This window comes from Monodon monoceros, unplaced genomic scaffold (genome assembly GCF_005190385.1).
Source record: "Monodon monoceros isolate NGI ecotype Baffin Bay Population unplaced genomic scaffold, NGI_Narwhal_1 Super_Scaffold_12, whole genome shotgun sequence".
NCBI lineage: Eukaryota > Metazoa > Chordata > Mammalia > Artiodactyla > Monodontidae > Monodon > Monodon monoceros.
The window spans coordinates 126720183-126854499 of NW_021703768.1; the positions used below are offsets into that span (position 1 = coordinate 126720183).

At 46.5% G+C, this 134317-nt stretch overlaps 4 protein-coding genes across 8 annotated transcripts; 2 read left to right on the forward strand and 2 right to left on the reverse strand.

Moving 5' to 3' along the window:
- The first annotated feature begins 11651 nt into the window (after window positions 1–11651).
- On the forward strand, window positions 11652–48120 carry SYNPO (synaptopodin). Of its 3 annotated transcripts, none has more exons than XM_029218292.1 (3): window positions 11652–12048; window positions 37988–40326; window positions 45373–48120. In XM_029218292.1, exons 1-3 carry the CDS (start codon window positions 11652–11654, stop codon window positions 46066–46068), a joined length of 3432 nt encoding a protein of 1143 aa, XP_029074125.1. In that variant the 3' UTR covers window positions 46069–48120. The 3 variants fall into 3 exon arrangements, with proteins under 3 accessions (XP_029074125.1, XP_029074127.1, XP_029074126.1); XM_029218294.1 differs by lacking the exon at window positions 11652–12048 and adding an exon at window positions 17735–17770; XM_029218293.1 differs by lacking the exon at window positions 11652–12048 and adding an exon at window positions 32201–32415.
- A 1832-nt stretch (window positions 48121–49952) lies between these two features.
- Window positions 49953–63264, forward strand: MYOZ3 (myozenin 3). The gene is made up of 7 exons (XM_029218561.1): window positions 49953–50012; window positions 51771–51832; window positions 57819–57973; window positions 58948–59001; window positions 59106–59244; window positions 59674–59836; window positions 63062–63264. The coding sequence occupies exons 2-7, from the start codon at window positions 51772–51774 to the stop codon at window positions 63228–63230; spliced, it is 741 nt and encodes a 246-aa protein (XP_029074394.1). The 5' UTR covers window positions 49953–50012; window position 51771; the 3' UTR covers window positions 63231–63264.
- A 5508-nt stretch (window positions 63265–68772) lies between these two features.
- RBM22 (RNA binding motif protein 22) lies at window positions 68773–78607 on the reverse strand. 3 transcript variants are annotated; one of them, XM_029219033.1, is made up of 11 exons: window positions 78284–78606; window positions 77801–77854; window positions 76810–76839; window positions 76079–76211; window positions 74686–74786; window positions 74409–74581; window positions 73395–73595; window positions 71840–72004; window positions 71003–71091; window positions 70667–70798; window positions 68773–69892 (listed from the first exon to the last, which is right to left on the reverse strand). In XM_029219033.1, the coding sequence occupies exons 1-11, from the start codon at window positions 78335–78337 to the stop codon at window positions 69762–69764; spliced, it is 1263 nt and encodes a 420-aa protein (XP_029074866.1). In that variant the 5' UTR covers window positions 78338–78606; the 3' UTR covers window positions 68773–69761. The 3 variants fall into 3 exon arrangements, with proteins under 3 accessions (XP_029074866.1, XP_029074867.1, XP_029074868.1); XM_029219034.1 differs by having other exon boundaries at window positions 69538–69892; window positions 70691–70798; window positions 78284–78607; XM_029219035.1 differs by having other exon boundaries at window positions 69538–69892; window positions 77082–77854; window positions 78284–78376.
- Window positions 78608–85908: 7301 nt separating this feature from the next.
- DCTN4 (dynactin subunit 4) lies at window positions 85909–117326 on the reverse strand. Its single transcript, XM_029216480.1, has 13 exons — window positions 117173–117326; window positions 114650–114720; window positions 112308–112486; window positions 106218–106261; window positions 103994–104101; window positions 102328–102401; window positions 101982–102094; window positions 101552–101661; window positions 96436–96509; window positions 93709–93763; window positions 92352–92459; window positions 89961–90058; window positions 85909–87434 (listed from the first exon to the last, which is right to left on the reverse strand). Exons 1-13 carry the CDS (start codon window positions 117305–117307, stop codon window positions 87221–87223), a joined length of 1383 nt encoding a protein of 460 aa, XP_029072313.1. The 5' UTR covers window positions 117308–117326; the 3' UTR covers window positions 85909–87220.
- Between the last annotated feature and the right edge of the window lie 16991 nt (window positions 117327–134317).

The window sequence follows — 134317 nt, forward strand, 5'->3', positions numbered from 1 at the left end:
AGACAATATAATTCAGCAGAGATATCTCAGTTGAAAGGGGGGAAATGCTACTCTGATGTTAGGCTGCATTAATAAAGACAGAGTGCCCAGAATGAGGGAGGTCATGGTCTTGCCCTGGTCTACGCTGGTTTGATTTTCCTGGATTACTGTGGTCAGTTTAGTTCTGAGAATCTGACAGACTGGGTTGAGAGTAGAGGAGTGTGAACAGGAGAGAAGGGGTCGGAAAATTCTTCCCTATATGGAATAGTTGAAGCGACTGAGGTTTAGCTTGAGGAAGGGAATAGAAAATACTCAGAGGATGGGATTAAAATCAGTGGGGTAGAGTGGGGGGAGATTTCACCTCTCTAGAAAAGGGATGCGAAAGATGGAATGAATGAGCTGCCTCTGGGGAAAGTGAGGCCACTGACACCACAGATGCACAAGGCTGGAGGCCTTAGTGAAAGGGGATTTGAGATTGAGATGGGGGCTTTTGTTCCCTTCCAGTCCCAACACCGAGCCACTCTGAGTCGGTGTCTCCTCACTCCAGCTCTTCCCACAGGTTGTGCTGAAGGTGAGGGGTCCCCAGGGAGGCCTGAGCACATCCCACCCCCGGTCTCTCCATGCTGCATGGCCTCAACTCCCACGCCCGCCCCACGGCCCACCAGGACCAGGACACAAAGTCTTGGACAGGCTAATCCACATGGTTGGAGGAACCCTTGGAAAGCACCTTGTCCACCCCCTCCCTGTATGGTGGGGTGAATGGAGGCAAGTGAGGAGAAAGGGTTTGCCCGAAGTCAGTGGCTTGTACGAGGTGATCGTAACTCCACCTTGAACCCAGACCTCCCCACCTGGGCTCCTGCCCCCGAGCCTGCCAGGTCATTAGTGGACCGACAATGTGGCTCCCCCAGTCAGGGAAGGTTCCCAGGCAGAGTCAGTCCCACTCTTTTCCACACCCCATAGTGTCTCTCATTTGAGATCTGCTTGACATGCATTTATTGAGAACCTACTAGGTGCCAGGCATTAGCTAGCATTCAGTGATGTGATAGTGGCTGCACTAGAGTAGGGGGTGAGCTTCTTCCCTCTGTCACCTTCAGAGCACTTCTCAGTTTTGAAATTACTTGGTTTATTTATTCATCTAATGGCTTACTCCCTGCCTTCCCTGTGCCACCCTGCCCTGCTCTCAACCCATCCAAGCCCCCACTGTACTCCCAGCTCCCAGAGCAGTCCGGGCTCATAGGATATGTTTATAAACTGCTTGCTGAATGAGTGAATGGGGAACAAAACTGACGCGATGCCAGCCCTTGTGGAGCCAGGGTAACAACCAACACTTCCTGAGCCCGTCCGTAGGCCTGGCACTGTGCCAAGTGTTTCTCCCACATCATCTCATTTAATTTTCACAACAGTGCCTAGAAGGTAGTGCTATCATTGGCCCCATTTTACAGATGAGGAAACTGAGGCTCAGAGAGGTTGAATAGCCTCTCACGGCTCTTGCCACCTCCCACCTTATATTATAACTATCCAAGCCCCTGTCTCATGCCCCTCTGACCACACTAGACTCCTGGAAGGCAGGAACCACTTCTGCTTTCCCTCTGTTCTCCCCTGTGTCCTGCACAGCGCTGACCTTCCTTGGCACCTATAAACGTTTATTACATTCAGCTGGGTTGAATAAAGATTTGGGAAAGGAAAAGAGGACATGGTGAGGAAGAGAGGATGAGTAGAGTACACCAAGCAAGGGGCAGACGGCAGCATAATGCAGCGTCAGTGCTGGGAGCCAGCTTCAAAGACCGTTTCACCCAGTGCCTCCCCCACCCACATTCAACTTTGGGACTCCCTCCAGAGCAGCCCGCCAAGGAGTTTCCCAGGCTCTGCTTGTTCACCACCAGTGATGGGGAGCTCAGCACCTATTGAGGCATGAGATGATCCAAGGATATCACTTAGCCCAGGGCCAGGTGGCTCCCTGACAGCTCGTCTTTCCTGAGTACTTTCTCTGTGCCAGGCACATTAGAGCCACAAGAGGTAGGTACTATTATTATCCTAGTTGGACAGATGAGAAAACCGGAGCATGGAGAGTTGTATAACTTGCCCAAGGTCTCACAGCTGGTAAGTGGGAGAATACAGAATACAGTTCGAAGCCCAGGAGTGGGGCCCTAGAGAGCCTGCCCTCCTAACCTCTGTGCCAGCGCTGTCCATTGAAATAAATGCAAACACACATGTAATGTTACATTTTCTAAAAGCCACACTAAAAAAGTAAAAAGAAACAGGTGAGAAAAAAGGAACCTGAGAAATTTATCTTAATAATATGTTCACTTAAATCCAAACTAGTATCATTTTAACATGGAATAAATCTTTAAAAAGTCATTAATGTGACACTTTACGTTCTTTGGGTTCTAAGCCTTGGAAATCTGGTATGCATTGTAGCACATCTCAGTTTGAACTCAGCACCTTTCAAAAGCTTAGTAGCACATGTGGCTAGTGGCCACCATACTGGACCACACAGTTGTATACTAGACTGCCTTTCAAGGTGCTTGCTATGCTATATCCTAGTGCATAGGAAGAATCCAATAAATGTCAGGCACCGTTATGATTATTTTTATCACTGGCTGTTGTTGGTGGTGGTCCAGGGAGAAGCTGGGCTGAGGCCCCAAGCCCTTGGCATAAGCACTGATGTTTCTGTTCTTAATCTGAGTCCTCCAAGCCAGCAGCTTGATGTCTCCCAGGCTAAGCCAAGCTTTGTGCACCCTTGGCCTCTGGGTTGGGAAGAGCCAGCCTAATTCTCTCTAGGAGGTGAGGGAGAGACCAGGCTGAGGTCTCTCCATCTCCCCAGCTGGCCAGCTGAGTACCACATGAAGTGAGGCCTCCTTGGGGTTTATAAGCCTGTGGCCCATCTGCTGTGGAGTGTGGGGTGGCCAGGTACACATCTGGAAGGAAAAGGGCAAAGGCCCCTCCTTCTGTGGTCTCTGGAAGCAGCACCTCCTGCATGCCTTAGGCAGATTAGGTCTTTACACAGAACAAACAAGCACACAAATCCCCACACATTTTTTCAATACTTCTTTTTTTCATGAAACCCCACGAGTTAAATGGAACAGAGATAAGGGGTTGGCATTGCCCCCTATCCCTCTGTGGTTCCTGGACAGTTGCTGAGCGCTTGCAAAGTGGTTCCCAAACCTGTCTGCACATTGGAATCACCTGGGAAATTTTGAAATATACCAATGCCTCAGAGGTTGCGATTGAATTGGCTTAGGGTGCGGCCGGGGCTTTGGAATGTGTAAAAGATCTTGGGAGATCTATCAGGCAGACAATTTTGGGAACTGCTGTGCTAACCCTTTGGGGCACAAGCTCATCTAGTCCTCACAGCAGCTAGGATGCTGGTGTGGTTATAGTTCCCACTTTACAGATGGAAAGATGGAGGCTCACAGAGGTAAAATAACCGGCCCAAGTTCAGACAGCCAGGAAACAGGCAGGGTAGGGATTTACTAGCCATGGTCTTAGCCAGTGGTGTGCTGTTAAATGTTTAACAACTGGCTCTCTGGAGCCAAAACAAAAGCCCTGATTTGTAGCACCTGCCCATATCCATGGTGAAATGACTCCCACCATGGCTGATTTCAAGCTACCAAAGTGATATCACTGAGCACAGAGTTGGGAAGTGGTTCACACAATTGGCTGTTGGGTCAGTACATTGGGCTCCAGCATGTGGCTGGGCCATGCGGCACGGTGAAGAGGGGGGATCCTATTGAGTAGGAGGTAGATATTGTAGTAATTTGATGAATTTTTAGTCATAGGACACTTTCTCAAATGAAAAATTTGAAAGCCCCCAATATTTCCAACAGATAAAAAGCAGTATGTTATCAGTAGAGGTTTATTTTATAAACTTAAATTATAAGATCTTGCTCTTGCTAAACTGGGTGAGCCCCAGGGCGGGGTGGAGACTTATGATAATGGGCAGTAGGTGGCGTGAACAGCAGCCTCCACTCAGAACCAGAAGCCTCGCGGTCCAGGCCTACCTCTGACCTCACTTCCCCGGGTGGCCTTGGGCCAGTCCCTGCCCCTCTGGGCCTCCATTTTTTTGTGTGTCCAGGAGGAGTCTGGACGGCACGTGGGACCCGCAGGGTGTGGTTTTCTAAGCTGGCGTTGGCCCTGCAGCACCCCTGCCTGACCCCAGCCAGCCTTGGCCCTGTATTTATAGCCATGACTTCAGTCTCTCCAGTGCCACTGAAGCTAGTTCCCTGGACCACATATTTATAAACCCAGCAGGGCAGAAATAGACGTGACGTGCAGGGAACTTGGCTGATTTGGTGAGCAGACTGGATTTGGTGTGTCCATTTGGAATGGGCTCAAGCTCCCAGCATCCTGGGTACCAGGACTCAGGCAATCCAGAGCCGGAAGGGCACTTGGAGACTCCAAGCCCAGCCCTGTATTTGTGTGGTTGGGGGTCACTCAGGCCCAGGAGTGAAGGGATACGTCCAGGTGTGCAGAGGGCATGGCAGAGACAGGCCCAGAATAAAGAGTTTTTTTGCACTGTGCAAAATGGCGTCTCCCCGGACCCTGGGGAGACCACCCCTTCCACAAGTGATCATATCAGGTGCCAGATACCTGTCAGGTCCTGGTTTGGTTGTTTTTCTGCTCTGGGACCGTGGGCAGAGATTATCCTCCCTCGGCCTCTGTTTCTCCATCTGTTAAATGTGAATAGTAGTAGGTACCTGCCTTCTAAGGTTACTGTGGGGAATAAACAAGGTCATGCTTGATATCATATACCTGGACAGTGCCAGCACACAGTCACAGTCAGTGTTCGATAGGTGGTGCCTTATATCCTCAGTCACCCCTTAACAAAAGTAACCTATAGGATATCATTATTCTTATCCTCAAACTCATTGTATAGCATGGGTTTTACATCGAGGAGACACTCTATCCATTTAATGAACTTGGAAAAGAACGCCCTCAAAGAAATAAAGCTAATACGTGAAATCACATTTTTATATACTGGACCATAAAAATGCTCAATCCTAGATGGTAGACAGGTTCGTAGTGGAACATGAAGGTTCTAAAGTGGTGATGAATAGTCAGGGTGCTGGTGTTAAGACATCTCCCAGGGGCTTGCAGGGTTTGTGTTCCTGAGTTTGCCGCCTAATGTTGATTTTACATATTTTTAATGGTATATGAGAATTTAATGTAATACTGAACCTGAAATACATATGCCATACAAAACAGAAGATAGCATCATAGTAATACCACTGTTTTTCCTGTCCTAATGATACATGCACTCCCCAGTCCCCTTTCCTGCTTAATTATTTTTCCATTGCACTTATCACCCTCTGACATACTTTCTTATTTATTTATTGTCCGTCCACCCCAACTAACGTGTGAGCTTCACGTGGGCAGGGTTTCTTTCTCTTTTGTTCACTGTGTACTGCCAGGACTTAAAATAGTGGACGGCACAGAGCAGGTGTTCAGTGAATATGTGTCAAAAGAATGAATGAATGAATGAGTGAATGTGTGAGTCTCCATCCTACCAAGAAGGCAACTGGAATTCAGTGAGATGAGTGACTGGTCCAAAGTTACCAAGCTATCATGAGGCTGAACTGAGGCCTGGCTGACACTCGTCTCTCCTGAGACCACCCAGCATGTCCAGCTCAGGAGTTCTTCCCAGGCCCTCACAGCTACCTCTTGTCAAGGGATGGTTTCCTGACGCTTCCAGAGCTCTCCCAGCTTCACGTGACGCTCATCCAACACTGGTCCCTTAGGTCCCAGGAGTAGGACAGGAACAGTGGGGAGAAGGGAAGTGGGGAAGAAGGAAGAGCAGTCAGAGCAGGCTGGGCAGCCAGGGTGGTGACGGCCGGAGGCCAAGGCAAGAAGAAAGGAGGCCACGATCGGTCAGTCTGTCCTGCAGGTCTGGAGGGAGGGGTCAGTAATGTGGGGTCACATTTGCACATCCCTCTGGGACTGACTCTGCCCACGGAAAAATGCCAGGGAAGGGCAAGTCCAGGGAGGATTCAGGGACACCTTCAATCGTGGATACTGCCATCCCCACCAACCACTCTGCCCAAGGCCTTTTTTAGCTGGGGAAACTGAGGCCCATTGAAAGGAAGTGACTCTTCCAGAACACATAGCAAGATAATTCCAAATGCCAGGCTTCCTCATTCTCACCAGTTCTGGAGGTTGGAGGGGGTTGAGACGCCCCCTTTGCAACCATGGGGAAGAGACCCCCACCCACCTTGGCTCCCATCCCCTCCTTGAGAGAAAAGCACTAAGGCAGGAGCATAGTCTCAGCTCAGAATCTTGAGGACAACAAAAGCTCTCTTCCTAGTGGCCAAGAGAACTCAGCTCTGGACAGTCCAGACACTACCCTCCACCCCACTCCTAATGCCAGGGTGCTGCCAGACAGGGGTGGGGTGGGTAGGCGCACCCTGAGCCATCTGGACCAGTTCTGGGTTACCCCTTTCCCCAGAGTGACTCCAATTTTGTCCCTAGGCTATACATACAGTTAGTACCTCAGTTACTCCCAGTCCATTATTCCACTTGATAACTATTTATTTAGTGACTCCTATGTTCCAGGCAGTGTACCAAGCACTGCAGATAATCTTCCCCTCTCTCCCTTCCACCCTCCCATCCTCCCATCTTTCCATTCTTCCTCCTCATTCATTCATTCATTCATTTAGTAACTACTTAAACTATTAAGGCAGTACAGCCTATGGATAAGAGGGATATTTGGAGCTGGACTATCAGGATATGACCCCCGACTCAGCCACTCACTAGCTGTGTGAGCTTGGCAAGTCACATAAGTTCAATTTCCTTATCTGTAAAATGGGGATAATAATAGCATCTTCCTTATAGGGTTGTGATGAGGATAACATGAGTCAGTGTACACTAAGTGTCTGGAATAACACCTGATGTAGTAAACACTTCATAAACTTCAGCCATCATCCTTGTCCTTGCGATTATGTGCCTGGCACTGTGCCAAGTGCTGAGGAAATTGCTTCAAAATGCTCCTCTCATAGAGGCGTCTGCACGCCAGCCCTTGTTTCAGCCTCCACTTCCATCCCCAAAGCTGGGCCTTGCCATGGCTCCCGCAGCCCTATAGGGCTACCCTCTACATTACCTCTCAAGCCAGCAGGAGAGAGTCCAGGCAGCTGAAGCCTGTCACAATTTGGCCACCTTCTCTCCCAGCCTCACCTCCCTCTGCCCTGCCACACGTGCCCTAGCCTCAGCCTATCCAGGCCCTTGTGGTTCTCCAGATTCATCCTCAAATGGTCCTTCCTTCTTGCCTCCACGGGGCCTTGATGGATGGAGTACCCTCCATTCATCAGACTGCCAAACGCTTCCTGCCAAAATCCTTCAAATTCAACTGAAACATCATCCATCATCCCCAGGAAGCCCTCCTTCCTTCCCCTCAGCCAAGAATCATGAGATCTGCCTTTGAATCTGCATTTCCCTTTGTTTGCAACTTTTCTTTATTCCATGAGCAATGGGGAGCCACGGAGGGTCCCTGAGCAGCTGAGCAACACACTCAGAGGTACGCTTTAGAACAATGGACCAGATCCTGTAGAGGATGGAGACAGGGAGAGATTGCAGGAAGGGAGGCCAGGTATGGAGTCCTTCAGAGGAATAAGGGTTTCAGCTTCCTGGGCTGCTTATCCCCTCTCTGCCTACTCTAGTCTCCCCCTTACAAAATCAGATCCTGTGATTTCCCCAGCACTGACTCAGGAAGTCAGGGGGAAATTCAAAACTAGGACCCCATGCCTGATGCTGCAATGTGTCTACTTAAGCCCTGATCCTCAGCATTCCTCACTCCCTTTATTTCCTCTGCAGCTACAAAGCAGGCTGAGGGCACTGAAGACGATGAAGAATCAGGGCAGGCCAGACTGTGCTTTATGTTCACCTGGCCTGTGAGCCAAGCATCCCCAGAGCCCCATAGGTGAGCAGCACCCGGCCCTGCTCCCTCATCCCCTGCCAAGTAAAGGAGCGAGCCTGTATTTTTCAGTTAATCCCTCAACAACCCTGTGAAGTAGGCTCTGTGTTAATCTGTTTTACAGAAGGGGAAACTGAAGCTCACAAAGAGAGAGACTTGCCCAGAGTCGGGCAGCCACTGAACAGAGGAGTCAGAATTCAAACCCAGATCTGATTCCAAAGCCAGTGCCCTTCCTCCACCACATAGGGATGTGAGAGGCTCCCAAGGCCACGTCCCCTGGGCCCACTCATGGCAGAAGCCAACCACTGAAGGAGCCTCTGGAGATCTCGGCAGACCCTCAGAGCTGCATGGACAGGGGCTGTAGAGATCTGATGCTCAGCTAGGCCTCTGGTCCTGGGGGCCCTGCTTGGATTCATGGGAGGCGAGGGGAGAGAGGACAGGAGGCTGACCGCTCAGGAGGGAGCAGGGCTTGTGCGAGAGGCTGGAGGCAGGTGTCTTGACACCTGGGCTCTAATGCCAGGCCTGTGTCTGAACCTTCTGTACAACCTGAGTGATCCCTTCCCTGTTCTGGGCTCAGGGCTCCCCTCTCTGAGATGAGCGCGGTGGGTTTGCTGGACTCTGTCAGTCCTATCAGCTGAGGCTGGATGGACTGGAACCTTGAGCCTGTGGCCAGAGGAGGGCTGTGGATTTGGGGAAGCTGGTATTAGAGGACTCCCCCTTCCGTTTCTGTGGAGGCCGGAGCAGGCTCTCTCCTGCCCACGGTGGAGCCGTGCCCACACAGACAGGTGTGCTGTGTCTGAGCGCGCAAGCTCGGGGGCTGGGCGGGGTCCCTGGAGTCAAGTCTGCAGCCCCTGAGAGTGCGGGTCAGAGCACGGGGCCCAGCAGTTCTACCACTCAGCCCCCTGTGACCCTGGATGCAGAATTTCTCTCTCCGTGCCTCAGTTTCCTCATCTGTAGACAGCACTCACGTGGCTGTCCCACAGGAGCGTTAGGTCAAAGCCTTGTCCAAGCACCAGTAGATGCTCAGTAAGGGGCAGCCGCCATTACTGTTCCGGGTCCTGACACCCCCTCCCCTTCCCCAGGCTCCGGAGCAGGGTGGGTGTTCCAGGGCTTGGGCCCACAATGGGGCCTGCCCAGACCCCCCAGCTGGGCTGGGAGCCTTCCCTCCTTGGGAGGGAGACTTGAATTGGAGTGCCCCTGCCAACTCCTCCCTCCCGGCTTGGCAGTGCGAAGACAACGCCGGCCAAAAATATTTGTGTGGGTGGCGGAAAGTTAACTTTTCCGCCTCTGTCTTCTTTCCTGGAAACCGTGGCCATCGTCAAATACAGCAAAACAGAAGCAGGCATAGAGTGAGGCGAGGCCCTGTGGGGCGTCCCAGGGAGCCCTGCCCCCCACACCCACTCCTGCCTCCTGCCATCTGGCTCCATGGTGGGGCGGGTGGCGGTGGTGATGGAGGGCTCCAAAGGCTTAGGATCATGGCATCCTGCAATGCCAGGGCTGGCTGGACCCTCCAGCATCACCTGGCTCAAGCCCACCATGGTGCCTTTGGGCAAACCGGCTCGAGTGCAGAAGGCCCCTGCCCAAGGTCAAACAGCCAGTTAGGACTCTTCAGAATTCTACCAGCCCTTCGTGAGATTCTAAGATTCTTTGAAACTCTAATGGCAGAAATCTGGCAGCAGCTGGCGAGTGAGAAGGAATCTGGAGACGAATGAGGCCCTGGAACCTCTCTCCCCTGTGTCCACCATCACGGTCAAGGTGCCAGAGATGGGTTCAGAGATCAGCCTTATCACTTACTAGCTGTGTGACTCAGGCCAGAAGTCACTTCGCCTCTCTGATCCTCAATTTCCCCACCTCTGAAATGGGATAATAACAGTACCTCCCTCATAGGAGCCTACTGGGGTGGGGGATGCCTGACCCTGCCTGGGGGTGGAGGCATGGCCTCCAGGTACCACAGCAGCAGAGGTCAGCCCAGGCCCTGAGGTCGCCAACATCCACAGTCTTTCACAATTCTCAGAATTCTCACTGCCCATGGGGCAGCCAGTAGGAGGTGGGGGGGATTCTTCTCTTTCTGTTTTATAACAGGATAAGTGACATTCAGAGAGTTCAGATCCTCCAGAGTTCACACAGCTAAGCAGTGGTGGAATCCAAGATCTGTTAACCAATATCTATAAATTTCAAGGTTTCCTCCCGAGTGCAATTGGTCACTGACCCTGACTTAAGCTCTACCTGCCCATCCTGGGGCATCTTGCCCACCTCTGCCTGGGGCCTCCACAAATGATTTTTAAATCTTTGTCTCCAACCTGGAACTCTCCCCTGCTCTTCAGGCCTCCCTGTGGAGCTGACCGTGCTCAGCTCCCCCGGAAATCCCAAATCAAACTCATCTCCCTGCTCCCCTGAACACCTGCTCCTAACCATTTATTCCTGATCTCTATTAACGAAATCACACTGTCACCAGAGTGACGAACTGGGCTGCATCCTAGCCTCCTCCCTCTTCCTTCACACCCACTCTCCATCTGCCTCCCCGCCCAGCCAATTCTTCCGCCCAAGTTTCTCTCCCATCTATCCCCTCTGCGCATCCCTATAGAAAGACTCCATCCTCTCTCTCCTGGATTGCCATCATTTTTAACATTTCTAAATAATCATACTGTTATTATTATTGTCCCTGTTGTCATTCACAGCTCTCCCCACCAGATCTGAAGGCTTCACAAGCCAGAGTACCATGTCTTCTTTAGTCCCACTGTAGCCCCAGTACATTTTACAGTGTCTAAAATGTAAACAGGAGCTCAAAAGTTTTTGGTGGAATGAAAGAATATTCAACATGTATTAAGTTATGTCTCAGAAACTGTCCTAAGTCCTCTGCATGCATTTTCTCACTTAGTCCTCATTGCAACACTATGATGGAAATATTACAATTCCCATTTTACAGATGGGGAAGCTGAAGTTCACAAAGGTCATGGGACTTGTTGCCCACCACACAGGTGGCAGAGGTGGGATTCTAGCTCAAAGCCTGGGCATGTAAGCACATCACTGCGCCCCATCCCTTGGTGCACAGCCTCCTCAGGGGGTCCTGGCCCCAGTCTTGCACCCTCTGCGCCACCATTGCTGTGATTCCTTGTGGCATATGTACCTTTGGTGACACATGAGAGAATTTTTTCTAGGAGGTGCCCAGATAAATATTTTTAAATAACTAGGTATTTATTTAATGTGTATTAAGGGGGAAAATGACTTAGCACAACATATTCGTGGTTTCTCTGCAATTATTGCTTAAGATAAGTCTAAAGTAATAGAAGTAAGTTATTTAAAGTTGATTTACGGAAAGATATTAAGCAAATAAAGTGTAAGTGGCATAAGGATATGGCAAAAATTGGGGCAAAAATTTGGGATGTCGAATGACTGAAGCTTGGGACTTTCCTATGGACACGTGAGACCTGTACCCCCAAACACCAGTCAGTTCAGTTCTCAGGGTTCCCCTAAAGTGGAGTCAGAGACTCAGCCTGGAACACGCAGAGAACCATCTCATGCACTGTTTCTTTTCTCCCTCTGCAGATAGATCATCTTGAAGGGGAGGCGTCACAGGCGAGAGACGGGTTAAGGAGGAGGGCTTGGGGGGCCATCACCCACCCAGTCCAGGAAGTCTAACAGTTGAACCCCATTCCAGCTCTGTGAGAAGGCCCCGAGAAGAGCAGAGACCAGGGCTTACTCGGGAGCCTCCAGTCCTGGCCTCAGCCCAGGCGCCAGCTTCTCTGTGTCCCTGAGGAGAGGCAGCACCATGCTGGGCCCTCACCTCCCAACCCCGCCCCTGGGGCCCAGCGAAGGCAAGTCCTCACCCTGCACATTTGGGCTTCCTGACGGGAGCTACAGGTGTCTGGCCTTGGAGGCCGAGGAGAGCGGCGGCGAGGAGGGCCTACAGGGAGAGGCGGGGCTCACGGACTTGGAGGAAAACGAAGTGGCCAGAAGGAGTGAGGACAATGCCTGCAGAGCCACCCAAGGGGCACCACAGCTTCCCAGACCCCGGGGCATCCAGTCACCCAGCTGCTCCAGGGAGGCACGAGGGGGTTCCCAGCATGACAAGAGAGCCAGCCAGGACTGGGACACGGTGAAGGCCCAGCAGGTGATGACAGCCAGCCTCAGCCCCAGCCCTGGGCCCAGGGTTGCCCAGAAACCAGGTAAGCTCATGGCCCTTTTCCCGTGGACTGCCAGAGTCATGGGGGACCCCACAGGTGCTTAACACAGGCACTCCCGACCATATTTTCCCATGGTACACAAGAGACCATCAGAGTCCCACGGGCCTGCCCAGATTAACAGCTGTGGAGAGACAGGGGAGGCTGTGCCATACGTGTCATTCCAGCTGTACCACATCTAAGTCCACTCTTTTCTCTGCCAAAGAGGGCACGTGAGAAGGCAGTGAGAGAAAGCCACGTTATCATGCTTGGTTAAAAAAAGCCCCTCACACACTCTTGTCTGCCCTTTTTTTTTTTGCGGTTCGCGGGCCTCTCACTGCTGTGGCCTCTCCCGTTGCGGAGCACAGGCTCCGGACGCGCAGGCTCAGCGGCCACGGCTCACGGGCCCAGCCGCTCCGCGGCACGTGGGATCCTCCCGGACCGGGGCACGAACCCGTGTCCCCTGGATCGGCAGGCGGACTCTCAACCACTGCGCCACCAGGGAAGCCCCTTGTCTGCCCTTTGATCATTCGTGGTAACAAATGACCTTAGAGTCTGAGCAACAGATGGGGCAGGACCACCTTGCTGAACATAGTAAGTGCCAACTACTTGCGGGTGCTGGGGATTCAGCACGGGGCGAAACAGATGTGGTCCCTGCCCTCATGGTGCTTTTGAGGTAGAGACTGAGCCTTTGATCTAAACCGACCTCCTAATTTTACAGGTGGGAAAACTGAGGCCCAGAGTGAGGAAGAGACTGCTCCAGGTCACTCGGCCTGTCGGTGGCTGAGCCGAGCCCACATTCCTCATCCAGGCCTTGGTTTCCCATCTGTTAGAGGCGACAGAGGCACTGTCACCTGGGCTGCAGTGATGACTCAGTGACATTGTGTAGGGGAGAGCTCGGTGTGCATGGCACAGGAGGAAGGAAGGAAGGGAGGAAGATCAATTTCCCACAGGCGGCAAGAGTCGGCAGAGCAGGGCGGGACAGGGAAACCCACACTGAATCACCTCCACCGCTGGGTCCATGGCAACGCTGAAGTGGGTCCAGATGGGGAGGACATGAGCCGGGCCATGCTCGCTCAGGTGGGAGCCGCTGCCAGCAGATCCCGGGGGCGCAGGGCGTGCGGGGGACACAGGCCTGGGAGGGCTTGTGCGTCAGGAAACTGAAGGAGCACTTCATTTCTGTGCAGGCGTCGCCGACACCCAGCCTGGCGTCTCACCAGCCTCCCACCCACTCCCTTTTCCGAAATAATTCTCTCCAGGCTCTGACCACCCCCCACGGGCACCATTCCCCATCCCCGTGGCCCCCAGGCTTGGGTCACACAGGGAGCCAGGCAGGAACAAGGAAGGGCCTTCAATGCATTTGGGGTAGGTAGGAGGAGGATCCCAGGGGGATCCAGCAGCCTTGAACTTGGAGACAGGTCTCCACACCAGAGTCGACACAAATCCAGGTCCCCTAGAGCTGGAAGCCTCAGGACATGTTCCCTTCCCTCTCACAGACCATGGCTGGGGGTCAGGAGACAGGGGTGCTTATTCTGGACCTGATGCAACTAGCCAAGGCCCCCAAAATCCCTTCCCAGTTTCTTCATCTGTGAAAATAAAATAAAAATATGAGCCCTACCTACCTCATAGAGCTATCGGGAGGTTGCAGGGTAATCTAGATAAGCATGTAAGGGATGTTGATGACAACTACAATGATCATCGTCAGGGCAACAATACAAGAGCTATTATTTGTTGAGCCCTCATGTGCCAAGTCCATTGTGCTAAGAGCTTTGCACATATCACTTCATTTAATCACATAACAATCCCCATGAGGGACACACTGTTACTATCTCCATTATACAGAAGAGAAGACTGAGGCTCAGAGAATATAAGTGACTTGTCCAAGACTCATGGCTAGCAAGCTGCAAAGCCATGATTCAATCACAATGTTTTGAATGTGGGGCTTTGCTCTTGGCTACCACTGTGCTCTGGATCTACACGGGCGAGTGTTGTCTGCTGACACCCTTGAGGGGAAGAGACCATATATGGAGAAACTACCAGTACCGACTCCTGTTGGCTTCTCACACAGAGCTGGCCCATTTCATGGTATCTCATTCTTGTTGATCTTTCAAGGCAGCTATTATTCTCCCCATTGTACAGGTGAGGCAACTGAGGCTCAGAGACTCACATTCCTTGCCCAAGGTCACAGTCAGCGCTGGAGCTGAGATCATGGTCTTGTTCTTCTTGCTCACAGTCTGGCTCATTCCTCTCTTTAACATCTAGCCAGATGGTTATCTAGTTCTGTCCTGAACATTTCTAGGGACAGAAGAGGTAGGAGTAACCTCAGGAGGATGGAGTGGGCAGGGGAGACTTCTCAGAAGTGGAGGCAGAAAGGAAGTTGGGTCTTGGGAGAGAGTAGAAACCCGGGTGGTCTTGGGTCAGAGCCTACACTGGCCTTTCTGCTCCCTTGAGAAAGGGAGAGGCCAGAGTCCCTTCTCTCTATGCGGAGATCTGGAGGGAAGGGGCCTGTGGCTGCCAGGTTATTAGCGGATTAGGGCGTCCTTTTAAAACTTCCTCCCATTGCTGCCAAAGGATTATAAGTATCTTCAGACAGTTACACCCATCCTTCCGCAATTACACCTGCCTCTCTTGAGTGCTCCCTGACGGTTTTAACTATGGGTCACGGCATCTTCTGCCTTGAGTATCCACCACTTGGGGTGGGTGGGTTTCAGTGACATTTTGCTCAGGCCTGAGTACAAGCTGAGCAGAAGAGAATGGGGTCCTTGGCAGGCTGGAGGGTCAGGGGATGCAAGGAGATGAGGTGGGCAGCAGCCTGCAGCTCAAGTTCCCTGCCGTCAGCTGCTGCCAACTTGAGAGAAGATACGTGGGAAGGAAAGTGTCCCATAGGGCTCCTCCTCAGCGCTGGTTAGTCCGTAGCTCACCAGGAGAGACCCACGCTGTGCTTCCCACAAAGTCGCAGCTGGTCATAACTGGCAGGGCTTACTGAGATCATTCTATAGATAATCTTGTGGAGATTCCTAAGTCCAGAGATGGCAAGTGAATTGTCCAAGGTCACACAGTAAGCTGGTGGCAAAGCTATAGCTGGAACCCAGGGTTTCTGCCCCTCAATTCAGCTGCCAGGCCCTGTGTTAAATGCTTTGCATGGGTTCTTTCTTTTCATCCTCTAAACAGCCCTCTGAAGTTCATAATTTTCTTATCTGTTTGACAGATGAGGAAACTAAGGCATAACAAGTTTAGGTGACTTGTCAAAGTATCAGGCCAGCGGGTGAAGGAGCTGAGATTTGAACCCTGGGAGGTCTGGCCCATGCTTTCAACCACCCTCTGTGCTGCCTTGTCTCCATGGAGACAAGGCAGCAGGCTGTGTTCTCCCACCCACCTGGGGCTGGGGAAAGGTTGTTCAGACTCTGAGGGATGGTGGACAAGCCATACCCCTTCCTCCTTGGAGACACTCAGGGAGACCTGGGATCCACTGCCCATCCAGCCCCTCCTCTGCCCCTGGCTTTGGGATTCCCACCTTCCCTCCTCTCCAGGCCATTGTTCTGGAGGTCCAGGTTATCTGGAGAATTTGGAGACCTTTCCAACTCTACTGGACACTGCTCCAAGCCTTTGGGGTGGAGATGGGGGTGTGGATCTGGGCTGTCAGAGGAGCCCTGCCCCGGCCATGTCTATCTTGCTGAGGCAGGGGAGTCAGCACCCATGATGAGAGCTGATCCCTGGGCCAAGGACAAGGCCCCTGCTCCTCAGGCCCGTGGAAAAGAGGGCAGACAGAAAGGCAAGGTGCTGCCCACTCTCCCTCCCCCCACCCCCCGACCACGGTGACTCTAATAGGGGTGATGGTGTAGGAGCAGGGCTCACAGGTTCTCATAGACCTCACACGTGTACCCACACATACTCGCTCACACTCCCTACAAACACATGTGTATGCACAATGATATCTACACACCATGTTCTTATGCAAATGCTCATGTGTATATATTCACAACTGCACACACATGCACACACATGCATGCTCTCAGACACCAACACACCCATGCATGGGGTAGACATTGGCACACACCCTCCCACAGATGCCCCCCTCATCCATGCATGCTTAACTTTCACATGTGGACACATGTGTCAGATTTGCATACATAGCAGTCCCACCTGAAAACATACAAGCATACATATTCCCTCCCTTAGATACAGGTTAAAAGCATGTTCCTTTCTCCATTTTCTTTTGCTCACACACCTACACTGTGCAATCTCTCTTGCATGCACACACTCTCTCCTACAGGCATATCCACTCTGCGCACCCACTGTCACATACCCACATACAGACCGAACCACTTTCTGTCCTTCCTTTCCCCCATCTCTTTCACTTTCATACCCACCCACACAGTAATCCTAGCCTCCCTCCCTCTCTCTCTCTCTCTCTCTTTCTCTCCCACACAGTTTGTTTCCTTGTTTCTCACAGGCTGGGCTATAGCACGTGTACTCACAGAGCAGGCCTGCCTGATGTCAATCCCCAGGACCCCTTCAGTGCCCACCTCCACCCCCCCACTGTCACCTGGGGCAGCCCCAGCACAGGAGCAGCCACCGGGTCAGAGGGATTCTCTGAAGCCATGAAGCCAAGCAGAGGGTCAGCAGCCAGGGAGGGTTCGTGCCTTCTGTCACCTGACCCCATGCACTCTGAGCCCACCCACTGGGGACAGGGGACGTCTCAAAACGAGGCCACTTGCACCTCTGCATTTCACAGAACCTTGGGTGAGTGGGCTTACATCAGCACATTTCTAACTTCCTCTAGCAGAAATCTAAACACAGAACCTTGATATAAAGGACACAAAAGTGGAACCATCCTGGTTAAAGGGGTGGGGTACTTGGAACCCAGGGAAACTTCGGTGAAAACCCAGGACAGCGTTTTTCCACGTGCTTTGTTGGGGGCGTGAAAGGTGCTTCTTATCAGCCCAGTTTCCAAGCCCATTGCTAGCCCCTCCACCACTGGGAGGGGGCACGTGATTGTGGAAATCTTGACTTTTCACAGCCTCCCCACTAGATTCTGATGCACATGACCCTTGCCATGGGGGCTCTGAACGTCACTGCCCTTGTTGTTGCTGGCCCACTAGTTAAGACAGTGGATGGCCCCAGACTGCCTGGGAGGTGACAACCTTCCTCAGCCTCTATGTGCCAAGGCCTACTTAGGCAGTCCTACCTGCCTAAGTCCTAGACAGTTATTCTAGTTACTGGGGCTGAGAAGGGAGAGGACGGGCCTAAGAGGGTACTGCATCTGGGTCTGAAAGGAAACGGGCTGGGGAGATGGGAGGTGGTGTCAGTTATGGGGACTCACAAAGACAGACTTAAAATGGGGTTAGTGGGAAGGATAGAGAAAAGAGGGGGGCATGAAATAGATGGGAGAGACATGAAGAAACTGAGTGAAATAGAAAGCAGAAGGATTCAGGGACCCATCGAGAGACACAAAAACTGAGGAGGAAACAGAGAGACAGACAATCAAGCAGCAGAGACTGAGGCCAGGGAGAGGAAAGAGGCAGAGAGAGGGGACCCGAGGGGAGATGGGAGGCCTAGCCCGCGGAGGAGGGAGTCGCACCTCCGAGGGCTGGGCGGGGCGGGCGGGAAGGGCGGCGCTAGGGCCCCGGGGAGCGAGCGGCAGGAACGTGGGTCGCCAGCCCGCCCAGCCCTCCCGGCTCCCGGTCCCGGAGCAGCCTGCTAGGCGGTGGAGTGGGCTGTGGCGGAGGTTAGGAGGGGGCGCCAGGCGCGGGCGGGGGGGGGGGTCGGCGGGGGTCTCGATCGGGGCGGGGCGCGCTGACGGACGTGGCCAGGTGCGCGGAGGTGGTGGCGCCGGTGAGCTCGGGGACCGCGCGGTGAGGCTGGAGGTGAGTGAGGGGCGCCGGCCGGGCAGGGGTGCCGGTGCCGAGCGAGCCTCGCCCCTTCCCACCTGTGCCGGTCTAGGCGCCGCCCATGTGGAGGTGGCACGTCTGGGCTCCAGTCCCCACACACAGGGTGACCTTGGCTGAGTCGCTGCTACACTCTGGGCCTCAGTTTCCCCACCTGTACGGTGGGGTGGAGGCGGGGACCTGGGGAAATCTCGAAGCTCCGCGGCAGCTCAGCAGCACGCCCCGAAGCCGGGCTGCGTGGGAGCTCCAGCCCTCGAGCCCCAGCCCGCAAGCAGATCGCGGCCGGGGCAGCCGCGGGCTGGCGGGTGGGCGACAGCCGGAGGTCTGCGCCCCCCGGCCCGCTCTGGGGAAGGGGGAAACGGCTTGACTCCGGGAAGTGGCGGGTTGGGTTCTGCCGGGGGTTGACCAACATGGGCGCCTGTGGGGCAGCGGGAACGGCGTGTGCTGGGCCCGGGCCCTCACCCCTTACCGCGGGCGGGGCGCCCGGGTCCGGCTGTGCGGGCGAGGCACGCAGGACGCGGAACCCGCAGACCGCGGGGAACACCGGCGCGAGCCCCACCTGGGGAAATCGAGGCCTTTCCTGAGTGCCTATGGGGGAGAGGGGGACCTGTCCTAAGGACTCTACACCGCATTCTCACAGTTTGCCCAGTCTGCCAAGGTGAGCGCGGAGGCCCTAGAGGTGAAGGGCGGGGCTCCTATCTAACCACTACACCGTGGAATCAGGGGGCTCCATCCAGAGCCCGGACAGGACCTTTCTGAGAACTCGGGAGAAAAGGTCTCCCTCCTCCCCACCTCCACCCCAAGTTATAGGCTAACTCTGGATGGGGACAGGACCTCCCGTGTTCCATGCCTGGGTTGTTCACAGGGACAAGAGCCAGTGGGGAAGCAGCACGCGCCCCAGTCCCCGTCCTACCCTGAGTGGCAGGTGACACTGGAGTAAACCACCTTGCTCTGTGATCTTGGGGCAAGCCTCCTGCCCTCTCTGGCTCCCAGTGAGAGGGTGGGCGGGTGGCCCCTGAGGGGCTAACTGCATTGGAGACAGCAGCACTGGTAGTGGCTGTAGTGGCAGTCGGAGGTTGTCCCAGCCCTGTCATGTTGCACGATTAGGATGAGATAGGATGCTGCTCAGAGGGACCAGGGTATGCTGGGGTAGGGGGCTGGGAGCCTTGCTGATGCCAGCCTGACTGTCACCACCCCCGGGCCTGGCCCCCACCCTGTGTTGGGGGACAGCACCACAAACAAACTGATGTCCTCCTCCCAGTGCTTTGCTGTGTTATCTCAGGCGGTGGAATGGGACCTCAAGGGAGGTGAAAATACTTTGTTTGCTTGGGAGGTGGGGGAACACCTGCCTCCGTCTCCCTGTGGGATCTTGGGTTGGTTCCTCTTCCTCTCTCTCCTATCTGTACAACGAGGGGAACGGACTAGGATCATTCTGGTTTGATATTCAGAGAACTTCCCAAAAGCAAACTGTTCGCTGCTATGCTACCTTGGCTCCCCATCGCCACTTTGCAGGCCTTGAAACGGCTCGCCCCCCTCCCCACCCCCAGACTAGTACCTAAATTAAACTGTGGTTGGAATCAGCATTTACATTATTAAAATAAGGCCTTTTAACTCCTTCCCTCCCTTGTTATCTGTTGCCTTTCCTCTAAGGTAAAAAAAATAATAATAAAGCAAAAAGAAAAAAATCCTGTGGCATTCGGGGCCTGGTTCCCAACTGATCCCTAGCCTCTGCAGTCAGCACTTTATCTAATCTCCCCATTTTAGAGTTGGGGAGACTGAGGCCGGGGAGGGGAAGAGATTTGCTCAGGGTGGTTCTGTGAGGAGAAGGCAGCAGAGCCCCCTTTCCTTGGGACAGAGCAGCTCCTTGACGAGCAGGAGGGGCCAGTGTGGCAGAGGAGCACCTGGAGAGATGGGAGAAGCACAGGAGGAACCTTTTCTCCATCTCCTCTCTACCCCTAGTCGTGCTCTATCTCCCTGGATGACACGTGTCTCCCTGAGCCCACTGCACAGCCCTGGGCGCTGGGATGGGCAGGGGTCATCACACTTTCTCCACCGGCCAGGGCTGCTATCCCACAAGGCTGAACACACCTCCAGGCCTAGGGGCCCAGCCTGGGAGGCACCTTTTCCTTCAGGGCAGCTCCCAGGCTTCCAGACATGAGCTCATCGGAGATGCTGATGCCAGGAAGGGAGGGACAGAGGGGGAAGCAGGCTGGGCTGCCCAGAATGGGGCACCAAAGGCCCCTGGGGCAGTGGAGGGACGCTGTTGTCAAGGACTGGCAGGCTCTGGCCCCACAGTAGTGTGAAGGCAGGGACAAGATAGGCCAACAGAGGGTCAACTGGGGTGGGGATGGGGACAGGCCAAGTGCTCTGGGCCATAGTGCAGAGTTGCAGGTGCTAGACCGACCTCTGCCACTTGCTTGCTGTATGACCTTGGGTGAATCCCTTGCCCTCTATGGACCTCAGTGTCCCTGTCTAGCAATGGGGTGCGTGGATCCTTAGGCACTGGGGTTACAATAGTGAACAAGATAGACTGGTCCCTGCCCTCAAGATTGCTCTTTAATTGGGGAAATAGCCAAGAAAAAGGGAAGCAAAGAAATCAGCAAGATAGTTTCAGATAGATAAAAGTAGCATGAAAAACAAAAAGCCACATTGCTAAGATGAAGAGCACTTAGAGGGGTTCTTTGTCTTGGTGGTTAGGGAAGGCCTCTCTCTGGAGGTGACATTGGATCAACACCCTGAATGTTATTTGAAGGTGTGGTCATGGCTGCCTTTGTGGAGTTGGCATGTCCAGAACTTGGGTCTAGAAGAATGGGAGGGATTTGGTGGGGAGAAAGGGTGTTTCAGAGGCTGGTGAAAGGTCTAAACTAAGAGCTGGGGGAAGGAAGTGGGGTGGGCATTGGCTGTAGGTTATGAAAATACCTTCATTCCTCAGGGCTTCAGGCTGTCCACCCAAAGGAACCCAGGCCTGTGATCTGGCCACAGGGGCAGCTGGGCTCTACCAGGCCTGTGTGTGTGTGTGTGTGTGTGTGTGTGTGTGTGTGTGAACTCAGAGTCCTTTGTGAACTGTCCCTGGACACTGTGGCTCAATTGCTACCCAGTGTGGCCAGAGGAGAAGTCAATGTGGGGACAGCCTCCAGGCCCTGTAATTCCAGAGGCTCACAAAAGCCCTCTCTCTCCGAAATGAAATCTTTACCAACTGGCCACTGCCTGAAATTCCATCATCCTAGCTTCAACTTTTCCACTCAGTGAGGCGGTATAGTATAGTGCTGTGTTGACCCTACCCTACCCTACCCTTCTCTGTCCAGCCTCCCAGGGCTGCTGCAGGTGACGCAAAATTCGGTCTACTCCTGTGCTAGCTGTTTCCTGCGTGTCTAATACACAGATCCTGTGGTTGGACCCCTGGATTCTCTCCCCAGCTTGCTAGGAGATCTTGAGTGTGTTATATAACCTCTCTAGGCTTTTGTTTCCTCATCTATAAAATAGAAACAATAACAGACCCTACCTTGTACTGTTGTTCTGAAAATTAAATGAGATGATAAAAATAACTATTACCTATTAAATAGAATTATAATGTTTTGATCTCTGTTAAAATAGCAAGCCCTGGAGAAGAGGGACACTCGCTGAAGACTCATATCTCAGTATATGTTACTTTTTGACGTTTAGCCAGGAACAGGTTTGATAGTGGGAGGATGGGCACAGTATGGTGGAAAAGGGCCTGGATCGAGCTTCAGGAATGGATACTTGAACCTCCAGCCTTAGCCAACAAGCTGGTGGTCTTGGACAAATCATTTGCTTCCTCTGGGGCTCAGACTTTGGTTCTGAGCTACTATGAAATGGACTAAGAAGGATATAAGGGGATCGTGAGTGTGAAAGAGCTCGACAGACGCGAAAGCCACTGGGCTGGCAGGAAGGGTGGTCAGCAGGGTGGGTCAGGAAGGGGCAGGCTGGATGAGCCTCAGAGACAGGAGAGTGGGCTGACGTGAGACTCTTGCATGTAATCCTCTGGAATAAAATCTTTTGGAGACGAAGAGTGTTCGATAGGTAAAAGCCAAAGTTCTTGAAAAATGGTTAACATTTATGGTAACTTACTATGTGCCAGGGTGTTTTAAGTTCTTTACATGTCACCAACTCTATGAAGTCAGTCCTGTTATTATCAACATTTTACAGATGGGAAACTGAGGCACAGAGAGGTTAAGTGAGCTTCCCAAGGTCACACAGTGGTAACTGGCCAGGTTCAAACCTAGGCAGTCTGGCCTCAAAGCCCATGAGCTTAACTCCTGCACAACATGCTCTCTCCTGCCTTAGGTGGAGCGCCAGAGGCTCAGAGGGGCCAAGCCACGTGCTTAATAACACGCCTCTTTGCCCTTTGATCCTCATCATCTCTGCCCCTCAGGTGCTGGAAGGGGGAGCCTCACTGGGTCTGGGGCCTGGGGTTCTGAGGTTGACCCTTGAGCCAGCTCAGCCTCTTATCTTCTCCCCTCATCCCCTGGGAGTAGGTCAGGGAGGATCATGTGTGCCCTGGGAATGCTGTGGGCAAAGGAGGCTCTGCCAGGGCCTGACAAGTGAGCGTCATTAGTGTCGTGAAGCTTGAGTGGATCCCAAGAGCCTGAGCTGTAATAAACTGTCATGGAGTCTGGCATGACTCTCTTCACTGTACGGACGGGGTAAACTGAGGTCAGAGAGTCCAGGGACAGGCCCAAGCCCACACAGGCTCCCTGAGTCTCCGGTACTGCCTTCTGGGCTGCTTAGGACTTGTGGGTTTCGTGACGATATGGGACTTGGGGACCCTCCCACCAATCTCCAAGGTGGCCCCTGGTCTCAGCCAGGACATGATTCCTAATATGTACCCTTTAGGAGAGCACATGAAGTTGGGGGATGGGGAGGGTGCTGATTAAAAAATAGACCGTCACGCGCATGCGGAACAGGCCTGCCACCACCCAGCTTGAGCCAGTTGGCTCCCCTATGCCCAGCTGCCAGGCCCCACTCAGGGCTCCTGCTGGGGGCCCCGCCCACCCCAACCCTGGCTCTGGGCCTGAGGCTGGATGCTCCCAGCCACCTCTTCTCCTCTCCTCCTCCACCCCTGCCCCGCCTCCAGCCAGATGGTGCCCTCACTCAGTCTGGGTGGGCCTGTTGGCTTTAAGCTGTGCCACGGGGGTTCTGGTGTCACCACACACTGGCTGTGTGGCCTTGAATAAGGCCCTTTGCCTCTCTGGGCCTCAAACATGGATGAGTAAAGCTACCAGTTAAAGCTCTTTCTAGCTTTCAGAGCCTTTCCCAGATTCTACCTCTCATTTAGACCCGACAAACAGCGCTCCCCATTCAGAGAGGTATTATGACCTATGAAGGCCACTCAGCTGGAGCGTAGCAGAGCAGAGGAATAGACCCACATAATCTTGCAAGTCCTGGTCCTTTACAACTTCTCCAGGGTGAGCGAGGTCACTGGGAAACATGGAGGTAGATGTCAGCGCTGGTTTTATTCATTTATTCCCTCATTTGGTCAAGAAATGTTTATTGAGCCCAGCTATGGCCTAGGCACGGGGGCAGGAACATAGCAGAGAAATGACAGCCAAGGTCCCTGCCCTGCGGGACCTCCTTACCATGGGGCAGGGCAGACTGACACTAAAACAAATGACGATGGAATTACAAATCTCATGAGAGTTTGGACGAGAGGTAGAGGGTGCTGTGGTAGAGGAATGTGACGTCCCAGGATAGGCACACCCTCCCTGAGACCTGTAAACATACCTGAAGGAGGAGAAGTATGGCCAGAAAGGGACAACTGAGGGGTATGGGAGGAAAGGGTTCTAGGCAAAAGCAGCAGCCAGTGCAAAGGCCCTGAGGTGCGAAGTGCTTGGTTCCTGTCTGAGCACTTGAAGGAAGGCCAGCGTGCCTGGCGTGTAGGGAGGGCAAACACCATGAGGGGAGCTGCAGCCTGGCGTGGAGGGGCAGTGGGGCTAGTCATGCAGGGCCTGGAGCCTCCAAAGGGGTTTGAGGCCAAGCCTAGGAAGGAGGAGCTGTTCCTAGTGTCGGTCTTAGAGGCTGATCTTGCCTCCTTTCTTTTCTGCTTTCCTTCCGATGCCCATCCTGGTAGTGCAGTGGGCCCCGCCCCCCCCCCCCCTCCCGTGCACTCCCCCAGCCACTTCTCAGTATGACTGAATGCAGACTGCTCAGACCTCATCTTCCCCTATCTGGATCTTGTTTGCATTTTAATAGCCCCCTGTTTCATCCTGCCTTCCAGGAGGGTACCAGCCCCTTGGGCCTCAAATGCAAACTGATGAGGGCATGATTTTGAGCAAGGGGCTGCAGTCACTTCAGCTGAGCGCCTCTGTTCCAGTGGATTCTTATTTCCTCTTATGCCTTGTGGGAGCCTGTAGACCCCAGGAGGTTCAGCTTTTGACTGAATGAAGGCCCGCCCCCCGGACCGACTCCTGCTGCCTGAAACTGCTGTCTGTCCCCTGTCCCACTCCAGCCACCTCCATTCAACCCCAGAGGCCCTCTAGGACCAAGCCCCAGGAGGATTCAGGAGGCCTGTGTTCTGAGCCTAGCTCTGCTGTATGCTTTCGGGCACATCCATTTTCCTTTCTGGGCCTCGGTTTCTCCATCTAGTTTATAGGGAAATACTCTAGTTTTTCTGTACTCATGGTATGGCAATCATGTATGCGATATCAGCGTCACCCAGAAGCTTCTTAGAAATGCAGACTCTGAGGCCGCACCCCAGACCTCCTGAATCAGAATCTGCAATTTAACAACAACCCTGAGTAACTACTACGTACATTAAAGTATGAGAAGCGCTAAGTCAGTCATTTTTCAACTTAAAAAAAATTTTTAAATTAAAAGCTATAGAATCTTCTTCTCTCTCTGAAGTCTTACAGATGAAAACACATTAAGAGGAGAACCGCCCACTCTGTTCATCACATGACTGGGGGTGGGGATCGTGGGGTATGGGCTAGGGACATGGGCTTTATTGGGATGGGCAGCAGAAGGGAGGAGGAAAAGAAACAGCCCCAGTGGGTGAGAGTGGGTGGGGCCCCGTCTCCTCAGGCCTCTCCTGACCAGGTGCCCCCAGGAGCCCTTTCAGCTCAGACCTCCAGGGTCCTCAGTTTGATGGGTTTGGAAAGGTGGGCTTGAAGAAAGGGCGTCTGATGGGCCACAGTCTAGCGATGCCTTTTCCTGCTTGTCCCCATCTTGGTGTCCTCCTCTCTTCCCTGAGAAATCCCCGAAAGGGTAGCTGGTGCTATTCTTAGCATGACAGGATGGCGAGCAGAGAATGTGCTAGTGCATTATTTATGCTCTGTGTCAACAGGATTGCACTCAGGTCTCCCAGAACACGGCCCTCCCCAGTGGCCTTCATCAGTGTCTTCCCAGGACCCGTGACCCATCCCTCTGGCCCCGAGCATCTCTACTCTGTGCATCCAGCCCCCACGCTGGGAAATGGGTCATGAAAGACAATGATGAGCTGGGATCAGGAAGAAGTTCGAGACGATATCTCACTTCTCACCCATTCGGGTGCATATTAATCAAGCATACGACACGTGGTAGGTGTGGGTGCCCTGATGACCGCTGTGTGGGTTCCTGCCTCCCAGGAGCTCACACTTTAGCCTGCAAGTTAGTGGTGCTCCAGCATTGCAGAAGCGTGTGTGCCAGGCGAGATGCTGGGTACTTCGCACAAAAGACCTTATCCTCACAATCACCCTGAAGGATAGGAATTAGGAGACCCCTTCGCAGAGGAGGAAACTGAGGCTTAGCATATACAAGGTAGTGATCTGCTCAGGTGGGATCTGGACTCAGGTTGGCTGGAACAGAAACACCATTCCAGATCAAACGGTAGCATGGAGCATTAGGGCTTTGGGAACCCCCTGCCCTACCCAGTGAGAAGGGCATTTCAGCTGGAAGGAAATTAACCGGCTGAGGTTGTCCCATTGTCGGTGAACCCCAAGTGACTGGAAAAGTCAGTGCACCTGGAGTGGAAGGACTGTGTTTGCTGTGTACACAATGCCCACTGTGGGCTGGGAGGCAAAACGTGACAAGGCCCCGAGGTGGCACATCTAACGAAGCTGGCCCAAGGACTCTGGCTGGGAGCCAAAGACCTGTGTTCTGTGAGATTCTGGCCAGGCCCCTTGACCTTTCTCTGCCTCAGTTTTCTAGTCTTTAAAATAGCATCACAATCCCTGCTCTACTTCTTTCTCTGACGGATGTGAAGCTGCTAGGAAAACTATAAAAGTGTGTGCGTGTTCAAGGATGGTGTATGATCACTACATATAATTACTTATGTAAATATATTTTCTCAAACTTACTTTTTGTTGACGTGGGTCTATCTGCCAGACTATGTTCCAAGCATTTCCCTATATGTTCATTTAATTATAAACACATTTATAAAATCATGAGCTCTAAAGCCCACTGGGTCCCCAACCTAGCTGTGCTTCAGAACCCCTCAGGGAGACTGTTAACGTGCATATTCTGTGGTCCCGGGTCTGGGGCGGAGCCCAGGAATCAACATGTTGGACACACTCCCTGAGAAATTCTGCCGCACCCACAGGTTTCCGATCTGGGCCAGAGAAGGGACAGGACTTGCCTGAGGCCTCGCGATGTGTTGGAGACCAGGTTGCGACTGAAACCCAGGCCTGAAGCTCGCAGTCTGGCCTTTTCCTTCTACTTGTCAGCTGCCCCCTGAGCTCCCTAAAGGCATGAAGCCAGGGATGCTGATGGCTGTGATGAGCGATGATGCCAGTAGCGGCTGATCCTGTTTACGGTGCTGTGCTAGGCATTTTACATGGCTTTTCTATTTAACTGCAGTAGGGGTAGAAAAGGGGGCATTCTCCACAGCAACATGCTCCCTTGGGACATTTGAGCAGCAGGGGGCCGATTTTAATGTAGCCCTGGAAATGGGAAACCATGACTGAGGTGCTGAGATATGGAGAAGTGAATTTGAAACCACGCCATCGGGGCACTTGCCCGCCAGGCAAGGGTGGTCTGGTAACTCAGAGACAGGGCAGGCTGGCAGGAGGGAGACACACATGTCCGCTCATAAGGTGTGTACCCGCCGCACGTACACCTGCGTCAGTGTGCCACCTGAGTACCTGTGTGTCTCCACATGCATACCGACGGGTGCTATGTGTGCACACACCCCTCTATGGGTGCACACGCAAAGAGCACCTTTGTGTGTGGGTGTGTGTGCAGAGGAAGACATACTATTGCTGGCTAGGCTCTCCCCAGCATTAGGGAGCTGTCCAGAATGTGTGTGTTGCAGGGTGTGTGTGTGCGTGTGTGCGCACAAGCACAAATGGTTGCAATGCAGGGGGATCCCTGAGACCCTGCAGGCCACTAGAAAGACCACTAGAGAAGCTGGTTTCCTTATTCACGTCCCACCTCCACATTACGTGCACCATCCTCAACCTGCCAGGTGCGAGCCTGCCTAGGGACCTTAGCACTAGCTGTTCCCTCTGCCTGGTCTTTCCTCCCCTAGAAATGCACAAGCCTCACTCCCTCACCTTCTTCACTTCTTCACTCTGATGTGACTTCTCAGTGATGCCTCCTTTGATTACCTTATTCACCTTTGCACACCACTCCCCACCCTGTGCAGTCTGTATATCTCCCACCCCTGCTTTATTTTTCTCTATAGAATTTATTATAGAATAGAATAAGATTATAGATATATAATATAATGAGGTTATAGAAATAGTCTTATTTTTTGGCTCCCGTGCTAGAATGCAAGCAGGGCTTTATCTGTTTCTCTTCATGGCTGTGAACAGTGCCTGGCCCTTAGTTGGTGTGCAATAAACATCAGTTGAGTGAATGAGTTCATACACCGCCTATACTTGTTTTCTTTAAATTGTCTAACTTTTGTTGCTGAAATATCCACTTTTACCTCTCCCTAAGCAGTAATATACCTTTGATGGATTTATTATCTTCCTTTTCTAATACACATGTGAAATTCACATAACTAGTAAGATGTTATTAAGTATCAGGGTACCACTTAAATCCTTTTGCTCCCACTAGAGGTGTGGGGGTACCACACTCTAGGAATCACTGGTCCAGGCCAATCCCTTCTCTGAAACAAACACATGGACAAACTGAATCCCAAGGAGGGTCAGGAACTAGTCCAGCATCTCACCCATATTGTGACAGAACAGACTGGAACTAAATTCCCTGACCTCTAGCCTGCTTTCCTTTTGCAGTTTGAGGGACAAGGGGACGGTTCAGCCTCTCCTCTGGCTGGAGACTCCTTCAGCTGGAGGGGAGCCACACATGCCTGGTAACCGGCGAATGGCATGAGGGGATGGCAGGGTCGGTAGCCTCCTGCCCGCTCAGGACCACAGCACCCTCCTGGCTGCAGGACTGCGTACTGAGTGGTGGGAGCCTCGGCCATACCTTCCCTCCCAGGAGTCTTGGGTCTGGGGCCATCCAAGGGGGCCTGGGTGCTCACATCCAGTAAGAGGCAGACCTGGTATTCAAACCTGGTTCTCTCCTGCTACAGCACAGTTAGCTAGAGGTTGACACTGGGGTTCCCTTGCTGAGAGGATGCTGGAGGGGGAGGGGAAGGTTGGGCTGTGCCTGACTATGAGCAGAAGAGGGAGACCAGCCCCAGAGAGGGCTGGAGAAGGGAGGGAGACAGACAGCGCCCTAGCCTGGTACAGTTATACAAAGGTAGGTTTGTGCAAAAGGCTGAAGTTAAATCCCCCTCAGGTGTGCACAATGTTTTATGCTATAGAAATTGTGCATCTCATTTGCTCAGCAGTGACTCTGCAAAGCAGCTATAATCATCCCTGGTTTACTGATGAGGAAGTTGAGACTCAGAGGTGAGGTGACTTACTAAAGGTAGCCCGCACAGGATGCTTTGTTGAGCAGGACGTGGGAAGGGAACAGGCTGCACCTCTGGCTGGATTTGGTAAAGGAGGGCTGTCTGGGGGAGGACAGACAGGCTGAATAGATATGGGAGTAAGAGGCAGGAGTGGAGGGGGTAGACCACTCACTGGCCAAACTACCTTCGCGAATCATAAAACCTTTCTGAGCCTCAGTTTCCTCATCTGTAAAATGGGTATGACAGTACTTCCAGTTCACAGCTTGCAAAGATAAATCAAAACATAATGAAATAATGATAATAATGCCTGGAACATAAGAAGCGCTCAGTAAACAACAACCTGAGTAGTAAAAGTGAAGGGCGCCCAGCCTCTGGCAAGTTTGCCCTCGGAGGTCACCTGCCACAACCGAAAGATTCTCAGCACCTTTCCCAGCACCTTCTTCAGCAGATATGAGTGACCCTGAGAACAAAAGAGGGTTGACAGGCCTGGGGGAGCGGTGAGGGGCTGCGGGCCTGGCAGTGAGGATGCCTCAGGGAGAAGCAGCAGCGTCCCCATCCCCGCCCCAGCCCAGGATGGGGCTCTGCTCTACAGGGTGGGGAGGCGAGCTGGGACTGAAGCGTGCTGGGGCCGTCATTATCATTCCTCCAGCATTTTTTCTCCCCGTTATTTATTTTTCTGTGAGGAAGGAATGTGGGGAATTTACCACAGGGCGCTGGCCTTGCTTTGGGCAGTGCAGCGGCCTCTTCTATGAGAGGGAAGCAGCAGAGACAGATGGCTGGGGAGGTGGAGGCGGAGGAGGGTCCCGGCTGAATCTGTGGCCCCGGTGGGGCAGTTATGTAACCCACCCGGAGGCCCAGGGCAGATACCACGGTGCTTCTGAGCTCTAGGCATGTGCCTTCCCATGTACATAGCTCCCTTGGAACTCTACCTGGACCACCCCAGTCACCCTTAGCCTCTGGGCAAGCCCAGTGGTGGACGTGTTCCTCTGTCAGAGGTGCCTTCCTCTCCAGCTGTCTTGACTGGAGGTGTGAGTGGAGGGGGGTAGAGGATGGGCTGGGGACCACCTTGAGCCTTCCAGCCTCCACTGGGCTGTCCCATTGCTTGAAATACTTCCACATCTCCATCTTTCAAGACCTAGGGCATATGCCGCCTCCTCCAGGAAGACTTCCCAGATTTCTTCATCCTCGTTCATCTATCTCTTAAGCTCTATATTCTCCTGGCACTCAATGGAATATTCTGCCTCTTGGATCTAACACTGCCATTTGAGGTTTCATCTCCCTCTTCACCCAAAGGCTTGTTCCTACCTCCCTCCTTCCTCTCTCCCCTTCCTCGAGGAACCACCCTCTAGATCTCTGACCTAGAATCTCCATGACTCTGGGATCTAGACACATCGAGAATTTGTCTCCTGGGGTGAATGGTGGAGTAAAATGTGAAGGTAGATTTGGACTGTGGGAGCGCTCATCCTTCAGTCATTTGTTTAGTCAACACTTAGTGAACCCCCCCTGGGTGACGGCCTCTGCTGAGTCTGGGGAATTTAGAGAGAATGGGACCAACTCCAGCCCCAGGCTGCCCCGGGGCCAAGAGGAAGGGCTGTATCTTTGTCGAGGGCCTTGGGCTGGGTGCTGGGGACCCTGAGATAGACTAGGCTCAGCACTGCTCCTGGCAGAGGCATAGTTTAGGGGAAATTCTCTCTCTCCCGCCCTGGCTCGCCACCTTTACATCTCCTGGATTAAGTGTTTTCTCTGGAAGGGTAGGGTGTGGTAGTCCTTTCTGTACTCTCAAGGCTCCCAGGGCTGGGATGATGGAGGCTGATGCAGCAGGAGAGGGCTTGGGGGTGGCGGGGAATGCCTGGCTTACCATAGCTGGACTGGGGGAGGTGGGAGCCTGGGTCTGAACTTGGCTCCCTGTGAACCAGCCCTTTCCAGTTTGCTGTGCACCTGGAACTGAACCTGCCTCTCTCTGGGTCACCATTTCCAAGTCCCTGAAAATCTAACTGTAGATTAGTGTTTAGGCTAGTAGAGCAGGCAGGAGGAAGGTGGTGGCTCCTGGCCTTTGGGAGAGGAGGACCGCATAGCAGGGCCCTCGTCAGCCAGCAGTGAGCAGTGCCTGTGGCCTACAGGGATACCTGCTAGCCAACACCCATGCCGACCTGACTTAGCCCACCCACCCTGCCCTGCATCATCCCGAACCCCTGTCAGGGAGATACCAGGAGTTGGGCCAGTCCCAGCCTCCTTCCCCTTGGGCCTTGGTTCCTGAGCTTCCTCAACCTGTTGTTTCCTTCAAGCCCTGCTCCTGCTGCGAGGCCCCTGGGTCAGGTCGAGTAGGGGAGGGGCACTGATCGAGGAGTCTGGATGGATTGATGAAAGCTTCTTGGAGGAAGTGGCAGTTGGGCTGGGCCTGGGACAGTAGGTGGGAAAGTGAATGTGCTTTGTGGGCTGAGCTCTTCAGAAGGAGGGGCCCAGGCTTGGGATCAGTCAGACTCCCGGCTCCAGCTCTGCTCTGCCTGTCCCTTGCTGGCTGTAAGACCTGGGGTGAGTTGGCTAATTCTCTGGGTCTCGTTTTCCTCATCAATAAAACAGAGGTAAGGGGGCCTCCTTTATGAGTTGCTGTGAGGATTCAGTGAGAAAATATATGCTAAACCCTTAGCTTGGCAGCATCTGGAGCTCCTCATGTGTTGGCTGTTGTCAACCTCATTGACTCCATCCTTTCTGCAAGCCCCCGGGGAAGGTGTAGGGGACAAGGCGGAAGCAGTTGAGGCCCCTGTCCCGCGGCTCTGGCACCCTCTGGGGGAAGATAAGACCCAGACCCTGACTGCTGCAAAGCAAGGTGTTGGGAGGAGGCAGCAGGCCCCATGTGATGGGTCCTGGGCTGGGTGCTGGGCCACCCTGGGTTCGAATCCCAACTCTGCCTCTGCCTAGCTGTACCACCTAAGTCACTTCACCTCTCTGAGCCCGCTTCTCCTCTAACATGGAGATGAGGGGACTGCTGACCTCCTGGCTGCTGTTAATGAAGCCAGGGCCTGGCATGGGGCATGTGGTGAGCACGCCCTGGTGAAAACTCTGACTAAAACAAATAATATGCCAAGTGATGAGGTTATTAAGCGGTGCAGATAAAACACTGATGATCTGGGGATTGAGCGTGTAGAAAGGATAGGAGACAGAGACGGGTTCCGGGTGGAAGGATGTGCGCAAACCCACGGCAGAGGCTGGAACTCGCAGGGCAGGTGTGGCACCACGAGCCGCTGGACTCCCTCTGACGGCTGCTGAGGGCGCAGGGAGCAGGTGAGCGAGCTCTCGGGCAGACCCCGACGTCAGGGACCCTGAATGCCAGGATGAGGACTTGCTGCTTGGTCCCCCATGTCCTGGAGAGGAGGAGAGAGGCCCGACACAGAGTGGAGCCAGGCGGGAGGAAGATGGATCTGGCAGCGTGGGGTGGGTAGATTGTCGGGGGAGAGACTGGGGGCGGAGAGACCATTTAAAAGGCTGTTGCGAAATCGGTTTTCCTGATAAAGAGCTAGGCTGAGTCATCTGTGGAGGAGAGAAGTCATATCCAGCTCCTCCGCGTTGCCGTCAACGTGGGATTTTCCTCTTTGTCAGCTAGTCGATTGGCTGCCTTTCGCGGAGGCTTTGAGAAGCAAGGCCGGCTCAGCATCCGGAGGGAAGCTGGGCTGCAGGGAGGACCCAGCCGGAGTGAGTAAAGCGAGCACCCAGAGGTGCCTTTGTGGTTTGGGGTGTGTGACTTAGGGCATACAGCATCCTCCTCTGGTCTCAGTTCCCCCTGGGCATTAAGGGAGAGGCATGCCATGACTTCTGCCGGCCGGTTGGTGGCCAGGCTGGAGCTAGGTCTGGGGCTCTTCACTTCCATTCCTATGCATCTCCCGTGTCTGGCAGTCCTTCCCACCTTGGTATGAATTATTCTCTGCGAGGAGGCCTGGCAGTCTGCTGGGACTCAGTCAGGTTGCACTCACCAGGACTTTGGCATGGATGGAGAACTCCCCAGGGAAAGGAGGCTGCGTCATTTCCTCCTTTCAGCAGGGAGGATGCGGGGCAGGGGCTGGCAAGGTAGTCAGGCCATTACTCAGGTCCAGTTCATCTTCCTGCCCCCGGCTGAGGCCGAGGCTGTGCAGCAGCCAGCCATTGGTTCCTTCCTGACCCCACCAGGGGGGCAGTTATCCCAGCCTGTTTACCTGTCCCGTTGCCAAGACTCCCAGGCAGCCACAATGGGCCGTCTCCAGCCAGTCTCTCTTCCTACCTCTGGCTCCCTGTCCCACTCCACCCTGCCCGGGCCCTGGGCACTCCCGTTGACGGCAGCCGTGTGAAGAAGAATTTCCTTGAATTCTCTCCCTGTCCTGACCTTCTGCTCTGGCCTCCGTTCCCCTGCCCTGCCTCCCTCCTCTGGATCCTCTGTCCAAAAGGCCTGATGGCCGGCAGAACAGGCAGCTGCCTACAGAAGTAATGGGGTGGGAGAAAGGGCTTCTCCCTGCCTGAGCGCAACTTGAACTCAGGTCTCCTGACTCCCCACACCGTGCTCTTTCTACTCCACTAGTCTTTTATGTCCTAGCAGTCATCTCTACCTTAGTCACAATGCGTTTATCAGCTCTTCTCCTGAGAGGAAGAAGGACGACAAAGCATGAGTTGCTCTGGGCAGCTGAATATGAAGAGGAGAGGGCACTGCCGCGGGCACTGATCACGAGATGTGGAAACAGAGGGGTCTTCAGACCAGCATCCAGGAGCACCAGAGTCTCTGTGGGTGCCCCTCCCACCAGAGTCAGGATCCGGAAGGCAGGGTGGTTAAGAAATGAGATTCAGCAAAACCAGATTTTGAGTTTTGAATCCCAGCTCTGCTACTTAAAAGTCATATGACCCTGGGCAGGTCTTTCTGAGCTCTGGTTTCGTCTGCAAACTGAGAAGAGTGCTAGTACCTATCTCTTAGGGTCATCGGGAGGATCGAACACGATGATGGGTCTACAGCGCATGGCACAGCACTTTATACTGGGCAGTAGTGAGGGCTCACTAATTATAGCACCCACTGCGATCTTCATTTGAAGGGCTGTACTCAGGGCTTCCTGTCCCCCTTCCCCACTTAGGGATTTAACCCTGTTGGACCCAGGTCTCCTGACGCTGGGCAGCTCTTCCTTGAGTCTGCCCTCACCCCTCCATCTCCGGAAGGCCGGTCTTCAGAGCTCCTCATCCATTGTCCAGGGTGGGGCTTTCAAGGGCCAGCCCTGAAGAGGCTGAGGGAAGAGGGGGTGTTAGGACTTGTACAGGTGCAGGCTGCAGCCAAGCAGATTGGGGGCTCAGCAAGGGGCCTCTCCCATGTGGGCCTTGGCCACCTCTTGCTTCTCTGACACCAGGGACCACAATCTTGGACCCACCTGGCTGGGGCATCACTAGAGGTGGCAGTTCCCTAGTCTGGGGAATTTTGAATGGAGCTGCCACCCCCAGTGCCCTGCAGTGGGGGACTCTGGGATGCCTGTAGTTGGCCCAGCCCCCCTTCTCCCAGCTTTGTTTGTGCAGGGTGGCAAAAGTCATCTGGATTGCTGGCTGGGTCTGGTCCAAGCCTCCTGCCAAATTCCTTTTCCGTGGAGTCATTGCAGGCTGGGATGGGGGGCACGGGAGCTCCCTCGGAGGCAGGGCTCTCTCACCCTCTGGCGTTTTCTGCTGGGTTCCTCTTGTCCCAGAACAACAGTGTGGGGAACATTCCCACCCTGGCTGGGGGTCAGCAGACCAGGTCTTGGCCCATGGCCTCCTCTGCAACCCCTTCCCTCTCTAAAGCCTCCCAGGCCAGCTTATCCCTGAGGGCCCTTCACTCTCTGACCCTGGAGCATTTTCTAGCCCCATTGCCCTTAGAACCAGCCTTGGGATAGGACTGAAGCAGAGAGGTGAAGAGAAAAAAGAGAAAAGTGCAGGGATTTGGGAGGTCTGAATTACACAAACACTGAAGCCCTTTCTAGGAGCCTGGCACTGTGGGAACCTGCTAGCCGGGTACACAGTAAGAGCCCAATCAATGTGAGCTACGATGGCTGCAGTTGTGTCATAAGAGCCACTGGTGGGACTAGGGATGTGATTTGTGACTGAGTCTCTGCAGGGCTGTCAGGTTGGAAAGAGAAAGCTCTTTATCTGTGTGGCAGTGAGGGGCAGAGTCATGTCAAGAGGTGGGAGTTAATATGAGGAGTGACTTTATAGCTAAAGAAAGAATGTTAATTAGCAGAAGGTACATCTTCAGGGTAGTGAGCTCCCTGTCAGTTGAGGGTATAAACAGAGGCTTGTACACACAGGGACATGGCTTTAGGGACGCAGGAATTGTGTGGGGGATTGGACCCGGTGACAGCCATCTCTGAGATTCTGAGGTTCTGTGATTTGGGGCAATGATCCCTGCCTCCCAATAACTCTAGAATCCCCTGCTCTGTGACCTTAAGACAGTCACCCCTCTCAGGACCATGATCTGTAGGGTGAATCTCCTTTGCTAGGAGAAGCTCTGACCCCTTCCAGGGTGTCACGTGGGGTCACCGTCAACTCCATCCCAGGGTAGCATGAGCCCTCGGTCCTCTCTACTTGGGCTGAATGACAGTAATCCCCCTGGCATCCACGATCTCAGTGCAGCCTCCAAACCCTAATGTCAGTGCTTTTATTTTTTTTATTATTATTATTTTTTTTTTTTTGCGGTACGCGGGCCTCTCACTGTTGTGGCCTCTCCCGTTGCGGAGCACAGGCTCCGGATGCACAGGCCCAGCGGCCATGGCTCATGGGCCCAGCCGCTCTGCGGCACGTGGGATCTTCCCGGACCGGGACACGAACCCGTGTCCCCTGCATCGGCAGGCGGACTCTCAGCCACTGCGCCACCAGGGAAGCCCCTGTCAGTGCTTTTATTACCTTCTTCTCAGCTAAGGAAACTGGCTCCGAGAGATGTAGTAACTTGCCAAGGTCACACAGCTAGCAAATAGCAGAGCCTGGATTTGGGCTGGGAGGCTTGGTTTCTAAGCAGACCAGAGGAGATGGACATCGCATGAGCTGAGCAACTCCTCCTGTGTTGCTGGCTTGTCCCCTACTTAAGTTCCCCACAGGGGAGCAGCCTGGCCCAACCCCCAAAGCCTTCATCATGGGGTGATCCAGGCAGGAGAGGAGCCCTACCAGGAGGAAGCAGGCGTCAGGGGCGCATGGGGCAGGCTGTGTGCTGTCACTGTTCTGGACCTGTGGCCACAGGTGTGTGTGGTGGGGAGCCAGGTCGTGAGGGGAGGAGGGAAGGAGGAGGTTGGGGCCAGACAGCCTGTGGCTGCTGGGCCTGGTCCCAGTGAAGCAGCTGTCGGCAGCCACTCTGTCCTGTGTGGGCCTCCCTGCTGACCCTAGTGTGAGCTCTACCCTGCACCACTCTCCGAACCTTGGTTTCTTCATCTATAAAGTGGGGGTGGTAGTGAAACAGCTCCTCTATAGGGGCCCTCCCAGCTCTGAGAGTCCATGAATTCTGAGCCTCGCTGGCAAGATGCCTAGAAAAACTGTCCCTGGAGACCCACTCAGCATGTCATGGCCAGTGCTAATGAGGGCAAGATAGGAGGAAGGGCAGGGTCAGATTCCTCAAGAACTAATTAGCTTCCCTCGGTGGGGGTGGGGTGACAAAGGGAGGAATTTTCCCAGCCACCGACTGAGCTGCTAGCCCGGCCACAGGCTGTCCCATCCATCTGTCCATAGGTTCATTTGTTCATGCGTCCATTTCTTCATTCCTTATTCAATAAGCACAAATTAAACACTGACTCTGTGCCAGCCGGGCACTGGTGATACAGAAAGAAATGGTTGCCTATAGTGAACTTACAGATTAATAGGGCCTGACCCCCAGCCTGATCCCTGGCCTCAGGCCCCAGACTCCGGTCCTAGCCTGCAGCCCCAGCCTGAACCCCGACTCCCACCGACTCTGTCCCCTATATGTCCCAAAGGGACCTTTGGGACAAGCAGGCAGCTTGAGCATGCACTGTGGACCCAGAGAGAACTGGTTCTGACTCCAGCCTTGCCACCCTTTGCTGTGTGATCTTGGGTGAGTTACTTACAAGTCTCTAGACCTCATTTTCCATTTCTGTAAAATAGGGAGCAAGTAATGCTTGTGTCCTAGTGTTCTTGTGAGGATAAAATGAGGTAATGCAATGCTCTAGTAGAGTCACTGCTGAAATTAGCCCAATTTATTACTTTTATAACATTAAAGTATGAGAATTTTTCAATGATGTTTAAATGAAAATGGTAAGAAATTCTGCAAGGACTTGGAAGAAACTATTAACAGTTGTTACCTGATTTGTGGTGTGGAGCACACAGAGGTAGAGAGACATTTTTTACTGTATACTTTTTTATGTTTTTAAGTTAAAAAAAAATTTTTAGTCCATGTAAATGTATTACCTATTCTAAAAAGAGGAAGTGTTAGTGTTAAGAAATGACTATACTATGAGTTTGAAAGTGTAAAGGGCCCTAAGATATGCACTTAGGCATATGAATATCCTGCAGGTCCATTCATGCCCTCAGTAATGCTTCCTGAGTGCCCACTTTTTGCCAGGCACTATTCTAGGGGCTAGGGTTAGAGGGATGAACAAGTCAAGCAAGTTCAGTTCCCCCTTAGAGCTTGCGTTCTAGGTGAGGGAGACAGATAATAGACAAGGAAACGTGTAAAAAAGATAATACTGAATTGTGTTGAATGCTATGAAGAAAACAAAACAAAGAGATGGGTTGGGGGGGTGCTGATTATAGAGGAAGGCCCCTCCAGAGAGGTGACATTCACGTGAGTCCTGAGCGATGAGGAACCAACATGGAATGCCACTTGGGAAAAGATCATTCCAAGCAGACAGAACAGCAAGTGCAAAGGCCCTGGGGCAGGAACAAACTTGGCGTTTTCAAGGAACAGAAAGCCAGCCAGGAAGAGCCCAGTGAGAGAGAAAGGTGGCACAAGATGAGTCCGAGATGGAGTGGGGCCTTGACTGCGAGGGTGAGGTGTTCTTGCTGAGTTTGGTAAAGTGCCATGTCAACAACCTTTAGGGGGAATCCAAACAAGGGGGCAGTTAATACTAAAAGGGTAATCAGGGAAGGTTTTACATGGCTATCTGAGTTGGGCCGTGATGGTTGGGTCAGGGATCTTTATGAGGAGATTCTAGGACACGGTGAGTAAAGATCAAATTCCGGAGGAAAAGGCCATCTGTAGTGGGGCATGGGTGACCATCTGTCTGTCTGTGTGTGTACCCCTGTGGCTCTGCAATCCCATTTGCTGACTCGGCCTCTGTCCCTCCTGCAGCGCTGGGCCGGAGCAGTAGCCTCACCGAGAAGGATCTAAAAGAGGCCAAGGCGAGGAGCCAGCAGATCGCAGCCCAGCTGACCACCCCTCCCAGCTCCAACTCCCGCGGCGTCCAGCTCTTCAACAGGCGCCGGCAGAGGGTGAACGAGTTCACCTTGGAGAGCCACGGCCAGAGGGGACAGAAGCCCGGCCAGGAGTCCCTCAGGGTGCCCCCCGCCAGCCCCACAGGCCATGCCCCAGGGCTCAGCCTGAGTCCCACCTCCCTCCCTGAACCAGGCCCTCCGAGAAACCCCGCCTGCCAGAGCGCTGACACAGGGGTCCCTGGTCACAGCATGGAGGGCTCCTCAGAGGAAGCCAACTTGCTGCGGCACCTGGAGAAGGTGGCCAGTGAGGAAGAGGAGGTACCACTGGTGGTTTATTTAAAGGAGAACGCGGCCCTGCTGACGGCCAATGGGCTCCACCTGTCCCAGAACCGAGAAGCCCAGCAGACACCCCCAACTCCACCTCCGGCCGAGGTCCACAGCCCAGCCACAGATGCCAGCCAAAACCCTCCCTCACCCGGCGCCACGCTAATCACGCCAGCTTCCAACAGCAACCACAACCTGCCAGCCACAGATGTCGATCAGAACCCACCGGCAACTGTCCCCCCACAGAGCCTGCCACTGTCCAGCGTCCAACAGAATTCTTCACAGGCACAGCTCCCGCCGAAGGGTGCAGTGCCAGATTTCAAACCCAGCACCCAGTGTGCTGGTGGGCAACCCCAGGAGCCAGCTGTGGAGGTGAGATCCAGCACCCTACTAATTGACAAGGTATCGGCTCCACCTACCACCACCAGCACCTTCTCCAGAGAAGTGACTCCCATCTCCAGCTCCAGGCCCCCAGCCCCAGATTTCATGTCCAGCTCCCTGCTCATTGATATCCAGCTTGGTGCCCCAGTGGCGTCCACAGAACAAGAGATTTCCGGGCGGGCAGCTGCCACCACGCCCACCAAACTGTACAGCGAGGTCCACCTCACGCTGGCCAAGCCCCCATCTGTGGTCAACAGGACGGCCAGGCCCTTTGGGATTCAGGCACCGGGCGGCACGAGCCAGATGGAACGAAGCCCCATGGTAGAGAGACGACATCTTGGAGAGAAGGGTCCCACTCCCCGGCCCCCCAGCGTGGCAGACAGGAGCCCTCGGCCACAGAGACACATCATGTCCCATAGCCCCATGCTGGAGAGGAGGCCCGTGGCACAGCGAAGCCCCGCCTTGGAGAGACGCCCCTTGGGGAACTTCACCCCGCCCCCAACCTATGCCGAGACCTTGTCCACAGCCCCCCTGACTTCCCGGGTTAGGTCTCCCCCCTCTTACTCTGCCCTGTACCCCAGCTGCGACCCCAAGCCTTCTCATCTAAAGGGCCAGGCAGTTCCTGCCAGCAAGACGGGCATTTTGGAGGAGTCGATGGCCCGCAGGGGCAGCCGGAAATCCATGTTCACCTTCGTGGAGAAGCCCAAGGTGACCCCGAATCCGGACCTGCTGGATCTGGTACAGACAGCGGACGAGAAGCGGAGGCAGAGGGACCAGGGGGAGATGGGCGTGGAGGAGGAGCCCTTCGCGCTGGGGGCCGAGGCCTCCAACTTCCAGCAGGAGCCCGCACCCCGGGACAGGGCCAGCCCCGCAGGTGCCGAGGAGATTGTCCCCGAGTGGGCCTCATGCCTCAAGTCACCGCGTATCCAGGCCAAGCCCAAGCCCAAACCCAACCAGAACCTCTCCGAGGCCTCTGGGAAGGGGGCCGAGCTCTACGCCCGCCGCCAGTCCCGCATGGAGAAGTACGTCATCGAGTCTTCGGGCCACGCGGAACGGGCCCGCTGCCCTTCACCCACCATGTCCCTGCCTTCGTGCTGGAAGTACCCCACCCACGCGCCTGGCGGCTTCCGAGTGGCGTCCCGAAGCCCGGCTCGGACCCCGCCTGCCTCCCTCTATCACGGCTACCTGCCTGAGAATGGGGTCCTGCGCCCAGAGCCCTCCAGGCAGCCACCCTGCCAGCTGCGGCCCTCGCTCTTTGTCCTCTCACCCATCAAGGAACCTGCCAAGTCCTCGCCCACAGCCGCCTCGCCTGCCAAGCCGAGCTCCCTGGACCTGGCGCCCAGCCTGCCCAAAGCAGCCCTCCCACTGTCGCCTGCCCTGCCTCGGCCCTCCCGCTCCTCCCCTGGCCAGGATGGCCTCCAGCCCACTGCCGTGAGCCCTACCTACAGCAGTGATGTCTCGCCCGTGTCTCCCTCCAGGGCGTGGTCTCCCCGAGCCAAGCAAGCCCCCAGGCCCTCCTTCTCCACCCGGAATGCCGGGATCGAGGCTCAGGTGTGGAAGCCTTCCTTCTGCTTCAAGTAATGGACCCCACAGGGATCCCACTGCCTGTCAGAGCCCGCTCTCCGAGGGCTGGATGGAGAGCAGGAGGTGGCACAGGGCTGAGTCAGGAGTATGGGGACTCAGGTCTCAAGGGCTGATGCTGCCACCAGCTAGCTTTGTGACATCGGGCAAGTCACCTCCCCTCTCTGAGCTGCAGCCGCCCCTTCCCTACCACAGAGTGGTTCGACTCCATGTCTGAGGGATCTGAAGTCTGCCACTGCGGGGGGAGGAGGGTCACGGAGAGAGAACTCCCTTGGCAGGCCCTAACGAGGCTGGGGGGCTTCACCTGGCCTTGGTGAGCTGTAGGGATGCCAGCGTCTTGCTGAGGGGCTCCTGCAGCACACAGAGCCTGCCCTGGCCTGTGGGACCAGCCAGCCAAGGGTCTGCCTCCTCAGCCACCCCGGTGGGGCCGTCCTCACTGTGGCCCCAGCTCTGGCATCTCTCTGCCTCTTGCTGGATTCTCACCTCCACAGGTCTCTCTTCCACCCACCTCTGCCTTCCGGACACTGTTTCCTCTGCGCTGCTTCAGAGACCTCTGCCTCGGCCTCCACATTTTCTCTTCTCTCGGGTTCTGCTGGATGAGGACTCAGCCCACCATTGCTGTCTGACACTCTTCTTCCCGGCCCTCTGCTCAGCTGCCTTCATGCCCGCTGCAAACATCTAGCTCCGCTTTCGAGACAGCTAACGCAGTTCATCCCAGACCTCAGTCCTGGTTCGACCTAGCTTGCCCTCACCGTTCTGGGATGTGGGAGGTCCCAGGGGACCCCTGAGAGACAGAGAGCCCTGTAGGAGGCTGCGCAGAGGTTGGTGTGCAGCTAGGAGAGAGGCCCCTAGCAGTGTATCCGTCAGCTGTTTTGCCTTCAACCTCAGCCAAGATCTGCACGACTGAAAGCAGCCGTCTACGTGCAGTGGAAGGGGCCGCAAGGAGAGAGGCATCTCAGCCTGCCGTTTGCTGTGCGACTTTGGCCAAGTCACTTTCCCTCTTTGTGCCTCAGTTTTCTCATTTATACGATGAGGGCCCTCCTAGCTGGACAATCTGTGAGGAATGAGAGGACAGGCTGGTGCTTTGGGAGAAAGGCCCTGTAAGTGATAAGACAGTCCCCTGGGAAGAGAGGGGAAGGAAATGGGACAGTTGCCATAGGACAGATGGTGAGTAGATGTAAGGGTGTCCTTGGGAGGGTGTGGCTGGAATGAGCTGCAGCAGGAGGCCAGGAGATCAGAAATTTAGGCTGGGACTGCTCAGGCTCAGGATCGCCTGGAGACAGTGGGAACACGGCAAGGGTTGGGGCAGGAGCACAGCAGCTCAAGGAAGGGACAAAGGAGACCTTAAGGTTTAGAAGAAAAGGCTGGGACTTAGGAGATCTGGATTCTCAAAGATGGACTCCACGTGCAGCTTTGGGTCTCAGTTTCCCCATCATACTGTGAGGGTTTTGAGTCAGGTAGTCTGAGATCCTCACCACCTCTGACACCTTTGATGTGCTGCAGCCCCACAAAACCACACTTTGTGTGGGTTAGAGAACATAGACGCAAGAGGCAGAATTCAGATGGAAGCTTCCCAAGACCGGGGGCGAGCACCACCCACTTTCTCTTTCCCAGCCCTATTTCTGGGCTCCCCAGAGGGGCGAGGGGTGGTGGAGGCGGTGCCCATGCCGGGCTGAGCCTGCAGTTTTCGCGAGCTCTCAGGCTCGTCTCCATGGCAACAGGGGGTGCCTTCCCAGTGAGTTCATTCTGCCCAGAACGTGGGGGCATGCATGGGAGAGTCGCGAGGGAGCTCGGCTCCTTCACGCCAAACCCCTCCCAGGGCAGAGTGAAGCCCATGTTCCGGACCCCTGCTCCCTTCCACCCCTGAGGGCCAGCAATGGAAGAGCCCACCCTCCATCCTGCAGCTCCTGTGATCAGGCTGGCTGAGCTCTTCCCTCAACTTTGTTTTCTCTCCTGTTCTCAATATACTCTGCCTCAAATCTGTCTTGCTTCTTTCTTTCTTCCACACTCACTGGCTGGTGGTCAGGGCCCTCTCCCTCCTCCCCAATTCTGGCCTGAGAAGTGGGGTGGGACTGCTTAGTTACGGCGTGTGAGCCTGTGGTGTGTGTCCACGTGCTGCGTGCATCTGCTGAGTGTCTGGATCTGCCATGGGTACAGATGTGTGCTGGCTTGAAAGTGAGGGCTGCCCTCTCTCTTCCCTGGGTCAGCACTGAGGGAACCAGAACCCTGTGGAAATCATGTTCTGTTTTCTCCTTCCTTAAGAGTTTGGCCAAAAAGCCTGTAGAGCACGGGGGAAAACCCGTGCCCCTTATGGTCCAGGTTTGTTCGAACTCTTTAAAAGTGGTATTTAAGTGCCTTTAGCCAGAGCATATATACTTTCTGGTTCCCTCAGCAGCCGCCCCCCCCCACTCCCCGTCGCCCCCATTATCTAAATCCGGCCACTTTCCACAGTCATCACTGCCGGGCTCTTGCATAAAATGAGTTTCTGCCCTCGTGGAGAGGAGCGTACGGCCATCAAGAGCCAGAAAAATGGGTGCTGGGCCCAGATCTGCATCTGACTCCTTGTGTGACCTTAGACAACCTGTGGGCCTCAGTCTCCCCTTCCATGCAACAAGAGGATTACAGAAGCTGTCTGGGAGCTAGCTCTCTTTGATCTCTGATAGTTCCTGTCTGACTCTGCCCTACTCGCACCTTCACCCCACACATGTGTCCTGCTTTGTGTCTGGTGCTGGGTTAAGTGGGTGCTCCTCTCTGAATTTTCACCCATGTGCATTTCCAAGGAGTTCTGGTGTATATGGTACATTGAGAACTTTTTCACAAGTGAATAATTCTGATTCCCTGCAGCCTTTTTGTATTATTCACTTCACTGCTCCCCCGCCCCCCAACACACACACACACACACACACACACACACACACACACACGCACACAGTCAGTACCCAGACATGGCAGTTTCGATGAGGTCAGGCCCTGGCCCACCTCCAAAGGGTGAGGAGCTGCTTACCACTGCCCCCAACATTCCAACCCAGGCATTCTGAGAAGTAAATTCTGTTACTTGCTGGCCCTAGCCTTCCCCTTGTGGCCACTAAAGGCAGACCATCCTTGGAGATTTCAGACAGTTATCATAGCTTCTCTTGCCCCAGCCTGCTTTGCTCTTGGCTGAAAGCCCTGGTTGCTCTGCCTCAGTGCTTGTTGATGGACTTGGATCATGAACCCTTGGCCCTGCTCCCCCCAGCCAGGCTCACTGAAAGATTCCTGAGATGGCTCACAGACAGCAGCTCCCAGTGTCTCTTGCTCACATATACACAACTCTGACCCTGGAAGTAAAAGAGGTGGAGCCCATGCTGAGCTTTAACTTTCCTACTTGATGATTGGGGCCTTGGATGTCCCCGGGAGGTTCCTAACATTCCCAATCCCATTGAAAAATCTGTTCAGACTGCTATACGTTCCTCTATAGGTTAAAGGGCTCCATTTCTGAGTCTGGGCTCATCTGGTCGCTGCTGCATTGTTTGGAGAATACATGTACTTTACTGCTTCCTTTTGATTGGGAGAAATTAGATTCTCATTGGATGAGAAGCTGACTGGCTTGGCTGCGGCTGGTTACTGATTGGATGAGAGAATGGATCTTACGAGAGGTTCTAGATTTTGATTGAGTAGGAGGCACTGAATGGACTGGCTAGTTCTGGACTCTGAGGGATGACTGCCGGTGAATTTGGATTGAAGACTGAGTGGGCTGGCTTGTTGCTGGAATCTGATTGGCTGAACAGCTGGATGGTTTAGCAGATACATGCTGGGCCTGGATCCCCAAGCCCTGTACTTTCAAACCAGTTCAAACTGCTTAAGCCTGCCTCCCACCTTTAAGCAACAGATAGTCACACGTATTTCCTGGTGGGGCAGAACACACCAGATAGTTATTTACACGTCTGAACTTCATTTTCATCACTGTAAGATGGGTGTGATAACACCAGCTACTTCACCAGACTGCTGTGAGGATATGATGAGAGAGTAAGGATGAGACCGAACTTTGTAGACTGGAAAGTTCCTAAGGAGGTAGGAAGCAGGTATGATAGTGTATAGCAGAGCAGTGTATAACTTCACAGAGGTTCACCAACTTGCCCTCACGGAACCCACACTCCCCACCCCATGCGGGCAAGAAGTCCAGTGAGGGGAGTGTGCTGCCTAGGGAGGAACGACCCAACTTCCTTTTATGTTTCCATCTGTCAGTGGGAACCTCCTCCCTGTTCAAGGTGTCCAAGGAACAATTAGGAGGTGACCATGGCAACATGGCAGGGGGATTGAGACAGGGCCTTTCCCTAAGTCCAACTTTAGTAATAATGATCAATATTTTTGCTTGTAATTTTTTGAATAGATATTATATCCATATGGTTCAAAACCTTAAACTTGTATAAAAAGTATATAATACATTAGAAGCCTTATTCCCACTCCTGTGGCAGTGTCCCCTGCCCTGTTCACCCCATTTCCTAACACAGAGGCACTCTGGTTAGTTTCATGTGTATCATTCTAGTATGTCTTTAAGGTAACTAACATCTATTGCGCATCTACTCTCTTCTGGGGAACCTTCTCATACTGTGATAGTCTTTGATGTAAGTTATCTCATTTACTCCTCACAACAATCCTATAGGATACATGCTGATATTATACTCCCATTTCACAGAGGAGGAAACTGCAGCCCAGGGGCTTCGAGTTGCTTCTTTTGCTGAAGCAACTTGCCCAAGTTCATTCAGTAAACAAAGGGGTCTGTCTCCAAAGCGAGCGTTCTTAAACCGCCAGTCATCTGCCTCCCTGCTAAGCGCAGGGGCAGGCAGCGTGGGCTCGTTCAAGCACCTGAAAGATGAAAGTTGGGGCACCTGCGTTTTTCTGCAGGCACTACCTGACTTTGGTCGCTGGCTTCCCGACTCTGTACAATGGACACAGCCAACTCGGTCCCTTCTGAAACCCCGGTATAGAGAAGCCCAGCACTAACGCCTGCCCCCACCCTCTCTGTTCTCTCCCCAGGACCGCCGAGAGAGCCTGCCCACCTCCCCGCCCTGGACGCCGGGCGCGTCCCGGCCCCCCAGCAGCCTGGACGGCTGGGTGAGCCCGGGGCCGTGGGAGCCGGGCCGCGGGAGCAGCTTGAGCAGCCCCCCGCCGCTGCCGCCGCCGCCGCCGCCGCCGCTACCGCCGCCGCCGCCCATGTCCCCCTCGTGGAGCGAGCGCTCCGTATCCCCTCTGCGACCTGAGACCGAGGCGCGGCCCCCAAGCCGCCAGCTGCAGGCGCTCCTGGCGCGAAACATCATCAACGCGGCCCGGCGCAAGAGCGCCTCCCCGCGGCCGGCGGGCGCTGAGAGCCTTCGGCCCTTCTCCCCGCCGAGAGCGCTGCCACCGCCGCCACCGCCGCCGCGCATGCGCTCTCCCCTGTCGTCCCGACCCGGCCAGGCCGCGGACCCCGGGACAACGTTCGCTCCCATCCCCCGGAGCCCACTGCCCGCCGGGTCCTCGCCCTGCGCTAGTCCCCGGAGCCCGCTGCCCGCGCGACCCAGGCCCTTCCCCTACCGCCGCTCGCCCACGGACTCCGATGTGTCCCTCGACTCGGAGGACTCTGGGGCTAAGTCGCCCGGCATCCTCGGCTACAACATCTGTCCCCGCGGATGGAACGGCAGCCTGAGGCTCAAGCGTGGCAACCTATCCACGGAGGCCTCCTGCACCACCTAAAGGCTTCCCCGCCCACACCCCATCCCTGCCCCGGGAGAGCCGAGCCAGAAGAAGTGTCGTGGGGCTTGGGAGCTCCCAGCACCATGTCCCCAAGGGTCTGGCCTCTTTGATAGCCCCAGAGATAAGGGGTCAGGGGAGGAGAGCTCTGGGCTTGGGGGTGGGGTGGTCATCCAAGCTTGGGTTCTAGCCCTTGCTCTGTCATTCAGTCATTGTGGGAAAGACCCTTCCTCTGCTCCTCAGCTTTCCCATCTGTTTAATAGAGCTTTGGCCAAGGCAATCTCCAAACTTCTAAATTACCCCTTCTATCAGTACACACACACTAGTGCCTTGGAAGAGGCAGGGTGTTGTATGTATGGACCCCTAGACTTGCTGCATTGCAGGGTTCCATACTCTCCGCCCGCCCCCCCCCCCTTCCTGGCTCTGATCTCTGGAGTCTGGTAAATGAGGGGTGTGTTCAGAGGATCCTACGCCTGAGTTCCTTGTCCAGGCCCTGGCTTGACCATCTGCCTCCCTGGCACCAAGTCCCAGGCAGGAGCAGCTGTTTTCCATCCCTTCCCAGACAAGCTCTATTTTTACCATGGTGACCTTTAGAGAGGGTCTCCCAGGCCAGCTCAAGGTGCCCTGCTGGCTTCTCTGGAGAGAAGAGGAGGGAAGATTCCTCCTCTCAGATCCCTCTCAGGCTTTTTTCTCCATCCCAGTTCAGGCTTCCCAGGGTCTCCAGGAATGATGCTATAGGTGTCTCCAACCCATCTATCCCTTCCGGGCCCTTTCATGGCAGGCTCTGGGCTCAAAGCTGAGCTGGGCAGAGAAGAGTTGATACGGAGCTATCTGTTATCCTCTAGCTTTACCTGGTAGCCTTGAGTTTGAGGTTGCCCATTTGGAAAGAGGGAGGCAAAGAGTTCTTTGTTATGGGTGGTATGCAAGCAGTGGCCAGGATGCACAGAGGAGATTCTAGTAGGGAATGGACTGGCTCAGATGACCTCTGGGGGCTCTTCCAGTCCTGAAATGCATTCCACAGTATTAGGAAGGGAGGGAGAGTAGTGCTGGAGGATTGGCTAGGGAGATGAGCTTGGGTGGGTGAGTGAGGGGTTAGACCAGAGTCTGCCTGTGTTTCTGGTTCCTTAGGAAGTACTCCACTCTTCAGTTTCAGGCCCCAGCATCCATACTGTGCCCAGATGATGGGGCCCTGTTCTGCCTCATCTCTTTCCCATCACACTCTGGCCTAGCCAGTGTCTGGTGCCCAGTGACCTTGGGGAGCCTGGCTGCAGGCCCTAGCCTGTCCCTTAGGCTATAGTGACTCTGATTCCAATCCCCAGGAGGGACACAGGGAGGAATGTACCTCGGTCCTATAGTTTCCAGAGTTGGCTGGTGGTGCCCTCTAGAGGTTCAGAATATCAGTTTCAGGAAACTAAGTGTGTGGGGGTTGGGGGGGTGGGGGGGCTGGAACTGGCTGAGGATCAAAGGTATGTATGTAAGTGAAAGGATACCAGGATGTTGCTAAAGATGAGGGACAGAGGGTGATTTGGGGGTTAGGAGGAGACTTAGCCATCCCTCAGGGTGATTTAGACCAGGAACCCCTAATTGAGGCTAGGGCAAGCTGGGGTTAGGATGGGAGTCAGGGTGAGGGTGGGGTGCTTTGGAATAAAGGACTGATCCCAAAGGATTCCCAGGGCCTAAAGATTGGGAACATAGGCCCTGTTGGTAGGAAGACGAGAGGGTGCTCCAACTTTTCAGTGATGAGTGATCACATTACTGAAGTCCCCACCTGCTTCAGGGACCCCTGTAGCATGGGAGCCTGGGGCTAAGGGCCTCTTTCAGAGAAAAGACACTATCAGGCCACTAGTTGATGCAGTGGCAGAGAAAAATCCACTTCTACCTGCATTTCCCACAAAGAGCCAGCAGGAGGCAGCCTTGGGAAGCTGCAGTTCTGGCTGGCTGTTCTCTCCCTGTAACTGCTTTCTCCCCCAGTCCTCTCCTCTAACCCACTAGAAATTGCCTGTGTCATGCCTTTTGCCTCCTGTAGAATTCAGCTCTGGCCCTCAATAAATGCTTCCTGCATCTTTCTGTCTCCTGTGTCATTTTCAGCTATGTCTAAAGCCCTTCCCTTTTCCCCACCCATGGAACAGTCCATAGGATGCTGGGTGGATGAGAATGTTTGATACACATGGGATGGGAGCTTGGGAAGTAACAATCATGAACAGAGATGGGGAACAATGAAAACACTCTGGGCCATAGAAGTCCCTGGGTTGAAGTTCTGGTCCTATCATCTACTAGCTGGGTGACCCTGGGTAAACCCACTCCTTCTCCAGGCCTCAGCTTCCCTATCTGTGTAATGAGTGAGTTGGTGAGGTGATGTCTCAAGGTGGTATTGCCCAGGCCCTGACCCCAGGACACTGTCACTGGAGTGGCCAGGGCCAAGCTGCATCAGGGCCCAGTGCTCTGGGGCTGCTTCCTGATGGCAGGTCAGGGCTTCAGACAGGAGGAGGAGCCCCTACAAGAGGTAACATCAGAGTCCAGCCAACCCTAGAGAACTCAGGATCCAGACCATCAGGAGTGCTCCTCTCCTGATGGAGGCGTCCTTTGCCCAGAGAAGGGGATTGGGGCCCCACTCCCAGGTGAGGCCAAGATCCCTCACTTTCCTATCTAAAAGCTCAGGCCCTGCAGAGGCTGGGCAAAGGACTCTGACGGGCAGGAAGCTGAGTTCAGGTGGTCCACAGCAGAGTCCAGGCTTCTTCTTAAGAGATATGCCCTTGGACAGTCTATCCAGCACACAGGTACAGGAGCTCCCTGCCCTGGACCCGGCACATCCCTGCTGGTCCCACCCTTCCCTGGTAGTGGTTAGTGCACCTCTGACTCTATCTTCAGTAGGAACCTCTCCTGAGCACAGTATCCCCCTGCCTACTGGTGATCCTGGTGCCCAGACACACCAAACCAATTTCACCCCAAACTGAACTCAGTCTCTGCCCCCAACCCCAAGCTGCCCCCATCCCCCCTACTCCTCACCATTATTTTCCTTGAATGATGCAATCCAGAAACGGGAGCGGCCCTTTCCTCACCTCCCACATCCAGTCTCTAACTGGGACCTGGTGATCCCTCAAATACCCCTCAAGCCCCTCTCCTCCTCTCCATGCCCTCTGTCACCTCCCTGGTCCAGCCACTCCCAGGTCTCACCTGACCACAGTGAAATCCTCCTGCCTGAAGACTAACTCCCGCCAACCCACTTTCCACAGGGCAGCCAGAGATATCTTTGGAAAATGACCACGTGACTGCTCCGTTCCACCGCCTTAAACTCCAACAGCCCTTTTATAAGATACACTGTACTTTTGAAAAGCCTGCTGTGATCTGGCCCTTGCCCACCTGTCTGGCCTCATCTCTCAGCACCACCCCAGCCCCCAGTTCTAGCTCTCCTCGCTGGCGCCTCACATCCTATGTGTGACATGGCCTCAGCCTGCAGTGCCCGTGCCCCTCTCTGCCCGTGAGCTCCCACTCAGACTTCAAGGCCCAGCGCAAATGTCTCCTCCTCTGGGAGGCCTTCCCCACCCCCAGGCCGAGCTGGTGGCACCCTTCCCTGGCCCTCCCAGATCATTTTCCGTGATGCGGCGCAAAGGCTGTTTACAGGTCTGACACAGGCCTGGCTGAGCTCCTTGAGGACAGAGCCCTGCCTTATTTATTTTCAGTCCATAGAGAGAGGCTCAGAGAATGTGAGAAGGTGGAGGGAGGGAGGGAGGGAGGGAAGAAGGGAGGAAGGAAGGAAGCAGAGGAAGAAAGGAAAGGAGGAATGAACAAGTCAAGCAAAGTTACTGGGGGACAATTCATTCATTCATCAATCTACCCATTCAATCATTCATTCAACAAATATCTACTGAGTTCCTACCAGGCCCCGATCTAGGCCCTAAGGACAATTCGCAAGCTCAGGGGACCGGTGACTCACTCAGCGTTTCCAGGTGACTTTGGTGTGTGCATATGTATGTGTACTGTACGTGTGCAAGGCCTTCTGTTTGCAAGGGCCTGCTGCCGGGGCACCTGTCTTCCCTGGGGCCTGGTGCTTTTAGCATCTGTCCCTGGATCCTGTTGCAGCCCGAAATAAGGCTATGAGCCACGACAAGGCAAGGACAACTCTCGTCTGCTGAGGCCAGAGCCGGAGGCAAGGCATACCCAGCTCACTGATGACCGCCTGCACAGACACCGACCACTCAACTCTCAGCTTCCCAACAGAGGTGTTAATCTGAGGGTCTGACACTCCCTCCTGCCCACTGTGGTTCCATCTCTCAGGTACCAGGACTCAAGGGGAGCTCGAGGCGCTGTGGGGGGTGGGCAGTGGGGGGGAGCCAATTCCCAGAGCCCCTTCCCCCAAGCAGAGGAAGGGCCCAAGGGGGTCCGGGGAGGGTGGGGCCTCGTGGAAGCCTGGATCCTGAGCTGGGAAGGGAGGGATTCTAAGCTCTGGGTTACTCTGGGTTAAATGGAGAGGGGGTGGCTAGGGTTCAAGGTTGGGGTAGGTAATGGCTCTGCTCAGGACTCCAAGATCTTTCAGCAATAGAGGGAAGCAGGGTCCCTGTCTGTAAAATGAGGGGCGGGGTCCTTCCCAATGTCTGTGAATTTCTGTAAGGAGAGTGTTTGTCAAGAAACAGATCCGGGGACTGTGGAACCCTAAGCGGTCCCATCTGGAGCACCGGCCACAAGCTCGTGGGCATCGCCCCCAAGCAATGCATGTGTACTCATGTTTGCACACAGTTTGAGGGGGTCCGTGTATGCCCTGAAGCACATCCATGGATACCCACGATGTAGCCCATTCTCCTCAGGTTACAGGAGAGCTACTTGCTCAGTTACCGAGGGAGTCAGGGACACCGATTAGAATCCAGGCCGTCCAGCTCAGCGCCCACGGACCCGGGGCTGGGTATGGGTGTGGGGGGCACAGATGGAGGCAGATTGTTTTTCTAAAAGAAGAAATATAGAAAAACCTGGAAGCCAAGCAGAAGGGCACAAGGGTTGGTAAGGCTGTCAGGAGGCTCAAGGACTTTGCCTTCTCTCCTGGGGGCGAGTTAGGGGATCTGGACTTGGGACCTGCAGGGCTACTCTGGGGCTTTGGACCTCATTTTATTTGTAAATCACCTCCAAGATTCCTGGGACATGCCATAAGATGCAAATGGGGGGATGGAGGAAGAGGGAGAGAAGGAGCGAGGGAGAAAAGGACACCATGTTAAGTGAGCTGAAGGACGGGGGTAGGAAGGGGGCTGATGGTTGTTTTCAGTGTCCTTGGACCAGCCTGCGCCCTCAAGCCTCAGAGCCGAGTCCTGAGGAGAGGAGGGGCGCACCTCGCAGACCCCAGTGCAGCTTCAGCCTAACCACCCGTGCTCCTCTCCCCGACTTCAACCTCCAACCTCTTTCAGCCTCTGATTAGCACTCACTTGAGTCAGTGGACAACAACAGTCAGAGACCCTCGCCTCCCCTTCTCCTAATGTCCCAGAAACTACCCCCAATGCGTGTGTGCTTCCCTAGCATCAAGGAAGCAGATTTGTGTGACCCTGAGCATCTCCTTTTTCTTCCATGGACCTCAGCCTCCTCTTTCCGGCTCAGACACCCTTGCTTGAGACTTTGGTGTGGGCCAAGGCTGCGCAGGGCCGGGGTTGGGTAGACCAAGGATTGGGAGGTCTGGGGAGGAACGGAGGCAGCCTGGGCCATTTGTGGCAGTCTCTCCTCCACAGGATGATTCCCAAGGAGCAGAAGGGGCCGGTAATGACTACCATGGGGGACCTCACTGAACCAGGTAAGGTTGACCCAGCCCGTGAGCATTCCTCAGATCCCATGCTTTCTTGCTCCCAGGCTGCAGTCACTCAGGCCTGCTGGCCCCAGGCCTGGGCAAACAGGTGTGAGTTCGAGGCCGGCCTGTGGAATCTGCCGCCTGGGCTGGGAAGCTTCCCGAAGCACTGGGAAGGGCCTTGCTGTGATGCCCGCACCCCCAAGAGCTGAGGTTGAGTGCCCTAGACTGGGTCCTGCCCCCACCTAAGTCCCTACCTCAGCCCCAAATGGAGCTCTGAGGGCTCTGGCCCCAGATTCAATCCTAATAATGGCCCAAGCGTCCCACAGATTGCCCCTGCTTGTTTTAACTGGGCCGTCTCCCCGAGCCCCCATGGCAAGAGACAAGGGGTCAGGGGAGAGTGGGGCAGGGGGGCAGGAATAGGCTGCCTGATCTCAAACCATTTCACTTAAAAGCACATTCATCCAATGCATAAATCATCTAAAATACATGATTATCAACTTTACAAGACCTCTTGGCATAATTTTGGAGTCTGTTGATTTGGCCTACTTTAGAGCATTTCAAATATTTTAAAAACAAACTTAGCTAAGTCAGGACTCTCAAACTTCACTGTGAATCACAGTGACATGGCGTTGTTGGTTAAAAATACAGATTCCCAGCATCAACCCACAGGAATTCTGTTTCAGGGGACCTGGGGAGGAGGCCATACATTACCCTTTTAGCCAAGTACCCAGGTGATTCTGATGCAGGTGGGAAGTGAACCAAGCTCTGATAAACCCCTGTCTAAGGGCATTGCTGCACTTTTAACTCCTTCAGCGTTCTAGGAAGTATTTAATCATGTGTATGACTTTATGTGTGAGTCGTACTTTTAACTTGTTTTATATGTTCTTGCCTCCTTTTGTTGGTGTCATTTTTTTTTTTATTCCATGATTTTCTGTGAAATACACAAGCTTTGTGAGGTACCGATGCGCTAACTAGAAGAATCAGGCAATGCATTTTCTTTTCTCTTGTCTAAGTAATTAATTAGTTACAGACCCCCAAATATTGACACACAACATTTACGCCAGACTGGAAATACGTGAATTGTTGACGATTGCTAAGGTATTAATTAAGGACAATTTTGAAGCTAAAGAAAAGCAGAAAGGAAAAAATCTCATGGTGTCACCGCCGAAAGATAGCCATCGTAAAATAATAATAATAAAACACTTACCGTTATTGTGTGCTCACTATGTCTCAGATACTGTGCTAAGAGCATTTGTACCTTTCGTTATATATATAACCCTCACAACAACTCTGTAAGTTAGATACGATCACACCCATCTTGCAGATGAGCAAACAGGGGTCAGAGAAGCTAGGAAGTCACATATATAGTAGGTGGTAGAACTGAGATTTGACCCCAGATCTGTCTCCAAAACTGCTCCTTTACCACATGGTTATATAAATAAAACATTCATTTTATAGAATATTCAGACAAAGCAGACATGAATGACTTTGAATGTGAAAGTTCCTCATAAAAAAACCATCTGGAGAGAACCACTGTTAACAGTTTTGTGTAAATCCTTCTTCTGTTCATATATAAACATGTTTATATAAACACACACACACGGGCTAAATACTATACACTGTGTTCGTCATCTTAAATTTTTTTCACTTAGCGGCACACCACAGACTTCTTTCCATCCTAGTATGACTTATCTCACCTCTCCCCTCCCCTCGCTCCCCCAGCATATAAGATATTATATATATTTATACACGCACATCCCCTAAGGGAGGCCATGAAGGCTCAGCCCAGGTTGGGACCCTTAGGAGTAGAGCCTGAGGATTCCCAAACAAGTGACTTGTTGAGCTCCCACTCCTAGGAGAAGGGAAGTGACAAAAGCACAATCCGGCAGAGGAAATTGCTAAGTAAGGATGTGGGCTCCAAAGCATAAATTAATTGCCCTACAGAATTCATCTCATCTTCAGCAAGGGGGCTGTTGCAGCCTCTACTCACCGGGGCAGTTCTCTGTTGAGGTGGCAGTTGTGAGCTGTTAGTCACTGATAAAGGGCATCTGGGCAGCATGCACCGCAAGATTGATTCCCAGTTTTCACAACTCAAAAGGTCACTGCAGTAAACATCCTTGTATGTATATCTTCAGGCATGTTTATTCAACTTTTCTGCCCGAGGACGAACGCCTAGAAGTGGAATTGCTTAGTCAAATAGGTTTTATCTATAGCTTTTTTTTTTTTTTTTTTTTTTTTAATATTGAGCTCAGTTCATCTGAACAGCATTTGAGAATATGATGCCAGGGGACTTTTATTATGTATTTAGGTATATGTGGTCTTTCATCTGTTTAAATATGCAGTACATTTTCTTGTTCAAATACAAAAACAATGCAAACAATTTCCAGCCCTCCTCCTTCCTAGGTCCCCAAATTGTCACTGCCAATATTTGGCATATCTCCTTGCAGATTTTTCAATGCATACATAAACATGTGTTTATTTTTAAAAATATACAAGTGGGATCTTAGAATACAGATTCTTCTGAAATTTCCTTTTTTCCCCCTTTTAATCTACAGTGGATTTCTTTCTGATCCTAACATGTAGAAGGTGCTGTCTCTATATTTGCTGTAAGGATGAAAGAAACATCAGCCTCCTTTTTAAAAAGGCTGTTTAGGATTCCATTGAATGGGATGAATCACAGCACCTGAATGGCCCTCAGTGTTGCCTGGTGACCACATCACCCATCCCTGACCCAGTCACTCTCCCCTACTGTTCTCTGAGATAACTTTAGCAACCTCTCTTCTCAAACCTCCAATACCTCCTCCCCCACCTTCATTCTCAGCTAATGACCTTGCTTCTTATTTCACCGAGAAAAGTCAAGTGGCCAAAAGAGAACTTCTGCAAGCTCCCGCCTCCACATCTGTCCACTTGTTTGCATCTGTGTCCCTGTTCTCGGTTTTCCTTCCTGATACGATAGATGAACTCTCCTTGCACTGTGTGAAGCCAACCCTTCTTGCTGGGCACTGAACACCCTCCCTGCCCTCTCTCCTGCTCAAGACATTCCTTCAGTAATTCTCCCCTCTCTTTATTGCATCGTCAGGTTTTCTCATCAGCTAACAAACATGCTATTATTCCTCCCTCTTTAAAAACAAGCAAGCAAGTAAGCAAACCAACAAGCGAGCAAACCACTCTTGCTTCCACAGCTGCCCCCAGCCATGGTCCTTCAGAGCACACCTCCTCAAAGCAGCTGTCTATACTTCCCTCCTCTCTTTTTCACATTTTATTAACCAACTTACACACACACACACACACACACACACAAAAGTTGAGAGTGCAAATCCCTGTGGCCCTCCTTTTATTCCTGGGTTCCAGAGCAAATCCCAAAGAGCATGTCATTTCATCCCCCAAATATTTCACAGAAAGTAATAAAAAGGACATTTACTTACATGCCACAAAGATATTAACACACTGAACAAAATTAAATGTTGATTTAATACTATCTAATAGCCAGTCCTATAGTCAACTTGCTCCAATTTTCTAGTTAACGGGGATCCAAATAAGAGCCACTTTTTAACTGAGGTAGCATTGGTTCATATTTAACGTTATATATTGATAGTTTCACATGTACAGAATTATGTTTCTACTTCTGTATACACTACAGCGTGCGCACCACCAAAAATGTAGTTTCCATCCTTCATCATACAGTTGATCCCCTTTACCCATTTCACCCTCCCCCGCCACCCCCATTCCCTTCTGGGAACCACTACTCTGTTCCCTGTATCTACATGTTTGTTGATGTTTGGTTTGGTTTGATCATTTATTTTGGTTTATGTTTGTTTGTTTTTATATTCCGCATATAAGTGAAATCATATGGCATTTGTCTTTCTCTATCTGACTTATTTCACTTAGCATAATAACTGTACCCTCAAGGGCCCTTGTTTTTTTTTGGTAGCTATGTCTCTTAAATCTCCTTTAATCTAAAACACTGCCCCCGCCTCCTTTTTTCCCATGTCATTCACTCCTTTGAAGACACTGGGCCACCTGCCCTGTAGAACGTCCCACATCCTAGATTTGGCTCATTGCTTCCTTGTGTTGTGTCAAACTGTTCCTCTGTCCTCTTCTCTCGAACCCTGTCTAATAAGGCTTTCACGCCCAAATACTCCACAGGAACTGCTTTTGCGGAGATTGCCAATAATAACCCCATGTTACTAAATACAATGGTCAGTTTTCAGCCCTCCTCTTACTTGACATATCAGCAACATTTGACTCCGTTGATCAGTTCATCTTGCCTAATACGCTTTCATCATTTGGTTCTAGGACACCACAGTCTTTAGATTTCCTCCTAACTTGCTGGGTGTTTTCTCCCGGGCTCCAGGGCTGGGGCTCATCTCCTCAGTCTAAATGTTGGAGGCCCCGGGGCTCAGTCTTCGGATCTCTTTATCCATTCTCATATCCTTGGAGATCTCACCTAGCCTCCAGGCTCCAAATACCATTCAGAGAGCTAGAATATGAACCTATGTGTGTTTGATTGTAGAGATGACAAGTCTTCCCGTGCTGCCCATACATATCCCTCTCCTTCCAACGTCCTCACCATGCTGACACTCCTTTCTTCCAAAAGTCTTCCCTTGTGGCACCAACATAAAAGTAGGTGTTTTGCTGGTGGGGAAAGCACCAAGGATATGGATGGGCTACCAAACTACTAAGGACGGTCATCAGCCCTGGAATCCGTCTACATGGCTATAATGACTGGTCCTAACTACGAGAAAAGAAATAAACGGGACAGTCTTCATTAAAAAACAACAACAGCAAATACCATTTGTATTTCCTGATGCCCCAAATTTCGTGTCCAGGTCAATTTTCTCCCATGAACACTAGACTCATATATCCAGCTCCCTACTCAGCATCTCTGCTGGGATGCCTACAAGGCTCTTCAAACATTATACTCAGTTTTGGAGACAATTAGGGGAGTTTGAATATAGACTAGGCATTATATATAAAAAAAAATTCATTCACTTGGAAAGGTGGAGATCTTTAACTGATAAAAGCAAGTTACAAAGCAGCTGTGCTATGATTTCATTTTGGTTAAAAAGTCACATATGAATACATAGTCAGTGAAAAAGACGGGAAAGGATATACACTAAAGTGTTAGTAGTGGCAACCTCTGGATGGTAGAAAATGGTGTTTTTCTTCTTTTTTTTTTTTTTTTTTTTTTTGTGGTACGCGGGCCTCTCACTGTTGTGGCCTCTCCCGTTGCGGAGCACAGGCTCTGGACGCGCAGGCTCAGCGGCCATGGCTCACGGGCCCAGCCGCTCCGCGGCATGTGGGATCTTCCCAGACCGGGGCACAAAACCGTGCCCCCTGCATTGGCAGGCGGACTCTCAACCACTGCGCCACCAGGGAAGCCCTTCTTTTCTTTTATGTCTATATTTTCTAACTTTCTTCAATGCACTTATATGCTGTTTTTATAATAATAAAAGGCTATTTTAACATTAAAAGAAGACATGTCTAGAACGGAATGCCTGGTCTTTCCTCACATCTCCTCCTCCTCCAGCCTTCCCATCTCAGAGAGCGGCTACTCCATCCTCCCAGCGGCTCAGGCCAGAAACCTTGCCTTTACCTCCCACACCTCTCTCTCTGTCTCTCACATCCCACACCCATGGCCTACCTTTAAAAGATACCTAGAATCTGATCATTACTCACTACCTCCACCCCTATGGGCAAAGAGCTGCATGGGAAATGCATGGAATAAATATACCCGGCCAAAGAACACCTGAAATGATGCTCAATTTCACTGAGTGTCAAACACATGATAATTAAACACAGAGGAGTCATTTCCGCCCATTGGGTGGGCAAAGATTCCTAAGAATAATGACACCCAGGGTCAGCAAGTGTGGGGCAAAATCGGCACTCTCATACACAGTGGACGGTGCTGTGCGGAGGTCCCCTTAGAGGCAGCAACCCGGAGTGCCCTGAGGGTTTGGTAGTAAGAGCTCCCTCTGGCCTCTCTGGGCAGTCCCTTTGCTGGACCTGGGCAAGAAGCTGAGCGTGCCCCAGGACTTGATGATGGAAGAGCTATCACTGCGTAACAACCGAGGATCCCTCCTCTTCCAGAAGAGACAGCGCCGCGTGCAGAAATTCACCTTTGAGTTTGCAGCCAGCCCGCGTGTGGTGAGTAAGCCTTCATTGTGTTCACAGGAGAACTGAGGCCCAGAGAGGGCCGGTCGTTAGCCTAGAGCCAAACAATGCGCCAGATAGGACTTCTGCCCTCTATGGGGGGGTCCCTCATGTTCCAGCCAGGGATGGCTGTGATATTGCCATCAGATTGACCTCTGCCTTGCTAGGTGATCCTAGAAAAGGGTTAGCCCTTTAGGCACCTTTCCCCAGATACAATACATAAAGTGTATCGGACAGGATGCCCCATGGAGTGAAGGGACTCTGACTCCTACAAAAAGTGCAGAAGAATAGTCAGGTGCTCTGGGCTGAATTTGCAGCAAGCAGGATTTAGATTACACTTGAGCTTGATCTAAGATGGAAAATGCAGAATGCCGTCCTCTTTTTCCCACTGGAAGAAGGCAAAGGCCACGAGACAGTCAGCTGGTAGAGAAAGGAGGCAAGAATGGCTTGTCCCCCGGCTTCAAAAAGGTGGCAGGCAGTTTCAGGTACTTCTAATGAGCTCAGGGGACTTTCATCCTCCTCCACTCAATTTCTGGATGAAACAGGAGACGATGAGAGGGATCGATGTGGCAGAATAATAAAAATGACAAAACACCTACCTTTGCTACGTGCTTATGACGGTACTAGCTAAGCAGTTTGCATGCATCATCTCATTTAATGATCAGAGAGCGATATTATTATCATCATCTCCACTTTACAGAGAAGGAAACTGTGGCTCAGAGAGGTTAAATATTATATGCCCAGGGTCAATACTATAATAGCAACTAACGTATGTAAGAGCACTTCTCTGTTCCAGGGTTTAGCGCCCTACACTATTAATTCATCCTCCCCCAAAAACATCCCTGGGAGGTGGGCTCTAGGATTATGACCTCCCACCACCCCCTGCCTTTTTTTTAGTGGAGGGAGAACCCTGGCCTCCTGCCCCGCTGAGCCTTCCTGCGGTTTATTTGCCCCTCCCCTCCCCCCAGCTCGTGGCAGGAAGCGCCAAGGAGAAGGTGACTGGAACAACGGAACCTGGGATGGTGAGCATGCACAGAGACCCCGAAGTGGCTGAAGCCTGGCGGAAGGGGCCAGGCAACTCAGATTCCCCGGTCCACCACCTCTGAGCTTCCGCCCCTGTGCCTAGGTTGCCAATAGCTCCGAGGGGCAGAACTACCGCTCTGAGCTCCACATCTTCCCGACCTCAGGGCCCGAGGGCCCTGAGGATGCCCAGCCCACAGCCGCCCGGCCAGTGAGTGCCCACAGCCCCAGTGCCCTGGCGCCAGGTAAGTGGCCTGCCCGCGTCCCAGGACCAGGGGACCGTAGCGTGGGCGAGCTCCACGGTGGGGCAGGAAGAGCATCCAGAGAGCGTCTAGTCCACCTCCTTCCCAATACACACACACACACTTACCCCACTCCAAAGACCCAACACAAGCCCAGAGTAGCGCAGCAATGCGCCAAGGTCACAGAGCCAGCCAGGGTCCGAGGCAAGACTAGAGTCTGCGCCCCAACTTGCCATTCCTCTGCTCCGTCCTCCTTGTTTCCAGGGATGGGGAAAGGTCCTCTTTGCTGGAGCAACTTTAGCATCACATTCCACCCCCTCCCCCAACTCCCCTTTCCTAGCCCCCCCCAAACAGTGTCTGCAGTGGGGCGTGGCGGCAAGGTTAAAGGCGTCCCGCTTGCCCACCTCCCACGTGCCATGCTCCACCCCCTAGGCTATGCCGAGCCACTGAAGGGCGTCCCTCCCGAGAAGTTCAACCACACGGCCATCCCCAAGGGCTACAGCTGCCCATGGCAGGAGTTCGTCAGCTACCAGGACGACCTGGGCGAAGGCAGAAGTCATACCCCCAGCCTGGCGGAGTATCGAAATTTCAACAAGTAAGACGAGGCGGGCTGCTTAGGGAGAGACCTGGAGGGAGGATGCACTGGAGCCAGTCACAACCACAGCAGTAGCTCCATCTCCTGAGCGCTTTCTACAGGCCGGGCTCTACCCCGTCGCCTTATATATATTTATTGAGCCCCTGCTAAAACTCAGTAGAGCTCTTGCCTTAGTACAACTAACTAGTGCTCAATAAATGTACAGGGAATAAATGGGTGAATGTGGCACACACCTTGCTGGATTCTCCTCCACAACAGGGTGGGGCAGGTGCCACAGTTTTTCCTATTCTGCTGGAGAAGAGGATTATCAACAATCTGCCCAAAATCACAAAGCAAGGAAGCAGTGGCGGGGCTGGGATCCAAGTCTGGTTTTGTCTGACTCCAGAGTCCAGGTGCTTATTCTCCATCACTGCTGTGTGCCATCTCCTTGATGGACATCAAGGTGCGAGTCCTTCCCTGGGTGGGGGCCCCAGACCTCACTAGTCCTAGGCCAGCTCAGCGTTTTCCTCACTTTCATCAGTGGTCTGGAAGAGGCCTAGAAAGTGATCTTGAGGCTGTACCACTGTGGGGAGTGGCAGTGAAATGTTGGACACCAGAGGTGAGAGCCACAAAGCAGTGGCTCATAGTGTTTAGCACGTGGGCCCTCGACGAGGGCTTAATGCAATCTCCACCCCTGGCTGTGTAACCTTGGGCAAGTGGCTTAACCTCGCTGGGCCTCCCTTTCCCCACCTGTAAAATGAGACTGTTACAGTACCTGCTTCATAAGATGGTCATGAGGATGGCATGAGAGGCCTTAGGCAAAATTTCTGGCAAGTGATAAGCTCTCAATAAATGGTAGCTGCCATTATTATTATTATTACTTACAGGTTGAAATGATGGCTGGAAAAGCCAACAGGGGAGAACTCAAAAGGGATAGATTTAACATCCCACCCTGGGGTCCTGAAAACAAATCACAGCAGTCGGGACAGGAGCTTGGCAGGAAGGAAGGCTTTGGGCTGGGGGATGCATTTCAACTGCATTTCAATTGGCTTCCTCAGTGTGCTGCTATTCGTGAAAAATGCTCCTCTGGCTTGGGCTGGATTAAGCGAGAAAGTGGAGGGTCCACAGAGAGGAGGCCACAGTCCAGCGCTTCTGGCACCTGCTCAGACCACACATGGAGACTGTGTCTGTCTTGCTAGGCCTGGAGACCAAACCCTCTGAGGAAGGGCTGAAGGAACTGGGGGTGATGGGCCTTGAGAAGAGACTGCTCAGGAGGGATGTGACTGCCCTCAAACAGCTGAGAGCCAGGGAGGACCATGATGGCAAGAATGGGCCCGACAGGCCTCGTGTGAACCACAAGCCATTGGCAGACGTTTGGGGGTTTCCTGCCGGGCAGGACTGTGCTGTCTCTCCTCCTGGGGCCCTCACACCCTGCCTGTGCAGCTCTTTAAAACCCTCAGCTGACATTCAGTGCTAGCAGCCAGCTTCCAGTCTGGCCATTGCAGGTCGCAGCCCCATCCATCTCACGCCTCAGCTCTGACAGGCTGAGGCATGTTCCCACAAAAATAAGGAGGGTCTTAGGGACCCCTGAGCCCAGACCCCTCCTGGGACGGAAGAGGCAACTGAGGCAGAGAGAGAAGGAACTGTAGTGTTGGTGGCCAAACTGTGCTCAGGATCCAGGGCTCTGGGCTCCTGATCAAGGGCCCAACCGTGGGGCCTGCTTGACTTGGAAACAGCCCAGCCTGTTCCTGCGGGGCCCTGGCTGTTGCCATCACAGCTGTGGTGGTCCAGGCAGAAACACTGTCCTGGCTGGAACCCAGGCTGTGGCCCAAGGTTTGCCTTTTTACCCCAGAGCAGGCATTCCCCTCTCTCCATTGGTCCCAGGCTGCAGGGAAAACACTAAATGAGCAATGCTTTTTATTCTCTTACAATTAAAAAATAGTTTGAAAATCATGTATTCATATTATCTTTAAAAAAAACCCTAGGCGACTTCAAATAAAGGTAGGGCCCCTTTGTTCCCCATGCTCCAATCCCAGCTCCCTTCCCAAAGGGAACACTGTTGTCAGGTTGGTATGTATGTTTTCAGAACATTCTCTACAAGAGAATATTCTCTACCAGCAGCTACATACCTATGGGGATGTAGCATTGTTTGGTGTGCATGTGTGTGTGTGTTTTGCTACTTTGTATTTCATCCTGTAACTTGCTTGCTTTTTTCACGCAACATTATGCTTTTTCAGTCTCCTCTTTCTAATACCTATATCTCTTTTCATTCCTTTTAAGTTGCTATATAGTACTCTGCCATGTGAGTATACTATATTTATCTTATCCATTCCTCTGCCAGTGGGCATATGGCTTGTTTCTGGTCTGTCACTAATCGCTGCTCATATCTGCTTCCTTGGGCATACGCTTCCCTAAGCCATATGCTTACAGGTAGAGCGCTGGTTGACAGAATTTGCACATTTTCAGGTTTAAAAGATCCTGCCAGCTGCACAGCACAGGGAGATCAGCTCAATACTTTGTGACCACCTAGAGGGATGGGATAGGGAGGGTGGGAGGGAGGGAGACGCAAGAGGGAAGAGATACGGGAACATATGTATATATATAACTGATTCACTTTGTTATAAAGCAGAAACTAACACACCATTGTAAAGTAATTATACTCCAATAAAGATGTGAAAAAAAGATCCTGCCAAATTGCCCTCCAAGGGAGCAACACCAATTTACTCTCCAACCAGCAGTATATGAGTGAGACTTTGCCCCACCGCCTCGCTAACTTTGCCCCATTACCAAATCACTTATTCTTGCCAGTCTTATGGGTGAGAAGTGGCATGTCTGTGTGGTAAACTGTAGTCTCTGATTCTCAGTGTTCTTTCTAACCCTCCTTTCTCTCTCCAGCCTGTGACATATTGTTTTAAGGGGAGATGACAAGAGGAGGGAAAAACTCTGTTCCAATTCTACACCCTTCTGGACCTTCCTTAACAGGAACCTAGAGTTTTGCCAGGACAAGCCAGTTCTCACTGAAAACCTCACTCCTATTTCAAAGCAAGAAGCCATCCCCACTAGGGGCAGATTTGAGAATGGGCAGAGCTGGAGAAACCTGTTAAAGACAGTACAAAACCTTGCTGAGCAACAGGGAAACTGAGGCCCAGAGAGAGGAGGGGAGGGGGCTGCCCGTGGAGACCCACAGGTCTGTTCCGCCACCCTTTCCCACACAGCCTTCCTCCCCTGCTGCTCTTCTCTCCCCAGGACACCAGTGCCCTTTGGAGGAGCCCTGGTGGGGGAAACCATTCCGAGGGCAGGCACCCCCTTCGTCCCGGAGCTCACCAGTGGCTTGGAACTCCTCCGCCTCAGACCCAGCTTCAACAGGGTGGCCCAGGGCTGGGTCCGCAACCTCCCAGAGTCTGAGGAGCTGTAGCCCCAGCCGCTTCAATTCCCCCATCTCAGAGTTCGGGTAACACCTGGAGCCAAGACTCGTGGACAGCACTTCACAGTTTACGAAGGGCCATCACACACACAAATGGCCTCAAAGGTCACGAAGTTCAGCAGTTCCCAAATGTGGTGTGCTTCAAAATTACCTGGAGGTGTTTTAATACAGATTTCTGGCCCATCCCAAACCTGCAGCATCAGAATCTCCTGAGTGGAGGGTCTCTGTTAGTAACCAGTACTCCCAGCTGGTTCCAGGAAAACTCGTCCCCGGTTTGTATCTTTAGGAATCCAAACCACCAATGACTTCACGTCCAAGCCTCCACTCTTTCCTGCTCCTGTAGTCTAGCTTACGCTGCCCCAATGGCAGGGAGCTCGCTAGCCGCCTATTTACCGGTGAATCACTCTGATAATTAGATTTTCCTTTTACTGAGACACAGATGGTCCTTATTTACGCTGTTAACATTTACTAAGCACCAACTGTGTGCTAGCCGCTGGGCCAGCTCCAGGGAGAGGGTGTGGTAAGCCCAGGCCCTAGCCTAGGGAGGAAAAGACAGTAGAGGAGATAGATTTGTAAAGCAGGAAGTCATCTTAATTTTCCCTAAAGCACGCTAATTGACTACTGAGGAACAAAGTACCAGTGAAGCAGAGGAGGGGTTCTCTAACCCTGCGTGTGGGGTGGGATTCTGGGAAGCTTCCCAGAGGATTCGAGTGGGGCCGCAGAGGAGTGACAGTCCATCAAGGGAAGGGGGTGTGACGGGGAGAGCGTGATGGGGAAGGCATTCCTGGCAAGTGCACAGCAAGTGCAAAGGTACAGAATTGTCATGGGGGCAGGTGTTGAGGAGAAGGGAGATGGCAATGTCAGAGGAGTCAGTGACTCCTCAGGGGGCCAGAGTGGGGTGGGCTGCACTAAGGAGATGCGGAGGTTCTTAGGCTGGAGAGCGAGGGGTCTCGCTGGTTGCTGTGTGCAGCACAGACTGGAGAGGAGTAGAGCTGGACGCCAGGATCCTTGAAGGAACAAGGCCTGGACTAGGGAGGCGGCCATGGGGTCAGAAAGAAGGGGCAGCGCTCGGCACCTCATAGGGCAGGTGCAGAGTAGGTGCTTACAAGGACGACTCCTTTCCAGCCCCTTCCACTCACCGTTTAGAGCAGGCGCCAGGGTAGATCTTGTCCTAATCTCCACCAGGAGTTCTTCGGCCTGTGTGCTGGCTCGTTAGGAAGAGAAGGGCAAGGAACGCCTCACTGCAGCTGGTGTGATGATGACGATTATGGCTGCTTTTTATTGGGCGCCTCAGGGCTTGGGCTGGTAGTAGGTTCTCTCCATATCCCATTTCTAATTTTCAGTACGACCTTGAGACAAAGGTATTGTCCCGTTTTACAGATGTGGATATCCAGGCTCAAAAATGGGGAAGTGACTTGTCCAGGGACAAGTGGGGATCTGTCCGATTCCAGTGGATGTTTCTTATCACCCCACTGGGCGGCCAAGCCCATTCACTCTGGAATCACCTAGTCATGGTGCCCTGCTTTAGAGTTTAGAGGTTAAGAGTACAGGCTGGGGGTCAGACTGGATGGGGTGGGTTCTAATGCCACCACTGGCTGTGTGAACTCAAGTCATTTCTCGCCTGTGGGCCTCTAATTCTCTACCTGTAAGATGAGGACGAGAGTAGAAGCCCCTGCATAGAGTTTTGTGGGCATAGTGATGGACACATACCTGATAAGCACTCAGTCATTATCAGATTCCATGCAGCTACTACTCTTGGCTGATGAGATGTTCCTGCAGCGAGTGCACCTTGAGAAGCAGGCTCATGGAAATGTCACTGGGGGTCAGTAAAGCTGAAACTTGAAGGAAAGCCTCTGATCACTGTAGGGCTCTGTTGGACATGGCTCACCTCCTTCCCCGCTGCTTCCCTCTGTCTCCGCCCTGACGCCCTCTCCTGGGGAGATGAGAAGGCTGGGAATCTAGCTGGTTCCCAGGTGCACGGGATAGTGGTTGCATTTTCCTTTTGCTCTGGAGTTTCACTCTGCCCCACACAGTTTCAAGGGGCCAACAGCTGACTCAGATTTGCTTGCAGTTGATGTGTTGGCTTGAATTCGGGGGCTTCCATTTAAAGTCATGTTTCCAAGAGCTGAAAGCCGACCATTGAAGTGTCTGAAACACAGAAGAGAGGATTTGGTCTGCCTTGGGTTGGCTCTGCTGTGCTCTGAGGGTAACGGCAGCCACCAGGGACAGAAGAGGAGAGACTGGTAGGGAGCCTGCTGCACCCCAAAGTAAATTCTCATTCCTTCCTTATTCTGATGTGACTTTTGCTGATGTTGTTTAAAAAAAAAAAAAAAAGCCTACTGTAAAAATAAATAAATAAATGAAGAAGTAAAATGTGAAGGTATCTGCCCACATAGCTCCTCCCATGCACATACATAGACTTTCCCACTCTCCTGCGTTCTGCCCCGTTCCCATATACCAGAGGTAACCACTGGTAATAGTTTGGTCGCTCTAGAATTCTAGACTTATTTGAATAAATATTTACATGTATATAGATGCATAAATACGAAGATATATCTTTCTTTTAATGGGATCATACAGTATTTGTTGTTCTGTATTTTGCTTCTTCATTCAACAAAATTTCGATCCTGAAAAAGCAGGTCATTAACCTTTCATGTAATTTGGGGGCCTAGTAGGCCCTTCATATAAACTCTATGCTTTGGCCTGTTTTTGTTCTTTACATGAATGAAATCAGACCGTGACATGGAAATGAAAAGGGCTGAGAATAGCCCAAACGTTGGGAAACCTGACAATAGACATGGCAGTTCACATCAGTGAACATGAATGAACTACAGTTACATACAACAATATGGATGCATCTCAGAAACAAAATGGTGAGCAAAGGAAGGCACATATACAAACATATGTTTACTGATGCAAGGAGGTGTTGAATATAAAAGTCAGGATGGTGGTACTTCGGAGGAAGAAAGGTTTGTGATTGTGAAGGGACATAATAAAATGCTTCTGGGGAAAGCTGGACTATTTCTAGATCTGTGTGATTGTTACACAGATATTCACTTTAAAATATTTAACTTAGCTGTGCTTCTGTGTTTATGCACTTTTTCTGTACATGAGTTACATTTTACCAAGACAATCCCTCCTTTTAAAAAAGTTAATGGGGGACTTCCCTGGTGGCGCAGTGGTTAAGAATCCGCCCGCCAATGCAGGGGACACAGGTTCGATCCCTGGTCCGGGAAGACCCAACATGCCACGGAGCAACTAAGCCCGTGTGCCACAACTACTGAGACTGCACTCTAGAGCTTGCGAGCCACAACCGCTGAGCCCACGTGTCACAACTGCTGAGGCCCACGTGCTTGGAGCCTGTGCTCCGCAACAAGAGTAGCCACCGCAATGAGGAGCCCGCGCACTGTAATGAAGAGTAGCCCCCGCTTGCCGCAACTAGCCCCCCCCCCACAGAAACAGACCCAATGCAGCCAAAAATAAATAATAAATAAATTTATTTTTAAAAAAGTATACAAATAACAAATGCTGGAGAGGGTGTGGAGAAAAGGGAACCCTCCTACACTGTTGGTGGGAATATAAGTTGGTGCAGTCACTGTGGAGAACAGTATGGAGGTTCCTCAGAAAACTAAAACTAGAGTTACTGTATGATCCAGCAATCCCACTCCTGAGCATATATCTGGCCAGAACTGTAATTCAAAAAGATACGTGCACCCCAATGCTCATAGCAGCTCTATTCACAATAGCCAAGACATGGGAACAACCTAAATGTCCATTGACAGATGAATGGATAAAGAAGATGTGGTGCATATATACAATGGAATATTACTCAGCCATAAAAAGAGTGAAATGCCATGTGCAGCAATATGGATGCAACTAGAGATTATCATACTAAGTGAAGTAAATCAGAAAGACAAATACTGTATGATATCACTTGTATGTGGAATCTAAAATATGACACAAATGAACTTATCTACGAAACAGAAACAGACTCACAGACGTAGAAAACACACTTGTAGTTACCAAGGTGGGGGCGGGGAGGGATGGACTGGGAGTTTGGGGTTAGTGGACGTAAACTATTACATATAGAATGGATAAATAACAAGGTCCTACTGTATAGCACAGGGAACTATATTCAATATCCTGGGATAAACCATAATGGAAAAGAATATTAAAAAGAATGTATATATGTATATAACTGAGTCACTTTGCTGTACATCAGAAATTAACACATTATAAATCAACTATACTTGAATAAAAATAAATTTTAGAATATCACCATTACTCAGTACAAAAATGGGTTTCTGCTTTTTGTGTGGTCAAATCTGATTACATCTTTTATGAGAGTAACGCTAGCTGCTGTTACAGACAGATCCCCAAGTCTCAACGGCTTACTGTAACAAAAATTCCTCCTATCACAATGCTCTCCTTGAAGCAGCGATAAAGTAACCCAGGCTCCTTCCGTTGTGACTCCGCCATCTTCCAGGGATTATCCTCCTGTGCATTCAGCCAGCAGATGGGGAAAGAGCTCATAGGACTGGGTGGGTGAGATGTTTTTTACCGAGGTCTGGGAATGGCAAAGTTTACTTTTTGCCAAGTGTACCCCTGGCTGTATGCCCTAGAGAAGGAAATGGAGCTTGGTAAGCACCTAAGAGTTTTTGCCAAAATCTAATTGCTCGTAATTCTGATTTCCATAAGAAAGACTAATCAAGCATCTATTCTATACTTCAATTTATGTTGGTTTATGATTTAGAAACAAATACACATCCACAGCCAGGTAACTGCACAAAATTTAGAATCTTTCTCAAAAAGGCAAGAATATGCAAATTGGATAGTCATATTTACATGTGTATATAAAATGTATAGATATAACTGAATTTAGCAATTATTAAAACACTATGTTTCACATTATTCACAAATTGGCTAAAAACCTCTCAGCTGCTCAAAAGTAAAAAACCCTACCCAAAAGGGTGTCAAAATACTTGGAAGTACCCCTACACTGCTTCACATCTGATATTACTGGAATTAAAATAAAAATTTCTAAGTGCTTCTAGATTAATTTTAGATCTTAAAAAAAAAAAAGGCAAGATAAAGTCCTCTTGAAGAAAACAACAAAAATTCTCCAGAGAAGCTAAAATAGGGTAATAAGGGGTATATCCATTCTGTAAGTATGTATTTTAGATAAAAATGACATGGGAATTGGCTTCTGGAAAAATGCACTTGTAGATAAATTTTTCCTGTTTCCTTTTAAAATGACTTGTATAATACTAGGACAGCTTTTTAAAGCTACCATGTATCAACAAGCACATGATAGGCTCTGTGCTGTGCCTTCTGTGTATTCCTATTTCAAGCCCACAACTAACCTTTGACATAAGAACTAAAAAGGCCTGGTTCTTTTAGAATGGATAGAGATCAGAATCAAAACAGTCTAAAGCAAAAACATATTTATATATAACTTGTTTCTAACTCCCACTGACCTCAAGTTCAGCTACCAAGGATAAAGAAAACAGAAATAAACCTATGACAACATTTAGAAAATTGACCCGTTTTAATTTTTTAAAAACAAAACCACAACACAACATCAATTTTTTTTTTTTTGCCATCTACAATTCAGATATATCCAAATATTCTAAGACCGGAGTCCCCTGCCCAGAAGCAGGGAATTAAAACGAGACGCTGAAGTCACACAAAGGTGAATGCTGAAGATCAAAGTTCCAGCTATAGGTCACAAGTCTTCCATTCAAACACACTCTAATTCTTTTCCTTTCACAGTTTGTTCAAGTGTTTTACTGGAAGTTCTTTAAAATAATTTCATCCTAGACACCAGGTTTCTTCAATGATAAAAAACCCCATGACATTTGTGTTTCCATCTGATCGACAGGAATAAAAAGTAATTTTTATCTTTGTCTTTTTTTGGTAGCATAAAGAAGTAAAACTATCAGCCAGATTCCTTTAGTAATAAATGAGGAAAGGAGAGATGAGAAAAGACCTGGGCTGTGCTGGGTGCTGGTTTCTACTTGTCTTTCTGAGTGTGACTTTAGAAGCGTTAAATCACACTCTTGCCACTACAATGATTAGAACTAGTAATCTTTTTTTAGATGATAAAAAGGAAAATATCCAATGGACATAAAAATGGTCAAAGTTGTTTGTTTTTTTACGCAGGTCAACTTCTTCCCCCCAGAAAAGATACAAAATGAACATTTAATTGGGATGGTAACTCCGCTGGACATTCCAATTTACCCAGTTGCTTGTTCCCCACACAGATAAGGGGAAGGGGCATTAAACTTTATTAGTAATGTTATAGTAGTAACCAGATATGTTAATGGAAGCTTATTTCAGGTCCATCAATCCTTTGAGCACATGGAGGAAAGCATGGCTGTTGTTCTCCAACTGCCCACATCTGAATACATTCCGCTATCATGGAAACTACAAAGGGAGGAAAAATATATTTATTCCAAGATTCATTTACTGGGATTTTTAAGCGCCCTCTCTTCTGTAGAGCCCCAGAGTGGTGATAATGTGCTAGGGGCTGCTGTGTTTCCCGGCATGAGCTCCCATCCTCTGAGGGTCCTGAGAAGGATAGTGGATTGGTCCTGGAGCCCTCATGAAAGGAGGGGGTGGTCCCATTGGGTGGAACATGTGTGGCCCAAAACCTACAGATAGAAGAGAAAAATCTGTTAGGCTTGCAGTTCTCTTGACAACCTTTCAAACCCTGAATTTTCTAAGGTCAATACCACCTACACATAAATCAAATTGACATGGGGCTTCAGAAAATGTCAGTTCACAAGACTTGCTTAGGAATGTCTACCTGCATGACTTCCTTGGTTTTAGAAAACTTCCCCCTCAAGATGGCTTAAAAAAAAAACAACTCCACATGTCTCAGGTATTGCTAGTATGTCATCTGAGCCTCTGCTATCTATCAAACATGCCAAGCCTATCATACAGGATTTGATCAGAATTGGGGAGGTGAGGGAGAAATCAGGCTGATGGCAAGACCCTGTCATTATTAACCTCAATGCTTTATACTCGAGTGAAGGGTGTTCAGAAACCAGAACTTTCTCCAGAGAGTATGGGAACTCTGCCCAGGAGAACCTACTGCTTGTGATTTACTTACACTGCTCATACTGGCATTGACAGTGCTATAAAGAGCAGTGCTATACAAAGTGCAAGTCCCTGAACTGTTTATTACTTGTCATGAACAAGAAAAAGAGCTTGAGCCAAAATGTAACTTCATTACATGACCAAGCACACTGTTTAGTTCATCTGACAATTTTTTGGTAACACGACTTTCTTGACGAATTTACATTTTGGTGCAAACTCCTTACCTTGTTGCAGGCAGGTAGTAAAGGCTTTGCAAGCTAACACACACCCACAGCCTACAGGACTTCGACAGTGTTTCCCGATTTCCTCAGAAGGAAGCTGGTTACCTGGGGGTGGGGGCGGGGCAATACCAGGTGGGGGTGGCAGGGCGATGTTCACCACCGCTGGAGGACCGCTGGGGGGTAGGTTGAAGTAGTTGGCTGAGGCCTCTTCTTCTGCGGCAGGAGGAGGAGGAAGAGCTAAAGAAGAGAAACAGCTGGTTAGAGCAGAGGACAACCGTGCAACAGCGCTTCCACTGCCTTGAAATCCTGGGAGGTCCTGCTGGGAGATCACAGCTGCTGGGAGCCAGAGACCTGGGTCTCTTCTAACGTCCGTGGGACACGAGGGCAGTGTGAGCAACTGAAGTTAGCAAGCTACCAGGTAGGCAGAAAGTCTGCACTCACCTCCTGGTAGCCCTGGAACGGGCTCTAGCTTGATTCCAGAGTCTGTGGTTCCGTCCTTCTCCTTTTCTTTTCCTCTGGCTGCTTGGGACCTGGGAGACACAGACCCTTACACCATCAGCACATGGTCCCACCTTCTCTCACACCTCTGCTTCTCATGTTTCCTAGACAAACGGATTTCCTTCACTCCTTGCCTCCTTTTCGGCACACATTCTTTTCCCATAAATGCCATAGTGCACAGTGGATAAGAGCAAAGGTTTTGAAGCCAGAAAGACTTGGGTTCAAAATTCACTAGAACTGCTGTAGGGGCTGGAGGAGGCAACACCCATGTGTTGAGCCCAGTGCTCAGAAAGCCCTCCGTGAGGACTGCTGCTGCTGCTGCTGTGAAAGGTCTCCCTGGCTCCAAGCCAGAAACACGTTCCACCTTTGAATGTCCAGGGCATTTTACTTGTGTCTCTCTTACGCAATCACCACTTTCAAACTTATGTTAGCTATTCTTCAACACTAGATAGTTGGCCTACAGAGGACAGAATCTAGGTCTAATTCCTGTGTAAACTCTCAGGCCACATTTCATGCCCTGGCATTACCCTTGGCCTGTAATAGCTGGTCACAAAACACATGAACCTTCAAAGGATCAGATCACTACACCAAAACCCTGAATAAATTTCCAAAGTAGCATCTTCCTAATATCCACAGGAATGGAGTGCCAGACAGAATGAAAAATTCTTTTTAAAGGTCCTATTGATTTAAGCCTATTCACCGAAAGCTTACTAGTCCCCAGAAAATGAAAAGGTTCTTGAAAATCTCAATAATGCTATTTTAATACAGTCTAATGCTCACCTTCCCCATTTCACGTTGAGCCTGCGGCCATTGACGATCAACTTGTTAAAGGACTTCTCAGCAGCCACTTCTGCAGCCTGCCTTGTGGCAAACTGGATAAAAGCACACTGCTGTCTCTGCACAACAGTGATTGTCCGGATCTCTCCAAACTGGTAGAAGTGATTTCTGTAGAGAAAAATGAGAGTTAATAACACAGACATTCCCAGGAAGTTGAATATGGATTATTAACTCTTTTTTTTTTTTTTTATTTGCAGTACGCGGGCCTCTCACTGTTGTGGCCTCTCCCGTTGCGGAGCACAGGCTCCGGACGCGCAGGCTCAGCGGCCATGGCTCACGGGCCCAGCCGCTCCGTGGCACGTGGGATCTTCCCAGACCAGGGCACGAAGCCGCGTCCCCTGCATCAGCAAGCGCTCTCTCAACCACTGCGCCACCAGGGAAGCCCTGGATTACTAACTCTTTAACTGATTCACCACAAGGCAGGTGGCCCCGTGGTGATCTGCCTAATTACCTGCAGGTGGTTCCCCCATACCTTACACCCTATTGTGGGTGCTGTGTATTGAGGAAGGGAAAGAAAAATAATGAGTAAATAAAGGCTATCAAACATCTCAGGGTTTTTCCCGTGGAGGAAAACGGGCTCCAGAAGGCTCCCTAAAGACCTTAAACCCTAGATAAGGGGTTGGCAAACTACAGCCCCCATGGCTGATGAGCCAAGAACGTTTTAAAAAAAATTTTTTTTGGGCTTCCCTGGTGGCGCAGTGGTTGAGAGTCCGCCTGCCGATGCAGGGGACACGGGTTCGTGCCCTGGTCTGGGAAGATCCCACGTGCCGCGGAGCGGCTGGGCCCGTGAGCCATGGCCACTGAGCCTGCGCTTCCGGAGCCTGTGCTCTGAAACGGGAGAGGCCACAGCAGTAAGAGGCCCGCGTACAGCAAAAAAAAAAAAAAAAATTTTTTTTTAAGGCTGTAAAAAAGAAGAGAAAGAGCAGGTGGGAAAAAGTCTGCCACCCCCTGGGGACACTCTAGCTCACTTAGGGTTTAATGCAGATAAGCTACCAAGGGCAGGTTGTACACCTATAAGAGTTTCTTCTCCCCTCTATCTCTTTGCAAGAGGCAACTTCCATCAGTATCTGCCCAGATGTTTCATCTAGCCATACAAAATACAAGCCAAGAATAACACAAATTTACCAAATACCAATCTCTTTAAAAAGCCAACAAGTTAAACCATAAGGTTTTATAATTGCAAAGCTCTCCCTCCCCTACAAAATAAATCATACTTGGATATGTGCCATCTTTAGAAATTCTAATGGCTATTAGGCCAAACAGAAGCTCATGTAATTAATACCCTACACAAGCATGGAATAAGCACTGTTGAGGAACATTATGTGGCATCACAAAGGACAACTTTATAAAAATTCCAGTCAGCATGACACTAACTCTAGAGCAACTAAAGAAAAATGTACCTTATACAGAATTATCACGTTTTTGCCAAAAAAAAAAAAAAAAAAAAATTCTAGGGCAGATGAAGGCAAAAATAACTCATAAAATTATATTCACAAACCTTAGATCTGTCTCAGTAATGGTATCGCCCAGACCACCAACATACAGTGTGGTGATAGTCTTGTCCTCTGGTGGGTCCAGACGAGGCATTGTTGATGCCCGCTTTAAAAGTTTATCTGCCACAGGGTCATTGATTCCATAATATCGGTCTTTAATGTTCTGATCAGCAAGGGGGTCATCTGGATCTGTTGGCTTCTCATGTCTATGGTTCAGGAAAGAACAATGCATAAAGGTGAAACAAGGGAAAAAATTTTACAGATACCACCCAACAGGAGCTACAAAAGTCCCCTTTTGATCTAGAAACCATGGCCATACCAAAACATAACTATTAAAACAGAGCTAATATCAAGGGATTTACGGTATCACACAAGGACTTGCTAGCCTCCGAAAAGCCACTTAAACGGCCACAGCATGGCAGAGTTTCCTTATAAAGAAATGTTTTTGACACAATCCACTCCAAAACAAAAGGTAACCAAAACATGATTACCCTCCTCTAGGTCAAGGGTTCTTAATGTGTCTGAGGTCTTGCATTCCACTCAGAGTCTTATTAAATCTATGGACCCAACCCCAGAAAAAAACACAGCTAGCTTTTTGTTGGGTGTAGGCTTCACCAACCCCAAAGTAAGAACTCCTAATCCAGATGCCTGGCAGTCTTGAGTCAAACACACTTACACATTCTTTACAAGTCTGGTCTTAATCTGATTTCAACTATACACTGAGATTCAAGCCAATCATACCCTGATGGCAAAGACTTACATCTTAGGCAGAAACTTTTGAGGTCAACACTGATATTTTATGGCAGAGCAATTTCGTTTCCCAAGGCTTGGTTGTAAGTAAAAGTTCCATTATAAGTAAAAACAATTTAATCAAGCTCTAGTCCTAAGATATAAGACATATGACACTAGTTCTATAAACTTCTACATTTTAAAGCAGAAATAGTTTAAGCTAGCACCTCCCCCTTCTTAGATGACTTATCATCTGAAAGCAAAAACTGAAAAAGCAGTTCAGCTCTTGCCTGTATGGACACTCCTCTCCTCTCTTACATTCTCCTTTCACCCAGAAGGAGCAAATGTGGGGTCGATTTCTTTTGTAGTAGGGTGTGGTCCGGGCCAGTTTGAGCAGCATGTCACTGGTGGATGTGGCCTTCCCCAACATGCCAACTGGCCGCGTTCCATCAGAGTTAGAAATCTATAACGGAATGACACATTCAAAAGATAAATTACACAGGTTGTATCAATCCCCCAGGATTCTTTCATTAAATATAAAACTACATCAAGCAAGTGGCAACATACTTCTCGCTCCATATTCTGTGTATAGTATTCTTTGTTGACATCGGACTTTGGCATGTCATCCTTAAAAGACAATCCTGCGTCACGAACCTGGATGGGCAAGCCTAGAACAAAGGAAAGGAGGAAAAAACTCAAAATATATTTTAAACCATATCCAAACTGAATATGTAGACAGAATACATCATTCTTCCTTTCCCCACTTCCTTATTTGGTACCAGAGGCTTTATTTATTTATTTATTTATTTATTTATTTATTTTTTGCGGTACGCGGGCCTCTCACTGTTGTGGCCTCTCCCGTTGCAGAGCACAGGCTCCGGACACGCAGGCTCAGTGGCCATGGCTCACGGGCCCAGCCGCTCCGCGGCATGTGGGATCCTCCCGGACCGGAGCACGAACCCGTGTCCCCTGCATCGGCAGGCGAACTCTCAACCACTGCGCCACCAGGGAAGCCCCAGAGGCTTTATTTTAATTCAAAATCTTTAGCACCATCAGGTCAATACTACTACAGAGCATTCTAAGAAATTATCCAAATTCCTGAGTTTTCATGAAATTTCATGAAATTAATGTTTTAGAAAATCTTTTAGATGAACAAACTTTTACTATAGTTAGATTTGACCTGCAATTAATAATGCATCTAGCTTTTAATATGCCATAGTTTATTTAAAATAAATATTAAAAAATGGATTATTTTTAGGCTTGTCCTACACATCCTCTGGATAATCAGTCATGTAAGGGGCATTATATTCCAGAATCAGAACACCCCCTTAACAAACATACAAATAATATTAGACAATATGTGACCAGGACTCTGATTAGCAGAGTCAACTTTCTGAACTTAACATAGATAAACTTGTATTTTCCTTTTCCCTTTTATTTTACTGTATAGTAGAAACTTTTGTTGAAAGAATATTTTTCGCATAAATAAAAAGTCATCTGCAGTTAAAAAAAATGACTCCCAAAAGCAGTTACTCTGAAACAGTAGCAATATAGTGTATCAGTCCTAACAATATATTTGATACAAAAATCTAGAGCACAATTAGCCAGAACTTTGTCAGGGATTGTGGGAAAAAAAGCTCTGGATTTAGAAAGAAGCCAAAGGCAAAGAAATTACCTATCATAGCAACAATGCCTTTAACTTACCTTGGCTACAAAGGTATACAGAAGGGAGGTTTCGGCCAGTGCTGATCAATTACCAACTTTTCTTTAAGTCCCTACTGTTGTTCAGAACGCTAGAATAAATTAGTATGGTTCTTTTCTTCTTGGGAAAAGCAGAGCACAGCAGACACTCCAAAGTGGGTGAGAACCAGAGAAGGGGTGAGAAGTGGGAGACAAGAAAACTGGTTTGTTGTGTAGAGTAGTTGCACACTTTCAGACCCATGGGACAGGGCAAACATACCATACTCTAGGTCCAAGAGGCAGGTCTGACAGACATTCTTCAATTTACTGCAAGTCTGGCAAACTTCAGTCTTCTTGAAACGCATGCGGACCCCGGGGCACCAACGAAACACTGTGAACGGCCTGGCACAGATCTGGAACACAAAATAAAGCCACAGAGTGTTAATGGTCCTGATCTGGACAATCAATCCAGGAGATTTAATAAAAGGATCCCTGAATCTAGGGTGTAGAAGAGATCTTAGCAATCATCTAGTCTAAACACCATATGATGTTTCAATGCTTTACAACACCCTTCCTCAGCAGTTAAAAAATTCAATTAGTACAGAAATAAAATACTCAAAAATCAAAGTCCTCCCCACCCTAGAGGTCACCACCATTAATGATATAACCCTTAATCTTTTACGGGGTGAGTAGCGAGTGTCATATACTCCTCTGAGAATCTTTTGATGGCTATGACCTTCCTCCTCAGCTAAAATGCTCATGTGCATAATCAAACAATACTTGGTATATACAATCTCAGGGGGTTCAAAGCCCAACCACAGACACCAAGTTAAGAATCCTTACATTAAAGGGCTCATTTTCTTAGCCCTACACTAAATAGTTAACAGCCAATGAGTATGTAAATGACACATGAATGTCTGTGTATCACTCACTTTTATAAAGGACTTCACACCTCAACAAGTGGAAGAGAAACGGAAAATAAAATTAAATCATTACTTTAAACATACTTACTTTGCATTCCTTCCCGTACTTTTCTTTGGTCTGAAATAGAAAAAAATAGAAAAGAATGAGTTATGGAAAGAAGAAAACCTAATGCCTGCTCCTTCTCTAGACAGGACCTAAGAAATTTATCTGGAAATCCCTGGCATCTTGAAGAAAGGAGGAAAAAATCCACCCTTTTGGGGAGGGAGGGGGGGTAAGGGAGGGCTGGGGATATAATCTAGTCACCTACAAGTTATACCCTCTTAAGAATCTTACAGATCTAACACCAGGTAAGTATGTACCTTTCCACAACCGCAACTCTTAGATTCATTTCTGGCTCCGAAGTTCTCTCCCAAGAACAATTTCCTAATGGTTTCCACAGTCCCTAAATGGAGGATGCAGCCATGGCCAGCCCATTTTACAAAGTTCAGTCAGAGTTAACTACTACAGACTCATCCTGTGCTGGTCCCCTGCATATAGTCAACCAACACCTCCAAGATTGATCACAACACAGCCCTAATCTAAGTATTGAATGTTAACTGCTGCTAATTTTACCCTTATTTGTAAGGATAGAGGGTACCTTACACTAAACAGATTACAAGGTACAGAGGCCAAAAGGCACTTGATTAGGAGTCAGGAAACCTAGATTTTTAGTCCTGGGTCTGCTCCTAATTTGCTGAGGTACCTGGAGTCCGAACATCTGAACTTAGATCCCAGCTCCACACCTTACTTGCTATATTGAAAAGACATACACTCCCTTTGCCTCTGGTTAACAGACCTATCTCCTAGGTAAATGCTCAACGAATATTAGCTATTATTATGACTCTTACATCACAGGACTGTTGCTGAGTTCCAAAGTGAGAGAACAAGCATGACAGTCCTTTGCAAATTCGTCGTACTCTTAGGGTTAGTAAAGGGGCATTATTACTTCTCAGCTAAGACAAACACATCACCGACAGTGTGCAAGTACCACAACACTGACAGAACACAGTTAAGTCCCGTTTCACACACGATCACTCACCATTCGGATATATGGGTTTTCTCCAAGACACGTCTGGCACAGAATAGGGAAGTCCTGGTGAAAATGGGAAATCTGGTCGAACGCCAGGCTCCGAAGACCCTGCCATCTCGGCCACAGTGATGGGGCGGGGGGAGAGGACGAGGAGCGAGGTTGGGGAACAGGGCAGGAACCCGAGGTCCAGCACTGGCCGGGTCGCGGACGGGGTGCTGTCTGCACTTCCGGCAGACGGCGGGAGAAAAGACCCGCTCGAAAAGAGTGGAGGGAGTAGGGATGGAAAGGGGGCTGCTGCCGGACCCTGGCTAAGCCCTCTCCCTCCAAGCCCGCAGGAGGGCCGCCCTTCAGCTTTCAGCCGTGGCAGAGTTAGGCCGCGGTGCTGGCTTCTCCCCGGAATTCCCTCGGCTGCGCCGCAGCCATGTCCCTGCCCGCCCGCTGGAAGCCTGGCTTTGCTGCCTCTTTCCGTCCTCCACCGGCAGGCATACTCACCGCATCCTCCCAGTTCTGCCTGTTGTAGGTGTTGGAACCCAGAGAGGTCGCCATCTTGAGAGCGTCTGGAGGTAGCCGCAGCTTCCGAGTCGGGAGAGAAGACCGCCACAATCCCGTCAGGCCCCGAAGCTACCTGCCGGCCGTCGACGTCTGATTTACGCGTCTTGTGCGCCCGTGAGCGGGGGGCGGGCCTTGTGCGTCATGACGTCGCCCGCTCAGAATTTCTTCGCTTGATAGTTGGCTTCCGGGTGCTTCTTCAGAGTGGTGACAGCGAGGGATGAAGAGTCACAAGTACAATCGGTTTATTTTAATATTTGAGTGAAAGAATAAAGGAACAAGTAATGAATGAGGGGTTAAAACAGCGTTGGTCCCCACTGAGCGCTTATTATGCCAAACGGTGGGGTAAGGTCTTGCCGTTACCGTGTCTTACTTAATTCCCACAATAAGCCCTCTCTGTAGGGTTGCCAGATTTAGCAAGGAAAACCCAGAACGTCTACTTAAATTTGAATTTCAGATAAACAGCGAACCCTATTTTAGTTCCAAATATGTTCCAAACATGCTTACACTAAATAATAACTCGTTTTTCTGAAAGTGAAATTTATCAGGATGTCTTGTACTTTATCTGGCAACCATTACCCTCTAGGCAAGTATTATTGTACCTCTTTTATAGAAGGAAACTGAAGTTTAGAGAGATTAAGTAACTTGCTTCTGGTCGTGTAGCTAGAAAATGGTGAAGCCACAAGTCCAAAGACAATAGTGCTGTGTTTCCAACTTCTGAAATGAAAAGGGTCCTATGGATCAACACATGTATTGTTACATCGTTTTTGGAACAACTCATAACCACACTGCCGATATTGTATGAATTTCAAGCGTCCTCGTATCACTTTCATAATTTTTGACATATCCTATCATCAAACAAATACTTTTATTTATGCCACCTTATGTCTTAACAATTAGGTTTAAAGCAAAATTTGTGTAGAGTAAAATTTTACCCTTTTTACTTGAACAGTTATGAATTTTTACATATAGTCATACAAATATAGAATAGTTCTATCATCTGTCATCCCCAAAAGTTCCCTTGTGCTGAGTGAATCCACTTCTCCCCATGCTTGGTCCACGGCAACCACTGATCTGTGTTCTGCCCCTATAGTTTTGCCATTTCCAGAATATCATAAATGGAATCCTGTATTGCCTTTTGGGTCTGATTTCTTTCTCTTCGCATATTGTATTTGAAATTCATCCATATTGTCACATGTATCAGTAATTTGTTCCTTTTTATTGCTGAGAATTTCATTGTATGGATGCACCTGGGGTTAAACACACACCGCCCCCCCCAACACACACACTTGCCAGTTGATGAACATTTGAGTTGTTCCAGATTTGAATGAATATAAATAAAGGCATAAGCTCATGCAGCTCAATATCAAAAAGACAAACAACCCAATCCAAAAATGGGCAGAAGACCTAAACAGACATTTCTCCAAAGAAGACATACAGATTGCCAACAAACACATGAAAGGATGCTCAACATCACTAATCATTAGAGAAATGCAAATCAAAACTACAGTGAGGTATCACCTCACACCGGTCAGAATGGCCATCATCAAAAAATCTACAAACAATAAATGCTGGAGAGGGTGTGGAGAAAAGGGAACACTCTTGCACTGCTGGTGGGAATGTGAATTGGTTCAGCCACTATGGAAAACAGTATGGAGGTTCCTCAAAAAACTAAAAATAGAACTGCCATAGGACCCAGCAATCCTACTACTGGGCATAGACCCTGAGAAAACCATAATTCAAAAAGAGTCATGTACCACAATGTTCACTGCAGCACTATTTGCAATAGCCAGGACATGGAAGCAACCTAAGTGTCCATCGACAGATGAATGGATAAAGATGTGGCACATATATACAATGGAATATTACTCAGCCATAAAAACAAACGAAATTGAGTTATTTGTAGTGAGGTGGATGGACCTAGAGTCTGTCATACAGAGTGAAGTAAGTCAGAAAGAGAAAAACAAATACCGTATGCTAACACATATACGTGGAATCTAAAAAAAAAAACAACAAAGGTTCTGAAGAACCTAAGGGCAGGACGGGAATAAAGACACAGACGTAGAGAATGGACTTGAGGACACGGGGAGGGGGAGGGGTAAGCTGGGATGAAGTGAGAGAGTGGCATTGACGTATACACACTACCAAATGTAAAATAGATAGCTAGTGGGAAGCAGCCGCATAGCACAGGGAGATCAGCTCGGTGCTTTCTGACCACCTAGATGGGTGGGATAGGGAGGGTGGGAGGGAGACACAGAGGGAGGAGTTATGAGGATATATGTATATGTATAGCTGATTCACTTTGTTATAAAGCAGAAACTAACACCATTGTAAAGTAAGTATACTCCAATAAAGATGTTAAAAAAAATAAAAACAAAACCCCAAAATAAATAAAGGCATTATAAACATTCACATACAGGTTGTTGTACAGACATAGGTTTTCATTTTGCATGTGTAAATACCTAGGAGTGGGATTACTTGATCATATGGTATGTTTTTTTCCTGTATAAGAAAGTGCTTGCGTTTATCTGAGCTTCGTGCATCTGTGATTTGTTGTCCTTCATTGTATTTTGAAAATTCTTAAGTGTCATCTCTTTAAATATTCTGCCCAGTTTCTTCTCCATCTGGGACTCCAATTACACGTTAGACTATTTGATATCATCCCATAGACCATGAATAAGCTATTGTTTTCTTTTTGAGAGTTTCAGTTTGGATAATTTCTATTGATCCGTTTCCAAGTTTCCTGATTATTTCCTCAGGTATGACAAGGTGTTCTGATGAGCCCAGAGAAAACATTCCTCATCTCTGATCCTGTGGTTTTCATTTCAATTTGTCCCTTTCTTATAGTTTCTACCTCTCTGCTGAAATCTGTCATGCATATTATCCCTATTTTCAACTAGATCTTCGACATGTTAATCAGAGTTGAAGTCCCTGACCAATAATGCCAACATCTAGGTCATACCTGTATAGGGTCTCATTGATTGTCTATCACAAATGGGTTGACTTTTCTTGCTTCTTTGAGTATCTCAAAATTTTTATTGAATGCCTGTCATTAATTATATAACAGTAGAGACGGAAGTCAATAGTATTAATGCTTGGAAATAGGCAAGCCTCTTCTGTCAGGCCATTCATGTGGTGTTTGGTCATTCTGGTCAGAAATTGAGCTAGGTTTGGGTTTTGTTGTTGCGATGGTTGCCTTCAGTGTTTGAAACCACAGGTTTCATATCCACTAATTTTGTACTTTGGAGCTTAAGAATTTTTCTCAAGTGTTCATACTTCATCCTTAGCTTTCAGCTGTCCTGCATACCTGCACCATATGGTTAAGTCTCTATGCCTTTGCCCATGCCCCCAGCACTGCTTGCTACGTTGGGAGTCAGGGAAGACTCAGGGATTCTTTGTTCTAATTAAGCCTCAGTCTTTTTTTTTTTTTAATTTTTAAAAAATTAATTATTTTTGGCTGCGTTGGGTCTTCATTGCTGCACGTGGGCTTTCTCTGGTTGCGGCGAGCAGGGGCTACTCTTCGTTGTGGTGCGCGGGCTTCTCATTGCGGTGGCCCTCCTCGTCGCGGAGCACGGGCTCTAGGTGCAAGGGCTTCGGTTGTGGCACAGAGGCTCAGTAGTTGTGGCTCACGGGCTCAGTAGTTGTGGCTTGCAGGCTCAGTAGTTGTGGTGCACGGGCTTAGTTGCTCTGCATCACACGGGATCTTCCTGAACCAGGGCTCGAACCCCTGTCCCCTGCATTGGCAGGCGGACTCTCAACCACCGCGCCACCAGGGAAGTCCAGCAGGCAGATTCTTAACTACTGCGTCACCAGGGAAGTCCCAAAGCCTCAGTCTTTAGTAGGTCCTTCGTGCCCAGGCCTTGGGAATGGGTCTTTTCTCAGCATTCTTGCCCCTCCTCTCTGTGGCAGCCAAACCCTGACTTGTATCTGTGGTTGGTCTTGAGGGGGGAGAGTTTCTTGCCCTTCTTGCATTGGCAAGAGGCCTTTAATGGTATTGGTATAAAATCCTGGGGGGGCTCAGGACTGAATCCTGTCCCTCCCAAGGGTAGAGGTTTTTTCTTACCTTGTCCCAGCAGCAACGGGTCTTTACCTGTGTTCTAGGGAGACAGGGTTTTCTGCTCCTCCCCCAGTGGCTTAGGCCTTTTTGCTCCTAATGAGGGAAGGGCCTAGCCAGGGGGAGGCAAGGTTTCATGCCTTTCCTACTCCTCCTTCCTTTGCATGCCTCCAAACCAAGGGAGGCTCTGTAGAGCTCCAGCACCCCACTGCCCCCAGGTCTTTCTCATGAACACCCGGTGGAGCTTTTGGAAAGAGCTTGTCAGTGCATGCAAGGTCCCCTAGTATCTCAGGCTCCCAGGGGTTTTATACTGTCATGTCAGCCCCAGTTTGGCCTTTAGCAATTCTTTTAGTTGATTTCCTCTTACCTGCTTATATGTTGGTCAACACTTCTTCCTCCACCTGTAGACAGGTGAGCCAGTCTACATCCCACCTCTCCTTGGAGGGGTCTGTCCTTCCTTGAAATTCAGGCTAGTTGACTGCCCTGCCACATCAGCTATCTGATATAGATCCAATAAAATTTATCATTTTGTCATCCATCCACTGTGAGTCAGCGTGACACTCTTTCCACACATCTACATGATAGGCACAAGTGGAACTTCTAAGTCTCCTCATGTTACTTAAATATATTTTAAGAGGAACATTTTTTATCACTTCTGTAAATGGAAAATTAGTATCACTTGTGTAGATGTAGCCTTAAGAACAAGTACAATGAAAATGAAACAATATTTTTTAGTAAGTAAGCCTCTGTTGTCTGCCAAAGGCTCTGAGACAGAAGCCTATGTTTAAAAGAAAAAAAAGTGCTACATAAAAGAACTGATACTTTATCCTTATTTGACAGAAGGATGGGGAGAGGGGAATAGGGCATGAGAATGATACAACTTTCTCACTATTTGATTCCATATCATTTAATGTTACTTTCACTTAACACTTAGTCATTGTCTTGTGTAGGTGGTTTGTATTGTGAAATATATTCCACTATTGATGTCCCTGACCACCAGAAAATAGGGATAAATAAACCTAACTACACTTGACCCTTGAACAACACAGGTTTGAACTGCGTGGGTCCACTTACACACTTTCCTCCCCCACTAAATACATACTACAATACTACATGATCTGCACTTGGCTGAATGCATGGATGCAGAACCTTGGATACAGAGGGCCAACTGTAAAATTATACACAGGTTTTTGACTGCCCCAGCATCAGTGTCCCTAACCCCTGCATTGTTCAAGGATCAGCTATATTGCAATTGAGCAAGTGACCTGGCTCTGAGTTTATTCCAGGCTACCCTCTGACTGGAATATAGGAGAAAGAGATGACAAAGGGGCCTGGATTTGGCTCTGCAAGGGTGTGCATTACAGCAAAGGAACTATACACATACAAAACCCAATACTAGGCAGAGGTAAATGCCCTGGAGAGGTTAAGTACTACAGATTAAGACCACATCTAGATGGGAGTAGGATACCTAGGGAGTATCCTAGGTTGAGCTAACGCCGGAACAAGAGAGCTCAAGGGAAGTTAAGGTATTTGGCTTATGACAAATAGAGGCATATGTATATATATTTTTAAAAAAGATAAAAGACCAACCGCTACGTAAACAAGGAAAAGGAAGATGGTATTAATTTATTTAACAAATATTGGTTGTCTGCTACTTGCCAGGCATTGCTCTACGCTCTGCAGATACATCAATTTTTTTAAAAAGACAAAAATCCCTGTACTGTGGAGCTATGATGAAACAAAAAATAAAGTATATAGTGCTGGATGGTAATCAGTGCTATGGGGAAAAAAAGCAGCAAAGAAGGGGGATACGTGTTTAGGGAAGGGCAGTTTACATTATCACATAGGGAGGTCAGGGAAAGCCTAAGAAGGAAGCATTTAAGCACAGACCTGACTGGCAGGGGTTTGAGTTGTACAGATATCTGGGAGAAGAGTTTTCCAGGCAGAGGGAAGAGCCAGTGCAAAGAACCTGAGAGGGCGCAACCTGGGGTGACTCAGGAATAGCAGAGACTTGTGTGGCTAGGGTGTAGAGAGCAAGGGAAGTAGTTGATGAATCTACAGTAAGAGGAGGGAAAAGCTGAGTACAGATGAAAGTGGACGAGTGGCTACCTGAGAGGGCTGGGCCACTTTGTACACTTAAAAGGATATCTTTGGGAGCAATGACCCAGGATAAAAGCTGGTAGAGCCCTAACAACGTAACATTTACACATTGGTTCTGATAATACGTTCATAAGGAGCTCAAGCAACATCTATCTATATAATATTACAGTGAACTACCTTGAGGTTTTACCTTAGTTCATTTAGACAAATGGAAGAAGGGAGCACGCCCCACTGACTCGCATGCTAACCCTAACTCCACCCCTGGCATGCTACTCCAATCAGTCTTCATGAAACCAAACAAAAGACACTTTTCAAGCTTTTTCTGCTTTATTTCACCACACGAAGTTAAGCAATCAGGCAAAACAGTAACCTGTCGTTCATAAAGACCAAGGAGTGCCTCTCATTCCCAAAAGGGACCAAAAAGGATGTTTCTTCACAAATATGCATTACATTTAGCTCATTAAACAGTCTGAACAAAAGAAAACTCTGGTGGGCTAATCAAATCACAAATTCAAATTAACTTAGCTTTAAGTTTCCAAAACTGTAGTTTCTAGTGCTAATGACATCTAATTTGCCTGCAGTGGTGCACACTGACTATACTTTAAAAATCTTGCACCTAATCGAATATAAAAAAGGAACAAATAAAATTCTAAATTCACCAGCTGCAGGTATTGAACCATTTCTACTAACACACAGATACTGAACCATTTCTACTAACACACGAAGTACCAGCTTGCACTGAAAACTATCTTGAGGAACCATTAAATCAATGGCTCTGTTATTCTGCAAGTTAATTTGGCTTCTGAGGAAAAAATTCTATGATCAATAGTGTTTTTGTGTTTCTGTGTCACATGGGGGTGATGAGACCCATTACTTCAACATTATTATTTCTGGGAACAAACACCAGCTATATGCCTTCAACACGTAACTGTGTGTAGTCGACGCAAACGTGTAAACATAGGAAGGTATCCTCTACCTTGAGGCTTATCTCCTCCACTGGCAAATATGGAGCACTCACGTCACAGGAGGCTGTAGTGAGTAGTGAAATAAAAATTAATTTGACACTTCGTGGGGTCACAAAAAGTTAAGCTATTTCTATAGTCTGCAGATTTGTCATTATGCAACACCCTTCCCCAACTCCTAACAGGCTAAGCCTTATTACTGTCATAATATTGGAGACATGAGTGTTTTTTTTCTCATACTGCAGCATATATATTGCTCTGTGGAATACTGTTTCATAATACTGGCTTGATCTTAAGAGTACTATTTAGTGTCTTTCAGAGGCTTCCTAAATATTTTTATCTTCCAAGGGGAACTGAAAAGTAACTGTGTCCTGTCTGTACTCTAGATTACTATATATACCTTTAATTTTTTTAAAAAAACTAAAGGCTTGAACTTAAAAACAAAACCAGAATAAACAGGAAATTTCTCTTTCCCCAAAGGTCTGTTGGCTGCTTGCTAACAATACATTTACAGAAAATGATGTGGTGCAGGTGGTGGTCTACTTTGTCAAGTCTCAGTTGAGAAGACATCACAGAAATTAAGGTTAGCAACCCAACTCCAGGATACCAAGTGAAAACAGCATGTGTGCTGTTAGGCAAGTATTCTTTATGATTTATGGTCAAAATGCTCTTATTTGACAAACCGTATGATAAAAGTCTTAAATGCAGGAAGGGAGAAGGTTCTTTTTCTGAATATCCAGTTTTGGATTCAAGAGATTACAAATGTTAACTTCCCCTTCAAATCAATGGAAAGAACATTAGTTCAGATCATGATAAACATCTGACATTTAAAATGTTTTCTGAATTCCAGAAGTGAACTTGTCCACCAAGTTTTCTTTGGGCTCTTTCCAGGTCCCCATCACTCAGAACAACTTACTGAGTTAAAGAGGCCGAGCTGAAGAGAAGCATAGGGAGTAAGACATAAAGACGGGCTCGCTGCGGCAGCATCAGTCCCTGGATATTGTGGCGACAGTTAAAATGAACAGAATTTGCCACCCCCTTGACATGACACGTAATTGCTTGCTTCTCAAATTCTTCCTAGAAGAAAAAGTTCTGTATTCTACTGGGAAAAAATTTTTAAGAACAATTAATAAATAAGTATCTTATATTCACTTAAAAGAGGGCAAATTAAGGTGCCTTAACTATTTCACAGGTTTTTCCAATCATCACAAAACTAAAGACAACATGACGATTCTATTATCCTGTCAAATGGATGGGAGCCAAGATGGCAAGTGAAGGGATATGTTTAGAGTGCTAGATTATATCTAGTGGAATGCAAAAAGCAGCTGGTATACTGAGACCAATGCTGGGTCATCAATAGCGGGCCTACCTTTTGGTTATTTTAAGTTTCATCTGTGAGACTGTGATCCTTTATGAGATCAGATCGGGAGATAGTATGGTCAGTTTCTCAAGTGGTCAATCAAATGCCACTCCAAGGAACAGCCACCCCCTTTCTTGGGATGGAACTATGCTGTTGTTAGTCAACGTGCAGGGTTCAGTGAGGGAGACACAGACTTACGGGTGTTAACAGAAGAGAGGGCCAGAGGAACAGCAGTCACCCTGTGTTCCTAATGCCTTGCCTATGCCCCCAACCTCCGAGGAACAGGATTCAGTAGTGCATGGGTACATCATTATAAACAAGGCCTAACGAAGCAGCGGCTTCCACATTTTAACGCGGGTTTGTGATGATACTGTCCTTTGGGATCTGCCCACCACTGGAACACTTTAAGGAAGAAGCGGACCCAAGCTGAGTTCCACATGCTGGGTGAGCCAGATGACCTCTGTACCCTGGTCAGCTTCTTCGATGGGGCGGATGGGGGTGGCCAGGTTTTTAAAATCGTGCTTCATCTTAAAGCACACGGTCACTTCGCCCTCCTCACGCTGTGGAGTCACTTTGATGAAAATACCCACTTTGTTGGCCTTTCTGAAGGCTATAATGCTATGGAAGGAAATAAGCATAATATTAGACAGGTCGCAAGTCAGCCAAGCCTGTTAAGACTCACAGTCATTTTATGCCCCACAGGAAATCTCTGTTGACAAGATATGACCACCATCCCGTTCGTCAACAATGAAGAGTTTCTTCAGCAAAATGCTGACCTCCTTATTTTTTAAATATTACAACAGTAAAATATAGTCATAAAAATTTTAAATGGGGAAAAGTAAGTCTTTCCTCTTATTTTCCTCTTCAGTACAGAGAACAACTGTAAACGTTTGGCTCTTAACCTACCAAATATTTTTCTGTGCACTTACACTTTTCTGCTTTTTTAACCAACACAAAAGGGACACTTCTGTAACATGCTTTTTTTCACTGTTTATCACAAACACCTGTCCATATTGGTATATCTAGGTCTTCTCCATTCTACTTAATGGGTGCATAGCGACCATAATTAGTATACACTGATTTCCTCTGTTACAAACATCCCTTCACATTAACCTTTATATACATATGGTATTATTTCTGTAGGATATAGACGGATGCTAACTCGGAGCTTTAAAGGAGTTTCTGGAATACCATAAATCAGTGTGTTTTGTAAATAGAGTCTGTAAATTAGGAATTTTTAGAATAGAAAAAAAATCTCTTTAGTTGAAGTTTCCATTTCAGTTTTCTGATATGCACTTGAAGTTTGTGTTTAAATAACTTAGCTTCAAAAAGTCAAAAGGCAATGAAATAAACAGAACTTGATCTACTATCCAGATGATACTCAATTACTTTAAGAAAAGTTACTCAAATCAAATATTTACATATTATCCAGTATTAGCACTACTAATTTCCAGATATCTGGAAGTTCTATAAAGTACAATAATATGGAATATAATTAATTCAATCTTTCATTAATCTGTCATGTAATCTGACTGGAATTTATCTCAGATGATCTTTCCAGAAGTTCACCTTGGCTTAACAAATTTCTCTACTTAAATTAATATAATTTATATAAAGCAAGGATTATAGAGAATGCATTTTGTATTATATTAACACAATCACTTTGAAGTAACTAATCAAACCTCTGATTTACATCAGATTCATTTTAAAAATTCAGTTCAAAAATAGTAAAAAAGAAAAAGTCTTCCTAGCCTTAATTTCCCAGGCAACCACTGATGCCTGGGAAGCTTTTTTTAAAAAAATTCAGATTCCTGGTGCCTACCTAGACCTGTTAAAGAGAAGCTGTGGGGTCTGGTACTCTATACAGGATTAAAAAAAAAAAATTAAAACACCCACGCTGGTGCTTTCTGAAGTTCACCCAAGTGTGGTAATCACCGTACTAACCTCCTCTTTGCTCTCACTTTGTCTTTCTAATTTGTCCCATGTTATTTCTTCTTTCCGGGATCTTGCGGAGGGAGCTTTTGATCATTCTGTTAAAAAACCTTAAATATTCCCTACACCAGTGTATTAAATGCTATTGCTTTTCAGCTCTGTAGCCTGCTTTGTGACACAGGATTCTGCTAACCACATTTCTGCTTGGTAGGCTGGTTCCTTACCAGGCTCCCTTTAGGGGCTCTAACGGAGACCAGAAGCCTGCAGGAAGAAGGGGCCTGGTTCTCCCGGTGAGCTTCCTGTCTGCATGCAGCTCCTGCGGGCAGCACTCTAGCAATGCCTCTTCACTCAGGAAGCGGCAGTATCCAGGTTTTCCAACTGCATAACCAGCTTCAGCATGCCACCCCTCCTCTGGCACCCTGTGATGCCAGCACCAGTCAGGCAGTGTCCCTGCTCCCATTTCCCAGAGGTCTGAGTTTCAGCTCCATGGGGCTCCTCCTTCAAGCTTCTAAATTTGAATCATTTAAACCATTTCCCTTTGTTCCCTCAGCCCTAGGAGTGGTAACTGCTTCATAAAATTACCATCTCTGGGATATTGCAGATTTCTTCTTAACCTTTGAAGTTACCCAGTTAACAAATCTTTATATTAAATTCTCTCTGTTCAAATAACTGATGTGATTTCTGTTTTTAGACTGGAACCTGACTGATGTATTCATCTGGGAAAGGTTTGGTTTTTTACTTCTCAGTTATTAGGTATGAGAGAGTAAAATCTGTTACTCTAAGATGGAAAGGCTGGGGGGCAGGGGGACAAATCCAATGGTAAATCTTTGGGGATAGAATACTATATCCTGTCCACAACCATGAACAATCATGCACTTGAAAAATTTCTTAACACAGGAAACATAGGTTAAAAACACTGTGCTTACAGAATGATCCCAATGATGCAAATGTTAATGGTGCTAATCTCTGGTGGTGAAATTTTATTTTCTTCTTCATATTTTCTTCTTCATGGTTTTATATATAAAAATAAATATATATTCATCAAATTTCTATAGTAATTCTTTTTATAAATAGGAAGAAAAAATTACTTTAAAAATTCAGATAAGAAAATTGAGATCTGTGAGCGGGCCTCGTGTACCAGCCAACTGTGGCGTGTGTGTGTGTGTGTGTGTGTGTGTGTGTGTGTGTGTGTGTCACAAAAGGATCACTCACTCGGGATCATCCTGAAAGTCCTGGGGTTCTGCCAACTCGTCATACTCTGCTGCTGCATCCTTGCCGGCTAAAACAAGCTCTTCGGGCGGCACCACCACCTGGAGAGCAACACAAAGAGGGCTGCCTCAGAAGGAACCAGTGCGTTGTAGAACATTCATTCAGTGGAATACAGAAAAGTATTGCCCTGACCTAGACATGCAGAAGCAAGCAGCAAGTTTCAAGAAACATACATTATTTCACTTATAAAAAGTTTAACATATTGTTTGGACATTTCTGATAAAAGTATAAGAACAAAGAAATTTAAGGGAATGGTAAAGTCAGGTGAGTGCTTACTTCATTGGGGCTGCTAAGGGGAATTTAAGTGGGCAGGATGCAGGGGCTTCAACTGTGTCTTTAATGTTTTATTTCTTAAGGGGCTGGGGGAATATGGGTGTTTGCTACGTTATTCTTTATGCTTTGTGGTATATCTGAAACAGTTCTTCATGTTTGTTTGTTTGTTTGCGGTACGCGGGCCTCTCACTGTTGTGGCCTCTCCCGTTGCGGAGCACAGGCTCTGGACGCGCAGGCTCAGCGGCCATGGCTCACAGGCCTAGCCGCTCCGCGGCATGTGGGATCCTCCTGGACCGGGGCACGAACCCGCGTCCCCTGCATCGGCAGGCGGACTCTCAACCACTGTGCCACCAGGAAAGCCCTCATTTTTTTAAAAAAGAAAAAACATAATGTGAAACAGTGGTTCCAACATATTTTCTGAAATGCAGATACTGGGTATGTTTATGGCCATGAAAAACAGTTAAGCATTCTTTACACTTAGCCTTATGTTGTAACTAGGCTTCAACTTCGCTATGTTAGAAGTTAACAGATAACAATGTAAACAACATTACTAATTATGGATATAAATGTGGCCGGGGAGCTGTAAAGAGAGAGAAAAACGGCAAATCCATAAGCTGGGTATACTCATCGGGCACTTATTTCTGTCTCTATCCTCACTGGCACAGCTTATTAGTGTTATTTTAAAAAGGAGCAAGGACAGATGAGTGTCATCTCTCTTTGGAAGTGATGCTAGTAAATGAAATCATTAAAAAGCAGAAGTAAAAAAAAAAAAGATAAATTCTCTACTAATAAGTATAACTTGAATAACAGCTAATTAAAGATACAGGCATCCTTTCTACCAGCTTTTGTTATGAGTATCATGCTGAATTATGAGTCAGTAATAGATGGTCTATAGAGAAAAGTTCTTGTTCTAAAATTTCAAGTACTAGATGAATCATGAAGTAGCAAAAAGTAGAAAGGCCTCATTTCATTCATTCAACCAACACTGAGAGTCAAAATTACCTATTTTAATATTTAGTACTTGGACTTCCCTGGTGGTGCATTGGTTAAGAATCCGCCTGCCACTGCAGGAGATACGGGTTCGATCCCTGGTCCGGGAAGATCCCACATGCTGCAGAGTAACTAAGCCCGTGCGCCACAGCTACTGAGCCCATGAGCCACAACTACTGAAGCCACGCACCTAGAACCCATGCTCCGCAACAACAGAAGCCACCACAATGAGAAGCCCGCGCACTGCAACGGAGAGTAGCCCCTGCTCGCCGCAACCAGAGAAAGCCTGCATGCAGCAACGAAGACCCAACACAGCCAATAAATAAATAAATAGACGATTAAAAAATATATATTTAGTGCTATGTATACTCTGTGTAAGCAGAGGGCATCTAGTGGAGGCACATCAGCTTTTAAAAGGAAATGTTATTTCCTTTGTGTCTTGAAAAATGAGTACGCATCAGGCAGAAAGAGAGGTGTGGCCATGTATGTCAGGGGAGTGGGGATGGGAAGGAGGAATTCTAGATAAAATGAATAGCATATGCAGTCCTCTAGAAGCATGAAAGTTTATGACCCATTGGATATGCTTGGATCTCAACCATTAATATGCACAATTTCGAGAATGCTAGATTTGGGGGTTTCAGGGAAGATCATCCTGGAAGAAAAGAGAGAGGTGAGGACATCAGGGAGCTCTTAAGCTATGCCAAGGAATGTGGACTTCATTCCAACGTCAGAGGGACACCAAACAAGCTGCATGCCATGATCAAAGTTAGATATTAGAAAGATCACCCTAATGGCAAGATGGAAGATGGGCTGGCATGGAAGTGCAGGTGAAGAAAAAACAGGGAGTTAGGAAGTTACTGTCACAGTCCACGTAAGAAATGATGAGACCTTCTAAAAGGGCAGTGACAGTGTGCTTGTGGATAAAGTAAAAAAACTCAAGAGGTGAAATCAGAAGAACTTGATGACTGTTTGGATGTGAAAATGAGACAGTGTGGAGTCCTTTAAGCCAGGGCAAATGAAGCCACTCCAGGAGAAGTCAGGGTTACTCAGGATGAGGCAAAGCGTTCCTACCTTAGCAGTGCTGTTGATATCATCAGGGTCCCCCTCCTCATACTCCAACAGAGTCACGTGAGTGAGGTTTTCCACTGGATTCGTAAGAGTCAGGAGGACCTGGCTCTCCTGGGGAAAAGGAAAGGCATCTTTCAGACATGTTCCACTGCTGCCACCTAGGTCCACTTTCCTAGATGCTTAGATCACAAAATCATCACCCTCTCCGCCCTCCATGCCTCCAGCATTACTCCTGAACAGTAACACCCACCTGTGCCTCTACATCACTGCATTCTCAAAGTGCTCACTAACTCCTATTCTGTTACTTATATGCTAGTCTACATACTCTCTGGAGCTGCTATTTCACTGAGGAAATGGAATAGATCCCACAGAAAGGGCCAGTTACTAGATGCAGAAATTCTGAGAAATACACATTACCTAAGTGATTGTTTAAAGTTTACAACTCTTGCCCTACCCAGGTCGCCACTTAAGGACTAAAAAGAAGGAAGCCCTCATAAATAAAATATGGGAGCCACAGGCTAGCCAGGTATATTAGCATAGGAAAAAAATGGCACATCAAGACTGTAAAAGACTTCTAAGATTTCTTGAACCATAATTTGCCCTTGTTTGGTATGCTCTTTACATTAGCAAAAAAAAAAAATTTAAAATGAACAGGGACTATAAAAGTGTCTTCATGAGCAGCATGAAAGAATTAAGACGCTGCTGCCGAACACTGTGCAATTCACTGTGGTGTCTGTGCGTGAGATAAGGACCTCAAAGAAGAGAGGGGCTGTGGTAAAGAAGAAATCTAGTTGATTCCTGATATCTCACACGTACACACACGAGATGGTGGAGAATCTCCCGGCTGGAGGAGAGCTGAAGATGCCTGTGGGGTCTAACATCTCCTTTCTTTCCCTGCCATGATTCTACCTCAATGTAATGTGCACACTGCTCCTTCTGCATATATTTCAAAGATGCTGTTATCAAGAACCCCAGCTTAATGACACTTAAAATCTCAATCCCTTTTTATTTCAAACTTTTTTCTTTTTTATCCCTTGCTCATTGCATCCCATGTCAAATACACACAGCCACCACATACACATATGCACACATCTGTTTTTTTTTTGGGGGGCTGTACGCGGGCCTCTCACTGCTGTGGCCTCTCCTGCTGTGGAGCACAGGCTCGGGACGCGCAGGCTCAGCGGCCATGGCTCACGGGCCCAGCCGCTCCGTGGCATGTGGGATCCTCCCGGACCGGGGCACGAAACCACGTCCCCTGCATCGGCAGGCGGACTCTCAACCATTGCGCCACCAGGGAAGCCCTGCACACATCTTTGATCAATTAATCCTTTCTCTTCCCGTAAATAAGCATGGTACTAACCTTCATGTAGCGAAGGTTGGGAATTGACATGATTCTCACTTCTGGGATGTAATTGCTATGCGTGAATAAAAAAATGCATTAATGGTCACTGGAGTCTCTTAAAATTGTTACTTTTTTTTTTAAAGCTAGTGCAGCAAAGAAACGATTTCTTCATGTTAATTAGACCATGTCAGAGAAAATTTTAAAGAATCATACCACTACGATAAGAACTTAAGACATGAAACCAAACTGGTAATGAATTCTTTCTGAAATCTTACGTATACCTCTAGTTTAGAGCCTATATATGTGTGTGCATCATGGCAGATATCTCTACCTTATATATGTATTAGATATATTTTTTGAGATTTTTATTAATTCATTTCTGTAAATCTATAGGCAACTGGTTACAAGATCCAAGACTGATTTAATAATACATTATAGGGGTATAAAAACACTACCACATACTTACCACTTTTATATAGCACTTACTATGTGTAACATTTGAAGTATGTTACAAATATTAACTCATGTAATCTGCACTGCAACTGCGTAAAATAGATATTACTATTATCCCCATTATGCAGAGGAAGAAACTAGGCTTGGGAGAAGTAGCTTGCTGGTAAGCGGACAGCATTCAAATCTAGGCAGTCTGGCTGCAGGGCCCTTGCTCTCAACCACTATGTTACGCTACCTCTCTAAATAAGACAATAGAATTTTGTACTTATATGTGCTTGTTCTGGACTCAAAACCTCAAAACCCAGGTTCAAATTCCAGCTTAGTGTTTATATACCAAGATACTTCTTTGTAAAGAGCAGGGCAAGATATTTACCTCTTTGTGTCTCGGTTATAAACTGAAAACACTGAAAGTACCTTTATCTTGAGGTTATTGTGAAGAATAAATTAAATAATAGTGCAAAAAGTGCTTGGAACAAAGCATGCATAAATGTTACCGTGCATATATTAACATAAGACAAAATCTATTGCAGAAACACTACAAGTGGGCAGGGGCAGGAGTGCATCTTAGCATTAAGGTATTTTAACTTCAGACTAGGTATTTTTCATGACGGTCATCAGGACTACCTGAGTAACTTGATACAAATTCAAGAGCCTCACTATCAAGGATTTGGATTTAGCTGGTCTGATGTGTGACCAGATCGTATGTATTAAGATTCCCCGGTGACACTGCCATGATGCCAGAAGAAAAGCACTGTTTTTCAAAGCAATCTTAAGAAACTGATGCAAAGCACATCCTGCCATTCAAGATTTCTGTAATGAGTGTAATTCTTAATTAAGAAAGGAGCTCGTACCACACTTCACATGCCATTTTTGTAGTCCTAACCAGTCAAGCATTAAATAATAGTTGGGAAAACAGAACATACTGTACGGTGATTTACAGTTACAAAGCATTTGTGAAGATATAGCTCATTTGATCCTTCTCAACAACCACAAGAGAGAGGTAGGACTGGTGTTATGCCCATTTCAGAGATGAGGGAAATCAGTTTAGACAAGTTCTGTAAGTGCCAGAACCCACATCTGGCCCTCCTAAGTCATGAGACCAGCACATCTCTGCCATTTTGACTGCCAATTATTTCTTTTTAATTGTTGCATAATATTCTACATGAGTGTATCTCAATTTAATCAATTTTTTTTTGTTAATGGTTAATCAGTTTGACATTAAAATTGTTTCCAGCTTTTTGCCTTTAAAATGTTATAACACATATCGTTATGTATTGGTCTTTATATATTGCTTTGTTTCTAGAGAATAGATTCCTGAGACAGCACTACCAAGTTAAAAGGTCTATGTCATTTTGTCTTGATATTCCAGGTCTCTCTCCAAAAAAACTCTTAGCAATTCAGTCTACCAACAATGTATGCAAGTATGTTTACCCAGACGCTCACGAGCACTCAATACTACTTATTATTTAAAATTTTTCCTATCAAGTCTCAGCATCTTTCCATATATTTACCCGCCATTTGGAATTTCTCTTCTCTGAGCTACATGTTCAAATCCTTTGCCCTACCTCACCCCCCCACCCCCAACAAGCCCATTCCAGGGATATTCAACTTTTATTTATCATGGAGTAGCAAATATTCTTTCTTGCTCTACTGTCTCAGGACTTTGTTGTCAATTTTGGTTTTTACAACTCGTACCTTTCTGCTAAGGTCAAAGCTGGCTACTTTCCTTAGTGGCTTCTGGGCTTCCTGCCTTACTTGGGAAGGGCTCTCTCACCCTAAAGTCAAGACGATAGTTTCCTAATTTTTCTTGTTTGATAGATAATTTTCACACACAAAATTCCCTTCTACTGACAAGTCTCTGTGAGTTAACGCTAACATAATCACTTTTATCCCACTCAACAAAGCATTATCAGAAATACAGTTAAATAGCATGAACATTGTTACAGGGATATTCTTCCATCTGCTATATTTTATTTTATTAATTTTTTTAAGAGACCATTCCCAAACGGAGGTACTTTTTCATTTGTGATGAATGACTAGTGACTCTCCAACCAGCAACATACCACATTGCCACGGACCATACTATCACGTGCCCTGATACAACACCCTGGATTCTGTGTCTGTAAATCTGCTTTCAACTTCCTGGTATGTATTTCAAAACCAAAACAGGAACAAAAGAGCACGATTATTCTGAAGTAGTTTCTCTTTCCTTTTTTAAGCCAAGAGTAAGCACATGTCACAGTGAAAAAACAAAAAAAACAGTAACCCAAAACACCAATCCCAAATACTCACACAGCAACCAGCTGGATTTTGAATTTGATAGATGTTGGATTAAATTCTGGCTTGCTCAGATTATGTTCACATTTCTACAAAGAAAAAAATATGTATCAGAGGAAAACAGGAACACACTCCGCTGATCCAGAGACCTGCCAAATCCAAAAGCATAGCGTTTACTACAGTTTGGTTTTATTTTGCTGCAAGATCACAGATGTTTTGAAATAGAGTGTATACTACCCATAACCAAAATACACAAAAGATGTTTTGGACTTCTGGAAATAAGCAACCACACTATCAAATATTAATAACCTTGTAGTGCTTCAAAACTACTGAAATAATAACACAGACTTCTTATTAAGCATGAACGATGTGGATTTTTTCTGAGTTTTCCTCTTTCTTGTTTTGTTTTGTTTGTTTTTTTGCCCGTGCCTTGAGGCATGCGGGGACTTAGTTCCCTGACCAGGGATTGAACCCGTGCCCCCTGCAGTGGAAATGTGGAGTCTTAACAACCTGACCGCCAGGGAAGTCCCTTCCTTGTTTTCTTTTATATTATTATTAGTCCTTTTTAATTTCCTTTCTACTAGCCTAAAAGATATGCATTCTTGGTTTAAGTGAATTTAAACATCACATCAACTTTACGAGGTAGGTGTAGGTACTATAATTATTATTGTCCCTATGTCACAGACGATAAAAATGGGACACAGGAAAGGTATATAATCTGTGCAAACTTCACAGAGCCAGTAAGACTTGGAGCTGGGATTTAAATCCAAGTGGTGTGATTCCAGATCTCATGCTTTAAAATACAGTAACAATTACTTGGTTACTTTCTTCAATGGGTTCCACATGCATCCGGTTAAAACATTTTTTTAACGGTATAAAAAAGAAACAGTGTAAAGATACCAGTTACCTGTCCCACTGTTCCTCTCCCCAGAGCCAACAAGCTTCTCATGTGTTTTCTCACAGATAGCTGATGCACATAGAAGTATACACATACATCACCTTTCTTTTTCACAATAACACAAAAGAGAACATTTTATATTCTTCTGCCTTTTTCACTGAATCGACCTTGGAATGACATACCAGCACACACAGATGTACCTCTGTGTCCTACTGTAATGATTTCCATAACTTATGTAACCAGACCCAAATTGATAAAGGTTTCCATGATTTTGCTACTACAAATCATGCAGCAATGAGTAATCTTGCATGCAAATCACTTCCCACATGTATAAATGTATCTGTAGGATAAGTTCCTAAAAGTGAGTGCATGCGTTTATTATTTTGATGGATATTGCCAAACTAACTTTTGCCAATCTGATGATTATGAAATGGTTTCTCACTGTAGTTTTAATGTACATTTCCCTGATTACTGTACATGTTCGCGTATCTTTCCTATTTATTGGGTATTGGGATTTCCTCTGCCATAAATTGCAAGTTAGTACCTACTTGTTATTTTTATACCGGGTATCTTTTCCTTACTGATTTGCTATACTTCTTTACATATTCTGGATACTAATTCTTTGTCAATTATATACCTTACAAATTACTTTTCTCAGTCTATGGCCTACCTTTTCATTTTGATATGGGTTTTCTTTGGAATGGGGGTATAAATTTTACTTTTTTTTTTTAAAGGTTTTTTGATTTTTTTTTTCTTTTTTTTTTAATGCGGTACGCGGGCCTCTCACTGTTGTGGCCTCTCCCGTTGCAGAGCACAGGCTCCAGGCGCGCAGGCTCAGCGGCCACAGCTCACGGGCCCAGCCGCTCTGCGGCATGTGGGATCTTCCCGGACCGGGGCACGAACCCGCGCCCCCTGCATTGGCAGGCGGACTCCCAACCACCGCACCACAAGGGAAGCCCTAAATTTTACTTTTAATGTGTCAAATATATAACTTTTCCTTTATGGTTTGTCTTATTTTCGGACTACTCCCTTAACTAGAAGCCATAAAGAATATTCTCCCATATTTCCTTCTAGACATACTGGTCATCATATCCACTCTTCAAAGTTTCCAATGCTCCTGAAATTGACTTTTGTGTATGGTATGAGTTAGAGACCCAATTTTATTTTTTATTCATAGAATCATTTGACCTAGCAAAATTTCAATAGTATTCTTTCCCCAGGGACCTGCAAGGCCATATTTAGTAAAATCAAGTTTCCTCACATGCATGAGTCTGTTTCTGCTTTCTCTATTCTGTTCCAACAGTCTATTAATCTAACATACACAAATATTTTTTATGTTTATACATATATTTTCCCTCTTTTCTTATACAAAAAGTTATGTACCTGCTGCGCACCCTGCTTTTTGCATTTAAAAATACATCCCACATTAGTACATTCTGTTTTATAGGTTTTTGGTACTCACTGTGTGGATGTACCCTAACCTCTATACGTTTTGGTTTGTAGAGGTGTACCTTCAGGGTAGACTCCTAGAAGTGAGATCAATGGGTCAATACGAAACTGATTTTTTGCCTGCTGAATCTGTCCATTTCTGAGAGACAGGTGTTGAAGACTCCAACTACGATGGTGGACTCATCTATTTCTCCTGCAGTTCTATCAGGTTTTGCCTCACACAGTTTGACACTCTATTGTTCAGCACATACACATTAAGAACTGTTACATCTTCTTGGAGAACTGACCCCTTTACCGTTATGTAATACCCTTCTTTATCCCTCATAACTGTCCTTACTTTGAAGTCTGTTCTGTCTGAAATTAATATGGCTACTCTTGCTTCCTTTCAATTAGTATTGACATGGTATATTTTTCTCCATTTACTTTTTTTTCAATTTTTTCAATTTTACTTTTTTATACAGCAGGTTCTTATTAGTCATCAATTTTATACACATCAGTGTGTACATGTCAATCCCAATCACCCAGTTTATCACACCACCATCCCCCCCACCCCTGCGGCTTTCCCCCTTGGTGCCCATACATTTGTTCTCTACATCTGTGTCTCAACTTCTGCCCTGCAAACCAGTTCATCTGTACCATTTTTCTAGGTTCCACATACATGCGTTAATATATGACATTTGTTTTTCTCTTTCTGACATACTTCACTCTGTATGACAGTCTCTAGATCCATCCACGTCTCCACAAACGACCCAATTTCCTTCCTTTTTGTGGCTGAGTAATATTCCATTGTATATATGTACCACAACTTCTTTATCCATTCTCCTGTTGATGGGCATTTAGGTTGCTTCCATGACCTGACTATTGTAAATAGTGCTGCAATGAACATTGGGGTGCATGTGTCTTTTTGAATTATGGTTTTCTCTGGGTATATGCCCAGTAGTGGGATTGCTGGATCATACGGTAATTCTATTTTTAGTTTTTTAAGGAACTTCCTTACTGTTCTCCATAGTGGCTGTATCAATTTACATTCCCACCAACAGTGCAAGAGGGTTCCCTTTTCTCCACACCCTCTCCAGCATTTGTTGTTTGCAGATTTTCTGATGATGCCCATTCTAACTGGTGTGAGGTGATACCCATAGTAGTTTTGATTTGCATTACTCTAATAATTAGTGATGTTGAGCAGCTTTTCATGTGCCTCTTGGCCATCTGTATGTCTTCTTTGGAGAAATGTCTATTTAGGTCTTCTGCCCATTTTTGGATTTCTCCATTTACTTTTAATCTATATGTGTCTTTATATTTAAAGTGGGCTTTTCCTTTCGTTTTTTTAAAAATAAATTTATTTATTTATTTTTGGGTACCTTGGGTATTCGTTGCTGCGCGCGGGCTTTTCTCTAGTTGTGGCGAGCGGGCTTCTCATTGCGGTGGCTTCTCTTGTGACGGAGCACGGGCCCTAGGCCTGCGGGCTTCAGTAGTTGTGGCTCATGGGCTCTAGAGCACAGTCTCAATAGTTGTGGCGCACGGGCTTAGGTGCTCCGTGGCATGTGGGATATTCCCGGACCAGGGCTCAAACCCGTGTCCCCTGCACTAGCAGGCGGATTCTCAACCACTGTGCCACCAGGGAAGCCCCTTCCTTTCTAAAAAGGTTTTTCAATATAGAAATTTTTTAACATATGCAAAAATACAGAGTAGTGTTATAAATCTCTTGGTACCAGCCACCCAACTTCAACAATTAGCAACATGTTAGCAACAATGGCCAATCTTGTTTCACCTAGACTCTTACCCACTCCCTATGCCTGACTATTTTGCAACAAATATCGGACATCATGTCATTTCATCCTTAAACATTTTGGCATGCAGCTCTAAAAGATAAAGATACTTTAAAAAAATAACAATACCATTATTATCCCTAAAAAAAATGAATAATTCTTTTAATAGCATTAAAAAATCCAGTCAGTATTTAAATTTCCCCAAAGGTTTCACACATTTTTCTTTCCTCCCTCGCTCCTCCCCTGGTCCCTTTCTTTCTATCTTTCCATGCTGTGTTTGAATCAGGAATTAAAGTCTATACACTGCGTTTGGTTGATAGGCCTCTTCTAATCTAATACTGTGTTATTTGATAACAGGAGCTACCAGTCACGTGATTATTTAAATGAATTTCATCTTAGAAAGATTCAGGCCCTCAGCTGCACTACCATATTTCAAGTTCTCAGTAGCCACAGGTGACTAGTGGCTAACATGCTGGACTATGCAGATAAAGAACATTTCCATCACCACAGAGAAGTTCTGTTGGATCGTACTGATCGCAAAGGTCTCCTTTCCATTTTTTTTCCATACTTTGTTTTCTTTTACAATGTTTCTTTTATTTATTGAAGAAACCCTGCTGTTAGTTTCATAGATTCCCAGAGGCTTTTGCTGATTTTTCTTCTTTCTTGCTTTCTTTTAAATTGATTTTTTTTTTACTGGTCCTTTTGTTCCCCTCTCTACTGGCCTAAAAGCTTTATATTCTTTCACTATTCTTTTAGGGATTAGCAGTATGAACTTAACCTTCAAATACCCCAGCTTCCACATCTGTAACAAGGGTAACAACAGTACCTACCTCACTGAGTTAGGGGGATTAAGTTTATCTTGAAAGTTCTAGAATAGTGCCTGGACACTGGAACGTTACCTACAAGCATTTCCTACATTTACTACATTCCAGAGGTTTTGATACTGACCAGATGCCAATCGTGTTTATTTTTGCTTTTCTCTTACACAAATGACAACTCTACAGAAAGGAATACTTACTCGGCAGCGCAGGGACCGTTTGATCAGAAGATGCTTGTGACGAGGATACAGCTGTGAAGCACAGATTGGCTGGAAGTCAGGCTGTAAGAGGCGCTGCTGAAGGGTGGTCACTAGCATGAAAGGCAGAAACCAAGCTTGGTTTACAGTGACTTGCTCAAAATCAGACGTATATGAGATAATTATGCAAAATAACACTGCCTTTGTGAACAGTGCTCTTCAAAAAACTACAATATAGAAATTTGACAGATGTTTTAAAGTTCTTCAAATGATTACATCTATTTTATTTTCTACATGACTCATTTTAGCACTAACAACTATGCTATTAAAAATCTCAAATCAAAACAAAAAACCTCAAATCACAAGGCATATAAGTAACAAAAACAGAATTAGATGTAAAATAGAAACAAAGCAGAATCATGTATAAAATTACCCTCTGTTAAATTTACTGGTCTTGTATAATAGTCTTCAGGTAGAGGTTCCACTTCATCTACAGCCTGAGCTGGCTCAACCTTTATCTCCTTCTGGTCCTCTCCTTCTTTAAGGCTAAAAGATAAAAGCCATCATTTCTCAAGGGTCCACCTGAATATCTTCAAAGTCCATGACATCAATAATTGAAGTATTCCTCTACTGTAGAATATTCTTTCTGTTTAGGTTTTTCCTAAGTATGAGTATCTTCTTCCCCATTGGCAACTGTTATTAACTTTAAAACCACATTCCTTCAATGTTCATTTTGATATCAGCTTTCTCCCTCAAAGCCATTTAACGTCCAAACTTACGAAAGTCCAGCAAGGGTACTGATGGTTGTACCAGCTCGTGGTCGCTGAAGCCTGGTTCCAAGACCATATTTGTCCTAAACAGAGTTCAGAAATTCCTATTAGAAATTCTACTTTTAAATATCCTGTGTATCAAAATAAAGAATTTGGGGAGGGACAGCATGAGAAGCTCAGGGAAATAAGCCAAAAAAAAAAAAAAGCTAATTTTAAAGCTTCTTTTAAAGAGAGTAATTGTAGCCCCACATCATCTTACTCTTAAAATAATAACAAAAGCACCAAACATGGAGATTGAAACTACATTAATGCAGTGAAAATGAGCAAAATGTGATAATCTAAGAATATCTAAGCCATGGCTTAGGCCAGAACTATGTGGAGGAGCTAAGACACACGATGAACGTCTTCTTGGAACACCAGTGATCACCTGCTCACTTCTTCAGGGTTAGCAAGAATCATAAAAGAGAACTTACCACTACATGAATAGTATGTTGCTGTAGGCCCCAAAATAGCAGCAGGTTGCAACAGAGACAAAAAAATGCAGCATAAGACAGAAGCAAACTCATACGGCAGGCAGGTCACACGGGAAAGTTGGCAGAATAACACATCTAATTCCAATTCCTCTCCTAAATACACTGGCGCGTGCTGATTATACCACTGGACTGTTCAAAACATTCACTGAGGCTTCAGGGAAGTCTCTGGCAAATATGGATGCTTTGCAAGCTTTAATGCTTTATTAAACTCTAAACTAGATATTTTTATATGAACCTTACCAATTCTTAGGGTTTTAATGCCTTAACTAATTCTCATGCAGAGGCAGTACAAGAAGTTAATTAACCTTTCCAGGTCTCATTCCCTTTAGTGTAAAATGGGGATCTACCACCTCCTACACAGGATTGTTGTGAGGATTAAACAAAATCATATGGATAAAGTGCTTAGCACAGAGCTTCACACATCACTGCTATTCAATAAACATTATTTATTAAATGCCAACCTGCTTGGCTCCAAGCAAACACACAGAAAATAAACTATTCTATGAGAGCAAATAAAACTTGGGGGACAATAGGAAAAGCTCCAAATCCTAATTTCTTGCTTCTAATTGGTAGTTTACAAGTGAGTAGAGAATGACTTTTGTAAATAATTCCTATCAAAAATTACACCTGCATATATCACTACTATTTAACGACAAAAATGCTCTATGTAAAAGTCAGGGTTTTTTATACTGGAGAAATATTGGAAGGGGCCAAAAATTATGGTAACTAAAGCTGGGAAATCACTACTACCAGGATGCCAAAGGTGGGTGGGCTACCTAGGTAATATGGATAAAACCTCCCACTCGCCCATATTCTCCTGACTTTCTGTAATATCCAAAAGCTGTAAATGTGGGTGCCTACAAAACTAAACAGTAGCCGCTTTAGGAATAATCAGAAGAGAAAGGGGTGTGATGGAGAAAGAAACACAAATGTACTTAAAACTCAAAGAGCTCAAACAGAACTAATGATATGGCAAAAGCAGAACCGCTGGACTTAGACACCTATCACCTGAGGAACCTTCTTCTGCTAGCCATCGTTCAGGAATCTAGGGACAATGGCCACTTTCTGAAATGTTCCCTGTTCTTATGCCACACCGGTCTTGATCCATGAATTGCAAACTCCTTTTTGTACCAATTTCTCACCGAAAAAGCCAAAGGCATATAGTTTCTACGCCGTGCCAGTTTCTTGCGATCTCGCTCAACCTTCTCCTTCTGAGCAAGCTGCTGGTAATATTCAATCAGTTTGTTCATCTGTAAGAAATCAAAGACTCAGTATTCGTTTCACGAAAAAGCTAACAAGAAACTTACAAAATTAATCAACTCCACTGACTAGACATATAATGAATAGACAAGACAAATTTATTAAGGTGGGCAAGTTTGCCCTCTTCTTCAAAGAGAATTTGTCTTCATTACATGATCTATTTTCAGAATTGAAATGGAACCTTCAAGTTCAACAACAGGAAGAAATGAGCAATGAAAAGGCTTGAAAATTTCATGTTCTCTTTTCACTGCTCTTTAACTTCATTGCTTACTTCCCCTCACAACTGCTCCTATTTTCTCTGCATGACCAGAGGACCACCTATTTCCAAGGATGTGACATTTCATACTTTATTTTCTCCCACTCTCCATCACATATTTTCATTTAAAAATATATTTTAATCATAAAAGCAATATATAACTGTGAAAAGTTCAAACAATATAGAAACATAAAGAATAAAAAGTGAAACTTCTCTTTTATCTCTCACGCCCAAGTCCACCCTTCCCCTCCCCACAGGTATCCATCATTAGAGTTTAGATATCTTTCTTACACACTTACAGACACGGGTATGATATTATATCCTGCATACATTAAAAAATGCATGTATAGACATATCGCTTTTATATGTGTAAAATAAATCCAGCTCTTTTTATTTTTCATATAAGGGGAAAAAGCTTACTATTTTAAAACTTTTTCACTGTAAGTGCCATGAACTTTCCATTCAGTACAAATAGATCTACCTCATTCTTTTTAAAGGCTGCATCTTATTAAACGGTACAAATGTCCTAAAGGTATTTAACCATTTGCTCTGAGAGCACTTAAATGGTCTCCTGGTACCCACTCTTGTCCTCTCAATTCAGCAGTAATTATTTTTTAGAAACACTAACCTGATTCCGTCAGCTCTTTTGCTTTAAAGGCTTCTCAGGCTCCTTAACTTGGTCCACATGGTTCTGCATAGTCTGACCCCAAATCCTTTTCTCCATTCACCTACTGCTATGCTCCACTCTGGCACACTTGCCTCTTGTTTATAACTTGCTTTGCTCCTTCCACTTACAAGCTCTTTGCCTATGCTGTTCCTCCGCCCTGAATTCTTTCCCTTCTCTGCCTGTCATCCTCAGATCCTAGCGCAATCCTCAGATGTGGACCTACCTAGCTGAAATTCCCCCTAATAAATGCCCACATGCACAATTTCTCTCTCCTTCATATTACCTTGAGTTTTTCCTTTATCTGGGGATTATTTAATTGATTTTTGTTTTCCCATTAGACTTAAGCTCTATGAGGGTAAGGACCATGTATTCCTATTGTTCAGCACAACCCCTGACACACAGTATGCAGCACATGCTGGGTAAGTGTTTGATAAATGAATATACATATTTTTGTGCATAAGTACAAGTATTTCTGTAGGTCAGAGTCCAGGAAGTAGATACTGCTGAGAGAGCAATAAATCTGTACTAATTTACACTAACAATAGTATATGTGAAAAGGTCAAATTCCATACACTCCCATCCAAGATATTTTCAGTATTTCTAATTTTTGCTGATGTCATAAGTGAATAATTATAAATTATTATTTAATTTGCAGTCTGTACAACTTCATTTCAATAGCATTTTATTATCTTTCTAATATTCTACTTCCAGGGGCAACAAAATCAGTTCTAATGTATACTGCAGAGATCAATTCACTGTGAACTATTAAAGGATGTCTAAATCATGATTCTATAAGCAACCACTACTGAGTCCAAGGGCATCTTCCAAATTAGTGGTGTTTCCAAGAGTTAAAATGTTTATATGTGGATGATAATTCTGAGAACAAATGGACCCTTAACACAGTTGGTGCGTACGTGGAAAACAGAAACATATCATTTCCCTTTTCCAATTCACAACCTGAGTACAGAACTAAAACTACACCTAGGTTTCTCTATTAACTTAAGTCAGACTGGAAAAAACTGCCACTGTGACTTAATGTCTTACAACGAGAAGCACTTTCTAAGTGTAAAAAACACCAAAATACACATCATGGATTTATAAGCATATGCCATATACACTGATAAAATGGTCTTTTTCTTCATCTTTTCTCATTTCATCCTCTCTCTGATGACCCTTTACTTACCCGTTGCGTGTGAGGATTTTCAGGTTCCTGCCAACCACCACTAGCTGCAAAATAAAGGAATATTAAACAAGACTTACGTAATTTGATAATTTTATTTCCACAAAAACAGGTTATCTGCAGGCCACAAAATAAAGCTTAAAGACATAAAATCACACAATTTCCAAGAAAGAGTCCTAGAAATTATACAGACTGAAGGGCTCAGAATGAAAATTTTTCTTTAAATATAATGATGGTGATAATAATAACCACCACCAGGACCACAACTACAACTAACACATGTATAACTTCTGTGCCAGGTATTTGAAATGTATCACACTTCATTTTATTCTCATAATAACCCTCTGAGGATTTCCCTGGTGGCTCAGTGTTTAAGAATCCACCTGCCAATGCAGGGGACACGGGTTCAAGCCCTGATCCGGGAAGATCCCACATGCCGCGCAGCAACTAAGCCCATGTGCCACAACTACTGAGCCTGCGCTCGAGAGCCCGCAAGCCACAACTACTGAGCCTGCATGCTGCAACTACTGAAGCCACGCGCCTAGAGCCCATGCTCCGCAACAAGAGAAGCCACCGCAATGAGAAGCCCGCGCACCACAACGAAGAGTAGCCCCTGCTCGCCGCGACTACAGAAAGCCCCATGCACACAGCAACAAAGACCTAACGCAGCCAAAAATAAATAAATAAATAAATAAATAAATTCATTAAAAAAAAATAACCCTCTGTGGTAGGGACTCTCATTATTAGTCTTATTTTACAAATGAGGAAATTGAGGCTCAGAGAATTAAATAACTTGCCCAAAGTCATAGAGACAGTAAGCGGTAAAGCCAGGATTCAAACTCAGGCAGTCTGACTCCAGAGACCTTGCCCGTATCTGCAACACTGGGCAATTTCTGTGTTCTACGACCTCAGTTTAGAGAAGAGTTTCTTACATAAGAGACAAAAGCACAAATCATAAGGGAAAAGATTATTCCAGAAAGCTGAAAGTAAAACCATAATGAATACTTCAACAAATGGTGCTGTAACAATTTACAAAAAACTAGCCTTGACCCTTACCTCACAACATTTACAAAATTTACCCTGAAATGGTAATAAACTTATGTGTAAGACCTGAAACTATAATATTTGTAGAAGAAAACAGAAGTGAAAATCTTAGCGACCTTGGGTTAGGCTAAAGTTTCTTTACTAGAACACAAAAGGCACAACTATAAAATAAAAAATTGATAAACTGAACCTCATCAAAATTAGAAACCTGTAGGGCTTCTGTGGTGGCGCAGTGGTTAAGAATCCACCTGCCAATACAGGGGACATGGGTTTGAGCCCTGGTCTGGGAAGATCCCACATGCCAAGGAGCAACTAAGCCCATGCGCCACAACTACTGAGCCTGCGCTCTAGAGCCCATGAGCCACAACTACTGAGCCCACACGCCTAGAGTCCGTGCTCTGCAATGAGAAGCCACCACAATGAGAAGCCCACACACCACAACGAAGAGTAGCCCCCGCTCACCGCAGCTCGCCCAAGTGCAGCAACAAAGACCCAATGCAGCCAAAAATAAAATAAAAATAAATTAGAAACTTGTGTTCTTCAAAAGACACAGTTGAGGGCTTCCCTGGTGGCGCAGTGGTTGAGAGTCCACCTGCCGATGCAGGGAACATGGGTTTGTGCCCCGGTCCAGGAAGATCCCACATGCCGCGGAGCGGCTGGGCCCATGAGCCATGGCCGCTGAGCCTGCGCGTCTGGAGCCTGTGCTCCGCAACGGGAGAGGCCACAGCAGTGAGAGGCCCGCGTACCGCAAAAAAAAAAAAAAAAAAAAAAGACATAGTTGAGAAAATAAAAAGGCAAGCCGCAGACTGGGAGAAAATATTTGCAAAATATATATTCAACAAAGGACCTGTATCTACAATACAGAACTCTCACAACTCAATAAAAAGATTAAAACTCAGTTTAAAAATAGGCAAAGAGGGCTTCCCTGGTGGCGCAGTGGTTGAGAGTCCGCCTGCCGATGCAGGGGACGTGGGTTCGTGCCCCGGTCTGGGAGGATCCCACATGCCGCGGAGCGGCTGGGCCCGTAAGCCATTGCCGCTGAGCCTGCGCGTCCGGAGCCTGTGCTCCGCGACGGGAGAGGCCACAACAGTGAGAGGCCCAAGTACCACAAAAAAAAAAAAAAAAGAATAGGCAAAGATTTGTACAAACACTTCACCAAAGAAAATACATAGATGGCAAACAAGCACATTAAGGAAATGCAAATTAAAACCACAATGAGGTATCACTACCCACTCACTAGAATGGCCAAGATGAAAAAAGAAAAACAATACTAATAGTTGATGAGGAACTGGAACTCTCCTACACTGCTGGTGAGGACCCAAAATAGTACAGCCACTGTGGAAAATAGTTTGGCAGTTTTCAGTCAAGGAAAACATACACTTAACCCTATGACTCAGCAATTCCATTCCTAGGTATATACTCAAGAAAAATGAAAATACATATTCACACTAAGATTTCTAGACAAATGTTCGTAGCCAGTTTTATTCATATGAGCCCTAAACTGCAAAAAATTCAATGTCCATTAACTGGAGAATGAATAAACAAATTATGGTATATCCATACAATAGAAGACAACTCAAAAATAAAAAGCAAAAACACGAACGAACCTCATAAGCATTATGCTAAGTGAAAGAAGACAGACACAACAGACTAAACTACTCCAATTATATAAACTTCTAGAAGAGGCACAATTACAGTGAAATGAAAGAAATCAGTGGTAGTCAGGAGCCAGGAGGTGGAGGGGGGAAGGAAGTGACTACAAAGGGGCATGAGACAACTTTTTGGGGTAACGGAAATGTTCTATGATTGTGGAGGTGGCTACATGGCTATACACATTTGTCAAAAATCAAAGCATTTTACACTTAAAATTGGTGAGCTTCATTATATGTAAATTATATCTCAATAAAGCTAACCAAAAAAAGCGGGGCGGTGGGGGGGGGAACTGTAACAAGATACCATTTCACAACCATCAGTTTGGAAAAACTTGAAAGAAGTCCAACAATGCTAAGAGCTGCCAGAGATCTGGAGCCATGGGTAGTCTACTCATATATTATTAGTGGGAGCAAAAATTGGTAAACCATTTTGGAGAGCTAAACATGTACACACCTTAAAACCACCAATTTTACTTTGTTATATAGAGAAACCCTTGCTCTTGTGACAGGAAACACACACAAGAATGTTTCTAACAGCACTGTTGTCAGAATCAAAAAACTGAAAGCAACCTAAATGTGAAGAAGAGATCTGTGGTAAGTCATGCATGAATCACCCATCATCACAACTACATACCACAGACAAACCTGATAGAGATAAATTGTAGCAGGATGCACAAAGCATGGTTCTATTTGTTTCAAGTTGAGAAGCATTCTTTGCTAGTGGCTACATACATACATGAAGAAGTGCAAAAGCATACATGGTTTTTTTCAGATGACCATCTGAATTCAGGACTGTGATGACTATCTCTGTCTAGAAGGCAGAAGAAGGCAGATGCAGTGGGGGGAAGGCTATACAATGGGCTTACACTGTTTTGGTTATGTTTAATTTCTTAAGCTGGGTGATAAGTTCACAAAAGTGTATTATTTGTATAATTAAAAATAACTTTTTTTCCAAATAAAAAGGACTCCTGTTGAAGGTGACACTATAGCTCCTTGCAAGAAAAGGCAGCAATAACATCCTTAAGTACAGTATTTATATTTTAAAAGTTGCCTTAAGGCAATTATGAAAAATAATTATGTGAAAGAAATGTTTTAGTAATATTTTAGAAAATCTGAATGTTTTACCTAATTGCATTTTTAGAACTGGTGATTTATTCTAAATGTAAATTTGAGAGACATTAAAAAGTTTCTGCACATTACTGACACAATGGCTTACGTACAAATAAACAAACAGTTCTAACTAAAGTGGTTTCAGGGCTTCTCAGACACCAGTGACATCATGGAAGAAATGAAATTACCTGTACTCCTTAAGAACTCCTAGTATTCAATTATCACTGTCAAGATACCCTAGAGGAGCTAGATTTCTAGAAACAAGCACAGCCTTTAAATTCTGAAAAATAAATTCTCCAATTCTAATAGCTTACAGTCCAGAAAGTATTAAAAAAGCACTTACAGAGTAACAAACTGAGAAATCTATCTGGATTTCTAGGCTTCCTTTAACTTGGTAAAAAGAAACAAAATACAAACATGGAAAAAATACACTTTAACTCACTGAACTAAGTGCCACTTTGAGGTTGTTTTTTACATGTAACATAAATTCATAAACAAATTCAAACAATTTACTTGCTACACTGACATTAAAACACACACACAAATATTTACTGACAATCTAAGAAGATGCTACAGATACTTTCCAATATAAATCACAGTTCAGGAAATGCCTACCCACCAATGAGCATTTTTAAGGGACTTGTTTAGTTAGCTTTTTGTTTTTGAAGAGTATTTTATCAACATAATGTACGAAGTTAGAAAAACAACCAAGAGCTCAAGCATTCTAAACCAAAGGGTGAACTCAAGAGAACCAAGGATTAAGTTTTAAGAATAGAGTTGAATCTAAAGGAACTTCACCCATATTTACTTCCAAGCTATGTAAGAATCTGTAGAAAACTTTTAGCTGAAGTCCATCTTCATTTTAGTTATGTCAAATAACATAATGAGTTTTTAGTTGGCTTCCTCATGTAAATAGTAAGTTGATTTTTTTTTTTTTGCGGTACACGGGCCTCTTACTGTTGTGGCCTCTCCCATTGTGGACCACAGGCTCCAGACACGCAGGCTCAACGGCCATGGCTCACGGGCCCAGCTGCTCCGCGGCATGTGGGATCTTCCCGGACCAAGGCACGAACCCGTGTCCCCTGCATCAGCAGGTGGACTCTCAACCACTGCGCCACCAGGGAAGCCCCAGTAAGTTGATATTTTTAATGGAAACGTAAAAATGGGAATTTTTAACAAATCTAAAAAGTTTTCACAAAATTAAACAAACGAAATTTCAGAAAGAAAAAAGACAATGGGGAGTTAGCAGTGCTGCTGTTTATATAAAAAATAAACAGCAACTCAAGATTTTGAACTGATTGTAATAAAGAGTGTTTCTACTCTCTGATATTAACCATGGAGTACAGGATATGAATAAAAAAGGAAGTTTCCTAATGAAGGTAAATGCAACCTCTGCTTTGAAATGCTCAAATGATGGAAAGGTAATTTAATACCTTAGGTTTTCTTTAGGTCCAAACATACATAACTTTCCTGTTTCACTTATGATACATATAGATGTATCTTTGAGCATGTGTTTGAATGCTCCAGGATAGATACTTGGACATGTAATTTCTGGGTAAAAGAATAAAAGCAATTTGAAATTTTAATAAATGTTGTCAAACTGCTCTCTAAAATGGCAGCAGACAAAAGAACTATTTTCCCATATTCTTGTCATACTACCAGATTTTTAAAATTTTGCCAAATCAATGGACGAAGTTTTAATTTGCATTTCCATGATTACTAGCAAAACTGAACTTATCTTTTTGCATATTTATTGACTTAAAAAAAATCACCTCACCAAGTTGTGTGCAAGAAAAAAAATCCAATGTGCACACTTTGGTTATTGACCATCTTTATTTCCATTTCTGAGAGCTGCAGTTCATATCCTCTGACAATTTCTTTCTTTCTATTGGGTAGCTTTCTGATTTCTAAGGGTTCCTTATTTTTGGTTATTTATCTTTACTGTTATACATGATCCAAGCTTTGTGACTTTTATCTTTTAGGTTTGTTCATGGTGTGTTCCACCATCAGGAGCATTTATTTTTTATGAAGAACATTAATCTTTTGATTCTAAAAAAGTATCAGATTTATAAATGCTATTTTACCAACTTTAAGAAAATGAAATAGTTTACCAAGTCTCAGATGAAACATCACGGTCCATGTGAGAATGTGGGAACATAGGAGATTTAATGACAAAATACTCTGAATTTATCGCCTACCTCCCAACAGGTAACAGAAATAATGATTTGTGTGCAATTACAGCACTGCCGATTTCACAAAATCTCATGTTGAAGTCCGCCTCACTCACCCACAGATTTGTCTGCCATGCCCACATCTCTAGATGTCCAGCGACAAAATCCACAGGCCAGGTAATAGGCTTTCTTCACCGTGGTCTTGGCTGGGTCATCTGGAAGCTGTGTGGAAATGCTTGTTGCCCGAGTGGAGAGGGTGTGCATACAGCCGGGACAGTCAAAGCAGTTGGCGCATCTAGGACACGACAAACAATCATTGATTCATTCAACAAATATTTACCGAGCACCTACTATGTGCCAGACATTGTTCTACATGTTAGGAATTCAAGAGAGAACTATAAGGGAAGCGTGGCTCTCAAGCAAAAAGAAATTAAAAAGTACTCTGAAGAGGCTCCTACAAACTTCATTTTAAAATTTCAAGAGTATTACGTTAATTATTTTTAAAAATGCAATCATCATCAAAGTTCCTGAAGAGTTACAGCATGACCCAATCCTACTCCAGAGAGGCAATCACAGTTAACAGTCTGGAGTTAACTTTTAGACTCTTTTACAGACCACAAAGATTTCTGTGGGACAGAGAAATGTCACAGCTTATGACTTTAGAGAGAACAGACCAATTGCACAATGGAAAACTGAGAGGCAACAATACAATAAGCTGTGAAACTGGGTTTGGAAAATAACTGCTTGTTTGCTGTGCCAGAGAGCTGAAACAGATACCAAACAATGTTGCCAAGATGAAATGTTTCAGAAGGGGCATTTTCAGGGTTTTCTGCTCTCTTTAGGCATTACTCTTCCTAGTGAAACACTCAACGTTCCCCTACAGTCCTCCCCATGCCTTGTTATTCTTAACTTTCCCACCATCTGAAATTATCAAGATTTCACCTCCAGTCCTGGACTTGTTCTGACGTTCCATTCCATAACTCCAATTTTCTGTGATATTTTGCTACTAGGTAATATCCTCAAATAAGGATAATAATAGTACCCACCTCATAGGGATATTCTGAGGATTAAATGACAAAATTTAATGTATGGAAAGCATACAAAACTGGTTTATAAGGAACTATTTCTCCGGGACAGGAAAGACAAAACAGTGGTTCATATCCATGGAGGTACAGAGGTGTGACTGGTTACAAAGGACTTCCACACCATGCTAAAAACCAAAATGGCACCAGTAGCAGTGAGTACCAGATCTTGCTTTTTAATACCAGATCTTGGTTTGCAATACCAATCTTGAATAAAAGGTACCAGGGCTCCTTGGAGAAACGGCTAATTCTAGGACTGGAGCAGAAAATATAGAGGATGAGCCTGGAGTAAGTAAGAAAGTTCTCAAACAACTGAATAACACTTCGCTCCTCCTCACTGCCATATAATGATGGGGGTATGCCAAAGGGAGAAGGAAGTCTACTAAAAGAGGTCCCAATGGCCAAAGCCGGAACAATCTGAATTAAAAAAAAAAAAAAAGTAGTACTGGATTATAACCTAAAGTATAAAATAAATATTCACAAGCCCATACTGCTTGAAGTAAATGACTAAATAAATAAAAAGGGGAGAAGAGAAAAATCTTCCATACAAAAGAATTCCAAGTAATACATGGAGGTAGCCTTCATGGAAGGGGATCATAACTCCCCACTATTTAAGTGTGGGCTGTAATAGTGCATTTCTTTCCAAAGAGTACAATATGGGAAAGGAGAAGAAAATAAAAAGAGTAACTTTATATCAGAGAAACCTGACAAACACTAGCTCAAGCCAGGTAATCAAAGTTAACATCAATAGTGATGTCATGTTGGTGGTATATACCTTTGATATGATGTGATGAGAGATGCACTTTACCTGTGTGGTTCTCCTCCCCACAACACATTCCCCCAGCTGATGAGAAAAACATAAGACAACTTCCAATTGAGGGAAATTCTATAAAATATCTTACCAGTACTCCTCAAAACTAAGGAAAGTCTAAGAAAATATCACAGCAAGAGGAGCCGAAAGAGACATGACTATTAAATATAATGTGGGTATCCTGAATAGGATCCTAGAACAGAAAAAGGAGATTAGGGGAAAACTGAGGAAATCTAAATAAAATATAGAGTTCATTTAATAATAATGTTACCAATAATGTTCATTAGTTGAGACAAATATACCATACTAACATATGACATTTATAATAGGGGAGACTGGGTAAGGAGTAAACAGAATTTTCTGTATCATCTTCACAGTAATTCTTAAGTCTAAAACTGTTTTAAAATACAATTTATTTTTTTAAAATGAAAGTTTCACCTTTGGCATAAGTGATGCTAAAAAAAGAAAAACAGTTTGTTAAAAATGAGAGTTAATTCCATGTGCTTTTTTACCAGCTATTAAAGAAACAGCTGGGGAAAATAGAAAAAATTGATCCCAGTCTTACCTATTCTTTTTTAGTTTGGCTTCAGCCGATGGCATATTTTCTAAACAACTGGGACAATAATGGGAGTCCACCTAGAAAGAAACGAGAAATCAAAAAATCGGAGGAAAAGACATTTAGCTTGGCTTGTATATATGCCTGTGCCAATTAGTGAAATTTAAATTACATTATTCTGCAGCAGAGGTGAGAGACCATTGATCTGGCAAAGAACCTGGACTGTTTTCAGCATCGGGTTTATTCTTCAATCACCTGTTGTTTTCTTAACCTCTGGATTTCCTGAAATCCTTCTATTTTTCCTTTCTGATCTTTCCTATTCCCTTTCATCAGGGTTTTATGTATTAGACGTGTTAAAACATGTTTATGTAAAAGATCTCTATGATAATCTAAATAGATTAATAAATAAACCCAATTTATGAGGCTGTGATCAAATATCCTTCTATCTAGTCTAGCTTTGTGTGACTGCAATAACTTGGCCACACAAATTGTTAAAGAGATTTTAAAAGTTTTCCCATTACTGAGGTATTACATGTTCACTGAAGAAAAGCATACATTAACATTTACAAAGTCAGCTGTAGCCAACCAATTAGAGATTTTTAAATGGCAAATTAAACTACTAAGTTAACAACATAGTCTTATTGTATTTAATGCAAAAACATAGTACAAAATTAAATTCATTGTATTTTTTTAAGGACTAAATATTTTCTTTAATGTAGTAGATCCTATTTGCTAATTCTAGAACTCCAGTCGCCTGCAGATGGACAGATTCACTTGAACATAAATACTATGACAGAAACTGTTTTCTTTTTCCATCATCTGCTTATAAACAGAACCACCTTTGAAAAGATAACGTTACTGCTCAAATAAGTCCCCAGCAACACAAAATATAATACTGTTAACTTACATTTGCACTTACTCATCATAAAAGGCAAAATATAATTTATTCCTCCCTGTCCCCTTTCCAAATTATGCTCATCCCTTCATGTGCAGCTCCAATCCCAGGCTTGTCATTTGAAATTTCTGGACTGCTTCAGCCCTCACTAGCATCATCCTTCCCCAAACCCTAATGGCCTCCATTTCACAGGTGCACACCAGTCCGTAAAAGATTCAGTCACAGACTGAAGGTCCTAGTTGAAGAGATCCTTACAGATTATGGAGACTCAGCTCCCTAATGATCACCAAATGAGAATCTAATCCAATAAATTCTAGAGGTGGAGCTGGGACAGCATCCTAAAGAGAAAGGACCTGCCAAAGAATAAGCATACAAAGTGCTAATGGAGATGGAGAAAAAAAAAAATCACGTATATAATACAGCATTGATTTTTCTCTTGTGTTATTTAACTGCTTTCTCTGACTATTCTTAACAGCATGAAAAGTATTCCCAATAAAATAATAATTATTCATAATATGTAAAATGGCTTATAGTATAGGACATATTCTCATATGCATTTTTAACCGTCCAGGGATCCTCACTCAAGTCCTCTGAATCAGGCTGCTTGGTTTCAAATCTTGCTGCCCCCTCCCACCCACAAATTTTTGGCTGTGTGACCCAGCACAAACATTATGTGCCTCTTTCTTTAACTGTAAAGTGGTTTTTAAAAAAGGGTGTCTATTCTAGTTTGTAGGATGATTAAAGATTATGTAAAGCACATGGCATATTGAAAGTACTGAATAAGCATTAACTATGTATTATTACTAGTCAGCTTTTCCTTCACGAGACTGCAAGTTACTCAACAGCAAGATTTACGTCTTAACGCGTCTTTTAATCCACAGAGCCTACTGAATGAACAACATGTTCCAGGTGCTGCAGAAGTTCTGGGGTTTTGTTATTTGGTGATTTCTTTTTCCGGGGGTCTTTTACATTTTGAGCAATCCCACCTCCAACGCCCACTTGCGCCAGTGAAGGTCAGAAATGTACCCTCAGGAGAAGCGCCATGAATATAGCACTTTGAGCTTCTTAAACGACAGACCCGATTGTAAGCGCTTTTCACTCAGCTCACCCCATCCCAACCTCTTATCTGCTGCAGGCCTTGGGCTGGGTCAGGAAACATAACAAGGCAGTTGGAAGAGGGCCCAGTTTCTGCCCAAGCCGGGGCAGAACTTCCAGGATGGGAGGGGCTTGGATGAGAATGCCCGCGGACCTCCCCACTCCCTCAATCAATGCTGGAAAGACGATATCTCGCCCCTCAAGTGGCCTGAACTAAGCATCCCCATACCTTTTCTCCCCCTGACCCACCCAATAACCAACACCCACCCCCCGCAGGAGATGGCCAGGGTCCCCAAAGTCAAGTTTGTCCCAGAGGGCGCTCTAGAACAGAAGGGCCGCTCAGCCCCACCCAAGACCGCTCCTCCTTTCCAAGTGACAAATTACGTACGTATAAGCAAATTAAATCACAGGCAAATCTGAGTGACGGAAGGCAGAGCCAATCAGCATGTTAGGAAAATTACCACCCGCTGGTCGCGCTGACTAGGAGGAACCGCCTCCCCCCTCCCCCAACACACACACTCTTCATGGGACGACTGCATTACCTCGTGAGACACACATTCCAGCGACCGCAGCTCGCTACAATAGCGGCAGAAGTAAAGCTGCGAGAGCGGGGCCCGAACCTTCTTTTCTCCCTGGACTACGTAGAGAACCCGCTCCGATTGCAGCAACGACGCCATCTTTAGGGGGAGGAGCCAACGACGCTCTCGTCGCGTCACGTGACTCGAGAGCGAGCGTTTCCCTGGCTTCCCTCCCTACGTCTTTCAACGTAGACTTTGACGTAAGGTTTCCGAGCTAGAGGGCCTTTGCGCCGGACGAAAGTCAAAGTGCGCATGCTCGTCTGGGGTTACAGGTTTTTCACCCCGCCTCCACCTTACCTCTCCAGCATTTTTGAGAGCGTCAGCCGTTTGGGCTGAGCTTAGACTTTTTTTGATAAGTACGGAGTCGCAGAACAAATCCATACAGACACAGTGCGCTCCTTTCCTTTGTTTCTAACAGAAAGGAAGGCTGCTCTTCTGTTTTATTTAACACTGCCTCTACCGCCCTCACCTTCCAGACAAACATCCGGAAGTTAGGGAGGATCTCTGAGACAGAGTTTCATGGGAACTGGAAAACTAAGAGTCCACACCAGCACTTTCTTCTGACAGTCTCGTTACCGACCTATAGGAAACTTTTACGGACGTTATCTCGTTTGAAGTTTCTTAGATTGAGCTCCTCCACGCAGAAGCCATATCTCATTCATTTTCAGGTTTCGCATATTTAGCGTTAGGACTAAGTCTATACTGTGGGTGTTCAATAAATATTGCTTAGTGAAGGAGTGGAATCAATGAATGAACAATGTTGCTAGGTGTCGTTTACATTTTTCTAGTGCATAAACTAAAGCTTAGACATGTAAAATAACCACTTAGAGCTGGGCTGGCAGAGACTGGAGCCGATGTTACCTGCCATTACTTCAGTGCTTTTTCCTTTGTACTAATGTTGTATTATTACCTATCTGATATTAGAGTTGGTGATTGAGAAGAAATAGAACTGAATAGTAATATTAGTTGACGTTTATTGAGCATTTACTGAATGCAGAACACTGTGTCAAAACTATACATACATTGTCTCATTTAATTTTCACCAGAACTTCAAAAGGCAGGTACTATCATTATCTCTATTTTACAGTTCAGGAAACTGAGATCGGGGTGCCCTTCTCTTCTCCCAAGAAAGCCTGGCCATCTCAACTGGGGCAGACTGAGATTCCTCTGCTCTGTGACTGGTAGTCAGCAGTAGCAGAATCCCCAATGTGTAGGTAGGGACCAGCCTGGGCCCTGGGCAGCAGCAAGGCACAGGCACTGGCACTGCAGACAGGCACTGGGAGCAGAGGGAGAAAGTGAGTCATAGGAGGATACCTGGCTTGGTTTCTGAGGCTCCCAGGCCAGCCTGCTTCAGTGGTGCTGGCAGATTTTACCAAAACAGACAACAGCCATGGGTTGGAGTCTGCTGACGCCTGCTCTAGCCTCCTGGGTGGACTGAATTATCATATACTAGAAAGATCCTAGTTCAATACTTGTATTTTTCAAATGGAGAAAATGAGGTCCTGAGTGTCAACATGCCCCAGGAACATGCCCCAGGTTTTCTCACTCCTGGTACAGTATTCTGTTTTCTAATTCCATAAATGCAGTTCCCTGCACACTACAGCAGTTCATTCATATTCACAGCAGAGTAAGAAACCAGTTGCTCTTCTAACAACACTTAAAAAGAGAAGAAAGCAAATACAAGGGAAACTGGAACATTAATTGATGGCCTACTCATTTTTGCCCTGGAACTTTGCTGGAATTGCATCATTCCCATTATGGGCACATGAGTTTCACACCTCTAGAATGTTGTCTGCTTGGCTTCAACAGTAAGTTCCCAAGCATACCTCAAATCTAACCAAGGCGTGTTCCCAACCCCACTCCCTTCTTCTCTGCTTAGTAGATTAACCGGAAGCTAATGCTAATTCTGTGGCACCATGGAACACTTCCTCTGTGCTCTGCTGAGGACGCAGGAAGGTGAGATGGGCATCCTCTTTCGGCTGGAGGATGCACAGGGTGACTTCAGGTTAACCACTGCAGCTATTACCCAGTTGCTGCTGGTGCTTAAGGCAGACCTCAGGCCCCTGAGGTGCTGGCTTATAAGAGATAGCTGGTGGCCGTGCACTCTCTGTGCCCACTCACTACTGAGAACTCGCAACTGACACAAGAGACCATAGCTCTCTGTGAAATAAGGGTAAAGTCATGGAGCTATAGAGCTAAACGTGATCTTACAGACTAACTAGTTCCCTCCCCTTATTTTCAAGATGGAGAACTGAAGCCCAGAGTAGGGAAGAGACTTGCCCAGGTTCCCGAAGGAAGATAGAGGTGAAGCTAGGGTTTGAATGCAGGTCTTTCTTCTAAGTTTATTGCCTTCAGTACACTTTGCTGGACCTCCATCTCTCCACAATTCACCATCCAACCCTAAAGCTTGCTTCTGGGAGACCACCACTGTATTGTTTGTTGATTTGAATAAAAGATAATTGAAAATTGAATTCCAGCCTAACTCAGTATACTATCTTCAACTATCTGGAACTTGCTGCAGATGGAATCCAGTAACCAAAAATTTTTTTCTTTTTGGTTTTTAAGTAACTCCTTCTTTCAGAAGGTAAAGGAAGAAATAGGGGAAGGAGACTGGTCACAATTTTAAATAGGGTGGTCAGGGTTGGCCTCATAAGAAGGTAAGATAGGAACAAAGATTTGAAGGAGGTGAGGAGAGGGCTGGGTGGCCATCTGGGGGAAGAGCCTTCCAAGCAGAGTCTGAGCAAAGTCTCTAAGGCCTAACTGAGGCACAGCAAGGAGGTAGTGGGGCTGGTAAGGAGTGAGCAAGGGAGAGAGGTATAGGGGATGAAGTCCCAGAGGTAATGGGGGTGCAGCTCATGTAGGATCTTGAAGGTGTTTTAAGGATGTTGTATTTTGCTCTGAAGGAAGTGGGGAGCCATTATAGGATTTCACACAGAACAGTGATACAATCTAACCTACATTTAACAAGGGTCACTCTGGATACTGTTTTGGGAATGGACTGTAGAGGGACAAGGATAGAAGCAGGGGGTGAATTTGGAGATTACTGCAGTGACCAGGCAACAGGCAACAGTGCCATGGACTAGGGATTCTGACTATATTTTGAAGTAGAACTCACAGGATTTCCCAATGCCCAACCGTGGGAAGACATGTACATAGACTTTCATATGAAGGGTAGTTTGGAGTCTCAGCAGAGATGCCCTTGTTAGGCTGGGGGAAAATCCGTTTCACAGTTCAGCCAAATTCAGCTGCTGGGAGTTTATTTCCTCAAATTATCAAGACTCTCTCTTCTCCTGGAGGTCAAAATAAAAACATCACAGAAAGGATCAGACACTTTTATATTTAGAGGAAGCAAACTTGTTTAGTCTCTAGTTTACTTTGTTCCAAGTCACAAAGCACGGTGATTGCCACACAGGGAAGCATATTTCACAAGAAGCCCAGAAAAAGAGCCAGCCCATTGCTAAACACAAGAATCACATCTTCGGAGCTCCAGCTCAGGCTGAGAATAGGAAACTGGTGTGGGAGCACCCAACACATTTGCAATGGTGCCGAGGGCTCTTCCAAACGAGCTTTACCTTTCGCCATGCAGGTAAAATGAGTTAAAAGTTAAAGTGGGGGAAGAGATATGGGAACATAAGTATATATATAACTGATTCACTTTGTTATAAAGCAGAAACTAACACACCATTGTAAAGCAATTATACCCCAATAAAGATGTTAAAAAAATAAAAATAAAAAATAAAATAAAATAAAAAAGTTAAAGTGGGTAGAGCACAGAACATAAGTTGCTACGTATTTGTTATTCGGCCACAGTTTAGTCCAGTCCCTTCATTTACAAGTGAGAAAACAGTTTCAGAGAGAGGAAGTGTTTGTCTGAAGTTACATGGATCTCCAGCTTACTTAATGAGCACTAACTAAGTTGATTTCTTTTCTTATGTTTGGATGCTTGGGATCTCCAGGCTTGCCCACACTCTCATCTGTGCCTCTTGAGTGCCTCTTACAGTTCATTTCTGGGAAGCTCTTTTAGACTTTGAGCTGTCACTTTACATGAGAGAATCTTTCTGCCCTCCCAGGGAAGTTCAATGGGATGTTTTGTTACTCTTGACCACCTGTAGAAGCCAGCCTGCAACTTGTCCTTCAGTGGTATTTATATCCTTGTGTATTCCCCTTCCACATTGTACCAGGGTTGGTCTGTGTGACCAATAGCATACAATAGAAGTGGTGCTGACCCTTCTGAGATTAGATTATGAAAGTCTGTGGTTTCTATGCTGGGTGCCCTATTGCTGTGTTGGGTGCTCTCTTAGATCACTTGTTTGGGAAAAGCAAGCTGCCGTTTTGTGAGCAGCCCTATGGAGGCGCTTATGCAGTAGGGAACAGCCAGTGAGGACCAAGGCCTGCCAACAACTAGTGAATGAGCTTGGAAGTAGATTCTCCTGTTCCAGTCAAGTATTGAGATGACTTCAGACCCAGCTGACAGACAGCCTGACTGCAATCTCTTGAGAGACCCTGAGTTAGAACCACCTACCTAAGCAGCTCCTGGACTCCTGACCCTCAGATACTGTGAAATAATAAATGTTTGTTTTAAGCTGCTACTTTTTTTTTGAGACAGGGTTCAGTATCAGTTTTATTTTGATTCTTTCACTTTGAAAAAATGTAAATGCTAAGAAGTTTTGTTCACATGAATAGGTAAAAGGAAATGAAAAGTTTTTCTCACAGCATTGTCACAAAATTCTTTGTATTTCCTCTAAGTTATGTACCAAAAATTCCATCATGAGCCTCAAAAATTAATTTTCGTGATTTATTAGCTGACAATCCCATTAGTTACTTCAGCGATTTTGTTGAAAGCAAAGAATTATAAACCTCCTGTGTTGCAAAATGTCTTGTTAAGCAGAGATTAGCGTCATTCATTTTTCCACATCAACACCCTTATTTTGGCTGGTCCTGTTGTTTGGTACCCAGAGGCTTCTGTCCCTTGGGGCAATGCACCAAGGTCAGATTAGCCACATGTGGGGTAGCGGGGAAAGAGGAATGTTTTTTTCTGTAAAATGAGAGAAGGGCTGTTGAGAAAGAGGAGGTTGGAAAGGAGACTCAGTGTTCTCAGGGAGATCATTTTAGGAAGTCAAGAGTCTAGAAATTGGTTTCTTTACAAATGAATGTGCCCATGGACTCCTGGCAATTCTTTGTGTGTCCCCAATGATATTCCTAACCTAGTGTGATTAATTTATCTCATCTCAGTTTCCACATCTGCCGTTTGGGACTGGCATTATCTAAATCACAGGATTAATTTGAGGATGGAGTTAAATTACATACCACATGTAAAGCACCGAGCACAATGTCAGACATAGAGTAGGTATTCAGCAAATAATGGATTCCTTCCCCACCTTTCCAACCTGACATGCCCATTTCTTTTTTACATGCCCAGTTTTATGCAAGTACAATTAATAATATATTTTTCATTTAACAGACTAAACAGCATGTTTTGAAAGGTTATGTTGGGGGAATTCCCTGGTGGTCCAGTGGTTAGGACTCCACACTCTCATTGCTGAGGGCCCGGGGTTCAAACGCTGGTCGGGGAGCTAAACTCCCACAAGCTGCACAGCATGGCCAAACAAATAAATTAATAAATAAATAAGGTTAGGTTGGGACCTAATCAAACTTAAAAGCTTTTGCACAGCAAAGGAAACCATTAACAAAACAAAAAGACCAGCTACAGAATGGGAGAAAATATTTGCAAATGATATGACCAACAAGGGCTTAATTTCCAAAATATACAAATAATTCATAGAAGTCAATAGCAAAAAAACAAACAACTCAATCAAAAATTGGGCAGAAGACCTAAACAGACATTTCCCCAAAGAAGACATATAGATGGCCAATGGACACATGAAAAGATGCTCAAAATTGCTAATTATTAGAGAAATGCAAATCAGAACCACAATGAGGTATCACCTCATACTGGTCAGAATGGCCATCATCAAAAGGTCTACAAATAATAAATGTTGGAGAGGGTGTGAAGAAAAGAGAACACTCCTACACTGTTGTTGGGAATGTAAATTGGTGCAGCCATTATGGAGGTTCCTTTAAAAACTAAAAATAGAACTACTATATGATCCAGCAATCCCACTCCTAGGCATATATCTGGAAAAGAGGAAATCTTTAATTTGAAAAGATACATGTATCCCAATGTTCATTGCAGAACTATTTACAATAGACAAGATGTGGAAACAACACAAATGTCCATCAACAGTTGATAGGTTTAAGATGATGTGGTATGTATACATATTTTATAAAATATACAATGGAATATTAGCCATAAAAAATGCAATACTGCCACTTGCAGTGACATGGATGGACCTAGGGGATATCATACTAAGTGAAGTAAGTTAGACAGAGAAGGACAAATATCAGCTGATATCACTTACATGTGGCATCTAAAAAAATACAAATGAATCTGTATACAAAACAGACATAGAAAACACACTTATGATTAGAAATGAAAAAGGAGAAGTAACAACTGACACTGCGGAAATACAAAGGATCATGGGAGATTACTACAAGCAACTATATGCCAATAAAATGGACAACCTGAAAGAAATGGACACATTCTTAGAAATGCACAACTTTCTGAGACTGAACCAGGAAGAAATAGAAAATATGAACAGACCAATCATAAGCACTGAAATTGAAACTGTGATTAAAAATCTTCAACAAACAAAAGCCCAGGACCAGATGGCTTCACAGGTGAATTCTATCAAACATTTAGAGAAGAGCTAACACCTATCCTTCTCAAACTCTTCCAAAATATAGCAGAGGGAGGAACACGCCCAAACTCATTCTACGAGGCCACCATCACCCTGATACCAAAACCAGACAAAGATGTCACAGAGAAAGAAAACTACAGGCCAATATCACTGATGAACATAGATGCAAAACTCCTCAACAAAATACTAGCGAACAGAATCCAACAGCACATTAAAAGGATCATACACTACGATTAAGTGGGGTTTATCCCAGGAATGCAAGGATTCTTCAATATACGCAAATCAATCTATGTGATACACCATATTAACAAGTTGAAGGAGAAAAACCATATGATCATCTCAATAGATGCAGAGAAAGCTTTCGACAAAATTCAACACCCATTTATGATAAAAACCCTGCAGAACGTAGGCATAGAGGGAACTATCCTCAACATAATAAAGGCCATATATGACAAACCCTCAGCCAACATCATCCTCAATGGTGAAAAACTGAAACCATTTCCTCTAAGATCAGGAACAAGACAAGGTTGTCCACTCTCACCATTATTATTCAACATAGTTTTGGAAGTTTTAGCCACAGCAATCAGAGAAGAAAAAGAAATAAAAGGAATCCAAATTGGAAAAGAAGAAGTAAAGCTGTCACTGTTTGCAGATGACATGATACTATACATAGAGAATCCTAAAGATGCTACCAGAAAACTACTAGAGCTAATCAATGAATCTGGTAAAGTAGCAGGATACAAAATTAATGCACAGAAATCTCTGGCATTCCTATACACTAATGATGAAAAATCTGAAAGTGAAATTAAGAAAACACTCCCATTTACAATTGCAACAAAAAGAATAAAATATCTAGGAATAAACCTACCTAAGGAGACAAAAGACCTGTATGCAGAGAACTATAAGACACTGATGAAATAAATTAAAGGTGGTACAAACAGATGGACAGACATACCATGTTCTTGGATTGGAAGAATCAACATTGTGAAAATGACTCTACTACCCAAAGCAATCTACAGATTCAATGCAATCCCTATCAAATTACCAATGGCAGTTTTCACAGAAATAGAACAAAAAATTTCACAATTTGTATGGAAACACAAAAGACCCCAAATAGCCAAAGCAATCTTGAGAACGAAAAAAGGAGCTGGAGGAATCAGGCTCCCTGACTTCAGACTATACTACAAACATACAGTAATCAAGACAGTATGGTACTGCCACAAAAACAGAAATATAGACCAATGGAACAGGATAGAAAGCCCAGAGATAAATCCACACACATATGGTCAACTTATTTTTGATAAAGGAGGCAAGAATATACAGTGGAGAAAACACAGCCTCTTCAATAAGTGGTGCTGGGAAAACTGGACAGCTACATGTAAAAGAATGAAATTAGAACACTCCCTAATACCATACATAAAAATAAACTCAAAACGGATTAAAGACCTAAATGTAAGGACAGACACCATCAAACTCTTAGAGGAAAATATAGGCAGAACACTCTATGACATAAATCGCAGCAAGATCCTTTTTGACCCACCTCCTAGAGAAATGGAAATAAAAACAAAAATAAACAAATGGGACTTAATGAAACTTAAAAGCTTGTGCACAGCAAAGGAAACCATAAACAAGACGAAAAGACAATCCTCAGAATGGGAGAAAATATTTGCAAATGAAGCAACTGACAAAGGATTAATCTCCAAAACATACAAGCAACTCATGCAGCTCAATATCAAAAAAACAACCGAATCCAAAAATGGGCAGAAGACCTAAATAGACATTTCTCCAAAGAAGATATACAGATTGCGAACAAACACATGAAAGATGCTCAACATCACTAATCATTAGAGAAATACAAGTGCAAATGTAGTTTCTCAAAACTACAATGAGATATCATCTCACACTGGTCAGAATGAACATCATCAAAAAATCTACAAACAATAAATGCTGGAGAGGGTGTGGAGAAAAGGGAACCCTCTTGTTGGTGGGAATGTAAATTGATACAGCCACTATGGAGAACAGTGTGGAGGTTCCTTAAAAAACTAAAAATAGAACTACCATATGACCCAGCAATTCCACTACTGGGCATATACCCTGAGAAAACCATAATTCAAAAAGAGTCATGTACCACAGTGTTCATTGCAGCACTATTTACATTAGCCAGGACATGGAAGCAACCTAACTGTCCATCAACAGATGAATGGATAAAGAAGATGTGGCACATATATACAATGGAATATTACTCAGTCATAAAAAGAAATGAAATTGAGTTATTTGTAGTGAGGTGGATGGACCTAGAGTCTGTCATACAGAGTGAAGTAAGTAAGAGAAAAACAAATACCATATGCTAACACATATATATGGAATCTAAATAAAAAATGATCAGAAGAACCTAGGTGCAAGACTGGAATAAAGATGCAGACCTACTAGAGAATGGACTTGAGGATATGGGGAGGGGGAAGGGTAAGCTGGGACAAAGTGAGACAGTGGCATGGACATATATACACTACTAAACGTAAAATAGATAGCTAGTGGGAAGCAGCCGCATAGCACAGGGAGATCAGCTCGGTGCTTTGTGACCACCTAGAGGGGTGGGATAGGGAGGGTGGGAGGGAGGGAGATGCAAGAGGGAAGAGATATGGGGACATATGTATATGTATAACTGATTCACTTTGTTATAAAGCAGAAACTAACACACCACTGTAAAGCAATTATACTCCAATAAAGATGTTAAAAAAAAAAAAAGAAAACGCACTTATGATTACCAAAGGGGAAAGGGAGTGAGGGAGGGATAAATTAGGAGTATGGGATTAGCAGATATGAACTACCATACATAAAATATATAAGCAACAAGGATTAACTGTATAACATAGGGAACAATATTCAATATCTTGTAATAACCTATAATGGAAAATAATCTGAAAAAATATAACTGAATCCCTTTGCTGTAAACCTGAAACTAACACAATATTATAAATCAACTATACTTCAGTTTTAAAAAAAAAGCTTATGTAACTTGGCCAAGATTACGTGAAATCCATTCTATATATTCTATATATAATATATATATATATATATATATACACACACACACACACACACATACATACATATCTTTCACATTTTCTTCATCCATTCACCCATGGAAACAACTTTTTCCATGTCTTAGCTATTGTAATTTTGCAATGAACACAGAAGTGCAGATATCTTTTCAAGTTAGTGTTTTCTTTTTCTTCTGATAAGCTGCTAAATTTTGAGATACTTTGTTACACAGCAATAAGATAACTAATATAACCAGCTTCCCTTCCCACCACAACAGTTAGCCTTTGTTGCACTGTACACTTGTCCTTTCATCTCTGCCCCCTCTACCATCCTTGTCATCACCTTGTGTACTTCACATCACCCAACTATCTGTGGCCAAACCCAGAAGTCATCAAACCTGATGAGCCTCTTGTGGTACCAACAGGAACAGATCATGGACTAAAACTTGGAATTTGAGGAAAATTTAATAAAGGGACTATTTGCAAAAAGTGTGAGTGGGGTGGAGGGTAATCACAAGGAATACTTCAGTACCCCAGGGCTAGTGGAGGTGGGCTTCTGTTTGTAGCCTGAGGCCTGACAGGGTAAGGGGAGGGAGCACTTGCTGGGATCTGGAGATAGAGAGAACTGTGTGAAGAAGGCCCCTGACAGGAGTTGGACCTTTGGGTACAGGACAGAGCCAGGCATTGACATCCCGGGGGTAGAGGGTAGAATGCAAAACACCTCGGTTTCTGCTGGTGCTTCCCTCTTAGCTAAACCCAGCAGAAGGTCAGACATCAAGGAAACCTATGTTAGTTTGGGTTCCCTTAGAAGCAGACTATGCAATAACGGTTTAAGTAAAAGTCTTTTATTTGAGAGGTTCAGGGTAAACTAGTAGAGGAGTGAGAAAGTGACACAGGGAGAAGAAGGTAGCCAATAAGATTGTGTTATTAAACCAGTTATCAGAGTGGTTGACTGGAGCTGAGTCCCACAGAGAAACTCAGGAAAACAATGTAAACACATGCCTCAAAATGGTTCCAACAATTTTTCTGTTAAAAAAATAATTCCATCAAAGGGTGAGGGAGTTGGGGTATTTATACTTCTACAGTCTTTGGTCGAGAGCTCTCCTGGGGATGGGTGTTAATTCCTGGGTATGTATGGAATGCCAGGCTGGCAGACTGGCCTTGTGTGGTTCTGGGAAAAGCCCTCGGACACAAAGGCACAGATAGTAGCAGTTGGAAGTCTGTGGAGAACAGAAGTGGGTGAGGTCCAAAGGATTTGAGTAAGGCATTGACGGTGTCTCCTAAAGGGCCCATTGATGAGGGCTAGATGTGGTACAGATGCACCTCCCCGTATACAATGCAGAATGGAGAAGTGTGTGGAGAGTGAATCTGGAGGGACAAATAAAACTTACATGCATATCTAAAGTAGCTAAGTAATATTTACCAATACCCTGTAAAATTTAGAAGCACCGTTTGGATTTCAAAACAATTTTTCATTTTGATTCTCACAGTTACTGTCCTCTACCCTCTATCACTGTCATGCATCTAATGGTCTGATTGTGCACTAACTACAACAGGAATTACTCCAGTTCATGGATTAGAAAACAGAGGCCTAGAGAGGACTTAACACAGTAAGTCAGTTAGGTGCAGGACATTTAGTCAGTTCTGCCACTTAATGGATGGGTTATCTTAGACAAGTTAAATTATCCTCTTTGGGAGGTTAAGTTAATAACATTAGGGGTAATAACATTTTCACCATAGAATTGTTACAAGGAATAAGTGGTATGATGTATGGAAAATCCTAGCTACAAGGTACACACTCTTAAAGAAATGTCTTTTAAGTAAGTAATCTTTTTTTGGGAAAAAAAAGGCAAAGGCTTTTATTACATATATTTTTCTTGAGCTCACAGTTTACATCAAAAATTAGTCCAACTGTACTGAGATATCTTCCAGTAATAGGCATTCTCTTTTCTCTCAGCTACATGACTGTGTGATAATTGAACACTTTTGAATCAAGCCATGAGAATTGATTCAAATCATTATAACCACATTAACGAGACCATGTGACCATCACTCTGCTTGAAAGCTATAAAACAGAAACTTTCATTTCGTTTTCTTTCTTCCTGTCTGCTCAGAAACTTGTTTAATCTCAAATTCCACATGTTTGGAGAGTTCCATCATTTTACCTTCTTGACTAATCATTAGTTCAATTAGTTCTTTCAGCTACAGTATAAAAAAAAGTTGTAATTTAAAAACTTCCTGCATCTAGTTTTCAGGCTAAAAGCATATTTCTTTAGAGAATTAGCAAGTAAATGGGGCTTCCGCAAAGAGTAAAAAGGCATTTTGCCCAAGGATGTGTAGAGCAAAAAGACCTTGGGAATTTTTTCAGGGGAGAAGGGGAAGGGAGGGAGCACAGTGATCTCAGGAGTCCTGGTGCCCAGTTCCGGACTTCCTGGAAAGAACTGAGCTGTTCAGGGGCCTGTATAGAGGGAGCTTATGTCTGAGCCAGGACATAACCATATGTGGAACAAGATGGATCACCTCACATCCACATGCTTTTAACTCAAAACAGTAGTCATTTTATGATCTGTGAGTCTTAGCTTTAAAGGGATTTTGGAAGTGTAAGAGACTTCAGAGAATTCCTAATTTAACTCCTTTTTTTTCACTTTTAGGGTCAAAAGACCTAGAGAGGGGTAGGGACTCATTGAAAATCACATAGCAAACTAGTGATAGAGCCAGCAGAAGAAGCCACGGTATAGTATGATTTAGTGCCAGTTTCGTGCCCATTACCTTGTGCCCATGCTGCACTCACTTCCCTCTGTCTCCCAGGCCCTCCACCATTCCAGTGGAATCCTCTGCTTGTGTGCCTCCAGTGTAGGGAGCTCATGAACACCCCAAGAAAGCTTACTCTGTTCCATTTTCAGACAGCTCTAAAAAAATTGTTTCTTAGAGTGAACTAAGAGTTGCCTCTCCTTGGCTGACACTCTTTGGTTCTAGGTTGGCCCCTACGATGGCTTGCTCTGTCCCAGTGTACCTTGGAGCTTTGCTCAGAGTCCACATGGCCTCCATGAACCCCCCATCTCTAGATCCTGGTTTCTTGCAATTCTGTATTTTTCTGGTCTGCTTTAGAAGCTGAGAGGAATCTTATATTCTACACATACGCAATTACCTAGTTAAGGTTTCCTCCAGACTGCGGGAGCACAAATGTGATGACTAATTTCATGCATCAACCTAACTGGGAAATGGTACCTTGGTACTTGGTCAAACACCTCTTGGTATTGCTATGAAGGTATTTTTTTTTTCATCTCAAGTCAGCAAATATTTATTAAGCATCTACTTTGTGGCAAGAACCATGCCAGGCACAGGAGAGGCAGAGACAAATGAAATCAGGTTCTCAAGGCACTTACAGCCTCCAGGGAGGAAGACTGATTGATTGATTGATTGATTGATTGATTTAGGTTGCGCTGGGTCTTAGCTGCAGCACGCGAGATCTTCGTTGCGGCATGTGGGATCTTTTAGTTCTGGCATGCATGCGGGGTCTAGTTCCCCAACCAGGGATCGAGCCTGGGCTCCCTGCATTGGGAGTGCAGAGTCTTACCCACTGGACCACCAGGGATGTCCTGCTACGAAGGTATTTTTTTAGATGAGATTGACATTTTAATAAGTAGACTTTGAGTAAAGCAGATTACCCTCCATAATGTGGGTGGGCCCCATCCAATCAGTTGAAGGCCTTAAGAAAAAGACTGTCCAGTAGGTCTGTGTCTTTATTCCCGTCCTACCCCTAGGCTCTTCATGACATTTTGTTTTCTTAGATTCCATATATATGTGTTAGCATATGGTGTTTGTTTTTCTCCTGACTTACTTCACTCTGTATGACAGACTCCAGGTCCATCCACCTCACTACAAATAACTCAATTTCGTTTCTTTTTATGGCTGAGTAATATTCCATCGTATATATGTGCCACATCTTCTTTAGCCATTCATCTGTTGATGGACACTTAGGTTGTACAGACCTACTAGGGCATGGACTTGAGGATATGGGGGGGAAGGGTAAGCTGTGACGAAGTGAGAGTGGCATGGACATATATACACTACCAAACGTAGGGTGGATAGCTAGTGGGAAGCAGCCGCATGGCACAGGGAGATCAGCTAGGTGGTTTGTGACCACCTAGAGGGGTGGGATAGGGAGGGTGGGAGGGAGGGAGACGCAAGAGCGAAGAGATATGGGAACATATGTATATGTATAACTGATTCACTTTGTTGTAAAGCAGAAACGAATGCACCATTGTAAAGCAGCTGTACTCCAATAAAGATGTTAAAAAAAAAAAAAGAATACACAGTACAAAAGTTTAAAAAAAAACAGACTGTCCACCTCTGAGGAAGAGGGAATTCTGCCAGCAGATGGCCTTCAGACCTGAGCTGAAGCATCAACTCTTCCCTGGGCCTCCAGCCTGCTTTCTTACCCTACAGATTTTGAAGTTGTCAGCCTCCACAATCATGTGAGCCAATTCCTTAAAATAAATCAATCTCGTTCCCTCCATATCTCTTTATAATACACACACACACACACACACACACACACACACAATTGGTTCTGTTTCTTTGGAGAACCCTGACTAATACCATGTTTTCAAGCATTGAACTTTGCCTTTAGGCATAACATCAGACCTGGAAAGAGAAGCCTTGGTTGATCTCTCAGCATCCATCATTCATTCATTCAACGGAGGGAACATTATTCTGTACCAAGTGCTGGTGATAGAAAAGAAAATATTGCAATAAGAGTTATGAACTTAGGGCCTTGATAAAATCAGATCCTGGCCAAAATCATAGCTCAGAGTGACAGAGAATTTAGGCTCTGTAGTCAGACAGTCCTGGGTTCATGTCTGTCTTTGACAATTGCCAGTGACCTTGGGAAGTCACTCACCCGTCCTGAGCCTCAGTTTAGTTTACCCATCTGTAAGAGGGGATTAGATTAGACGATCTTTAGTTTTCCCTTTAATTTTGTACAAGCAGTGTCCTAATTTATCAAAACTTCAGGAAGTGAAGAACTATAAATAGTATCAGTCAACCAATAGGATGACAAAGGATGCTGAAATAAGATTGATAAATTAGATGCAAAATGGGTTGATGCTCTATAAGGCAAGAAAAACATCTACTTTAGGGCCCAGGAGAAAAACCTATAGATGAATATAAAATTCATATTATTTACTATGTATACAAATAAGCAGTGTTATCCGTCATAAGCTCTTTCACGTTCATAAGTTGATCCTATTTCATGCTCACTAAAACCCCTGGATGTAGGCACTGGCATTCACAGTTTGTAGAAGAGAAAACTGAGACTCATAGACATTAAATACTTTGCCCAAGTCACACAGTTAGTAAGTGCCAGAACCGGGATCTGTTTTTAATGCTGTGTGCTCTCCAAATAGTTTGTCCAAGTATAATTCTGAAAATGTTAAAAATATTCATACATATAGTGAGTGTGTATCAAAGTTTTATTTAGATGTTTAACGAAGGAAATAGTAGGATGACAAAGAATGCTGACAAAATATTGATGTTAGATGCAAAATTGGTTAATACCATATAGGGCAATAAAAACACAACTTTGGGGGTTATCTTTTCTATCAGGTAGAAATAATTTGCATCTCTACTAGACAAACCAACCAACCAAATGACCAAACAACCAATCAACCAAACAAACGAACTGTACCGTATCAAATTTTCTACAGGTTAGCATCTAACTTTACAGAGTTGTAAAATGTCTGGACCCTAATTAACAGTAAGGGACTTCCCTTGGGGTCCAGTGTTTAAGACATCGCCTTCCAATGCAGGGGGTGTGGTTTCGATCCCTGGTGAGGGAGCTAAGATCCCACATGCCTTGTGACCAAAAAAACCAAAACATAAAACAGAAGCAATACTGTAACAAATTCAACAAAGACTTTAAAAATGGTCCACGTCAAAAAAGTCTTCAAGAAAACAAACAAAAAACCCCCACACAAAAAAGTAAATTAGTAAATCAAACAAACGTACATATTTCTAGAGTCAGATGATCTTTAGGCAGGCTTGTTAGGCCATGCTCTTGTATGATGTTGACAAGACGTCCGGTTATCCTTTTGGTTTATTTCTGAGTTCTGGGTAAGTTTTCTTCAGGCTTGTTAGGCCATGCTCTTGTATGATGTTGACAAGACGTCCGGTTATCCTTTTGGTTTATTTCTGAGTTTTGGGTAAGTTTTCTTATCAGTCCACCTCTATGACTACAAACTTCAAAAATTATCTATGATCAAAAAAATGGCTGATTTCATTATATGTTGGGGATATTTGACCTGACTCATGTGCATAGAAGCTTCATTGTTGTAGGGTCAGCAAATCTAGGGCGTGGGTACTGAACAACTACTACAGCCAGAGGATTGACTTCTGTTTGGAGAGTTCACAAAGAACTAGGATTGAATGTTCATTACCCACTATCATTCCACACATATTTTTAACTTGATTGAGATATAATTCACATATCATACAATTCATTCATTTAAAGTATACAATCCATCAGCTTTTAGTATGTTCACAGAGTTGTGCAATTATCATAACAATCAATTCAGAAGATTTTCATTATTCCAGAAAGAAATCCCACATTCTTTATATGCTGCTCCCCACCCCCTCACTACGCCTAGGCCTAGGAAACCATTAATCTTTCCATCTCTATTGACTTACCTGTTTTTGATATTTTATGTAAATAGAATCATATAATATGTGGTCCTTGTGGCTGGCGTCTTCCATTTAGCATAATATTTTCAAGGTTCATGTTGATGTCTGCACCAGTACTTCAATTTTTTTTATTGCTGAGTAAATATTCCATTGTATGGTCATGAAGATTTATTCTATGTTTTCTTCTTAGAGTTTTACAGTTTTAACTCTTTCATTTATGCCTTTGATCCATAGGAATCCAATTTTATTCTTTAGCACTTGGATATCCAGTTGTCCCAGCACTTTTTTTGAAGAGGCTCTTCTTCTCCCACTTAATTGTTTTGGCACCCTTGTAATCAATTGACTGTAAACGTAAGGGTTTATTTCTGGACTCTCACTTTTATTCCATTGATCTATATGCTTATCATTATTCCAGTACTACACTGTTTTAATTACTGTAGCCTTGTAGGTTTTGAAATTGGAAAGTAGGAATCCTCCAACTTTATTCTTTTCTTAACATTGTTTTGGCTACTTGGGGTCCCTTGCGTTTTCATATGAATTTAATTTATAAGTTTGTCCATTTCTACAAAAAATACACTTGGGGTTTTGATAAAATCGCATCAGATCTGTGTCTGATTGAGATAATCATG

Bases quoted from the DNA above. Each gene is read 5' to 3' on its own strand.
- SYNPO (XM_029218292.1), top strand. From the start codon at position 11,652: ATGCTGGGCCCTCACCTCCCAACCCCGCCCCTGGGGCCCAGCGAAGGC. The intron at 12,049-37,987 runs GTAAGCTCATGG...TCCCTCCTGCAG, and splicing joins CAGGGTTGCCCAGAAACCAG to CGCTGGGCCGGAGCAGTAGC. The intron at 40,327-45,372 runs GTGTGGAAGCCT...TTCTCTCCCCAG, and splicing joins ATGCCGGGATCGAGGCTCAG to GACCGCCGAGAGAGCCTGCC.
- MYOZ3 (XM_029218561.1), top strand. From the start codon at position 51,772: ATGATTCCCAAGGAGCAGAAGGGGCCGGTAATGACTACCATGGGGGAC. The intron at 59,002-59,105 runs GTGAGCATGCAC...CCCTGTGCCTAG, and splicing joins GAACAACGGAACCTGGGATG to GTTGCCAATAGCTCCGAGGG. The intron at 59,245-59,673 runs GTAAGTGGCCTG...TCCACCCCCTAG, and splicing joins CCCCAGTGCCCTGGCGCCAG to GCTATGCCGAGCCACTGAAG.
- RBM22 (XM_029219033.1), bottom strand. From the start codon at position 78,337: ATGGCGACCTCTCTGGGTTCCAACACCTACAACAGGCAGAACTGGGAG. The intron at 76,840-77,800 runs GTGAGTGATCGT...TTTCTATTTCAG, and splicing joins AAAACCCATATATCCGAATG to ACCAAAGAAAAGTACGGGAA. The intron at 73,596-74,408 runs GCAAGAGCTGAA...CCTGAACCATAG, and splicing joins GGAGAGGAGTGTCCATACAG to ACATGAGAAGCCAACAGATC.
- DCTN4 (XM_029216480.1), bottom strand. From the start codon at position 117,307: ATGGCGTCGTTGCTGCAATCGGAGCGGGTTCTCTACGTAGTCCAGGGA. The intron at 106,262-112,307 runs GTGAGTGAGGCG...TTTATTTTGCAG, and splicing joins CATGGCAGACAAATCTGTGG to CTAGTGGTGGTTGGCAGGAA. The intron at 92,460-93,708 runs GTTAGTACCATG...CCTTTTCCCCAG, and splicing joins CCAACCTTCGCTACATGAAG to GAGAGCCAGGTCCTCCTGAC.